General features: G+C 33.9%; 6 protein-coding genes, 1 long non-coding RNA gene, 1 other non-coding gene and 3 pseudogenes across 10 annotated transcripts; 9 read left to right on the top strand and 2 right to left on the bottom strand.

The window, feature by feature from the left end:
* Positions 1 to 1384: 1384 nt before the first annotated feature.
* Positions 1385 to 6950, top strand: LOC145616789 (uncharacterized). The gene is made up of 3 exons (XM_081671515.1): positions 1385 to 1435; positions 3033 to 5534; positions 6011 to 6950. Exons 1-3 carry the CDS (start codon positions 1385 to 1387, stop codon positions 6593 to 6595), a joined length of 3138 nt encoding a protein of 1045 aa, XP_081527641.1. The 3' UTR covers positions 6596 to 6950.
* Positions 6951 to 13921: 6971 nt separating this feature from the next.
* On the top strand, positions 13922 to 25641 carry LOC145617520 (uncharacterized). 2 transcript variants are annotated; one of them, XM_081672229.1, is made up of 14 exons: positions 13922 to 14395; positions 14487 to 14555; positions 14655 to 14762; positions 15529 to 15597; positions 17190 to 17336; positions 18700 to 18729; positions 19054 to 19160; positions 19375 to 19446; positions 20312 to 20363; positions 22426 to 23021; positions 23745 to 23951; positions 24498 to 24618; positions 25101 to 25225; positions 25322 to 25641. In XM_081672229.1, the coding sequence occupies exons 1-13, from the start codon at positions 14069 to 14071 to the stop codon at positions 25170 to 25172; spliced, it is 1977 nt and encodes a 658-aa protein (XP_081528355.1). In that variant the 5' UTR covers positions 13922 to 14068; the 3' UTR covers positions 25173 to 25225; positions 25322 to 25641. The 2 variants fall into 2 exon arrangements, with proteins under 2 accessions (XP_081528355.1, XP_081528356.1); XM_081672230.1 differs by lacking the exon at positions 18700 to 18729.
* A 1951-nt stretch (positions 25642 to 27592) lies between these two features.
* LOC145617348 (small ribosomal subunit protein mS80 (rPPR6) pseudogene) lies at positions 27593 to 30466 on the top strand (annotated as a pseudogene).
* Positions 30467 to 31055: 589 nt separating this feature from the next.
* Positions 31056 to 33331, top strand: LOC145617522 (uncharacterized). Its single transcript, XR_014107752.1, has 4 exons — positions 31056 to 31286; positions 32007 to 32127; positions 32574 to 32697; positions 32794 to 33331. It is a non-coding gene; the product is annotated as an uncharacterized LOC145617522 (long non-coding RNA).
* A 3622-nt stretch (positions 33332 to 36953) lies between these two features.
* Positions 36954 to 56345, top strand: LOC145618350 (myosin-6-like). Its single transcript, XM_081673126.1, has 39 exons — positions 36954 to 37301; positions 38808 to 38936; positions 39299 to 39442; positions 40261 to 40406; positions 40642 to 40801; positions 40943 to 41001; positions 41082 to 41241; positions 41956 to 42105; positions 42196 to 42332; positions 42465 to 42611; positions 42696 to 42797; positions 44315 to 44372; positions 44474 to 44575; positions 44895 to 44932; positions 45028 to 45154; positions 45240 to 45410; positions 45497 to 45628; positions 45719 to 45828; positions 45910 to 45970; positions 46815 to 46992; positions 47100 to 47305; positions 47774 to 47893; positions 48355 to 48453; positions 50597 to 50809; positions 50952 to 51091; positions 51214 to 51328; positions 51422 to 51466; positions 51571 to 51654; positions 51736 to 51906; positions 52558 to 52704; positions 52789 to 52980; positions 53805 to 53933; positions 54066 to 54136; positions 54215 to 54314; positions 54448 to 54504; positions 54810 to 54866; positions 55224 to 55304; positions 55545 to 55627; positions 55737 to 56345. Exons 1-39 carry the CDS (start codon positions 37299 to 37301, stop codon positions 55849 to 55851), a joined length of 4539 nt encoding a protein of 1512 aa, XP_081529252.1. The 5' UTR covers positions 36954 to 37298; the 3' UTR covers positions 55852 to 56345.
* Positions 56346 to 85791: 29446 nt separating this feature from the next.
* On the top strand, positions 85792 to 87621 carry LOC145616592 (putative indole-3-pyruvate monooxygenase YUCCA5). Its single transcript, XM_081671344.1, has 3 exons — positions 85792 to 86629; positions 86850 to 87221; positions 87340 to 87621. The coding sequence occupies exons 1-3, from the start codon at positions 85949 to 85951 to the stop codon at positions 87562 to 87564; spliced, it is 1278 nt and encodes a 425-aa protein (XP_081527470.1). The 5' UTR covers positions 85792 to 85948; the 3' UTR covers positions 87565 to 87621.
* Positions 87622 to 93379: 5758 nt separating this feature from the next.
* LOC145616788 (1-aminocyclopropane-1-carboxylate oxidase homolog pseudogene) lies at positions 93380 to 93928 on the top strand (annotated as a pseudogene).
* Positions 93929 to 95318: 1390 nt separating this feature from the next.
* Positions 95319 to 96332, top strand: LOC145616787 (1-aminocyclopropane-1-carboxylate oxidase homolog 1 pseudogene; annotated as a pseudogene). Its single transcript, XR_014107677.1, has 2 exons — positions 95319 to 95615; positions 95734 to 96332. The product of XR_014107677.1 is annotated as a 1-aminocyclopropane-1-carboxylate oxidase homolog 1 pseudogene (transcript).
* A 2601-nt stretch (positions 96333 to 98933) lies between these two features.
* LOC145616785 (F-box protein SKIP23-like) lies at positions 98934 to 100106 on the top strand. Its single transcript, XM_081671514.1, has one exon. The coding sequence runs from the start codon at positions 98934 to 98936 to the stop codon at positions 100104 to 100106; it is 1173 nt and encodes a 390-aa protein (XP_081527640.1).
* A 427-nt stretch (positions 100107 to 100533) lies between these two features.
* Positions 100534 to 107515, bottom strand: LOC145618314 (uncharacterized). The gene is made up of 8 exons (XM_081673092.1): positions 107385 to 107515; positions 105913 to 106048; positions 105435 to 105561; positions 103198 to 103311; positions 102452 to 102650; positions 102322 to 102367; positions 101568 to 101643; positions 100534 to 101126 (listed from the first exon to the last, which is right to left on the bottom strand). Exons 2-8 carry the CDS (start codon positions 105967 to 105969, stop codon positions 100723 to 100725), a joined length of 1023 nt encoding a protein of 340 aa, XP_081529218.1. The 5' UTR covers positions 105970 to 106048; positions 107385 to 107515; the 3' UTR covers positions 100534 to 100722.
* Positions 107516 to 111036: 3521 nt separating this feature from the next.
* On the bottom strand, positions 111037 to 111143 carry LOC145618826 (small nucleolar RNA R71). Its single transcript, XR_014108061.1, has one exon. It is a non-coding gene; the product is annotated as a small nucleolar RNA R71 (small nucleolar RNA).
* Between the last annotated feature and the right edge of the window lie 10753 nt (positions 111144 to 121896).

Raw genomic sequence — 121896 nt, 5'->3', positions numbered from 1 at the left:
ATATTTCAATTTTGTAGCTAAATTTCATGATTTCTCTATCTGAATTCTGAATTCTTACTGTTCTAATGATGTCAGATGAAATTTGCTGAAAATTTTAACAGGAAGTCATAATTGTATATAGGAGAGTATAAAAAGCAAGTAGTAGTACAGTGTATAATACAGGATTTGTCTAGCATTTACATGATATTTTACTGCAAATAAGCAGGTGTTGTATTGTTATTTATCAAGGAATAATTTCTGCTTTAATTCCTCATATTATTAATCAGTGAAAGCAATCTATACATTGATGCATTTTTTGTTTGTCTCAAAACACAACTACCTCTGATCTGTTACTTGAAATTTATATCCAAACAAAACCTATGTTATTGTTATCATTTTGGTATGACTTTTTTTCTTGAATTAGCATAACGTGTGCTGTTCCAATTGGTTATGCAAGATACATTGATCGGTTGGTTGAAACATAGCTATGTGTGTTAGTTACATGCTAGTTATGTAGCTAATTAGTTAATGTTCCAAATGCCAAGGGCACTTTAATATGGAGATTGACATTTAGCACATATGGTATACAATCGTGTGTTGTTAACTTGTTGTATATACACTATGTACGTGATGATTGTGTTAGTTTTGTGTAAGTTAGGGATTCATGAAAAAAGAGCAAACTTGCAAATTTGAAAAGGGTTATATTGGAAAAAAAAAAAAAAAGAAAAGGTTGTACCGATAACTCTATATGTTGGGGTAACATTCTTATGAGTTTAGTCAATTTTAGCACCCAACAATTTCCAACTTAACAAAGACATGAGAACTAACTACAATATCCACTTGATTATACAGTATACAACAAGTGAGCCCTTATTGTGCAGAAGTAACAGCTAAACTCCAAATAGTTCAACATATGCATGGTACATTACATTAACTAAAGCAATAAACAATGTTGCAAAATTGAAATCTGAAAAACATTTCCATTGAGGGCTCATAGTATAATTAACTAAGGCCACTAAGAATACACGACACAAACTATAAAATATAAATGACGGAGCAACAAAATCCGGTCATAAGTAAAATTATTATACTGAATTTCATAAAGTATAAATACCGAAGTAACGAAATCCGGTCATAAATAAAATTATTACCCTAAACTTTCTTCTCTTCTCCTCCGTTCTCTTACCTTTTGATGAATACCTAGCCAAACGCCTCCTAATTGAAAAAATAAAACCCGACCTGGCGTATAATAAAATTTATAAATATTTTTATCGCTTAAAAACCGATATTCAATTCCCTTGCTCTCAAAAAACATTGAAACCTCTGTTTCCCCCCCCAAAAAAATCAATCTTTTCCAGATAAAACGAATTGAAATTCATTTTCATCTTTGAAGATTGTAATTGCAATGGAGACCAAGAAGAGAAAGTTGGAAGAAGATGACTACAACAGTGATCAAGTAAGATTTTGATATTAAAATCATGTTGTTTTTCTTAATTTATCACTCAATTAAGTTTTGCATTTTCCATTTCCCAATTTCTTGGTTGATTATACATTTTGTACAGCTTATTAATGTGAGAGAATTAAATGGGTGTTCAATTTATTGTTTCATTCAACTTGTCATATTTTAGAACAATTTCTTGGTTTTAATTTAGGATTTTACTGCTTAATATATGTTTAAGGATGTAAGAATAGGTGAAATACTCCCTTGAGGATATTGTCGTCCTTCCCTTTATATAACAGTGTCTTACAACCTTACGTCGGTCATTTGAAAAATGACTACCATATTATTTTAATGATATATAATATGATCGGCTTATTTTTTCATGACATAAAATGGCCAAAAATATCCTTATAATATATACTCGTACAATGTAAATATAGATTTTGAAAATTTTGAAACTTAAAATAAATATTTTATATGAAGCTATAAAATAAGAATAAAAATTAGGCCCCGTTCTCTTTACCTCAATTTTGCTGAACTGAAATTATTTTTACTCAACTGAAATTATTTTTGCTGAACTTAAATTATTTTTACTGATCTTAAATTAATTTTACTGAACTAAAATTATTTCTGCTGAACTGAAATTATTTTTACAGAATAGAATTTTACTTAACTGAAATTATTTTTACTGAACAGAAATAAATTTTACTGAACTGAAATTATTTTTACTTAATACTTCCTCCCTTTTTTTTTTTTTTACTTGTAACACTTCCCTAAAAAGAAAATGTCACAATACTTGCAACACACTATAAAAGGAAAATTACTCTAGGGAAAAACTATACTATATACCTTATTTAAAGCACTTGACCCACTAAATTACACTCCTAACAACCACTCATCCTATTTTAAAGTTTATTATATCATGTAAACCCAACCTTTTTTAATTACCGCGCTAAAGGGTGTGTTGCATCTAAAAGGAAACGGAGGAAATATTATTTTTTTTAAGGCGGAGAGAACAGGGCCTTACATATATGAGACTAGAAATTTGATAAATAAAAACAATGTTGATAATACAATTTAGTACCATTAATAAAGTAATATAACTAATTACTATGAAAAAATATGTCAATTATTAACTATATAATCATTAAAACATTATGGTAATCATCTTTCAAACGACTACTGTTAAATTTTTATACAACCTATAATATCCACTATATATGGAATACAAGATTACACATAATTACAAAATCAATCACTATGCCTTACAGCCTATAGTATCCACTATATATGGAATACAATATTACACTTAATTACAAAATCAATCACTATCAATTACACTGATTTCTTGCCATATACAAAGGCTTTTATTATACATAAAATTATTTACATTAAACCCATTTAATTTTAATTACTCAATAATGGAGGATTAAAAAGGAAAATTAAATAATTGGGTGTTTAGTTTAAAGGATCATGCAACTTAGCATATTGTAGAATGAATTAATATGGCTTATATACATGTTGTTTCTTCTTGATTGGTTTGTAATATTGATTTTCTTGAAATTCATATACTATCAGTATTTAGAGTTTGTTTGATTTTTGGGTATTTCAGCTGAATCCTGTAATCATTAATGATGATACTGGTGTGGAGCAACAACAGTTAGTGGTAGTGGTAGCTTCTACAAGTAATCAAGGCTTACCATATCAGTTGCCGCCTCATTTTGATCCTGATTCTCCTCATTTTGATCCTGATTTTGATCGTGCTACGTTGTTTAGGCCACGACCTCATCTCGGTGGTTTTAATTGTGCTCCGCAGCCTCATGTTGGTTCCCTAAATCAACCAGGATCAAGTTCAAATCCTACTATTAATCGAGCCCCATTACATCAGTCTCAGTCTCCTCGTGGTTCCGTAAATCAACCAGGATCAAGTTTAAATTCTGCTTTTCAACGAGTTGTCCCATTGCATCAGTCTCAGTCTCCTCATTGTTCCTTAAATCAACCAAGGTCAAGTTTAAATTCAGCTTTCAATCAAGTCGTCCCATTACATCATTCTCAATCTGAGTCTAAGTCTTCTCATGATTCCTTGAATCAACTAGGGCCAGGTTCAAGTTCTGCTTTACATCGAGTCCAATTGCATCAATCACAACCTCCTCTTGGATCCTTGAATCAACCAAGGTCAAGTCCAAATTCTGCTTTCAATCAAGCCTCATTGCGTGATTTGCATCAATCGCAACCTCCTCATGATTCATTGAATCAACCTGAGTCAAGTCCGAATACTACTTTCTATCAAGCCCCATTGCTTGACTTGCATCAGTCGCAACATCCTCATGGATCATTGAATCATCTTGAGTCAAGTCCAAATTCTGCTCTCAATCAAGCCCCATTGCAAGATTTACATCAATCACAACCTCCTCATGTTTCATTGAATCAACCTGAGTCAAGTCCAAATTCTGCTTTCTATCAAGCCCCATTGCATGATTTGCATCACTCGCAGCCTTCTCATGGTTCATTGAATCAACTTGGGTCAAGTCCAAATTCTGCTTTTAATCAAGCCCCATTGCATGATTTGCAACAGTCGCAGCCTCCTCATGGTTCATTGAATCAACATGGGTTAAGTCCAAATCCTGCTTTCAATCAAGCCCCACTACATGATTTGCATCAGTCGCAGCCTCCTTATGGTTCATTGAACCAACCTGGGTCAAGTCCAAATTCTGCTTTCAATCAAGCCCCATTGCATGATTTACATCAGCCGCAGCCTTCTCATGGTTCATTGTATCAACCTGGGTCAATTCCAAATCCTGCTTTCAATCAAGCCCCATTGCATGATTTGCATCAGCCGCAACATCCTCATGGCTCATTGAATCAACCTGGGTCAAGTCCAAATTCTGCTTTCAATCAAGTCCCATTGCATGATTTGCATCAGTCGCAACATCCTCATGATTCATTGAATCAACCTGTGTCAAGTCCCAATTCTACTTTCTATCAAGCCCCATTGCATAATTTGCATCATTCGCCACCTCCTCATGGTTCATTGAATCAACCTGGGTCAAGTCCAAATCCTGCTGTCAATCAAGCCCCATTGCATGATTTGCATCAGCCGCAACATCCTCATGGCTCATTGAATCAACCTGGGTCAAGTCCAAATTCTGCTTTCAATCAAGCCCCATTGCATGATTTGCATCAGCCGCAACCTCCTCATGGTTCATTGAATCAACCTGGGTCAAGTCCAAATTCTACTTTTTATCAACCCCAATTACATGAATTGCATAAGTCGCAGCCTTCTCATGGTTCATTGAATCAACTTGGTTCAAGTCCAAATTCTACTTTCAATCAAGCCCCATTGCATGATTTGTATCAGTCGCAGCCTCCTCAGGGTTCATTGAATCAACTTGTGTCAAGTCCAAATTTTGCTTTCGATCAAGCCCCATTACATAATATGCATCAGTCACAGCCTCGTCATGGTTCATTGAATCGACCTAGGTCAAGTTCAAATTCTGCTTTCTATCAAGCCCCATTGCATGATTTGCATCAGCCACATCCTCCTCATGGTTCATTGAATCAACTTGGGTCAAGTCCAAATTCTACTTTCAATCAAGCCCCATTACATGATTTGCATCAGTCGCAGCCTCCTCATGGTTCATTGAATCAACCTGGGTTAAGTCAAAATTCTACTTTCTATCAAGCCCCATTGCATGATTTGCATCAGCTGCAGCCTCCTCGTGGTTCCTTGAATCAACCAGGGTCAAGTTCAAATTCTGCTATCTACCGAGCCCCATTGCATCAGTCGCAGCCTCCTCGTGGCCCCTTAAATCAACCAGGATCAAGATTAAATCCTGCTTTAAATCATGCGCCATTGCATCAGTCACAACCTCCTCGGGGTTCCTTGAATCAACCAGGGTTAAGTTCGAATCCTGCTTTCAATCAAGCACTATTGCATCCGTTGCAGTATCATCGTGGTTCATTGAATCAACCGGGGTCAAGATCAAATCCTGTTGTCAATCGAGCCCCATTGCTTCAGCATCTGCCTCCTCGGTGTAATGAAGTGCAGCATAATCCCCCTCCACCACATAGGAGTAATCGAGAGTGTAAGTTAAGGTTGATGTCTTCACAGCAGGTTTGTTTCTGATTCTTGACACATGCTTAGTTAGAGTGAAAAACAAATTTTACACTGATCTATATAATGTTGGGAAAGTGAGCATGAATAAAGAAAAAGCAGCAGATCTATGCTAGACTTCTAGTAGATCGAGATGCATTTCTTTATGAACTTACGTAGTATCTTATATGCAATGCACCAATATGAAATCTCTTAACTCATGAAATTCATAATCATATCCTGTGCTACTTTAATTTATATGCAATGAATTATCCTGTCACGTACTCACGAAAGTAGTTAGAAGTTTTTTCTTAGAAATCTTTGAACCTGTGCTGCTTTACAATGCACTATTCTGTCGCTCACGAAAGTTATAAGTTTTTTCGTTGAAATGGCCTAACTTTGATCCTGTGCTACTTTGTATACGATCAAATGCACTAATATACAATGTTTGATGAGGATAATCATGTTCTGATACTTTCGTGTGTTTGGAATGCCAGTCTTCGAATCATATGGGAGATAGGATTAATATGATGCTAGATCTAGTGAATGGTCTCAAAGCTAATGTGGAAACTCTGGAGGCTGAGTTATATGCTATGAAGCAAACAGTGCAGCCAATATCGCCTTCTACTGGTGAAGTTGGTTCAACCAATGTTCTGCCCCCAGGAGCTTTTCAAGGTGGCGGTGACTACAGAAGTCAACCTCAATGGCCAAATGCTGATTTTAATTCGAAGCAAACACAAAGGAGAGAATCAGAAGATAATATGCAGAAAATGATACCTTCAGTTGATCGATTGCCTTCTACTGGTACAGTTAGTTCAAGTAATGTTTTGCTCTCGAGAGCTCAAGATGGTGGTTATGATAATGCAAAGCTGCCTTATGCTCTTCTGGCTCAAGGGGCCGGGAGTGGTCCTGGTTCGACCTTAGGATATACCACTGCTAATGATGAGTCCGAGGGACCCGTCAGTATAGCTGCAGGGGAAGTGTTTTCTGCAACTGATACAGGTGAGGAAGAGAATGCTGATACTTCTCAAGGTAAAAACACTCGAGTGTATTCCAGTGCGCAACAATGTTTCAGAAGATGAAGTTATTGAGGCTTTCTTGGGTGATAATATTTCAATTTTGTAGCTGAATTTCATGAAAGCTCGAACAGAATTCATACTGCTCTTATTCTACCAGATGGAATTTGGCCGAAATTTTTAACAAAAGTAGTACAGGATCTATGTAGCATTTACATGATATTTGTACCGCAAATAAGCATGTGTTATTAGTGTTGTTTGTGAAGGAATAATGAGTATTTTAGAATGTAATACATAGAAAAGAATACAAGGATGTTGATGATTCTCAATTAGCATGTATGGTAAAAACTGAGTTCCTGCCTTTGTTTAAACATCAAATATGTAAGCCTTTAATTTGCATAATTTCTGCTTTTATTCCTTATATCATGAATCAGTGAAGCAATGTATGCATTGATGCATTTTTTTGTTTGTCTCAAAACACAACTACCTCAGATCTGTTACTTGAAAATTTTATATTCAAACAAAACCTATGTTATTGTTATCGTTTTGGTAGGACTTTTTTTTCTTGAACTAGCATAACGTGTGTGGTTCCAATTGATTATGCTAGATATATTGATCAGTTGGTAGAAACGGAGCTATGTGTGTTGGTTGATGGTTACATGCTAGTCATGTAGCTATCTAGTTAATGTTCCAAATGCCAAGGGCACTTTGTGGATTGATATGGTGTACCATGTATGCGAGGTGATGATTGTGTTAGTGTTGTTTAAGAAGGGTTCAAGTTGCACTTAATCCAAAAAAAAAAAAAAAAAAAAAAGGTTGCACTGGTAAGTCATTATGTTGGGGTATGTAATTTAAGTCCCACATGTAAAGAATGAGGAAGAGAGGACTTCCTAATAAAGGAGAGGTGAATGGCCCGGAGCCAACGCAATTAAGCATGGTATATATCTTCTTATGATACTAGTATTCAATTTTAGCACTCTACATTTCCCAACTTAACCCTCTTAATTGAAAAAAAAAAAAAAAAAACTGGGTATAACGAATTTTACCGCTCAAAAACAGATTTTCAATTTCTTGCTCAAAAAAAAAAAACTTGCTGCAAAAAAGGAAAAAATTACAAAAAAAGGTTCACTATTTCGACTGATCAAACGAATTGAACCCATTCATTTCCGTCTTCGAAGATTGGTAATGCCATGGCAAGCAAGAAGACGAAGTTGAAAGAAGAAGATGACCACAACAATGATCAAGTTTCTGAATCCATCACCTCAAATGTAAGATTTTCTACTCATTTTCTTACAATCTTGCTGTTTTTCTTCAACTATTTCCTGCATTTTCGATTTTCTGGGTTGATTATACATTCTGCATTGCTTATTAATAGCGGAAAGTGAGAAAGAATTAAATGGGTGTTGAATTCATTGGTTCATATAACTTGTTATATTGTAGAACAGAATTAAGTTTACTGCTTGATATATGAAATCTTGGTTGTATTTTATGAAATTGATTACTGTATTTTGGTTTGATGGGTTAATTATACCTTCTGAATTACTCAATTATGTCGGATTAAGAGTAAATGGGTGTTTGATTTGTGGATAGCATAGATGAAAGTTACATTCTGTCTTTTTCTTGAAATATATCTAAAGGGTGTTAGAATTTCTGGGTATTTCAGTTAAATACAATGAGTGATGATGAAGTTAGCAGCCGATTAAAAGCTAAGAAGAAGAAAATCGTATATCCAAAGGGTGTTAATAAAGGTAGCAGCCGAAAAGAAGCCAGGAAGAAGGAACTTAGAGAAGCTAACACTCGAAAAGACGATCAGCCTCCTACTGCTGAAGTTCAACCTGAAGGTAGTGGTAGCTACTGTAAGTAATTAATGATATCATGTCAAATTCTCAATAATTTGTCACTCTTTCTTATTATATCTTGTGAATTTCGCTTTATAAAACCAAATTAAGTTTAGGTAAGGGTCAATAAGCTCGGATAAGGCCTAATAAGTACAGATAAATGACGTCTAGATTTACAAAATAAATTTAACTACACTTGACTTCATGAGAAATTTGACTGTGGGTATGTAGTCTAGTAGGACAGCAACTTCTGACTGAAGTAATTTTCCATACTGCAGATAAGCAATCCTCTCCGGCTGAAGGTCCAAGCGCGGCAATGGCAGCTGCTACTACAAGTAATCAGGCCTCATCATATCAGCCACATTTTGATTTGAATCAACCAGCATCAGTTGACCCATCATATCAGTTGCCACCTCGTTTTGACTCCCTGAATCAACCAGGATCAAGTTTTGGTAATATTCGAGCCCCATTGCATCAGTCACGGCGTGGCAGACCTCGTAAAGGTTCTCTCAATCAACCAGGATCAAGTTCTGGTTTTACTCGAGCCCCATTGCGTCTGTCACGGCGTGGCAGGTCTCGTAAAGGTTCTCTGAATCAACCAGGATCGAGTTCAAATCCTGCATCAGTCGCCCCACCATTTCAGCGATATTTTGATCTAAATCAACCACCATCAGTTGCCCCAGTGTATCAGGAATGTTCTGAGCTAAATCAACCAGCATCAGTTACCTCGTCATATCAGCAACATTTTGATCTAAATCAACCACCAAATCAGTTTCTGCCTTGTTATGATTCCCTGAATCAACCAGCAGCAAGTGCAAATCCTGGTTCTAATCAAGCCCCATCATGTCAGTTGCCACCGCGTTTTGGTTCTCCATATCAACCAGGATCAAGTACAAATCCTGCTTTCAGTCGCGATGCAGCATATCAGTTGCAGGCCTTGCAGCAACATCAGCCATTTAATCCTAATGCTAATACATTGCCGTCTACTGGTGCAGTAGGCTTTCTTCAGGGTGGCAGAAGTACTTCAAGTAATGCTTTTGCTTTGGTCGCGAGAGATTCAAAAGATGGTGAAAACAAAGGTGATTTTGGTAAAACAACTGAGAGTGTTACAGGTTCGACCTCAGGAAAAATCGCTGCACATGATGAGTCCAACAGGCCGGTAGTCAGTACAGCAGGGCAAGTGTTATCTACAACTAATATAGACAGATCTAGTTCTTCTACAGAATCAGACGAATTAATAGGTTACAAGAAGAATGCTGATACTTCCCAAGAAGGCAACACTCCACGAAAGAAAAGGTCCGAGGGACCAGTCAGTATAGCTGCAGGGGAAGTGTTTTCTGCAACTGATACAGGTAAGGAAGAGAATGCTGATACTTCCCATGGTTCATTGAATCAACCTGGTTCAAGAACTAATCTTGCTTTCTGTGAAGGCAACACTCCACGAAAGAAATGGTCCAATCGGCGAAGATATCTCACTAATACTACCAAATGGAATTGGGCGAAGTTTCCTACAGTTAGTCATAAGAGAAATAGGAGAAGGAAGTCATAAGAGATATAGGAGAGTACAGTATAAAAAGCAAGTAGTATAGGATCATTCTAGCATTTACATGACTTTTTACTGCAATTAAGCAGGTTTTATTAGTACTGTTTTTTTGTCAAGGAATAATGAGTCTTTTAGAATGTAATACATAGAAAAGAAAACAAAGATGTAGATATTTCTCAATCAGCATGTATGTATGGTAAAAACTGAGCTCCTGCCTTTGATAAAACATCAAATTTGCACGCCTTTGCTTGAAATTTGTATCCAAATAAAACCTTTGTTATTGTTATCATTTTGGTGTGACTTTTTTTCTTGAACTATATGAGGGGCGTAAGTCTATAAACTAGTGTTCAATTCGCGTAGTTTATGAGGGATAATGGCCTTTCATTGATGTAAACTGTAAAGTTTCGCAATATATGCAGTCGTACTGTATAATTTATAATAGTAGAGCTAATGATTGTGATTCTTGTATGATAGAAATTGCAACTCGAAAATTGAGTTTTTAAGGAAGATGGAGTATGTTTACTTTTTTTGCTTTCATTTAAACAGTTAAGGACATTTTGTTGAAGATATTATATTGCATTTGACCAAAAAAAAAAAAAAAAAAAAAAAAAAAAAGGGGGTATAAATGTATAATGAAATTCGTACATACATTTTACCGCTCAAAAACAGATTTTTAATTCTCTTTGCTCTAAAAAAACATTGAAACCTCTGTTTCCCCAAAAAAAATTCAATCTTTCGATTTCAACCCATTAATTTTCATCTTGGAAGATTGTAAATACCATGGAAAGCAAGAAGAGAAAGTTGGAAGAATTCGACCACAACAATGATCAAGTTTCTGAACCCATGATCTCTGCTGTAAGATTTTCTACTCTTATTCTTATAATCTTGCTGTTTTTCTTCAATTATTTTCTGGGTTTATTATACATTCTTTATTGCTTATTAATGGCGGATTATAATTAAGAGGGTTTTTAAATTATTAGTGTATAAAACTTGTCATACTGTAGAACAATTTCTTGATATTAATTTGACTGCTTAACATATAAATCTTGGATAAAATGTTATGAAATGGATTACTGTATTCTAATTTAATTGATTACTTATACCTTCTGAACTAGTTAATAATGGTGGATTAAGAGGAAAAAGTAAATGGGTGTTTGATTTCTTGGATCATTTCGTAGAACATACATTCTGTCTTTTTCTTGGAGCTACTGATTTTCTTAAGGGTTGTTTGATTGCTGGGTGTTTCAGTCGAATACAATGGGTGTTAATGAATTAAGCAGCCAAGTCGACTCTGAGCACAGAGAAGCTCAAGTTCAACCTGAAGGTAATCAATGATATCATGTCAAATTCTTAATTATTTGTCACTCTTTAATTTCTTAGTGTATATGTTCTAGCTTTATAAAACTAAATTAAGTCTAGGTAAGGGTCAATAAGCTCGGATAAGGTCTAATAAGTTCAGATAAATTACGTCTAAATTTACAAAATAAATTTGACTGCGGATATGCAGATTCTACTCCCTTGGGTACTACAGTAGTAGGAGCAATTCATCAGAAATTTGACTGCGGATATGCAGTCACTTTCAAAGTAGGACAGCAACTGCTGAGTGGAGTAATTTACCATCCTCTTGATACGCAATCAGGATCAAGTTCTGGTTTTAGTCGAGCCCCATTGCGTCAGTCACGGCGTGGCAGGCCTCGTATTGGTTCTCTGCTTCAACCAGGATCGAGTTCAAATCCTGCTTTTAATCTAGCCACATCATCATATCAGATGCCACCGCGTTTTGTTTCTTTGCATCAACCAGAATTAAGTTCAAATCCTGCTTTTATTCGAGATGCAGCATATCAGTTGCAGCAACATCACCCATTTAGTACTAATGTTAATCAGCTGGGATCTGTGTCTCTTGATTCAGGTATGCTTGAGAGCTTTATGCAAAGTTAAATTTCGATGTTATTCTCAACATGAAGCTGCAAGGCATATACATGACAGGATAAGACTTGTTTTTCTGCTTATGAATAAGTAATGCATAATATGAATCTTATGGTAACGGGTAAATGTATAGGTCAACAATGGAATATATTTTCTCGGAGTGATGAAGTGCAGCAAAATCCCCTTCCACCATGTTCAACTCCAACAAGGAGTACTCAAGGGCCTCACACTCAGTTGATGAAATCGCCGGTCTGTTTTTTGATTATTGACACAAGTATATTAAGAGTAAAAAAACAAGTATAATATTGTTTTGATTTCGATGTATGCATTTCCTTGTGAACTTGTGTAGTATTTTTCTATGCAATGCACCATTATGAAACCACATAACTCATGATATTTGTATCCGAATCCTGTGCTTCTTTTGTATGTGCAATGCACTAATATAGAAAGGTTAGCCGAGGATAATCCTATTCTGTTACTTTCTTGTGTTTTGCATGGCAGTTTTGGAATTCTAAGCTTAGGGTTCTTCTGGAGAATAGGGAAAGGGATAGGAGTTTTCTATCTGAAGTGGATGGTCTCATAGCTCGATGTCATAGTGTGCAAGCTGAGTTACGTGGTTTGAGGCTGTCAAGGTTATCACTGTACCCAAATTTAACAGTGCAGGCAACAAAAAGTACTTCAACTAATGTTCTGCTCACAGCAGCTGATCAAGGTGGTAAAAAAAGAAGTCAAGTTCAATGGATAAACGTCGAGTTACCTAATGTGATTCAATCAGAACCGAGACCAAATCCAAGTTTTCCAATGCAGGAAACACGAAAGAGAAATTCAGAACAATCTATTGCTTCAGTTGATACATTGCCTTCTACTAGTCCTGGTTCGACATCAGGAAATATCTCTGCCAATGATGAGTCCAACAGACCAGTCGTCAGTACAGCAGGGCAAGTATTATCTGCAACTGACACAGACAGATCTAATTCTTCTACAGAATCAGACGATATACAAGGTGACAAGAAGAATGCTGATACTTCCCAAAAAGGCGACACTCCAAGAACTGCCGGTCTGAGATATTATTTCAGAAGACGAACATCTTGAGGCATTCTTTGGTGATCATTTTCACTTCTTGGAACCTTAATTGGGTGATCATATATCAAATTTGTAGCTGAATGTCACTATGTCTATATCCGATTTCATACTGTTCTGATGCTACCAGATGGAGTTGACTGAAATATTTTACAGGAAGTCATAAGTAAATATAGGAGAGTACAATATAAAAAGCAAGCAGTACAAGACCTTTCTAGCATTTACATGATTGTTCACTGCAATTAAGCAGGTTTAATTTGTATTGTATTTCATGGAATAAGGAGTCTTTTTGTATATAATACACAGAAAAGAAAACAAGAATGTGGACGGTACTCAATTAGCATGTATGGTAATAGCTACTAGACTGTTCCTGGCTTTGTTACTAGAAATATTACTCAGATAAACACTCACGCGACTAAGTTAATATGTTATACATGGCAAATTATGGTTATAACACTCAAAAAGTAAGAGCAGGTATGACTATAAATAAAGCATTTGAAAACTAAGGCTATATAACACCTCAACCAAACATTTTGAAGGTGTATATGATTGACCTCGGTGATGCTCATGTCAATGCACAACTACGTACCATAAAAATTAAGTTCAAACTACGCGACATTCCATATATAGCTATATACTATTGGCCAAAAAGGGTGGTTCAAAGGTTGTAAGCCCCGTTCAGGTAGGTTCAGAAGAACCCAAGTGAATAACTGTAAACAATCGGACACAAATACTTCCGTAGAAGATCCACAAGAGCTCCACACTCGTCTTAGCCCCGATTCACACGAATGCAAATCTGGATCCCCCATCGTAAAGCACACCCCGATTTCGAGGTCCACATCTCTGCGCTATTTGACCCGGGGACTTTCCTGGGCCTAGACCCGCCTAAGCAAGCCCACGGCCCATTCACTTCAACCTTCAAACTCGAATTTAAGCTTAGTCTCCAACATTACATTTATAAACCCTTCATTTCTTCCTCAATCTTTCGATGTGGGATATAATTACTTCACTTCTCGCTAAACCCAAAACCCTTAAATACTGAAAAGTGAAAACCCATTTCCAGTTTCTTTGTTTTGGAGTGTGTTTTTAGATAGAGAAACTGAAACTACTGCCATTGTTGAAGGTTTTTGAGGTTTTTAGAGAGAGAAGGAGATGGATTTTGAAGATTTGGATGATCCGTTTCAAGCACCGAAGCCGAAACCGGCAAGATTTGCGCCGAAGAATGCTAGGTTTCAGCCGAAGACGAAGAACTCCGGTGCGATGAAATCGGAGCCGAAGGTGGAGGTGAAGAAGGAGGAGGATACTACGGTGCCTGTTGCGCCGGAGAAAATGGAGGTTGATAGTGTGGACCTTAAAGAAGAGGTAATGGAGGAGAGAGAAATTCCAGAAACTTCCAATTCTATGGAGGATGATGTTGAGGAAGATTGTGTTGTTGCTGAGTATGATGTTTATTACACTCCTCGTGATCCTGCTACTCAGGTGAAACAAGAATTTGCGATTAATTTGAATTTTTGATTGTTTTTTGTGTTGAATTTGATGTGATTGTTGTGTTTATTGATGATTGTTGTAGTTGTATGTGTTGCAATATCCGTTGAGACCGTCGTGGCGGCCGTATGAGTTGGAGCAGCGATGTACTGAGGTGAGAATTATTGATGAGGAATTTTAATGTTTATGTTGTTTTAATTGAAGTATGTTATGTTTCTGGAGATGTTTATGTTGGTATTGTAATGGTGAATAGGTGAGGTATAAGCCGAAGAGTGGAGAGGTGGAGGTCGATTTGTCGATTGACACGAATTCTGATAATTATAACAAATCTGATATGGATGATGGAAAATTGGTCACGCAGGTTCGTGTTTTTGTACTGAAAATCATGGAATTGGTTTGTTAATTGTTATTGGAGTCAAGTTTTGTTGTTTATTGGATATAAATGGTGTTGAGTGCTTGATTTCGGGTTGAGCTAGCACTTGATTGAATGTATGAATGGAATTGGCTTCTTGAAACACACTCTAATTCACTATATGAACAAAATTCGAATATAATCACGCTAGGGTTCAATCTTTTGCGGTGGATGACTTTCTTTAATCTACAAGTCCGAAGTTCAACTATTGTGTACTTATTTATATTGCTATTTGTTCACGAGTTAGTACATGATGGTGTGAATCTAATATTTTGACAAGCCAAATATTGGCTGTCGCTCATTTTATGAAGTTAATTAATGAGCAAATGAAAAGATGTTTGTGCTTTTTATTGCAAGGGTTGAGCAATGCAGTTTGGCACTTATGCTTCACTTGAAGTAGGCATATACTCCTTTCATGCAATAATAACCTTGCTTTAAGGATATGCACTTAAATTATGGTTTTGTACGTTGTTATTAAAACCAGCTAGTAATATTTTCATATGATGAGTTTGTATTTACCATTCATATTTTCTGTATATGAGTGCACCTTGTATCAAGATTTTCTTTATCTATGTCAAAGGTTATTAAACTACTAATGTTCATGAGTTCATTCCTGTGTCAAAAGCCCTAATTCTGCTTTGATTTTTGTTTTTTTTTTTTTTCCTCATTAGAAAAGTATCTGATATCTTTCCCATGATATTTGTCATGCTTCCAGACTTTGTCGTCTTCGTGCAAGCCGCCTCAAAAAACTAGTTATGCTGTTGGGGTGTTGTTTGGTAAGAAGGTAAGCTTTTTCTATACTTATGCTCTGGACTGTTTTCTAACTGCACTAGGTTTTTTTTAATGACAATTTTGGAAGATATTCATCATCTAATCAATCCAAATAAGACACTAGGATCATGTTTGCTGTGGATTGCTGTTTGGTTTAAATTATTATTACTTGTAAGAAACCCTTATTACTGTAAAAAAAAAACTAAAAATGCTATGCATAGCTTCCCAGTTCCTGCAGCTAGCTATTCTACTGGAATCTATGCATAGCCCATGGTTTAAATAACAGTGTCTACATTACTCTTATTCTTAAAATGGATTATCATTAATAGCTTGTTTGGATGGAGAGAAATAAAGGGAAGGGGAGGGAAAGGAAAAGATGAGTTTCTTCAATTATTAAGAAACAAATCTTTCCAAATTAGAGAATATTTGGAAGAAAAATTCTGCTTCTACGGGAACAAATCTCTCCAGCACCTATTGTCGCCTACACCACAGGCCATGTCATCTTCTGCTGCCATGTCCACCGCATCATTTGCCACCATATCCAAACTTTTCTTTTTTCTTTTTAAAAACTATTTTAAGAATTTTGTTTTCTGAAATTGATGTTAAAGTATAAAGTTCAAATGTTGAGACTTGAGATACAAAATTTCTGGGATTTAAAAAATTGATTAAGCTAAGCCAGGAGGGAAGTAAGAATATGAATGTTCATCTCCAGTTAGGGGGGGGGGGGGGGGGGGAAGGTTTCGATATTTGGAAATCAATTTTTTATTTTGGAAAATTTATATGTAAGAATGTTATATTTCCAAAATTTTATATTTTGAAATTTTGATATGTGAATTATTGATTTTGAAAATTTGAGAACTTCAATTTATATTATCACAAGAACAACCACATTAATTCAGCCATGGGTAAAATTCACAAGAACAAGCAAATTCCCTCACTCTCTTTTCCTTCATTTTGTCTCTTATCTTGATGAGGGATTTTGTTTTCTTCACCCCTCCTCTTCCTTCACTTTCCCTTCCTTCATCTTCCTTCCCCTCCCTTTCCTTCCAAAAATACTATCCAAACACAGTGTAAACCAGGCAACCAGCAGTCCTGGACATTGATCAGTGCTAGTGATGTTTTTGTTTAATAGAGATAAATAAATTGTGGCATTAATAGGTATTACTATGGTGTATCTTTTAAGAGTTTTAACCATATTAGGATGAGTGCAGTGGTTACTTGGACTCCGCATTTGCGTAGGCTCCTTTCCGTGTAGTCTGCTATCAGATTGGTGACTTGGTGTTTGTGCATATATTATTGTAATGTGATTTTTCGACTTTTCTCTAGCTGTTACATAGACTTTCTTTATCCCAAAGTTATAGGCTGCCTTTAACTTTCAAATTTTGTTGACTTTGGCCATTAATTCTGAAACAATAAATTAATCTACAATGTAAACATGCTCTCACTAGATTATTTCAACAAATATTTTCATTGTAAAAAAATGATTGTAAAGTCCTATATGATTTAATTTCTTTGAATCAAAAAAACGTTTTGCTCATCATATCGATGTCTTAAAGACGTAATATAATTTTAAAGCAAGGTCTATTATTTTTTGTGATTTTGCAGCTATATCTGAACCCCATTCATGCAGTTGTGCAGCTACGACCATCAATGGAATCTTTAGATAATGGTGGGTCAAAGATTAAACAACCAAACGTTACTTCTAAAGAAGGATCTAATAATAGTGCTGTTGCTGGGCCATCAAGGAAGGAGGTACTGATTTATATTATTGTATGGTAGGTCGACTATTAGGTTCTTTCAGGCCCAAAATCCTGCTCTATATTTCATGTATAGAACTATAGACTTTGTAATTTATGTAGTATAAAAAAATTTATTGATATATTTCTCCTTCTTTATTTTGTCCTTTCTTTCTTCTTGAGAATCCAGATGGTTTTATTTGTGCTGTGGAGAGTAGAGATGTAAATTCCTTAGATGTGTTGATTCGTTAAAGGAGCTTATAAAGTGATTATGGAGTTCTTTAGTTGAGGATGTTGGTTTCTGATGCTTCTCTAATATTTAACTATATGGTAATGAGGTTAGGTGTGGTATTATTGGTTTTGAGGTTGGTTTTCGGAAAGGATTGGATGGATATTTAGATTTTAATGTCGAACCCATGGAGTATTAAAAAGTTTGGTGTTTGAGGCCATCTTTTTGTGCTTGCTTTATTCGTTACTTCGTATTATTATTAATATTGAAACTCAAGTCTCGCTCTCTTCCCTTTGCCTCTTTGTCTATCTCCTCTTTCTTCCTTTTCTTTAATGATAACTATGGGAATTTTATGAGTTGGTTTGGAGATTCAACGATTTCTGCTGTTGGTTATTTTCCAATATGTCACAGACCATAATGAACTGAGTTTTAAACATGGGGAAGTTGGGTTTTCCTTTCTTTTAACTTGTAATTATTAATGGTTTTTTACTGTATTAAGGTTCCTTATGTTGAATTAGTTACAAGGGAAAGATTGGGAAAAAAATTAAGAGGGTGCATATGGATGATGAATAAGTTAATACAATGTTATGTTTTATATAATTGCTTTGGGAAAGTATAGGTCAGAGTAGTTCTGATCTTTCAATTTCTGAATAGCTTTTCTTTGGTGACAGTCGGATTTTGATTGAAGTTTCTTTGTGTTGTACCACTTGAAACTAATTTAACAAAATTATGATGTATACTTTGTGCCTTAGGTTAATTGGCTTTATGGTTAACTTAGAACGGATAGAGAGAGATACCTCCAATTAATTGAAACTTTGATCTTTTGGAATTTGTTTCTGATTGAGGAGCACACTTTCCTCTGGAATTGATTTTGTATATAGGGGGAAAAAAACAACCATGGTTTTATCCTGGTTGGTGTTGATGATTTCCACATTTTATGCTCAATGCTGTATTAAGTATTGATATGTCTGTTGATTTCAAAGGTTTCTTATTTTATTACAGATTCTGGTAAAAATTGTTTATATCTGTTTGATTCCTGTATTTTGTGCTGACAGTATAATGTTTGAATTATGTTGTCAAGCAAGTTTTCTGTTATCTATTTTCACATACATGCTTACACTATAATTTCTGGGGCTGTTCTGATGTGCAGATGAAACAAATGGATCCAGCAGCTGTGGAGGTAGGAAGAATGATTGTCCTTTATTTCAATTGATAGCTTACCCTCATGTAGAGACCAATCAATTTAGGCACATGTTTTGACTTAGAGTATTTCAAAGTATAATATATAAGTGAGAGTAATTCCTTGATGGTAGATATTGTTGTGTGTCATCTCTTAGCATTCGATTATTGGTTAATTACAGCTCTGTGTGTCCCTGTTTGACTTTTGTTATGTTATTGCTTAACATTTGTTAGTATGTGCATGATAGGCTTCTATACTTTGAGAAATGAGCACTGTTCCTTTACCAAGTACAACTTATGGATTATTTTGCCTGATTAAATGCAGTCTTGGATTTCCCTCAAGTATCACAGCTCAGCTACTGGACTCGCAGAAAAATATCTGAGAAAGATGGTGACAGAACAGAAGGATCCGTTACAGTTTTTGATGAATCCGTATATCTTCTGCTTCCCACTGTTGGTTTACTGTTTTTTTTATTTTTTTTTTTTTTAATTGAGAGCTTATTAATATGGTTGACAAAGAAAACTTAAGTTTCAATTATTACATCCAATCGCAAGATTATTCGAGAATAAATTGGGTTGTCATTTAACTCGTTTTTTCCCTTGTTTTTATTCTTGTTATATGGATGATAATCAAGTTTCCTTTTAGGTATGATTACTTAGACTCCTTGTGTCCTAGAGCGGTGATAAACAAGATGACATCAAGAGGACCATCCAAACGGTATGCTATCAAAACTCTGGTCTTCCTTTTGTACATCTGTGGTTGGTTCCTTGTTGGTATACTATTATTTAAGTTCTTGGATGCTGAGATTTTCATGGCCTGTGCATTAAAATGTATATCTTAAAACTTAGTTGTTTTGAAAATTTTAAGTTGGATTTTGCCAATTATAGATAGATATAAAGATGTACTAGTTAAGCTGGTATGTTTTGTCTGGTTGATTACCCCTGACGAAGATGTTTTTGAAACACAAGCTGCATCTCTTCCATTTGCAACATAAATACTGAAAGTTGGTGAAGTATAGAATCCTGATTCCTGAGGCAGTGAAACTAAAATTATCTGTAAGTCCCCAGTGGCTTTCTTAGATCTATCACAATTATAGTATACACGTGCCCACACCTTGACACTCTCTGTCGTGTGTGTGTGGAAAATTGTAGATGGGCTGGTATGCATGCATTTAGACGACTTAGTTTTTAGCTCAAAACAACAAGATTTAATGAAGTTAGCAGTCTTGGTCTTTTCAACAATCTACATTTATTGACGGGATTCTACTACTCCCTCTGTCCAAGGTAAACTTGGGAAGCTGCTAAGTTACATCTAATTAGTCCCCATTTTGCACTACCTGAAAACAATTGAAAAAAAAAACGAAGGAAGAAAACAAAACTTAAAGATGTTGAAAAATTGGGGGGGGGGGGGGGGGGGGGGGGGGGGGGGGCTACTTTTTGTTGGCCACTGCTTGTGCTGGCTGTAAATGTCTTTCTGAGTTTATAATTGGTTTGTTGGTCTTATCTTTTTTGGTTCCCTGCAAAGTGATGAGCAATATGTTTTTGTTATACTTGTGGTAATGTGGAGGTTTTGGTTGATGCAGTTTTTTGCTTTCCCTTTCACTGGAGGAACGAATAAAGACGTTGCTTGTTGAGGTTTGATCTGCTATCCATCTTATAAATTGAATTATTTTTTCAATCTTTTCGGTCTTGGTTTCGATCTAGGAAATAACCCTCAGAAATCTTTTTTCCTTTTGGAAGATAGAGGAGTGAAACAGTCACCCTATTGATATTGGAAGACCCAAAGGATTTATCCTGTGGCTCGAATCAGTAACATAATTATCTAGGTTATTGTACCCTGCTTGTATGTGTCAGTGCATGTTGTTGAATCTGCATGACCTTTGGCAAGTAGCTGCTTATTAATAATTTCTTTTCATGCATCTGTTTGCTACTTCTTCCACACGACTGATCACTGATGAGTGATGATGCTTTTGGTGATATAACTTTTGTTTTGTGGTGTTGACAATGATGCCGATTACAACTTTTGCAATTTAATTATGGTAAACCGGTCAGGAAGTAAGGGATTTTGAGAAGCAGGGCAAGGAATCTGGAGTTGAGACATGCATCTGTTATTTTCATGAGAGGGGGTTAACAATGAGAATAAACAAATGGTAGTTGCTTTATTCAGTTTGGAAAAAAATTGAGCTGATTTTTGACACTGGAAAGTAAATATATGCTTAAGAAATAGCCTTTGTTGAGACACTATAAGTCCCCTCTCGGCCTCTCCATGTTTCTGTTTTCTTTCATGAACTTGGTATGGATTCCATATTTTAGGGATTATAGAGTAACACTCAATAGGATTATGCTGACTAGTATAATACCCAAATTTTTTTAAAACAGAATGACGTGGGTCAATCTTTTAATTAATAAGCATAAGAAAAGAGGTTAGACATTATTGTTTGGATAATTTAGTCCACTTCTGCCCTTAATTTTTGGTATAAAATTGCTTACCTGCTCTTTTGAGACGGTTTCGCCTGGGTCAATAGATCTGGTTAATGACAGATTGATATGACACCTCACAAGAACTCATGTAGAGCATTTTTGAACTGCTCTATTGTGCCCCAGGTGATGTTGTGAGCTTATGTCTAGCAGAACATTAAGAAATGTTTTTGAATTTGGATGTGTGTAATTGCACTCTTGCACTTAATGCCATTTGTTGCTTTGTTAAACATGATAATCTCTATGGTCATGGACTCTGAGGTGATGATTATAGTCAGCAGACTTATTTCTCTTATGCTATAATATTTCTTTATTGTTTTGCACACATATTAGAGGGTTTTTATTTTTTAAGTATTCTATTGATATTGAAAATTGATTAGTAAATTTGTAACAAAGCATTGACATTTCAGTGATTGGTGATAATTACGGGTCATTTGATTTGCACTGGGTAAACAAAATGGAATGAATGAAGAGAAATAATAAGAATGGAATGAAAATCCCTGAAATTTGCTATGTTGTATGTTTTAACAAAGAAACGGAATCAAAGCCACCAACCCAACCATCACACAACCACCTATTTCCTTGATTTCGACCATCTCCAGCCACCCCACCACTCGCCACCCCTCCCCCACCACCTAGCCGGCTTTCCACCCCTCGCCACCCTCTGAAAAGGGTTTTGAGGGTGGGGGGAGGGGCAGTCGGCCTTTTTGGGGGATAGGGACTGGTTTTTAGGGTTTTGCTGGGGTGAGGGATATTTTTCAGGGGGTGGCGAGAGGCGGAGTAGGGGCAGCGCGCCGGCTGTGTGGTGAAGGTGGTGGCTGGTGTGGGTATGGTGGTGTAATGTGGCCAAGGAAAGGGAAAGGAAAAACCTAGGGGGGTGGGGAATCAATTGGAAGGATTTGAGGGAATGGAGTGGGTAAAAGGACGGGTGAAAAAAGGCCTAACAAACAATAACAAAGGGAACCCGGGCAGATGATTCCCAATTTCCCATTCCCTTTGATGAATACCCACAACCAAACGGGCCTAGGTGAAAAGTACTATGGAAGGAGGGAGTACATGTTACCCTTGCATGCAAAACAAGCACCTGCTTTTGTTAACTTGGGCACTATATCTTTTTTTTTGTTAATGTTCCTCTTTGGTGAAACAATCTAAAACAATCTTGGAGAAAATAAAAATTTAAAAAAAAAAAAATTGAGCTTTAACTTTCAAAATGTTTCAGGGACCTTCTATTCAACGATTTAAAGCCATTAAGCATCTTGCGCCTGATGACCCTGTTGAAGAAGTTCTTGAAATCCTTCAAAAATATGCTCATTTAGTACAAGGTCTTTGGGTACCAAAATCTAGCATCCGGCATCCAAATGCACGTGGACCAGAAATTTTAGCAAGAGATTATACTCTTCATCTGTTCAGCCAGAGTCCATTCATAAAAGACATAGAATTAGATGTCCTGGGATCCCAGAAATCTACTGGGAAAATAGTACTAAGAGAATTTGCTGTTGAGAGACCATCCTGTAAAGATTGGAAATTCAAAGAGGCTACAGATGTTTCGTTTATGAAACTTCATCCAGATGTTGTCGAGAAACAAATGAAGTTATGGGAAGTTAATGGGCAACTGATACAACAAAAATTTGCCAGTCGTAAAGCAGGGCAAGGTTCGAGAAGCTTCATCAGACCTGGATCCTTACTGCCTTCTGATGAAGGTGCTGTAAGAGAAACAACTGTAGCACGCTCTGCAAGCACTTCCATGTCAAAAGAAACTCAAGAAGCCCTACCTAAGGTTTTGAAAAGGCTTTTCCAATCTCACAAAGTTTGCAGGTAAGGAGTTCCTATATTTGTGGCCTGATTTATACTCGTGTTTTTTTGTAAGTGACACATTAGATTCTGCTTGAATTTTAGGAGAATTATATCGGGTGCATAGATGTCAAGCAGGTCATTTTGTTTCTCTCAACTATGTCACTGCTTCAGAAGTTCATAAAAGTAGATGACCATGGTACTTAGCGGAGTAGTGAGAGTATTTATAAGTGTATATCCTCCCTCCAACTTAAGTAATAGTTGGAGCTTTACTCTAATATTAAGTCTGGTTAGCTTGTGCCTATGAATAAGAAGTTAAACCGCAGTTATGTCCTTCACAATAACTAGAATTCTGTGATTAATCTTATCAAGTATCATATCAACCACTTTTTTTCGAAATAAAAGTGTTGTTATGTTGCATGTTTCACACATTGAAGGTGATTGCAATCATAAGTCATAAGTGGACATATTTTTGAAAATCTCTCAAAGGTTTGAGGGTTTTTGTTTTCTTAGAAATCGAGTTTTTGTTTTCACAAATAGAATTACAATATAAAACCATGTGAGTACTTTGACCATCATCCTCATTATCTATTTATTATCTAAATACAATTAAATGTGGTTTGGCATACTGAGATCACTATCCTAGTTTTCAGTTTATTGTGATTTGCACATTATTGTAGTCATCATTCTCATCACCAATTGTTTTATTAACAAAGCTAGATAATGAATGCTATACCGTTTTGACAGCTTTCAAACAATTTGCCGAGGTCTGAGGGACATGGCAGTTTCTATGTCTGCCCTCCCAAAGGCTGATGCCAGAGCTGCTGTAGCTGCTGCAAAGGGTGTTGATACCCCAGGAGAGCTTAAAGCTGCTATATGTGAAATCGCTTATAATGTCCGCGATGTCTATATGTTGAAGTCGTCTTCAGAGCATCCAGAGTTTGATCAACTGAGGTTTTCTTTATCTCATCTTCTTGCATTATATAATATTTTATTTGAAGCTAGGAACTATAGTAATGAGAATTTAGGGCTGAAGCTTCGTGGTCACTAGATCACATTAGTTATCGGGGGTATTCCATGTGCTTTGGAAAAAGGCTTTTGGAATGGCCTGTCTCTTGATAGAACTAAAAAAATATTTGTCAACTTTTTATGCTGCATTTAAGGAGTGCATCATCCTTCTAGGTTAGCATATGCCTGTAATATTGAGAGAGCAATTATTTTTTGAAAAGGGGATCTTTTAAAATACTTCAATTGGCTATTCAGCCTGATATGCTGTGTCAACTCTCCCAGAATTTCTTTTCATCGGCACTAAAGATCAAAATCTATTCTTTTTAACTTGTTTAGCTTCTCCCCTCAGTTTAGGCCTCTCACATTCCACCCTTTTAACAGATTTGTAAGCAAGCATACTGGCTGTAAAGAATTAGGGCATTTCATTTTTATTTTGGGCTATCCATCTTAGTCGGGATTCGGAATACTCTAATCCTCTCATTTTCCCTGCAGAAAATTAGTTGTTGACCTTTTTCTTGGAAGCGGGCCTAATGCAAAGCTTAAGAAAGGTGAATTCATGGAAGCTGCTAAAATCAGACTTCGAAGGGAGCCCAGTAATAGTGAATTTCAGAAGGTCAGTGCTATTCTTTTTGTACAAATAATATTTCAGATCCTGCTTTACCAATTTGTGACAATTGTGATTTCTTATACAAGTATGATTTTAGTCATTTTACAGTCTGGTTTTGTGAAGAAATATGCATTAATGTAGTAGGGAAGATAAAATGAATGGAATAAGCATTGTTATTCGGAAAATTGGCATAGGAAAAAAACAATTAATCTAAACTATAGAATGTGAGTTTAAGATTAAGAACTCAGCATTGCCAACTTTCAACACACTTTAGTATCTACTCGAATACAAAATCGATATGACCCTTGTTGACGGTGGAGTATTTCTAATAAAAGTTGAATCGTTTGTTTTATAATTCCATATCGTAGCAAAGTCTTGCCTACTCTGTATACCTTGTGTTTTATACTCTGTATATGAATAGAAAATTGGTTACGACACTGGCTTAATTTTATCTATGTGCTAATTATATTTTCTTCTTATTGTGGTAGGTCATAACTGAATTATGTGTATCAAAGGGAGGGGCTTGGGTGCTAAAAAGTGGCGATGGAATCCCCAGTTGACCATCTAACTTATCTTGAAAACAATGTAGTTGTAGAGGATGCACGAATACCAGGTATATGATATTGTATTGTTATTATACTGATTTAATTTTGCCTTTCTCTGCAACCCGATCTACATATTCATCAAATTGAAATGCTGAGTCTTGCAGTTTTGTTGCTGCTGATATTGTCCTGCAAAAAGACTTTGGAGGTATCAAATGGAGAAGAAAGACATAGTGCTCATATAGTACTGCCTTGCAAAGATTGAGGATGGAAACACAGGCCATTGAGCTAGGCAGTATAAATGAAGCACTAACCATCATGTTTTTCGCGGTAGGGGTAGAGAGTCCTGCTAATTGCTAACTGGGAAGTACATGATGCAGCCGTAAATATTACTATTCTAGTTTTCAATTCAGTGCAACATATTGACAGTGAATTGTTTGATAATTACAAATAACAGTTATATTGAGGGTTTCTAGTTTGATAACCATACCTATTTTTGCCAAAAAAATATACGGAGTAGTTAGTATGAATATTGCCTTATCGTAATTTTTCTTATATTCTTGCCTACCCCCTTCCAAACACCCTTTCTCTGCCCTAGTGCGGTCGCATCAGTAATACTAGCCCTTAACCTTTGATAGGTACAAGTGATACATTTACCATCGATCTTAACCAACTTATATTAATGTTTCTAATTTCACATAATATTATATATCCCTTTCATTTATTAAGTAAATTAATTAGAGGTAATATAATTCATTTATTTTTCATAAGATTAAAATATATATTACATATAATGTAAAAAAAAAAATGACACCCGAGGCAACACCTAAACCACTACACACTAACTATACAAATAATCGAATATAATTATTAGATTAAAGTACACAAACTACCAACCCGGGGCTTCGCCCGGGGTACACACTAGTTTAACTTGAAAAGGTAACAAGAAGGTCAAAATTTGTAGGTATGGCATATTCAATGTTTTTAATTACCAAAATATTTTGAATTTTTTTGGATTTTAATTGCTAGTATAATACAAGTATTGTATTTGTTTAATCTTATTAATTTACAAAAACCCTATTTGATGTATTACTGTATTATTTGTAAAATAAAGTGGCTGATTTCATTCACTCAATATGATAGAAAGTTTTAGCCTAAAAGGATGTAGTAGTTGCATGATAGTTAATCATGGGATATTCAGCGTTCATCACAGACATCTGGACATCTGATTGTCTCGCTCTTTAATGAGATTGTGAATTCAATAACAGAAGTGCTCTCTTTTCTCTCCTTCGGCCAGCGTCTAAGACACGATCTCCTTGATAAAAACTTAGTCATGCATTCTTCTTTCAAATCAAAGATTATCTCTAAAAAAAACTATGCTCCACTTAATTAAATGTTACATTAGGAATTAAACACGTAACTAACTTGTTAATAATTTTGGCAAATATTGAAAATTACAAATACATTACATTAAATAGATAAACACACTATCAGTAATATTCTAAAATTTTTTCACATAGCCTCTATTAACTTACATATACATTAAATACTGCTCTAATGATAAAATTAAAAAATTACGCGTTTTATGCTTCCTGTTTAATTTCTTAAAATTGGGGTGGGGGCACCTTGCAGGCGCTCCAACAACTATTTTTTTTACAAATTATTGTCACTTGGTATTAGTTGCGTAACACATAGGAACGCAATGTTTACAATGGTATTCAAAATTACGGAGTATCAATACAATTGTGTTGTGGTTCCGACTAACTATTTTAATAATTTTCATGCATTATTCTGTCAATTGTGGCTTTACACTCTCCCCACATATCTCAAATTCTCTTCATATTTCCCTTCCCTTTCCATCTCATGTAGTTGTTATTCTAAACGAAACATTTAACGTTAAATAATCATTTTACCCAAATGTCTAATGAGCTCATAGGTAGACATTAGAATTTCCTCCCTAGAGTATAGATGCAATAATTTGATCCAAATTGGGTCTATCTAACTACCATTTGGGCCTGAATTCTTTATTAAGATTCTACAACCTAGCTTCAATTTACAATTTTACATGTTTTGAACATGAATATTTTGGTTTTAGTGACTTTGTGTTTGTACACAAATGTAATTATCAAATGTAATCTTAATCAAAACTCACTTGGTTATATCTAATTATAGGCTCACATAAACATGCCCTTGTTTTTATAGACTATTTCGTGATTCATAGTAAGCTAATGATCATAAATCTAAAGAAAACTCATGCATAAAGCAAATTAGGATCAAATACCTCAAGATTGAATACAAATCAAACTAATTTTTTAAAGCAACTCATTTTACACCTCGTTATCGTTATCGTGGTTTATATACAACCACATTAAATTAGAAATAAGATCGTAAAAGTAACCCGACAATCATATTTACCCGTAAAATGTCGAAACAATAAAATTTGGATTAGGGGCCTTAATGCCCTTACACTAACCAAAGTAAACGGCAATTCAATTACACAGCCAAAAACCCTACTCCGACGGTTGAACCTCGTTGCATAGCAGAAATCGAGAGAAAGAGGAGAGAGAAAATAGAGTAGAGAGAAGAGATGTGGAGATCCATAGCATCAAGATCTTCGTTTACCAGAAGTTTTGGGCGAAAATTGATTTCTTCTACCCAAACCCCACTATCTCAGGTAATCCATAAACCCTTGATTTCATCACATTTTACAGCTATCGAGAATCCCAGCAAGTTTTCATATCAGAATCATAGGTTTTTCTCTCATTCTTCTTCAATTAGTGAAATTGAAACTGAGAATCATGATTCCACTTCTTCTTCTGAGGAAGTTGAATTGGAAAATGGTGGGGTTTTTGAGGATACCCATGATGTTAGTTCTTCTCAAGAACTTGGTTTGAACCCTAATTTTGATGAAATTAATGATGCCCAGATGAGTGGTATTGGGTTAAATGATCAGGGATTAGATGGGGTTAGTGAGGAGATTACTGGGGTTGATGTTGAACAAGTGCCAAATGTATTGTCTTTGCTTCTAAATGATGCAGATGGGTCTTTAGAGTCTAGCCTTGATAGTATGGATTTGAAGTTGAATGAGGAGTTTGTGATGAGAGTGCTGGAATCACCGCTTATTCCTGGGGATCATTTGATTAGGTTTTACAAATGGGTTTCGAGTCGAAATGAATTTAAAGGTAATACTTTGTTGTTAAGTGAAGTTGTCCGTGCTATTTGCAATGATTCTGAACCCAAGAGGAAAGATGTTTATGCTTTGTGGGATTTGGTGAAGGAGATGGGTGAGAAAGAGAGTGGTGTTGTTGATGCTGAAATGCTAAATCAATTGATATCGGCGTTTTCGAGATTGGGTAAGGGAAAGGCTGCATATGAGGCATTTGGGAAGTTTGAGGAATTTGGCTGCGTCCTGAATGTAGACAGTTATTATCTTACAATTGAGGCACTTTGCAAGAGGTCATTTTATGACTGGGCTATATTAGTTGTTCAGAAAATGCTCGATGCTGGAATGATTCCAGAGAGTGAGAAGGTTGGTGAGATCATATCATTCTTGTGCAAAGGATACAAGTCCAAGGAGGCCCATGTGGTCTATCTTGCTGCCAAGAGGGATAATAAGTATCCTTCTCAGAAGGCAGTTAATTTTTTGATAAGTTGTCTGTCGAAGGTGGATGAAACTGTGGACTTAGCACAGGAGATGCTGGTTGATTTTTCTGATGAAGTCCGTAAACATGCTATCAATCCGTTTTCATGGGTCATCCGTGGTTTGTGTAGGAAAAATGACATTGAGGGTGCTAAGAAGTTGTTTGCTGAGATGATTGAAAAAGGTCCGCCTCCTGGGAATGCAATCTTCAATATTATCATTAACTCTCTTTCCAAAGCTGGAGATATGGAAGATGCCAAGAGGTTACTGAAACTTATGGAGACTAGGGGACTGAAACCTGATGTCTATACTTATAGTGTCATAATTAGTGGTTACGCAAAGGGTGGTATGATGGAAGAAGCTCGCAAAGTCTTGTCAATGGCAAAAAGGAAACACTCCAAGCTCTGCCCTGCTACTTTCCATTCGCTCATTCGAGGATATTGCAACCTTGGAGAATTTGACAGGGCTATGAAACTGCTGAGTGAGATGAAGGACTCCGGGGTTGACCCTAATGTAGATGAGTACAATAAGCTTATCCAATCACTTTGTTTGAAGGCTTTAGATTGGAAATCAGCAGAGAAGCTTCTGGAAGAAATGAAAGACAAAGGTTTGTATCTGCCTGGTATTACGCGAGGTCTTGTAAGTGCAGTTAAAGAGTTGGAGCAAGAGGCAGTTGGATCTGAAGATGATCATGCCAAACCATAGATTGTTAGTGGACCATGATCAGTGTTGTAACATGAAGTAGCTGAAGCCGTTTTTGTTCTTTTTCTTGTGGTAGTATTTCTTTTTGTTTTATTCTTTTCATTTGGTTATCAAATTTTGGAGCTCTTAGGCATTAATCTGGATGGCATTGATTCCAGAACTGTTGAATTAAATAGTACATCTTCTTTCATTTGGCTGGCTATGCCATTTCGTTTGTGGTAGGTGGATTTGTTAGGAATTTAGTGCTTATATATATATATGTGCGAAACTGTTGGTATGGAAACATCAACAGAAAATTTGCTCTTTTTTTTTTCCAGTGAGCAAAATAATCACGTCACTAACTCTATGTATGATTTCCTTATCAATGGAAGCTAAGGTTGTGGCTTTTAATGGTTTCTCTTTTGGCTAAGGGTGCATGGGTGGATATATTTTTGAGGGGTTTTCACCGGCCTTTGTTTAAGAGTTGGACAATAGTAGTAGAGGTATGTAATTTGAACTCTGTGATCATCCCTTTTCTTTTGCTTTTAAAAACCAAGCCTTCTATTATTTGGTCAAGCAGGTTTTCTTTAAGTTTTAGGGGTTTTCTCGACTCAATTCAATTCGTTTTAAAATTGGAGTTTTTCTAATTCAATCCAGTAATTTCAGATGGCTTTGATTCAATTTGTAAAAGAAAGGGATTTAATATCTATGCATTCTAAAGTTAGGGTTTTTTTTTTAAATCTATTTGATTAGGATCGTTTAATGTCTAATTGACTTTACAATTTGGAGCAGGATTAGGTTTTAAGTATAATTTTTTTTTTTTTTGGGTACAATTGTAGCATACTTATTGCCATTAAGACAGTAACCATTGGCCTTAAATAATACCATCTTGAGCCGGAGTGAAAAGCTCATTGACTGAACTATCTTAATGATGAAATGGATTTGTGACCTTGACATTTCCATGTTAATCGTTTCTACTGGAGTCAAGGCATGTTTGAGTATTTGATGTTATTAGTGTATAATGGTTTCTGAGTATCCATGGTCATGTGCCCATGTATGAATATACATTGATTTCTTTTGAAGAAAAGAAATGGTCGGATCAATGACAAATTAAAGCTGCTGTTACAACGAGCAATTTTGAACATATTATGTATTTAGAATAATGGTAATTGAGATGACAAAAGGTTATTAGTGTGATAAACAAGCATGACCTAAATGTTGATTAGAGTGTCAACAAACTGGAAAATTGGAAAGATATTAGATATACAAATCAAGCTTGATGTAGAAACAAAGCTGCTTTAGACTTTGTGATGGAATAGTCTGATTTTCTTGATTAAAGTTTTTTTTGATTAAAATATTGGTGTTGATTTTTTTGATTAAAAAGATGGACAAAGCATCAAAAGACTTGTCATGCTGATTAAAAAGGGATACCCTTATCATTTAAAAAGGTTTTTTCGTCTGGTAGTAGCTGAAGCTCTGACATAGCTCTGACATTTGTTCAGTTATAAGGAGCTTCATTCCCATTATTCTTCTTCTGTCTCTCTTTAGTCATCCATTCTCTATCACCAAATGCATTTCAGGACTACTGATGACCTGATCAAAGTGTTAAAAGAATCATCAGTCTTCCAAGTCCAAGCATGAGAATGGTGTTGACTTACTATATCACATAGATTTTATTTGGAGGTGTAGTGAAGAGGATTTTTTAGGGGAGGGCTCTTCAAATATATAAGCATGTATGAACGATTTTGCTGCAGCTGTCGGCATTCAGCCAGCCAGCAGTCAATTTGTATGTTGCGTACTTCACTCTTCAGGTAGGTTGTTGATTCCTAATTAATTTGTTTTCTTTTTCTCATCTTTTTGCATTATATAATATTTTATTTGAAGCTAGGAACTATAGTATGAGAAGCTGTCATGGCATGAAGCTTCGTGGTCACTAGATCACATTAATTATCGGGGATACCATGTGCATTGTCCTTTGGGAAAAGGCTTTTGGAAAGGCCTGTCTCTTGAGGCTTGATAGAACATTGGAAAAATATTTGTCAAAATTTTTTGCTGCATTTAGTGAGTGCATCATCCATCTAATTTAGCATATGCCTGTAATATTGATGGTTGATACAATGATACTTGATCGACAAACAAGGAGGATGGGAAAGACATAAAGTTGGGGACGGAAAAACAGGGGATTACTCCCCTCTTCCCCTTATTCTCCACCTCTACTAGGGTGATGTGGACTTGTGGCCACTTGAGAGCATTTACCTTTCAAAAAGGGGATCTTTAAAATATACGAATTGGCTATTCAGCCTGATATGCAGCTCAAGAATTTCTTTGCATTGCCAATAAAGATCAAAAGGCATTCTTTTTTACTTGTTTAGCTTCTCCCTTCAGTTTAGTCCTCACAAAATCTACCCTTTAAATTGTTTAAACAGAATTGTAAGTAACATACATTTGGCTGCTATAAAAGCGGGCTTTTCATTTTTATTTTGAGCTATCCATCTTAGTAGGGATTCAGAATCCTCTCATTTTCCCTGCAGAAAATTAGTTGTTGACCTTTTTCTTGGGAGTGGGCCTAATGCAAAGCTTAAGAAAGGTGAATTTATGGAAGCTGCTAAAATCAGACTTCGAAAGGAGCCCAGTAATAGTGAATTTCAGAAGGTCGGTGTTTTTCCTTACCAATTTGTGACAATAGTGATTTCTAATACTAGTATGATTTTACAGTCTGGTTTTATGAAGAGATATGCATTAATGTAGTAGGGAAAATAAAATGAATGGAATACACAATTGTTATTAGGTAAATTGACAGGAAAAAAAAAAAAATCAATCTAAACTATAGAATGTGAATTTAAGATTAAGAACTCAGCATTGCCAACTTTCAACATACATTAATACCACTACTCGTGTACAAAGTTGATATGAGCCTTGCTGACAGTGGAATATTTCTAATAAAATTTGAATAAAAAATTAAATAAAATCCATGTTGTTGCAAAGTCTTGCTTACTCTGTATGCCTTGTGCCTTTGTACTTTGTGTCTGAATAGGAAGTTGGTTATGACACTGGCTTAATTTTATCTCTGTTAATTACTTTTCTTCTTATTGTGGTAGGTCATAACTGAATTATGCGTATCAAAGGGAGGGGCTTGGGTGCTAAAAAGTGGTGATGGACTACCTAGTTGACCGTCAACTTATTTTGAAGACGATGTAGTTGTAGAGGATGCAAGAATACCAGGTATTTGATATTGTACTGTTAGGATACTGATATAATTGTGCTTTTATCTGCCACCCAGTCTACATTTTCATCAAATTGAATTGCTGAGCCTTGCAGTTCTGTCGCTGCTGATATTGTCCAGCAAGAAGACGTGGAGTTATCAATTGGTGAAGAAAGCCATAGAGCTTGTTGAGTACTGCCCTGCAAAGATGGGTGGGCTTGATTGAGGATGGGAAGACATGCCATTGAGCGATTAATTATAAGTGGAGTGCACTAACCATCTTTTTTTCGCGGGAGGCTGGGGGATCCTGCTAATTGCTAACTGGAAAGTACATGATGCAGACGTAAATTTTATTATACTAGTTTTCAATCCAGTGCAACCTATTGATAATGAATTGTTTGATAATTACGAATAACAGTTATATTGAGGGTTTCTAGTTAGATAATGGTACCAATCTTTGCCAATAAATAGTTAGTGTGAGTATTGCCGTATTGTAATTTTTCTTATATCCTTGCCTCCGCCCTCCCAAACACCCTCTCTCTCCCCTCGGACTGTTGCATCAGCAGTACCCATTCAAACTTTCCCTCTCCCTCACTCTTCACAATGTTATGGGTCATAAATTCATAATGTTATAAAATAATTCCCAAGCTCGACTCGATCAAAGCTTGACTCAAGCAATTCTTATAATCCAACTTGAATTGCTAAAGAGAAGGTCAAAATTTGTATGTATAGTAGTATATTCAATGTTTTTTTATAATCCAATGTTTTTTGATAGTTTTTGGATATTAATTACTAGTATTATATTGTATTTGTTTCATCTAATTTACAAAACTCTATTTGATGGATTACTGGTATTATTCGTCATATAAAGTGGCTAATTTCGTTTACTCAACAGAATAAAACGAAGTACGAAATAATTTTTTTTATTTATTTTTGGTGCAAAGAGAAACACTCAATTGACAGTTGGTTAGTAGCTTTTACAAGTTGAACACGTGAGCTCAAAGCCACTTTGTAGAGTTTGGCTCCATCTATCACGGCGGTGGAAAATGCACTTTGATTTGATAATCCTCTAGTCATTCTAGCTACTTCTATCATTGTACTTAATATCCACTCTAGGCATATAGTTGCTCTAAATATTTAAATGTCACTTATAACCTTTTTATATGCATGAATTTATTGACAAAAAAATAAGGTTTATAATTAATGTAAAAATCAGTAATTTTATAAAGGAAAAATTGATAAAAATAATCTCAACTTTTACCGATTTGCTCAAAATAATCCCAACTTTGGATTATTTCTAAATAATCTGAACTTTGAGGGTTATTCGCTCAAAATAGTCCCATATTACCAGTAACTTGTTAAAGAGTATTTTTTTTTAGGTACACGTATCATCACATAATTTGTTGAAAAAAAAAATTTAAAAATTAATAAACTTTAAATAAAAAAAGAAAAAAACAAAAAACCTCATCCATCACCAACTTCCCGGCAGCCGCCTCCTCCTACAGCCTAGAACCCCGATCCCCCGCCCCTAATCGCTGCCGCGCCCAGGACCCTCTCCCCTGCACCGACTCCGGCACCCACGCCAAGGGTCTAGATGCCGGCGCGGGAATTTTAGGCAGCGACAGAGGTGGGTGGTTCCGGGAAAGTCATGGCTGGTGGTGGGGACGATGGTTGTGGGTGGGGCTGGGTTTTGTTAATTATTTAAGTTTTATTTTAAAAAATAATGAGTTATATATATATATATATATATATATATATATATATATATATATATATATATATATATATATATATATATATATTTGTTTTTATTTTTCAACCATTCATGTGGTGACACGCTGCTATAACAGGTTGGTGACCGGTTGGGACCATTTTAAGCGAATAACCCTCAAAGTTCAAATTATTCAAAAATAATCAAAATTTGGGATTATTTTGAACCAGTAAAAGTTGGGATTATTTTTTATCAATATTTCCTTTTAAAAATTAAATACGAGTATAATATAGAAACAATAAAAATAAGTTTTAAATGTAAAAGTCAGTAATTTTAAAGAATAAATATAATAGATAACTGGTAAAAATAATTTTAGTTCAGTAAAAATAAGATGCAGAGTTGTTTTTTAGATGTACTTATTGTTGAACTTATGTAAGATGCAGAGTTGTTTTTTAGATGTACTTATTGTTGGACTTATTACAAAAATCAGACCTCAATAATCTGCACTTTTCGAGTGCGGAAAAATTGAAGCCACGAGGCAATATCGGTTCTAAAGTTGTAAAGTAAGTCTTTTGACTTGTGTAGCGGTTATATAAGGAGTAAGAATAACCAAACTCGGTGGCTTGGTACGGGTGATTATTGAGAAGGAGTACAAAGGTTTGGATTCTAGGGGATAAAAATTTAGGTAAAACATGATTAATGATAGAAGATGCATTTAGGGCATTAATAGTTAATTCATCGAAGTGAAAAGCGGTGATGAAGGTCCAAAGTCTTGTGATATTGAATTCACATTATTAGCTTGTCTTATTAATTAGCAGGGATGCATGCCACGAGTTCGAATCCTAATTAGTACATATGTATCTCCTAGCCTATTTTCCACATTATTGTTTGATATATAATCACATGCATGTCACACACATTGATCCATTGGTAATTTGGAAATGAATCCATGTGGACTAAGTTATGATCGATCTGGATGAAGATGGTTATAAAACTACCCAATGAAAATTGGGTCGAGATATGTATCAAAGGGATGTGATTCTTATACGAAGTATATATACCTTTATATTGAGTTGGCTATTGAAAAAGGATTTTTTTAGATAGGTCATGGGTCAAGGGTCATACTACCTGGCTTTTGTTTGAAAATAGTGTCACTACATTTGGATCTAGACGTAAGGGCAAATCCAATCTAATCAAAAATAAAATATATGTTTTAGTTTTAATATTTGCCTATTAAAATTGTGATACCCTGTATAAGCAAATGCCAATTTTGGAAAAAAAAAAATCAAGAATGATTAACTTTCCAATTAGTAGGCATAAAAATGGAAGCAAATAACATACTTTGTTTCAAAACTAATATTTTATAAAAATTGTAAAACCATATCAAATTCTTTGTAAAATTGCAAATTTTTCTACTTCGTATAAGATAAAGTAACTTTTACCTTTTATTTTAATCAAGTTAACTTTTGATTATACCCCTAAGTACAGTCAGTCCTGTACATATTTTCCTCATACGTAAATTAAAAAAATTGTAACCTAATTTAATTTTTCTTGTATAAAAATTGTGTTCATTTCGATTACATTCAAAACTATTCCATATAACTCCATTTTTGTGTGATGCCTTGATTCTTTAGTTGATTATTCGTCCTAATATGTACTTTATTAAGTTTATTTATATAAAACATATAGTATTTTCAAAAGTTGATAATTTATGTCGCTTCCTAACTAATCTAAATTAACTCTACTAAAGTTTCAACTATTGCACAAGTAGCTAGTTACACAATATCCAACACATTTATTGCATATATGCAAATAATTAAGATAAAATATCATACATACAAGCGTAGGACATTAGAGCCAATTGCATAAACTGTTTCTAAAGGATTAACCACATCGCGCACATCAGATACCCTAGTTATGAGTTTAGTTAACTTTATTATACAATACGGAGTATTTACTAAATTACTTACATACTTATATGCACCCATTTATTTAAAAGGCCTTTAATTTATACAGAGTATTAAAATACAAATTAAAGATATCTTTTAATAAGATAAAAAAGAATGCATCAAGATTGAGTCCTAAATGATGATGTAATAGACGCCAAAATCCTTGGACCTAGACTTTAGCATATACCACAATTATTAATAATATAGGATCTACCCTTAGTATTTTTTAATTTGTTGAATTATTATTATTATTATAGCAAATAAATAAAATATACTCCGACACATGCAAAACGACGCGGATTTGGCTACAACTAAACACCACCGACCCCAAAAATGTGAAATAGGTTTTCAGACCCGCGTCTAACATTTCAATTTCCGGATTCAGACAACAAAAATGGGTCCCACAACAAAGGGTATTTTCGGAAATCTTGTTGAAGGCTGCTTAATTAGTTAATTTTTGACACTTAATTTCCCCTTTGAATTAGCAGCTTCATTATTAATTAAAACTCCATAAATCTGCAATTTGAAGGAAAAAAATAAATAAGAAAATAAATAAAACCCAACTTTTCTTTGCTTATAGCAGGGTTTTTATCAAATTTTCTCTCTCTTCTTTCTCTCTCTTCTTGAGTAAATTAATTTGGGAGAAGATTTAAGCTTTTTGGGTTCAGCATTTTATTCAAGTATTTGGGTTTTAATTATTTTTTATAAAAACTGAAAGAAATTATTTTTAATTGAAGAAAAGTTTGGAGTTGCAGCAAACAGAGTTTGGAGCAATTAGGTTGATTTGATTTGGGCATTTTTGGAGAAAAAAGAAGGGATTTTTGAAGCTTTGATTTGGGTTTTTTTTGGGGAAAAAATTGGAAATTTGGAGTTTAAATGAAGTGGGATTGATTGGTAGGAAGAACAAAAAGAAAACCAGATCGAGAAGCAACTAGGGGACTTCGATCCGAATTAAAGCAAAATGGTAAATTTTTTAAAATTGTTTTTAATTATTGGGTTTATAATATTTTTTGAATTTTTGTATTTTTGTTGATTTTTAGTTGCATTTGTTTTAATTATTGTTGATTAATTGACTGATTTATACTGTTTATTGACTTAATTTGACTGATCTGTTCTTCATTTGAGCAATGTGTTTACTACATTTGAGAATAAATTGAGCTTATTTTGAATTTTATTTTATCAGTGTCACGCTGCCAAATTTAGTTATTTATACATTTTGATTCGTTTGGAGTATTGCTTTTGATCTATAATTTATTTTTTCGATTTTAGTATGCTTATTAAAGTTCTTCCGTCCTTTTGTCTTTGTGTGTTCCGTAAATTGATATGGAATGAATTTTTTCCTACCAAAATGAAAACAAAGAATATCTGAATTGTGAGCATTTAGTATTATTGACTAGGAAGGGTGCTCACATTATGATTTTATTCCGTATAAGGTTGAGTACTTGAGATTAGATGAGCTGCCTAATGGATATAATTGGAATTTTGATCAGCATTTATTCCCGAGCTTGTCGAAGTTCTATATTGCTTGTGAAGTTGTGATGTCAATATGATGGTATGATAGGAGGGATGAAAGAGAGAAGAATTTATTATTGTTCCTGGTTTTAGTTGATGTTTCCTCTCTATACATTGTAAAGGTTTACATATTGGGGGTGGTAGAGTTTGGGCGTAACTTAGGGGAAGGCAGAAATTTTCATATCGATCCAACCTGCAACTGGGGGCTTTTTGAGCCAATCTTTACTGCTTAGTTGTTGAACCAAGAGTTTAGGCTTTGAAATTCCTAGGTGCCAATGACTCTGCACCTTATGATTGGGTCATCAGTCTCTAACTCTATAATGTAGTGAACTGTATACTTTTGGTCACCATTTGAGCATGTGCCGTATCAGTGGACCTCGTAAATGCTATGCCTGATATTATGTTTCAAAGAGAGAAAGAGAGTCTCTCATATAGTGAACTGTATCTTTTTGGTCACCTTTTGAGAATGTGCCGTATCAGTGGACCTCGTAAATGCTATGATATCGTGTTTCAAAAAGAGGATGATCCTCATATAGTGCTAATATGCTATATGAAAGACATTAGTCTTACTAGCCTATACAATAATGTTCCTCTATAGATAACATGGCTACTCTTACCTCTTATAGTTGATTTAGATCTGAACGGTGATTAATGGAGGGTCAATATAAAATATAAAATGTAATACACAGTTATTTTCAACTAATTTTTAAACTTTTAATGTGCTATACTGCTATGTGAAAAGCTTTAGTGACTATAAAATAGCATTCATCTAAATATAACAAGCCTACTCTTACCTCTTTGACATTCTAATCATATGTTGTTATTCTCTTACTTTGGCGTTTAATGTTTTTTGCATACTTTAAACTGTTTAGAAATGTTATGCTATATAAACTGGTGCTCAAGTTGAGATGGAGCTACAACCCCAAATGGAACTAAATATTGTTTTTGTATTTTTCAGGCTGCTTCAGCCAGTTTAGCTGTCGGATCTCTTGTTTGGATTGAGGACCCTGATGTTGTCTGGATAGATGGCGAAGTAGTTGAGATTAATGGTGAAAATTTAAAGGTCCTTTGTACTTCAGGAAAAACGGTGAGTGCTGAATTGCCTGGTCTCATGGCATATATCTTAATGTATATGGCCTTGGTTACAATATAAATGATTCTTTAAAGTAGGCATATATGAATCCTCTCTACTTTCGTGGACCATGAGCTGTACACAATTGTGCTTGTGCACACGGCTGCTTACTTTCCACTTGAATATTTTTTTTATGTTTTGCACTGTTTATAGTTCTTTTCTGCTGGCTGTTTATGTTCATTTTTAAGAATGATTTTTGTCTTGTTAGATGAGTTTTAGTGACTAAAAAAATGGCAATGTTCATTTTTGTAAATTCTGTAATTCTAATACTCTATAGTATCCTTTATGATGAATTTGTGCTTCCTTGTAATATGCAGGTTGTAGTTCATGCTTCCAACGTTTACCCTAAGGACCCAGAAGCCCCTCCATGTGGAGTAGATGACATGACAAAGCTGGCTTATTTACATGAGCCAGGGGTATTGCAGAATTTAAAATCTAGATACGACATCAATGAAATATATGTAAGTGTATATTTTCCTGTATAAGTGCAAATTTATAGGTATACCATACTACCATGTAATAAATAATTAGCTGTATCATTTGTGTTTGTGGTGGAGTAGTTGATGAATAATGGCATCAAGTATCAACTTTATTGAGACGTGAATGTGATCACTTCTATGAATGTATCTAATACAATCTCTGTTGAATGTTTAGACCATTTTTTAGGCAAAATTAGCCTCAACACTCTGAAATATAGACCGCGAACTTTAACTAGTCGCTTGCACACCGCCAATTATTGATTGGGGTGTTACGCATGCTATTAATGGGTATTTTTTTGGCACATAAACTGAGAAATTTCTGGTAATTAATTATTTAATTGCACACTTAGACATTTCTGGTAAGTAGTGTTTAATTAATGCACACGTTGCGCCTCAATCAATAGTGGGTGGTGGCTTATGATTAGTTAAAGTACGGGGTGTTGAGTGCACCCAAGCTATACTCAGGGAGGCCAATTTTGCCTTATGTTTAGACGTCCTGATAACAATTGTTTTTTTGAATATTATTTTATTATATTATAATAATGGTGTTGAATTGTTGATGATGAGATTAGTCTTATTCTATAATTAGGTGTTATAATTTGTTATTATTTGATCTGATCATTTTATGTAATTTTGATTTGATTCCCATAATAATTGAGGACCTAAAATAAGCTACAGAGCATAACGTTAGAATGTTATCAGCTCTAGTGTGATGTGATCCCTTCCAACGCAATGTCTCTTGACACTTTGTTGGTGACTTTTGACCTCATTTGTCCTGATAAACAACTTTGTGTCTACAGACTTATACTGGGAACATTTTGATAGCTGTAAATCCATTCAGAAAACTGCCTCACTTGTATGACATACATATGATGGAACAATACAAGGGGGCAAGTTTTGGTGAGCTAAGTCCGCATCCTTTTGCGATTGCAGACGCTTCCTACAGGTATTGTATACTGTTTATCTTGTATAAGGTTATTGGCTTCTTATTGCTCTCAATCCTAGAAATATACCAAGAGGGAAATAGGAGAACCTACATGTTTCTCTTTGCAACTTCTTATTATCTACTCATTTGGGATGCTTTTGAAAAATAAAATCTGTTGGGTGATGAGTATTGGCTTATGGGACATTACTTCAGTACCTGTTTATGAAGCTCAGCTGTGTGTTATATCTGCTTACAGGCTTATGATGAAGGAGGGAATCAGCCAGTCAATTTTAGTGAGTGGGGAAAGTGGGGCAGGTAAAACAGAAAGTACAAAATTGCTTATGCGTTATCTTGCTTATATGGGGGGTCGAGTTGCTGCATCTGAGGGAAGAAGTATTGAACAGAAAGTTCTGGAGGTAATAATGCTTCCCCCCCTCAATTAAGTATAGCTTTAATTGGTTTAAGCTCATATCTATTATAGAATGGAAAATGAAGTTGTAATTTGCTGTTTGACTTCATCTTGTCTGACTTATTAATGAATCTGTTGCATATTGCAGTCTAATCCTGTTCTGGAGGCATTTGGCAATGCCAAAACTGTCAGAAATAACAACTCCAGGTAATTTAATTATAATGATTTCTGGAGATGCTTTAACTGTTTGAAGCAGCATTTGTTTGATTAACGAGTCAAAAATGTAGTCGCTTTGGGAAGTTTGTGGAGCTCCAATTTGACCAGAAAGGAAGGATTTCTGGAGCAGCAATAAGAACATATTTGTTGGAAAGATCTCGTGTGTGTCAAGTATCTGATCCTGAGAGAAATTATCATTGTTTCTACATGCTCTGTGCCGCACCAACAGAGGTAAGTAGATTGCAATGGCTTCCCTCTATAATATTAGCTGTCGATTTATAAGTTAGGAAAATGTAGAAGGCAGGCCTTCAATGACTTATATCAGTCTGGTAAATTCATTGTAGGTGAATACTCCTTGTCATCCAAAGCTTCTTTCTCGTCTTCATTTGACAAAAATATGTCTATAAGATCTATTCTACATCACCTTTTGGAATGGCATACAGATAGCTGTCCTATTTATGATGATGTAGATGTTTAATCCTTGGGCTGTGCCACTTTTCCTTGGTAATACCTTGATGTGAGAGAGAGGGACTTTTGCTGTAGAGTGTCTTGGTTTAATCTCTGGGCCATTTTATGTTCTTTTATTCATAACTGGACCAGGATTGTATGATGTAAGACCTGTAAGGACACTTTGTTGTTTGACCTCCTGTTGTTTGGGTGAGGTTATCTAATTAAACTTACCATTGCCTCTATGCAAAAAGATTTCATCTATTGCAGTGTCTGTCATTTCTTTTAGTCTTGATTAGAAACACACTGATTAGCATGCAGCTGTGCATTTGTAAGGGCTAGATCATAGGTTTATCAGAAAATTGATATGGTCAATTTCTTTTAAGCATGCTATGCTGCTGTGAGCTACTCTTGAAATTTTTTTGCTGAGGAATGGTTGTGCATTATTATTATTTTTCCTATATGTAACTTATGTTCAGTAATGGCTCTTGGTTTCAGGTTGTTCAAAAATACAAGCTGGGAGATCCGAAAACATTTCATTATCTGAATCAAACGAATTGTATCAAGTTGGAGGGGGTTGATGATGGCGAAGAATACCTTGCAACCAGAAGAGCTATGGATGTGGTTGGGCTTAGTCCTGATGAGCAGGTATTTACATTCCCTCCGCACCCCCTCCCCGGTTTGATAACCCACATTGTAGAAATTTTACCTGAGTTAAAATTATGTTTTGATTTTCAGGATGGAATCTTTCGGGTTGTGGCAGCAATTCTTCATTTAGGAAACATTGAATTTGCAAAGGGGAAGGAAATGGATTCATCCGAGCCCAAAGATGAGAAGTCCCGGTTCCATCTGCAAACGGCTGCTGAGCTTTTCATGTAAAACATGCGCTCTGTTGACTTTGTTGAACACCAATTCAGGATTTTTTTTTTTTTTTTTTTTTTTTTTTTTTTTTTTTTTTTTTTTTGTGTTATCTTCAAACAGGAATTATAACATATTATGCTGTTCAGGTGTGATCCACAAGCACTTGAAGATTCTCTTTGTAAACGTATAATGGTTACTCGTGATGAAACCATTACCAAATCTTTGGATCCGGAGTCTGCTGCCCTTAGTAGAGATGCCTTGGCTAAAATTGTATACTCTAGGCTGTTTGACTGGTAAGAACTTAGACTTGTGATTACTAGTATCATGCTATTATTAGATTCTGCCCGTATCAATTCCTCTGCCATTTTATGCTGTAGGCTTGTTGATAATATTAACACATCAATTGGTCAAGATTCTAATTCAAAGTTCATAATTGGAGTGCTGGACATCTATGGATTTGAGAGTTTCAAGACAAACAGGTGCTTAACCGGTATGCCTTTACTTTTTATGGTTGATGGGAATATGTATGGTGGAGCATGGGGGCAGCAACATCTGCTTGTTTAGTTGAGGTCCATGGTGCTCATTATGCAACGACTTGCTCTGAAGTAAAGTAGACTGATAGATCTTCAGCCCTGAAGCTACTAGCATTTTCTTGCTGCAATTACTTTCTCTCATAGTGATTTGCATCGTTTCATATTGCAGTTCTGTTTGTCAAATCAATTGAACATGCTGACAATAGAGAATGTGAAAATTTTCTATTACTACGTATTTTCGTTTTCTTAGTTCTTCTGTACCCCTTATTTGAGTATTTTGAAATAGTTGTTTCATTTGTCCTTTTGGTAAGTTTTATGATTAGGTTCACATGTAATTCTATGCTATCAGTCTATCACATAGGCAATGCTTGTCAAATCATATGAAATGTTACACTTGGCCCATTATTCTTAAAAACTTTGCCAATTAGAAATGAAAAATCTATCAAAAAAAATTGTTGGTGTGTTATTTTTTAATATCAAGTTTGGTCTATATATGACTGAATTTTCAAAATTTGAATTCCTAATCAAGAAAATACTGTCATTCTGTTTTGGTGTAGAATCTTACTTGGACTTTTTATGTGCTTAGGCTGCTTTGTTGTTTATTGAAAAATCTGAACAGCAGCTTAGAATTGCAAGCTGAACTTCTGAAAAGACTACAGCTTTGCATGAGATTATCTAGTAACAGTATCATTTCTGTGCAAAAGATACCATCCTATTAGGCATTATATGTTTAAGTTTGTTTTATGGTGTTTATCTCAATGGAGAAGGAATTTTCACTTTTATGTTTTTGAATAAATTAGGTTAATGATTTGAGGGAAGACAATTCATAATTGAGTCATAACACCTTGTTGGATATATTGCGAGTAAAAGTGAACTTTATGATATCTTTATGTGATGTTGATCAAATATTCTTAATGGAGTGACTTCTTTTTCATCAATCAAATTGTTACGCATTTCTTAACTCATATATGGAAATCAATAGTAGTAGCCACTTTGTGGCTGATCATCTCATCATTAATTGTTCATCCAATTTGTTGTCTTTTTCAGATTTTTTTTTAATTTATGTTTTATTTTATTATTATTATTATTATTATTTTTTTTTTATTTTTTTTTGTTGTGGTAATTTGTATTGAATTTGTTACTGTGATGAATGATACATGCTCTTTTGGGACACTCAACTCTTAACTCCCCATCTATTTCTTTATCCTTCCCATGACATTATGGCTGGGTGTAAGGCAGGGAAGGAAAGAATTGGATATTACTTTTTATCTGGTTGAGTATCTTAATTTATATGTATGTATTCAATTATATGGAATTATGGAATTATGTTAAGATCATTCTTCTGTCAGTTGAAATTGCTTTCAAGATAGTAACTTGCAATGTCTTACTCTTCACTTTTCTACCTGTTCCTGATATTAAATTTTGATAAGTCATTGTGACCACTAAGTTTGGTGCCTTTGCAGTTTTGAGCAATTTTGCATTAATCTAACCAATGAGAAGCTTCAGCAACATTTTAACCAGGTTTCTGTATCGATAAACGATTAAGTGAACATTTTCCTGCTTGAGAATTGTTCCTTCCCTTTTTTCATGTTTTAGTAACACATCGAAAATATGTCATGCAGCATGTCTTCAAGATGGAACAGGAGGAATATGAAAAAGAAGAAATAAATTGGAGCTACATTGAATTCATTGATAATCAAGATGTTTTGGATCTCATTGAAAAGGTTGGTGTGCTTAATGTTTCCTGGTATCGTAATGAGGGGTTGTCCTTTTTGTAATACTTTAAAATTATTCTCTAGGGAGTAGGGATAGTCCTAACAGCTGAGAACGCAATCAAAAAGCTTTAGTCGCTTTGTGAATGTTTGGTTACTCTTTTATTTATTTATCTTCCTCCTGTTCTGTTGGTTGGTGAATGCTTGGATACTCTTTTGCTTTATAGGCAGTATATGATATAGCCTGTTAATTATCTTGCACTGCTGTGAATTTATACTGAGTTCTCACAAGTAACATCTTTTTCTTCATCGGTGAACTTCTCTTTGTCAGAAACCTGGTGGAATCATTTCCCTTCTGGATGAAGCTTGGTAAGCAGAGTGACAAATGTTTTTATAAATACAGGAATTTAGCATTCTCTTTATTAAAAAAATTACATTTTTGATGAAATTCCCCTTTTGGACAGTATGTTCCCAAGATCTACACATGAAACATTTGCCCAAAAGCTGTACCAGACGTTCAAAAACCATAAGCGTTTCAGCAAGCCTAAATTAGCTCGTAGTGATTTCACTATCTGCCATTATGCTGGCGATGTAAGTTAAAGTTTTCACTGGATACGTAGGAGTTGTCATTAGTCATTAAGGTCTGTAGCTTAAGGGATTTTGTACGTGTCTGTAGGTTACCTATCAAACTGAACTGTTCCTGGATAAGAACAAAGACTACGTTGTTGCTGAACACCAAGCACTTCTTAGTGCTTCCAGATGTTCCTTTGTAGCAAATTTATTTCCTCCTTTACCTGAAGAGTCTTCTAAGTCATCAAAGTTTTCATCAATAGGTACCCGCTTTAAGGTATGTCAATATTTTGTTATATTGCCTTATATGTGTGATTTTGTGTAAAGCTTGTCTTTGTGATGTTCTTTTTTCTGTTTATGTAGCAACAATTGGTTTCACTTCTTGAAACGCTGAGTGCAACTGAACCACATTACATTCGCTGTGTGAAGCCAAACAATCTTCTTAAGCCGGCAATTTTTGAGAATCAGAATGTCCTTCAACAGTTACGCTGTGGGGTGAGGATTACATGTCCTACATTCTTTTGGACATTGTCACCTGAAATTGCACCGTTTGTTTGTTCTGACTTGTTGTATCTTCTGTTTTAGGGGGTCTTGGAGGCTATTAGGATAAGTATGGCTGGGTACCCCACTAGAAAGCCATTTTTTGAGTTTCTAGATCGGTTTGGAATTCTTGCACCGGAAGTCTTAGATGGAAGGTAAACCAAGTCTTTTTTTGTACGTGATGTTGCTTGGAAATGAAAGTATGAAACTGATTTCTTTTATTTTTTTTATCTTAGTTCTGATGAAGTCGCAGCATGTAAGAGGCTTCTTGAGAAAGTGGGACTTGAAGGCTACCAGGTACTAGAATCATGTTTTGAAAATCATCTTCACTTACTAGGATGAAATGTTTTATTTACTCGTCATGTTAGTTGCATTCTTTGTAACTCTGACATTAGCAATTAATCTAACAAGCATTTTCCAAGCCCATACATTCCTGCCAAGCTATCTTCACTATTTTTACACCAACCTGAGGTCCTGAGCATAATACTGGTTATATATGTCTCTCTTCCATTATACACCAGTATCTTGTTTCTGTGTGGTAGCTAATACGTAAAAAGGGGCATTGGTTCAAAGGAGCTCTGTTTGTCTAATACATCTGGGATTGATAACAAATCTATTCTTCTTCAAAATGTTTATGACTTTTTCTTCTTCTTAGTACTTGTGTATTGTGATGACATACTGGACCATCTGCTGCTGTCATGATTTTTAATTCTGTTAGCTTGGATGAATTTTAATGTTTAAATAAGTGTTTATTTAATCTGTGATCTTATCATCTTATGTATGTTAGAAATCTCTGATGATATGCGAAGCTCGGTTGTACAATATCTGACTATCCATTGTGGTAAAATTGGCTGGCCTGATTTAAGGTTTCATGATATAGTTAGCCTTGTAGACTTGTAGCTGCTCCTTGATACTCTATTAGCGCTTTATAATCACAAGAAATTGACTGATAACTTGTAAAAAAAATGGATTTTGGACTTCTTAAAGAATTTTTGACATTGTAAAGTTTGAAAAACCTTATCTGATAGCTCAAAATCTTGAATGCTACTCCTTCAAAAAATTTCTATTTTGTTTCATCATGTCCTCTTCTGTCATGGTTTATCTGTTGGTTACTTACCTTAATTTCGATAAATTGTTGCAGATAGGTAAGACGAAGGTTTTCCTCAGGGCTGGTCAGATGGCTGATTTAGATGCTCGAAGAACCGAGGTGTTGGGACGATCAGCAAGCATCATCCAGAGAAAGATACGTTCGTATCTGGCCCGCAGAAGCTTTATCTTGCTTCGTCGTTCAACAGTACTTGTACAAGCTCTATGTAGAGGTATATTATAGCAGTGTTTCCGGCTTTGCATTCCAAGCTTCTCTGATGAACGGTTTTGTATCTACGACTCATGTATATCTGCTATAACTTCACTATTTAATACACAGGACAACTTGCTCGTCATGTCTATGAGGGCATGAGGCAAGAATCTGCATCCTTGAGAATACAAACAGCTTTGCGGATGCATCTTGCACGAAAAACATACAGGGAAGTTTACTGTTCTGCTGTCACCATCCAAAGTGGTATGCGTGGTATGGCTTCTCGTGATGAAATCCGCTTCAGAAGACAGACTAGAGCTGCCATATTTATTCAGGTATAAGAAAAATAGTATAATTTGATGCTACCTCCATTTCAGAATAATTGGCTCTGTTTTATCTTTTCATTATTCTTCTATCTATGCTAGTATAAAAATTCCAAATGTTGTCATTTAAAATGCTGTTAAATTAGTATTAGCATGTATTTTTACAATAACAAAATTTTATTATTTTTACATATATTTTCATGTATTAATGGTCAAATTTATATGTTGGCATATGTGCCTGGTCAAACTGTTTATTTTAAAGTGGAGGGAGTATTAAATTTATATTTCCAGTTTAGTTGCAGTTCATTGTGAAATTCATATGCAGATAACGTAGATTTTTTTTATTTATTTAATTTTTTTTTTATTATTATTATTTTTTTACCTTCCATTGTAGAACTATCTGTGATTATAGTTAGAAGATTTGTGACTTTATTTCTTTGTAAAATGTATATTAGTGCTGATTTAATCTCTTACTTTCAGAGTCACTGTCGCAAATTCTTGGCTCGCACACGGTTCTTGAGATTGAAGAAAGCGGTCATCAGCACCCAATGTGCATGGAGATGCAAAGTTGCTCGTTCTGAATTGCGAAAACTCAAGATGGTGATATGCTTTTCTTTTTCTGTAGTATAACATTTATTATTGCTATAGTGACTGATGTATTGCTGCCTTTTCTGAATGAGTACCTATTCTTGTTTTCTGCCTAGTCCCTGGAACCTTTCCTGAATTATTTGGCCTATATTGCATTTGAAACAAACTGAATACAGAAAATTGCTAGTAGCTTCTAGAGATTTTTTTTTATAAATTTTTTTGGGTGGATTGGAGAAGCCGTAAAACGAATGAGAGATTCACACACTTTACTGGTGTCTTACAGAATGCTTTCTGTCAAATAGAGGATTTTGTTTCAACTTTGTTGTGCCATTTGTATTTTTCTTCTGTGATTTCTTAAAGGTTTTGAAAAAAATAAAATTACGCTTAGTGCTGTTTAATCTGTTATGGTGGATTGGGACTAGATGGATCCTTGGCTCCTTGTTTATATACCAACATATTTTCTGGCAATGCAGGCTGCACGGGAGACAGGTGCTCTTCAAGCTGCCAAAAATAAATTGGAAAAGCAGGTCGAAGAGCTTACTTGGCGCTTACAACTGGAGAAACGCATGCGAGTCAGTTTTTCTTTCCTCTACTAGCTGTGTACTTTTTCTGTCCCCTAAATATTGAAGTGTCCCTATTATGTGAAGGTCATAATTATTGCATTGTTTCAATTTGCTTTTGATTTCTTTTTATCTCCTCATGATTTGCTTGCTTTTGATTTCTTTCCTCCTTATGTGAAGGTCTGTTGTTTAATTTCTTTCTCTCTCACATTACATAAAATCTGTGCACCTCCTACACGTTGCAATATTTACCGAACAAATGAAGTGTATTTCAATTTCAAAAATTTTCTGATTTAGCACAACTGTATTCTATGAAGATTCGAATTGTGTTGGTAACACATAGATTAAATTCTGATTGAGATACCGTGTACATTTGTAATATGTGGAATGGGCGTTTTATTTTATGTCATTAACATCCTCAAGGTTGGCAAGGGTAGAGCTGTTCAGCATGCTGAACCTGGTGTAAGGCGGGGCGGTGTGGGGCATGGTAAGGGTCATTTTCCTCAGTCTGGCCTAATTATAATTTTGGCTCAAGAAGATGAAAATCTGTAATTAACTCCATTTAAGCCATCAGATCTTGCCTCATTCTTTAACATCATCCTATTCCTTCATGAAACTGTGGTCACATGCCTTTTCCTTCAACATTATTGTCTGACTTCATTAATTGAGGATAGTCATCATGTGTCAATGTTCTCTTTAGTAAAATAATCAAATTCAATTCCCTCTCTTCTGACATTGTTTTTGGCCTGTTGCCTCCATCTTCATTCTCAGCCATTTGATCTTGAGATCTTGATGCTATAACTACTATAGATTGTGACGGTGAGAAGGAGCTAGAAGAGAGAATAGGATTAGCCCGTTGAGGAGAAACTCTTGGTTACAGCTTAAAGGAGAGAGCTAGGAGGGCAGTGAAAAGCCCACTCCGTCAAGCCCTGTTTAGGGCTCCCTAAAATAAAAAGATACCGGGTCTGACGCCGTAATAATTGGGGCGGGTTAGGACCCTTACTGGGTCTCTACCCATTATATAGGTATAGTCAAAGGTTTGCATATTGCTAGGTAAAGAGGATTGTGTTTATTAAAAAAAAGTTTGAGCAAGACTAATGGGGAAAATGTTGTAACTTGTAATTTTTACTATTTCTTCGTATCTGCATAGTATTGATGGTGACCTTTGAGAAGTGACCATATGCTTAAATCAACTTAGTAATCATTATAATTTTAGAAAATTTACAAGTGTCATGAGGAAAAAAAAATGTTTTTGCAGTTCGAGTTCATTATCCTGTAGGAAGCTATAGAAGCAGGATTGATCATGAAAGAGCTTTGGCTGTTAGCATTAGATTGACTTCTTGTTGAGAGAAAGTTGTAAAAGTATGGTAGATATTAATGGGAGATATGAAATGTTCTTTGTGCTTATTACTGATCTGAAGCAAACTTCTCTTGGTGCTCACTAAGATTAGTGACATAGATATGTTTAATGCTTGAACAAAAGTATGTTTCACTCATTAAAAGACTTGATCAAACATCACACTGTTACAGACATGTGACATGAGCCCATTGCATCCTTGCATTACTTAAGATTGATCAGGCCTCATATGTAGAATGCCTTCTCTTGTAAACTATAATTGTATCATGCTATCCATTTTTTAGAATCTAGTTTGTAACTGCTTGCTGGTAGCAGAAAGATGAAGGGATACAGTTCTCTATTGATGTAGGATGCATTGGAATATTATTTCACTTCATCTGTTGACTATTAGAAAGTGATTAATATTATTTGGGTTATTGCTGAAGAAAAATAATATTGCGATTATATGCCTTCATCTTACAAAGAATAGAAGAAGTTTTTCCTGTTGTGTATCAGGCAACTTAAGAGCTTCCTTTAGCATGCATCATCGTTACTCCATTTTCATTTCTCATTGTGTACATTATACTATTATTAGTAGTAATTTTACTTAATATCCTATCAAATTTAGCAATTGTGGGTTGTATCTTTAGCTGTTTTTTTTTGTGAAGGATTATTACTGAATTGCTTTGTGGTTTTACTTGCTATAATAATTACGCGCCTAATATGGTGATTATTATATTTTTCTGCTTTGAAAACTTATTATGTGGTAACTGCAGTTTTTCCTGTTCTTTTTGTTGAGTTGGGATTCTTTGTTTGCAGTCTGATCTGGAAGAAGCAAAAACACAAGAGAATACAAAACTTAAAACCGCATTGCAGGAGATGGAGCTTCATTTTAAAGAAACTAAGGAGTTGCTTGCAAAGGAGCGTGAGGTTGCTAAGAAAGTAATTGAACATGTACCTGTTATACAGGAGGTGCCAGTTGTTGACAGTGCTATTGTGGAGAAGCTTACTGCTGAAAATGAGAATCTAAAGGTTAATTGGTCATGTTGTGGTTTTTTTTTTTTTTGCTTTCTATTACTTTCTTGGGTTAATTTTGTTTTTTTGTAGTGATGTCTGAAATATCCTTTATGATAATCTACTGTATCTTAATTCAGTACAATCTTGTTATTGGCAGACCTTAGTTAGCTCGCTGGAGCTGAAGATTGATGAAACAGAGAAGAAATTTGTAGAAACTAGTAAACTCAGTGAAGAACGATTGAAACAGGCACTTGATGCAGAATCAAGAATGATAAAGCTGAAGACAGACATGCAAAGGTTATTTGAATGCTAATTTTTTTTCATGTTTCATTTCACCTAGGAACTTTTTTTTTATACTGGATACTCATACTACTATGTGGTTTGAATATGCTTATGTAGTGGTTGTCCTTTTTCTACAGACTTGAAGAGAAAATTTTTGATATGGAATCTGAAAATAAGGTCCTTCGACAACAATCATTGTTATCTGCACCTGTAAATTTAAGTTCAGGAAGTACTCCAATAGCTGTGACTCCGGTACTTTCGCTTGTCTCCTATTTATCTGTGTATCTGCTCAATCTTACTTCTCAAGTCCTGTCTCAAAATTGTTTGTTTTTTGTTTTGCTGTAGAAATTGCCAAATGGTCACATAGTCAATGAAGATTCCAGAGTCAATGTAAGGCCTAAATTGGTTTGTTGTATTTTCCAGATTCTTATTGTATATGTTTTTCTATGTCATGTCAACTGCACTCTAAATTCAGTGCTTTATTTTTTGTGTAGGAACTACAAAGTGTAACTCCTGTCAAAAAATTAGATTTTGAATCTGAACAGAAGTTTGGACGATCTCAGCTTGAACGTCAACAAGTATGATATTGAAAATATTGGCTTCTTAAAAATAGTCATTCGTGTGGACAGTCTAATTCAGAGAATGTATCTTTGTTGCAGGAGAATGTTGATGCTCTAATAAATTGTGTGACAAAAAATATTGGCTTTAATCAAGGAAAGCCTGTGGCTGCATTTACAATTTACAAGTGTCTCCTCCATTGGAAATCATTTGAAGCAGAGAGGACTAGTGTGTTTGATCGCCTCATTCAAATGTTTGGTTCTGCCATTGAGGTAATTAAGTTATGTTACATTTGATCTATGCTCAAACATGTTAATGCCTTTAAAAGCTGTTATTAAGCAGCAGAGTACTAAGGGTGTGATCGTGTGAGGCTGTTATTTCTTTCAGTTGCTATTTGAATTTCTGTTGTCAATTATACTGTCATCAGTAAAGGCTATCTGCAATGATGTTTCGAAAACCCAACTGTTGTCGTGTACAATGTTCTTTGTATACTTTCGGGTATTGTCACAGCCATATCTTCCCCACTCCCTCCTTTGTTCTTCTCATCTGTCAAAATTTTGCTCTGAGATTTTAGTGGAGAAGCTGGGAAATAGCTCTGCTACAGCTAATTTTTTTGATTTGGTATCTTTAAATTCGCATTATGCATTTATGGTATTTCGTTTATTGAGATTGGCCTAGGTGGATAAAATAAAATATAAAATTTTGAAGGACCTTTTGTAATTTTTTACAGTAAAATGTAAATATAATATGGAGAACAAAGTAAATAATAATGACAATTAGTGATCAACCATCATATAGATGCTTGAAACAGTTCCCAGCAGTAGGAACAATACTAGGTTATTATTTAAATCATTGCCTCTTGTTCCTTTTAAAAGTTGCACCAGTAAATTTGGCCCGCTCATCATTATTTTGCTGTTTTGTAGAATCAAGATGATAATAATGAGCATCTGGCTTACTGGCTATCAAATACATCGGCTTTGTTATTCCTTTTGCAACGGAGCCTCAAAGCACCGGGTGCGGCGCAGCGGAAACCTCCGGCCCCTACATCTCTCTTTGGGAGAATGACTATGGTACCTGGTTCTGAGAAATATTTATCCGAGCCTTTGTTTTGGAGTGAATATTTTCCTTGTTAACCTATATGGAAAATTTTTCAGGGTTTCCGCTCCTCTCCTTCCTCCTCTACTCTTGCTGCGGCTGCAGCTCTTGATACTGTACGCCAAGTGGAAGCCAAATATCCAGCTTTGCTTTTCAAGCAGCAGCTCACTGCGTATGTGGAGAAAATTTATGGCATTATTCGTGACAACTTGAAGAGGGAGCTGTCATCATTACTTTCATTGTGTATCCAGGTATTCTTGATAAATTTCTCTAAGTTCTTCCATATTACTCATCTATGTAAAGTTTGTGTGTGCCTAGAAAAAAGGCCTATATGAACTACACTTATTATACGGGGGAAAGGTTGCATGCTTTCACACTCTACCTGAAGTACAGTAGCAGTTTGTGACAATTATCTTTATGTAGCTGTCTCTTTTTTTAATTTAATTTTGTTTATTTTATATGGCTATAAAAAAAGTAAGACTTGTGATTGCTAGAATCCATACAGTGCAAAATCAAGACAAATTTATCAATTTGTGTTGAATATTAAAATCTATAAATCCAAATCAAGGCTATGACAATCCCACCTAAAGCTAAGGTGAAGGGTTTGGTTCTAATGTACACTGTCTTACTCATGGAGCATCAAAGCTGTTATATCTAGAGGCCCTGGATTTTGAACAAGCAAGCTATCTAGGTGGTACTGATTTTTTGTAGCAGTTGCAATCAATGAACTAATGAAGTCTAATAAGTTATAGTAATTGTTTCCACGACAATATTTTGAGTTGTCACACCATTGCTAAATTGTACAAGTTTCCTCTTTGCGTTTCAGGGGAGCTAATTCTGATTATAATGTAAAGTTGTATGAGCATGAATTATCCTTCATATACATGCCTTCATGTATGTGCTTTGTAAACATCTGTTACAGTGTTTTTGCTTTTATGATAGTGGTGTGCCTTTTTTATGATAGCTTCCCTTCTTAAAGTTTAAATACCTAATCTTTTGTTTTTTGTTTATTATTTATTTATAAATTCTTAGTCTAGGACTGAATTTTGTCACAAATTGCACTGCCCTTTTTCAGGCACCTAGAACATCTAAGGGAGGTGCCTTAAGGTCAGGCCGATCATTTAGTAAAGAGTCTGCCCCAAGTCACTGGCAGGGTATCATTGACAGTCTTAACTCACTTCTCAAAATGCTGAAAGAAAATTATGTAAGCAGATCACTCTTCTTTGCTGTGTTCCATACTCTCATGTTTATATACCCTTGCTATCTTAATCAGAATCTGTTGTGTATTGTTCGGTGGCCTTGTCTTCATTTTTTATGAAAATTGGTGTTCATGCAGGTGCCTCCAGTTCTCTGTCAGAAAATCTTCACACAGATATTCTCATATATCAACGTACAGCTCTTCAACAGGTAAGTCCTGTTTTTGCACTTTCATGTAAATGAGATTTTCTGCAACATGTGTTTAACACGCTTGTCTGTAATGTTCAGTCTGTTACTACGTCGCGAGTGCTGTACTTTTAGTAATGGAGAATATGTGAAATCTGGGTTAGCTGAGTTAGAACTCTGGTGTGCCCAAGCAAAGGAAGAGGTAGCCTTCTTATCTTTCACCAATTATTTTTGAAATTTTCAGCTGCTATTGTCATGGTTCTTCATGTATATGCTTGCTAGTTTAATTACATGAAAATTTGAGATCTAATATTAGAATACTATTACTTTCACAGTATGCAGGTTCATCCTGGGATGAACTCAAGCACATAAGACAAGCTGTCGGGTTCCTGGTATGTTTATTTTTTTTTTATATACCTGTAGTTGCCAATATGTTTAAGGATGCAACTTTTAGTCTTTTCACTTCCAACCTTTTCCTGCAATAGTAAATTGATTAATTGCTTTCCATCTCTGAAATCCTAGTACCTTGATGAACATATCTTCATCTCTGAAAGAACGGAATATAATACATAAAATTTATCTTTAATTCTTTGAGTCTGCATTATACTCTATCATTCTCTATATCTGTGTTTGTTACTTTATGATTGGTGAAGCTCGACTCTCGTACTTATGCAAGGCTGTACTATTATAATCACAGGTTATACATCAAAAGTACAGAATATCTTATGACGAAATAACTAACGATCTTTGCCCTGTAAGTCTCTTCTATCTTTGTTCTAATCTAGATATATCCTGATGAGTCTAATGTTCAGGAGCACAGGATATTTGATAAGCTCACTTTGTTACTCCAGTAGTAGAAATCAAATTCTCTAGCCAGATATATAGACTTTTGATAAAGCTTGGAATTTTTGCTATTCATCATTCCGAAAACATTCTACGTTGTTGATATACAGGAACTGATAGCCTTTTATTTTAGTAGTTTTAATGATTTCCTGTAGATTTTGGAAGTTGGATCATGGACTTATTCTTTAAAAATATATAAAAGAAAGGGAAAAGATACATATGTTGAATGCACAGATTTGCTCAGTGCTGATACGTGGTTATGTTTCAGGTATTGAGTGTCCAGCAACTGTACAGAATATGTACCTTGTATTGGGATGACAACTATAATACTCGAAGTGTATCTCCTGATGTAAGTAATCTCTTTTTATGGTACTCATATAACCATCCTATGTTACTTGGACTTACGTGCTCATTTGGTCACGAGTGTGAGTCAAAAGTGTCAAGTGTCCATACCCATTTTAGGATTTTTAGGATTGGACACGGGTACTTAGAATGAAGAGTCTGAGTATCATAGCTGCCAATCTATTCCGTAGTTCTTTGATCACTTGGGTGCTCATCAAATTCGTGTACCATTTCCCTTTCCCTGCAGGTTATTGGAAGCATGAGAGTCCTAATGACTGAGGACTCCAACAGTGCCAATAGCAATTCCTTTTTGTTAGATGATAGTTCCAGGTAAAGTTTTTGCAAAATAAGTTACCGTTTTGATATTGTATGCTTGCTTCTACCAATAATTTCACTAAATTGACTTAATCATGAAAATTATATACATTTTTGGATGCAGCATTCCATTCTCAGTTGATGACATTTCCGGTTCAATGCATTCAAAAGACTTTGTTGATGTAAGACCAGCTGAGGAGCTTCTTGAGAATCTCGAGTTCCAGTTTTTACATGAATAAGGTTACGGAAACTTAAGCTCAAGAACATTCGTTTTTTCCATCCCTTTTGGCGCCTAAGGTGACGGTGCAATCATTTTATTTATTTGTTTGAAGTCTCCTCACGCGTGGTGTTAGATTTAGCTGATTCTTTCACACCCATCATATATATGTAAATTTTCTCATAGTGTAGGAAGGGTTGAAACTTAAAGCTATAATTTTTCTCCCTTTTTTTTTTTTTTTTTTTTTTTTTTGTATTGCCAATATTGGCTTATTTTTCATACAAGTATATATTTTTTATTACAAGTTTCTTCGATTCATTTCTTCGCCTCCCAATATTTATTAGTACCGGGGGCAAGGTTTGTTATTTTGATCATGTTAATTAGGGTGAGAGGTTGTTGAAGAAGTGTACTCTCTAAATTTTCTTTTTTGTACAAAGAAACAATGCTTATATCGAAAATGTGCAATTGTAATGACAATTAATCAGCTATGGAATGTGTTTTATCAATTTTTTTTAATTTATTTATTTATTCCTTTTTTTTTATTTTTTTTGCGTACTCTTATTGAGAAGGAAACGTAGGTCTGATTTTTTCTGCAGAAAACGTCTTGAGCAAGGTCATTGAATCCTGGGATCTATTCTCACCCTTGCCTTTGTGGCTCTCTAAACACACAAAAAAAAAAAAAAAAAAAAAAAAGAGCGCACCCAAACATGCATGATCTAATTCATGTCTTAGACTTTTCATTTGTTCTTCATCTAGGAGGTTTAAATGGTGTTGTAATGTCATTTTTCCCGTTGAACACAAGTGAATTTCTTGGACGCTCTCCTTTTTTTTGAAGAATGACGTAAAGATTGAGAACACTATTATCGTGGAAATCTTTTGTGATAAACACCATATAAGACGAAAAGAACATCAATACACTTCGTATATCATGTTTGAACACATTACCATCTAAACAAAGTTTAATCAAACACATTCCAAGTTTTAGGAAATACCAAGTTTAATAAAAAAAGATCTAAAACATGGGATGTAAATACACTTGTAGAACCTTTGAGGAAATTGAGTCATTGACTTTGTAGTCTTGTAGACAGCAAACACTTACTAAAAAGATTGAGACATGATGAAAGGGGTTCATTTGATCAAGTAATATAATCTCTTGCTTTCGTCCATAAAAAATAAAAAAATTAAAAAAAAAGAAAAAAGATTGAGACATGTATCCTTGAACCCTTGATATTAATCAAACCCTTGATATATATCTCTGTTTTTTTTTTTTTTTTTTTGGTAATTTTTTAATATTTAAATTCTCTTTATTTTTATAGAATTATTATTGCCCCAAATTGACTTGAGTGGCCATGAGGACTTCACATGGACTTGAGGACCCAAAAGAAAATCTCTAACATTGGACCACCCTATATTCCTTGATTTTGCTCATGTTATTTCAATGCATTTACTAGTATATTCGGCTATAAAAATAAAATGCAATTCATTATACAACATGTACATTTATAGTTGTGATTTTGACCCAATATACATATCCAATTATCCAATTTTTAGATTAGAATTTGCTCAACTTGTAAAAAATTGGTCAAATTTTTGGAATGCCGTGTAACTTCCTTATGGATTTGCTTCCACATATTTCGTGGATGAGTGATCATCTTAGTAATGGTATTCTCAATCGAAGCTTGGTGTTTGGCCAAAACATATGTGGATAGGGTTATTTATCGCGCCTTTCTTGGCATCACGATATGTATTTAAGGGTCTGTTCCGATCGACTGAACTGAACTTATTGGAGCTGAACTGAATTGAACTTATTGGAGCTGATCGAACTGAATATTTTGTGAGAGAAGGAAACTAAGAACTGAATTGAACTGAACTTATTGGAACTGAACTGAAAATAATCTGAAGAGAACAGACCCTAAGTATGTATTTAATTATAATTTAAGCATCTAACTTCTATTCAATTCATAAACGATAGGAGTGGTATTCGAGATTTGTGATTTAATTTCATTCATATCATTGAAAAAATAATCTCATTTGCTCAAGATGTGAAAGTATATATTTATTGATTATCATATTTTACGAGAAAGAAAAATGGAGAAGAAAAAGATATAGGGCCTACTAATTTTACCTTATAAAAACACTATTCAGTAAAAAAAAAAACTCTATAATTTGATTTCAATAAAGTTTTAATTTAAAAATTTTAGTTTAGTAAATATAAGTTTTAATCATCAAAATAATATAAGTTCAAAGACAAATTCAATAATATATTAGTAAAAAATAAGTTTTGATCAATTAAGATAATTTAAATTTAATAAATTCTTTATTGAAAAAAAAAGAAAAAAATTTAATAAATTCTAACGAAGAGAATAAAATCTAAAAGTATAACAACGCGTTTTGTGTGCGATTGACCACACTATATGGCGCTTGTAAAATTTTGTTTTCTATAACACTGACTAAGTAACCCCTATAACACTAACAACGTAACCATCAACTCTTATAATATTGACAAAGTAACCCATGAAATTATGATCGAGTAACCCTTATAAAACTAACGAAGTAACCCGCACCCCCTATTAATTGACGAAGTAACCCCTATAACAATGATTGAGTAAACCCCTATAACACTAACGAAATAACCCTCAATCCCTATAACATTGATGAAGTAACTCTTGAATCGAGTAACCCCTACAACACTAACGAAGTAACCTTGTGCATGATGGCTGACCACACCGCCACTTATAAGAATTTGTGAAAGTAGAATTTTAAACTCAATATTAGGTCAAAAAAGAAAGAATAATTCTTCAAGCTGATAAAATCAAAGATAAATATTCTCACATGTGCTTTAAATAAAGTAATAAACATTATTGAAGGAATGGGATGTAGGACAAGATGGATTTGTGGTTATTGTTGTGTTTGACAGCAGCTAGGTAAGGGGTAAGGGCCAAGGGTCTTTAGCTTTGAATGTAAATAATTTAAGTTTGCCTATGTTTTAGGGGAGTCTTCTATTTGTCCTTCTTTGATATGAACTTGCTATAATCTCTTCAATTTGGCCATATTATATTAATGAAATTAACTAACATGAAAAGGACATCATTAATGTACTTGTTAATATAAATAAATACTCTAATTAATGATCCATTTGTCCAGATATAATAGTTACTTGTATGATATTCGGATGTTCAAAAAAGATATCACTATGCTACTAAAACATACTCGTATAAATTAGCATGTAATTGTCATTTTTAGCTCTTTATATTGTATATCATTTTCCTAGTTTTTATTAGTTATATCATTATCCCTTTACTGAGATTAAGTGGTGGAATTCGATCATGTCTGGAAATTATTTAAGGGTTGCGAGGGAAATTAATTTTAGAATAGCACTACTTTGACAAATAGTTAGAACATCATCCTATTAGTGTGCAACATAGATTATAAATGACATAGATTATAAATGGCCCTAAGGGTAACTAACTACGGAGTACTCCGTACTCTATTAATATCTCCCGTAACTATCTAAAATCATCCTTCTTCAATTCATAACTAATACTTCGTATGTCATATGACTCATATCCCATACATTAACACACATACAAATTAAACCATACCGATGTCATTTTCATGCAACAAGAAGTACTTAATTTCTAGAGAGGGATTAAAGAAGGGAAACTATGAGTCTCTTTCAAGTAGCTCATTAAAAAATTTTGGTCTATCATATCATAAATTTGTCTTGCTACAAATTAAAAATAAAATTTTGTTGTTATTTGCCAGCTCAATGATGACATGGAAATTAATGTAAATAGTCCAACTCAATCTCAATCTCAATCGTTTTCTGATGCATATATTCCGGCATATGACAAACGAACTGTACCGGTCAAGTCCCTCACCTTATCATTAAATTCCCATGTATGTTAAAGTTGTGGAGATCTTTTTCTTAAATATTTGTTCCTTTTCACTAAACCAATTATTGAACTATTTAATCACTTTAATTTAAAAAAGTGTTTTAAGAAAATTAGGACTACAAATTATTTACAAGGTACTAACTACTAAGGTGTGGTTGAGTTTGGTACACTCAAAATTTGTTGCCCTGGCCTGCTTGATTTTGAATGAGGACGGAATTTTATGCCCTTCTTTGAGTTAGTTGTAGAGGGCGAAAAAGTAGTCTTGTTTGTTTTTTTAAAAAAAGGGCCAATGTTTTTCCAATCAAAGAGGGCGAATGTCTTTCTTGATCAATCTCATTCAAAGAGAGTGAAAAGATCTATTTGCACTCTAAAGCTAATATAAAGACACTAAATGAGCTACCTGAGAGTGATTTAAAAGTCGCCCCTTTTCTTAGACGAGATTTGATTCTAGGAGGGCTATATAAATTGACCTCTTAGATCTTATACTTGTAGTGTCTATTGCGATTAGATAAAGAGAGTAATTAAAGTGTGAAAATTTAAAAATCCCCCTCTAGAAAAATAAATAATATGACAATTCAGTTTCATGATACAAATATTACACTAGAAACAATGTTATATATGAACAACCTATTAAAATGAAGAAGAAGATATAGACTTTTGGAGTTTTATTCTTCAATGATTTTCTAGTCTTAATTGGCTCACAAAAATTGAGATCATATTTGTGGTGTTAAGCTCTTTGGAGGTTTGGATTTATTTACAATTTTGGCATATTTGAATTGGACATTTATTTGCATTTATAGCTTAAAACTCGTCAATTTTGTTCATTTTAATTGTACTAACTAATTTCAATGGAAAAAGTGCTTGAATAATTCTTTTGAGAAATTTAGCCTTCAATAAGATAACCTAGCTAGCTTGTAGCAATAATGTTTGAATATCAAGGCATTGCAATGAGCCTTATCTTCTTCTAGCATGTCTTGACCTTTGAAAGTTTGTACAAGACACACTTGTATTGTAATGTTGTGGTGAATTAAATTTTTTTGTAGGGATAATAATTCAGTCCTCACATTAATTTATCATATATCTGCCTCACTGTGGCGGATCTTGGGTCAAAAAGTAGAGGGACAAAGCTTTGATCCTTCGTCGTCCTTTTGCTGAAAATTAATAATAATTAACCATTATGCTATAACTTTTTATATGTAATTATTGCACATCGTATAACTTATAATCAACAACTCAGAAATACTTAGGAGGGTCGGGATCTTGCCCACCCTAACAAAGATCCACCCCCTTATTCTCACGTAAATTTTAATAATGAACCTTTAAATTTTGTATAAATGTTACCCTCTTTTCAACTTTTATATGCTATGTAGGATTTTGTTTTTTTTAAGAGCTTATTTGGTTACGTTGGATATTATCTTCTTTATTTAAGATATATATTAAAGTAAATAGTCACATGTATGATTGTACAAGCTAATATTTAAATGAATTTTTTCTTTACATATCTTAAATAATTGCTATTGGCTTATAATTGAATATTACAGAGTGCAGTAATAAGTAAAATCATGTCATATTCTTAATTGTTATGTTTGTCAAACACCGAGATATAATTATTGTAGGGATAATGAGATGATTCAGACAAATGATTTGTACCTAGAACTTGGAGCATGCAATGCTGTATATAACTATTGGGAAGGATTGAGTACCTAGAAATTGAAGCATGCAATGCTGTATATAACTACTCATAAAAATCATAGTGAACATAAAATGACATATACTGTACTAAGCAGAGAACACCTGCCAGATATATATGTAACTCTGACTTATTTTTGTCAAATTGCATGTTATTGTTTCTGCTAATTAGAATTAATGACATTAATTGAAGTAATTAGACTGCAAATCAAATATTAAGCATTTATCAAATGCATGCATGAGACAAGAAAATAACGTATTGTCCTAATTCATGCATATTTAGTAGTGTATGTTCAATTAAATGAGATCGATGATAAGCCTGCATATGTTCTTCTGTCAGTCACTGACATTTTCTAGTAACAACTTGTTAGTTGTTACTTTAAATTATTGGTTTACCAAGTCAAACTACCTTCAAATTTCCTTATTAATTTATTATGGCAACTAATCACTCTTTTAGTCTTTTAGTTTATATATGGTCAAGTGTATGCCAAGTATATGGAATTTATGGCAACAAATGATTAATTGATTACATTGATGTTATTGTACCACCAATTATTATTTTTTATGTAACAATTTTTGTAAGAGTGAGGTACGAATCGAAGTTAGAGGACCCTTCTCTCTCTCAAGGGGTGGATTGTGGAGGAATTTTGATACGTAGTCTTTTAACCTTGTCGTCAATAGGTAACAGTATTGTCTAAAACGATGCACATTTGTGTTTTTTCATGCTCAAAAGCCCCTTCTACACCTAGATTGCGGAAAGGGCTTGTGTTGCTTTATGCTCACAAACCCTTTTTACACTTGATCTGTGTCCTTATTGCCAATAGACAAGAGATATCACACATATTAGGTGTCAAAACACTTTGAATGTAAGTCTGTAACAATTAAATTGGCCCGGTGTCGTGATAGAATTTAGATTATTAAATAGATAAATTTCATATGATAAATCAATATTAGCTTTTTATATATAATTGCCAAATCTTGAAAAAAGACAATAAAAATATTTCTAGACTTTATTCTACATTAAGTAAGATAATGATATTTAGTACCGTCTCTTGAGAAGAAACACTAAGTGGGTAGGTATACCAAATTATTGACAATACGTAGCTAAGAATTGCAATCACATAATTCATAAACATACGAGAATATTGTTAGTATGATGAAATTAAATTAATATAAGGTTAGTTTGATAGTTATATTCAAGAAATTTTGATTCGAGATTAATTAACCACTTGTGTTATATAAATTATAAAGTCGTCTTAATATTATGCTCCCTCTCAAAGTTCCTAGCCTTATAAATTTTTTAATAATTATCCAATCCATGTGGTCTCATGTGTTTCTAAATCTCTCAATCTAAGCTTAATTATAATTTTTAATTGTTAGTCAAATTAGTTTTCTTCAATTTTTGATTTAACAAAAATTGGAACATTATCAGAGAATCAATCAGTAGTTACCAGGTTCTAATTGTTCCCCTAGTTGATGATTGTTCTGCAATATTATTAATTAGTATAAAATATTGTACGCTTTGAAATAAATTAAGGTTTTACAGTTAGTTTAGTTAGTTGCAAAGTTAGTTAGATGCGTTTTCTTTAAGAAATTAGATGATGCAGAATTGTAGCCGGTAAGGTTGATTAATTAGGCTTATTTTATTGATTAGGGAGTAAGCTAATATATTTGACAAAAGCTATTTTAGATCTTTGTTAAACACGGGTTGGGACAGCTGCACCATACCCGTCATCAAGAGAGCGTGTCTATTTTACAAGACCAATAATGTATGGTAATAGGAATACAACAACGAACCCCTTAGGCTTACAATATAAATTAAAGTGAAACTCTTTCTTATTTTTTATCAATGATGTGAGTCACTCATATGTATTGTATGCGATGATTATACTTCAATAATCTTGTACGCAGCTTAAGGGCAAAATGTTTACAATGAGGTTAGTTGTTTGAACATTCCTAGTAGAACATGCTTACGGTTGTTAAGGGTATTTCTCATGTTTATGTCATTTGGACATTGGAGATGTTGAAAGATGGAGTACTCCATAGTATTTAGATGATTAAGAATCATGAAAAAAAAGGAAGAAATAAGTAACACAACTTAAAATTTGTTTACCTAACCTATTTTTACTAGTTCATTCGGGCAAATGAACATTATAATTAGCGTTTGTTAGACAATTGGGCGGACGTTGTATTTAATTAATGCAGAATAGGTCAATGTAAATTAAGAATTAAAAAAGCAATAAAGAAGATAACCAAATAACACAAGGATTTACGTGGTTCGATCAAATTAGATCTAAATCCAATCCACAAGTGGAGCCGTGGGGGATTCGAGAGCTTCTTCACTATAAAGGAGAAAGAATGAGAGAATAAATGCATAATACAAGGAGTCCTAAATCTTAATGGCTCAAAAGGTGTGATTAATTGATCACCTAAATTAAGAGTCCTTTTATAACATAAAGAAATCCAAATAAAACCTTAAATTACTCCAAGTAAATCTCAAATTAAATAGCCGTCATGTAGAGCTAGAAAAAATAATATTAAGAAACTACGGAGTACTCCCTCGGTCCCTTAATACAAAGCTTCTTTCTAGCATTTATTATTCACATAATAAAGAGAAAGAGATTTTTAATTAGGGATGGAGGGAGTACTATTTCACCTTAAGGTCCTTAACTGAATTGTCGAGCTACCGCAAGACTCCATAGGGCTGAGTTATAGCTCGCTCAAGCCACGATGATGCATGAACTATAGCTCACCTCCTTGTCGCATCTTCCTTGCCTACATACACCTATAAGCTACCTAGCGAATTATCGCTAACTATCCCAAAACATCAATTCAAGGCATATTCCAACAGCGCAAATTATAAAGATTATCGGGGAAGCAAAGTTTGTCCATTCGTAATAAATTGCTTAGCCAAGTTAATTAAGGCTTGTTTGCGCATGTCTCTACCCTACAATATAATGATCTGATGTGTTGCATTTGCATCCCTTGGTGTGTTTGAGCTAACTTATTTTCTAATTATTCACATAAATTACTAATAGTTACTCGTAGTGTGTTTTAGTTAACAACGTTGTGTCTCATGCTTAAGGAGAATTTTTGTTATAAAAGTTACATTTGTAAGGTTGACTAACTCTAATTTGGGACTTTTGGGACCCACTTACATATTTATGTAGAAAAGTTTATAGGTTGACTTATTGCACTATAGATTAATTAAATCAAGTATAGTATGTCAATTTCACTTGTGATAAGACTATAAGAGATAAGTCACCCACTTTATGTGAATGAGTTGACTTCCTTTTTTAGAAAGTATAATTAAGCAAGAATGGAAGCCGTTAATTAGTCAAAGATTAGTCACATGGAAGGAGTATTAATTAGATTAATTGCGCAGTGAAGACTTGTTAACAGCAGTAATAATAAAAGTGCGCATGCATGGACAGTTGCAAATCACTAATCGACGGCAATTGAGATTTACGCCCACGGTAACGTGTAACACATGATGCTATCATGTGCATCTAATTAAGATTATTCATTCCTAATCAAGCAAACACAAAATTGATTACTTCTTCGGTTAACGTCACATTTTTATTAACGTTTTAGTTTCTAAATTAAAAGTCTCATTTCTCATTTGAACAAATGTCTTGTTTCATTCACATATTCCCACAGGCCATGAGAACAATTTTAGTTCTCTTCTAAAAATTTCTATCTATGGGAATCAAGAACTCTATTTACACACGTCTCAATTTAATTGCCACACTTTCTTATATGACATAGACGATGCACACAAAAAGACAAATAATTAAATTACGTTTTTCTTCCCACTAGCTACCAAAAGTTGGTAAGATCTCACTTTCCTCTCATTCAAATAATTAAAAAAGTATGTATTTATCTACTATTCTTCAACTTTCCTTTACAAATAAATCCTTCCTTTGAAGATAGAGCGGAATGGAAGAAGTATTTATTTAAATGAAATATCGTTTAGTATGTAGCTTTAAATTCAATTTCCTCCTTAACCTAAAATCTTGCTAGGCAATACTCGGTCCTCCATGGAGGAGACCCTTGCTCTAAACACTGCCTTGCTTTAACAAATGTTGTGGTTCACAACATTGCATACAAAGTGATTGTTGTCAAATAAATCTCCTTCTACACTTTGATCATTAAGAGAATCATCACCATCTTAATTTGGTAATTAATCGAACAATTGACTTAGTGGCTAAGGTAGACCACCTTGTATTGTCTCATATGTTTTCTACGTGTATTTCTATTTTTTCCTGTTGTTCTCATATCAGATGCTTTAGGGTTAGTTGACCCTTAAAAGAGAAGATCCTAACCCTGTTGTAACTCTTTTATTACCTTTAGAAAAAGGTACGTACTTTTTAATATAGTAAGGATGTTAAGGTGTTGCATTCTAAAAAATTATATATAGTGTTATAGACAATCGGATTTAGCAAAACCAAATGAATTGAAGATGGAAAAAAAAAAAAATTAGCACATAGAAAGTGAAGGATGCTTTTTGGTTGGAGAAACCTTAAAGGAGAACAAATTTCAATGTAAACCTTAACATTGTGCTTGGTGGTGTTGAAGAATGAAGCTTAGATAAGATTCACTCACAAATACAAGTATATACCATTGTATCTTGTTTGTTATTAAATTCACTAGCTAGCAAAACATGGATTGTGTTACATTCATTAATGTGGACATTGATGAAATGATGATATATTAAAAGCTAATTAATTAAATTTACTAATTAAATAATCTTCTTTCATAATTCTTATGCTTTAGCTCATCATACAAGATAACCCCACTATTTTGGAACTAAACCCAAAATACTTGTTGTTAGAGAATAGTGAAGGGGGGCGGCACCTAGGAAATAGAGGGATTTAAATTTAATATTAAAACTTACAAATAACATTATAAAAATTAATTAATTAAGGGTTTATGCCATATGCAAGCCAAAGATTGTGCCAGGTGCAATGCCTCTAATCTAATAATATGAACCTTAGATTAATTTATTAGTATTTAGTAATAATTTGTATAATTTACTATATAAATTGGTATTTTAATATATAAAAGAGTACATTAGAAACTGTTTTACCGACCCAATTAATATTAAGCAATGTTGCCGTTAGAGAAGGAGAGTGGTCCAATAAAGATGGGAAGGAGTACATTTTAAGAAAAATTGAGGTCACCCACATTCTTTTTTCATGTCAATGCCTCAATTTAATCAAATCCAACTCATAAATTGGTCCTATAATTGAGTTTTAGTACCATTTTTTCTCTTAATTAGCACTTTAATTGAATATTTAGTGTAGAAGGCCTTGTTAATTCATATCATGTGATGTACATAAGATTGATTATTATTTACATTTGAATGTTGATAAATTGCAATTAATTGATTGCATGCCATGTAGACGACATAAGATATGGTTGTTGAAAGGTTGGTTAGCAATTTAGGGTAGAATGATCGAAATCAAACAGTGGTACTGCACTACTGACTCTATTGTTTGAAGATCTTTCCCATTCACATTTTGTGCGACATCTAAATCACATTTCACCCTTAAAATCTTTAATTGAATATTATTGCTAAATTTTTTAACAAAATTATAAATTAGTAATTTGACATTTCGAAAAGTACATGTGAGGTTTCTAGGGCCATTTTAGTTCATCTTATTTTCACTTGTATTTTAGAAGAAATATGTTCAAATATATTCAAATTAATAAGTTCGGTTAAGTTTTAATTAGTTCTTTTGTTGTTTGAACCAAAATAAGTTGAGATAAGTTAAGGATTCAGATATTGGAGATAGGTGAAATAAACTAACAATCTTGTATATGTTAGTCATTATCCTTTTATTTTTCAATAAATGTTATGTGAATAACCAATTTCACTTGTCAGTTATTTGAAACACTTTTCGTTACATATGAACGTTACAATATGGATAGATCAATAAAATGAATGAGCTTTAGGCAAACCAATAAATAGGAGGAGGGGAGTTTGATCCACTTATAAGCTCAAATGAGATTTCATACTAAAACTCATTGGTAATGATAGAGATAACTCCTTAACTCTAAATTATAAAGTGGCCTACTACTTTTTAACCATTTTTTTTTCTATGTGTGACAATTCATATGCGGACAACCATGGGGTTTCAACACCTCGTCCCCCTACATGTGGATGTCCTTAGGATTATAAGTTATAACACACTAGAATGATACACAACTATAAGTTTCATTGGGAAAGAACATCCAATACAACTATATAGGGCCCTTAGCCAATGCTTGATATAGCCCATTTTGCCCCCACAAACTTGGGTTGTTAGTCCTTTGATATGGTATTAAGAGTCAGCATGACATGAATATCATGAATTCATACCTCATGCACTGCTTCTTATAAAATCTTAGTGTTGGGTGTAAAGGGTTTTACATATGGGATGTAATATATATATATATATATATATATATGTATATATATATATATATATATATATATATATATATATATATATATATATATATATATATATGTACATATATATATGTACATATATGTATATATATATTACATATATGTACATATATGTATATATACATGTACATATATGTATATATACATGTATATATATATACATATATATATGTATGTATACATGTATATATATATACATATATATATGTATGTATACATGTATATATATATACATATATATATATATATATAACCATCAATTTAACGTTTTAATTGAATCAGTCCCAGAAAATCTTCTATTAAAGCTTAAACTAAATTATCAAAAGTAAATGATATAAGCCATTCTCGAAACATCAACTATGAGTTAAAGCTTTTGTTTGACATGGTTCTTTGACAATTAATAAGTTTTCTCTGAGAGATGAAACTAACCTAACTTATTAAATACTTTGTAGAATTGTAGTAGATAAAATTAAATATTTATTATCAATAATAGGATTGATGTCTCAATCAGTGATATATAATGATCTATAACTATAACATAATCAGCGTGTTTTCTATGTGGCTAGCCACACCGTATGGTCAGCTAACACACGAGTAGTAAATCCTGACCAAGTAACCGTTGACCGACCAAGACCCTGACCAACTAACTTCTGACCGACTGATGAGTAATCCCTGGCCAACCGAGTAACCCCTGACTGACCGAGTTACCCCTAACCAATCAGTAATCCCTGACTGACCGAGTAACCTCTAACCGAGTAAGTAATCTCTGACTGACCGAGTAATCCCTAACCAAGTAAAAAAAAAAAAGAATGTAGTTGGCCAAACGGTGTGGACTTTGTGTAACCTAATTTGTTGTTTGATGCTTAGATAATCTTCGAAACTAATAGATAAACTATGAAATAATCTTAATTCTTAATACTAGTATTTATGTTATTGTAAAATGTAATCGCTGACTTGCCGATCTAAAGATTCTAAACTGCGCCGATCGATTGTTGATGGAGAGGGTTTGGTTTGACCAACCGACCATGCATGCTTGACGTCAACATTCAAACCTCTCAAGTCTCCACATATATTGCGTCCATCTTAGACGTGCCTAATAATAATACATCCAATCCAATTTTCAACTAAATAATTTTTGTTATTAAGTAAACCATAATTAAGAACCATATAATTAACATAGATTTGTATATTTCTTTTACAATGATTTTTTTAGGGGCAAGGGTATCTAACACAAATCTTTTCTGACAATTTCATTAAACTAGGCATGTTTTTGAGGACTTGAGAAGTTTTGCTAATGATTTGCCAAATTTTTGATTTTTTAAATACAAAACATTATTCATTCATAATAAGTCCGACTCCAAGTTGACCATCGGCAATCCACGTCAGAAAAAATAATAATCTAGTAATCTACATAATAATAAATAAATATAAGGAAATATATTTGGCATAATGTAATTTATAAGTGAATATTAATTAGTTTAACTGGTTAAAAATAACACTTAAAAATTTATTATTGAATTGCGTCTACACATTGAGTCATTCAATTCTCTACACCATAATAAAATGTTTATTAAAAAAAACATATTCCTCTTCATGTTATCACATGATCAATTTATGGTCCATCAAAGATGGAAAAAATTATTCTAGCTAGGCTTGAAGAAATGATTAAATCAATTATTTCAAAAAAGAAAATAAATCATTTAATCATTTATTACAATATATTTATTGAGTCACATGAAATAGCCTAATAATATGGAAGTAGGTGTTACTCAAAAAGTGAAGATCTCCCATAATCATTTAATGGGTACTAATTATATTCTTATATCTTCTTTATTCTAAGTAGATTTTCAAATATTTTCAATAATTCTGCAAAAAAAAAAAATTATTTTTTTTAAACAAAAAATCATTTAATTTTCTTCTTAGGTATTTTCTAGCTTACTTAGATCATGCCATGTGATATGATGATCAAGCTAGTGGATAAACGGTTGAAAATAAGCGGCGCTAACATTAACAATCATTTAGAGAAATATAGCCGTTGGATTATGGAGAAATCATCAAGATTATCACCTAATTTTTTTGTTTTAGAAAGAATGATTGTTTGACCAATTTTGTGACTAGTTTAATAGCAATGGGCCAAGCAATGAGTAAAAAAACCAAATACTATATATATATTTTGTTGAAATGAAAGCATATATTATATTATAAATATATAAATGGAGGAGTGAGAAACTAAAAGCTTCTCATAGAATATCTTCCTACTACTTACTAACCAAAATAATTAAACTAAAATATATACAATCTTATGGGCCCTTTCAAATGATTAATCTTTGTTTGATGATCACCTCATAAATGATTAATTGAACCTAACTTGCATATTTTATTAAGCTTGGTTAGATTTTCATATACTAGCACATTACTAGGTAGTGGTTGACCACTTAGGATTATGTTAGACCACTTAGTAGTAAGAAGACCATCACAATAATTCCACTATTTTTTTTTTTTTGAAATAATCACAATAATTCCACTAAACGACATATAAATTTAGCAATTTTCAATTTTCATAATTTTTTCGCTAATAATATATACTTCCTCTGTTTTTTTTATACTTGCAACACACCTTTTATCATGCTTTTCGAGGAGGTGATTAAACTACGTAAATGAATGAATTAAGCTATGAACTTTAAACCGTAGCAACTTATCCCTTTTCTTCTTATAGGTTGTAAAATTTTGTAAATTAATTCATCCATTTACCTGGTCTAATATCTTCCTTAAAATGCGTGCTGAATGGGTGTGTTGCAACTAAATAAAAACAGGGGAAGTAGCTAATACGTAATTTTATCAAGAATAACTAAATACCTTTTAATGCTTTGCAATTTGTTGGGGTTTCAGGTTTCATGAACAATAAATATTTTATAAATAATGCAAAGTACTATATCGGTATAAGGGCCTGTTCATATTTACTTAATTTCAGTTCACTTCAGTTCCAATCAGTCTAGTTCAGTTCAGTTTTGCTCCAATCAGTTCAGTTCAGTTCAGTTCAGCTCCTAATTCTCTCTCCCATAAAATATTCATTTCAGCTCAGTTCACTTCAGTTTAGCTCCAATCAGTTCAGTTCAGTTCAACTCCAATCAGTTTAGTTCAGTTCAGTTCAGCTCGATTCAGTAAATGTGAACATGCCCTTAGTAATATAATAAGATTTAAAAGCATATAGAAACACGAAATTAAATGATTATTAGAAACTCTTAGATATACTAAGAAGGTTAAGCAAACCGTACGATTCAAAGCATAGAGCAACAAAATAATGACAGCTAAAAGCAAAAAGTCATACAACATCTACAAAAATTATACATAACATATTGAATTAAATAGAAAATTTCCTTATATAAATTACATTGTCAAGTTAATCTCGCACTGTGAAACATTTCCTGTTTACATCGCTAGACTATTGCGTGTTTGAAGAGACAATATTTAACGATTTGTTGTAGCTACGAGGATGATTTTAATCTAATTTATAAGACTATATTCGAGAAATTGATAAATTTGTGACCTTGCGTAGCTTTTCAGGGGTGGAATATAATAGTTTTCACAGCAGTCCACCAAAAAAAAAAAAAAAAAAAAAAAAAAAAACCTCCCTTAAACGAGGGGTTAGAAATCCTATCTTTTGAAGGAGAAAAGATCCTTCTAGAGAACGAAAACCCTACCCACCTAGAGAGAAAATCTTCATACAAGAAGTGTTATTATGACCTAAGAGCAACCAAAAGCAAATAGAAAGCACACAACTAAAAAAGTTGGGGATTTTCATCGGTAAAAATCGATGGACGAAGCCTCTATGGAATTCAACAATAAAGGATTAAGATTTAGAAAGAAGAATAAAAAAGTTGTTTATAATAGAAATCTTAATTTTTTATTTATTTTTTTGACAGCAAATCTTAATTTATTTAAGTTAATATCAATTAGTACACCAATCGAAGTATAACTTTGTCATGCATTTTCGTAGTATCAAACTATCAATATAGGAACAAACACATGTATATGTCAACATCCCTAATCCGATCCCTACACTATGTTGAGCAAGACGATAAAATAGGATATTTGTTTGAATTTGTCAAGTTCAGAGAACAAGCTGACGAAATGCTTAAAAATCACGTTCTATTTAGTTTATACAGTTATCAATCAGCAAATCGTGGCCTAATGAAAAGGAGGGTATATTTCAACCCCACTAGGGCAATTTGGGAAAGGGGATATCCTTATGTGTTTCACAACACTCTTCAAATTTGTCTAATCTTAAATCTGATCAAAATGCAGGCCGAGCCAAGGCCAAAAGGCAGCCCATTTCTCGGGTCGGGACAAGCTTTGGGCTGGATTTGCATGCCCAAACTCACCCAAAATGGTTGAGTCATACAAGCTTTTTCGGGCCAGGCCAAATAAATCAACTGAAAATGCATAAAAACGAATGCCGCCTAAGCCCGTCCAAAAAATAAAATACTTCTTAGCCAAAAAAATTTGCCCAAATTAAAGCCCGCCAAAATTCGGGGTGGGTCGGGCCGGACTGACTTTGATTAGCTCTATCTAATCTGCAAACTTGGCCAATTAAGTTGATCTGTGAGAGATTCTAGCCTAGGTTAACAAAAGAATCCAAATTAATTCCAATTTAGTTTATAGACTAGGTTAGAACTCGTGCGATGCACGGTTTATATAAAGCCTATTTTTAATTTGTACATTAACTTTTAAATAAAACAGATGTTCAGTAAATTACTGAACATCCGTTATAAAGTGACAATAAAATGTGCAAAAGTTACACTAAAACGCACAAAAGTTTCCCTGACATATATAAGAGTTATTTATGCTTCATTGATAAATTTGACAAAAGTGACACTAAATTTGACAAAAGTAATACTAAATCTGACAAAAGTGTACCCGATATACAGTAAATTACTGAAAACCGGGTGTATGCAAAGGTTTTCCTTAAAAATTTTATTTTAATCAAAATTATGATATAGTATCGGTTCAACGTTGTCTAATTCATAGTTCAATATAGGAGGTCATTTATTAGTATGCTATTTAAAATTGTTTCAATTTCCTACGATAAATTGATAGATTTTAGTTGTAATGTAGAAGCTTTCAATATTTAATTTCAAAAATGTTAAATGTTGTAGCAAAAAAAAAAAAAAAAAAAAGAAGAAGAAGAAGAAGAAGAAGAAGAAGAAGAAAGATGACATCATCATTGCATTTAGGCGGAAAATTTTTTATTGAGAAAGCAACACGTGGACAATGATGATGTCAGCAACTTCTGTTTTAGTAATAGTTAATTGATTGCTTGATCAATTATTTTAATCAGGAGTTTAGGGTAGATATTACACCGTGGCATGCAGTTAGTTCATGTTGCTAGTAGATGTGATAACCCTAATTCCCTAAACATAGTATTTGTGTGATTTAACGTCGTGTGGAAATTGGCCTTTAGTTATTTTGTTGCTCAATTAAGGACTATTAAAGTTGGATAGATCAACATGACTTGAGTAGAGGCCATACATGGATGGATTAGCCAAGGAGAATTCAAGACAATTTTGGTCCTGTTAAGTGTTAATTTATCAAATATCTATGATTATTCATCTATTTCAAAAAGCTTGTTGCAACATATTTAAAGACTTTTGTTCTGCTCAACTAACCTTCTCTCCCCCCCCCCCCTCTATATTTTTTTCTTCTTATTTTTTAAGATTGTTCTTTTGCTCAACTTATTTTCATTCATTTTTGTGAAAAAAAAAAGTTCAAATAAGTTAGGTGTTCAAGACTAATAAATTTATTTCAAGGCCTTTACTAAGCTCAAAATCTATAAATGTTACCCAAATTGATAATTTGCTCTCATCAGATCACCTAAAAATTTGAAAAAACAATTAACTTTATAATTTGTAAGAAACTTTTTATAATCGATAATTTAAATATCAATTTTAATCATTAAATTACAGAGTACACACGAACACGATTGTTTGGTTTTTATTTTATTTTATTATTATTTTTGTGTGTGTGCGCGCCCGCGCGCGCTAGAGAGCGAGCTACAAGGACGAGTGATGAGAATTGAGGATCAGCTGAAATAAAGAGGGAAGCTTAGCTTTTAACCACTTGAGCAGTTGAACTATCCCTCATTCTCAATACACGCTAATAAGATTAGATCGATAACTAATTTTACTCTCAATCTATTAAAATTTGTTCCTTTCTTTTTGCTTGTCTCATTTGTGCTTTTGCAATACATCTTATAATATTTAAGTATATATTTAATTATAATTATATTCAATCATGCATACCAAATAATTTTAAATGTTGATATTTAAAATCAAAATATTAAGACAAATTTAAGATTCTTTATATTTCAGCTTCCCTCTTTTCGAATTAAGGATTTTAAATGAGACAAGCAAAAAGGAATAAAAAAAGTAGAATCGAACTTTATACGATATACACCTCATGTAATTCTACATACTTTTAGATGGTTGTGAACGTCCATGTATAAAGGTGTAGCTAATTTCTGGCTAGAAGGTTCCATCGAACTTCGAGGTCTTTGAGGCTGAATATAAAATTACATGTTTAATTTTGTGGCACATAATTCTTCTTCAATTCATAAAGAATAATAAGAACTAAGAAGAAGAAGAATAAGAGGGGATGAACCGTACTACCAAATAAATTGAACGATGACGAAGAAAGGATATACTTGAAATGGACAAATTCTGATCGATAAGATTTTATTCTTCTGGAAATTTTTATTTTAGTATACTTTATAAATACTGTTATCTTTATAAATATTGTTATTCAATTAAGTAAAAGTTTTACCAATCTTACTACACCCTTTCACTTTCTACAAATAAAGTACTCGTTTCGTCCTCAAATAAAAAAATCTCACATACTCTTTCTATCTCAAATTACACGTAATATTTTGACTTTTCACACTATTTACATGTCATTTTGACTAACTTTTTAGCTATAATATAAAAGTCAATATAATCATGTAAGATGTTGTTGGGTCTATTTTAATGTGTAATTTCTTAATATATACTTTTTTTAGCTTTTATAAGTATATAATAAAATATATCGACGGTCAAATATGTGTATCGACAAACATGTTCAGTCAAAATATTGCAAATAAATTTGGAGAGAGTACATATATTTATTATAGAGTTTATAGGTTATCACAAAATTATCGATCACATACTTGTAATTTAAAATTCTAATTTCATGTATTGTCTTTCGATCATGATATGTCTTAGGGCGTGTTCAGCAAAATAGCTGTGAAGGTAGCTGTAGCTGTAGAGGCAGCTGTTAGCTGTGTAGGTAGTTGTTAGCTGCCAACAAGCTGTTAGCTGTGAAGATAAATAATTTAGATATGAGCGTTCGGTAAAGTAGCGGTTGACTAGACGTTACATATAAAAATCAATATTTTATTTTTAAAACTATAAATTAAATTTTCAACAGCTACCTCTAATATCAAAAGCTAATCTTTCTAACTTTTCACAAAAGCTACCTCCACCACTAAAAGCTACCATAACCACTACTTTGCCAAACACTCACATTTTTTGTTAAGTAGTGGTTTGACTTGGTCAAACCACTAAAAGCTACTCAAAAGCTAGCCGAACACGCCCTTAATATTAAATGTGTCTTAGCTCAAATCTTTAAACACAAATTGTAGTTGAATGTGGTCTATTATATAGGGACGAAGAGATTATCTTAAACATCATGTGTAATATGATCCAAACGTCCAAAACACATTGTATTTGGTACAAAGCTACAAACCTATAAGGGTTTTGTTTCTTAACGTGGCCAATTTAAGCTTTTACGTGGTATATATAACTACAGTTTATTATTATTTTGTAAGATATATTACTACAATTAAGCAAATGCGTAGTTGTAGTCAATCAAGTACCTTTAATTTTTGAGACTTATTAATTAATTAATTAGTGTAAAAAGTGGCATAAAAATCTATAATTAGGTGGTGTCACGCGTTAAAGAAAAAGTTTGATGAAGAAATTAAATATGCAAAATTATCATAATTATAAATATAACTGGTTGCAATATAGCTAGAAAAGGCCTTTTTTAGCTTTGCCAACCTTCGTTCTACCATAAAGTTGATTTATAGGTATCTTGTGAATGAGATTAGCGGTGCCGCGATAATATTAATAATAATATTACATGAGATGATGATGATTTTAATGATTATTAAGATGTTCATAGTTTTAAGTAGTATTTCCACAATAGCAATGCAAGTAGGAGTGATTCGAAGAATAATCTTGAGTGGCCAAATCACCTTTATGCATGTAGTATCTTTAATTTTCTTAATTCGACAAATCACATGGGACAATTTTACAATAACTTATTGCGAACTATATAATAAATTTAATATTTAAAGTTCTTTTGAAATAAAGTTATCCTAAAATATTAAAGCCACTATTTTGGTTTGGCCATCAGTCACAACGTGCAGCAAACTAACACACACCAAAACACTAACTGTATAACCCTTAACCGACCGAGTAACTCTTGACCGACTAGTAACCCCGGCCACATAACCCCTGATCGAGTAATCTCAGCCACATCGTGTGCCCAGCCACATGAAAATTACTAAAGAAAACAATATTATTTCAAAAAAGAATACTAAAAAATTACAAGTAGCACTATTATATATCCTCGATTTTACAATAAATTATTATCAGTTCAGCTCGATCTGTAAAAGTTTCCTTTTTGTGCAAAGCAAATGAAGATGTAGAAAGGTGGATAGCGAAATAAAGAACATTTTTATAAGCTTTAAGGGTATGTTGTATGTACACATTGCAGCATGTAATAGGGTTTATAACTTTATGATTTATAATTTTAGTTTGGTGCTTTTAAGGTGGATTTTTGCTAGATTGATAGAGCATATATAGTGAATCATCTATTTTAAGCTTAAATATTTGTAAAGGTAGTATTTGAAAGCTGTGTTCATATCTTACTTTGTACTTTCTTAAATACACACCAAAATTAGGAGAGATTTCTACGTTATTGGGATGAATCAATCCAACCAAAAGTATTATACGATCTCAATATAATAGTTTTGCTCACATTAACTTTTGGGATTTTTCTAGGGGATATAAATTATTAACAAGTTTGAGCATCATATAATCAATTTTATCTCAAATTATGAGTTACTTCTAGTACAAATCAATTTAAATTATCTTATCACCAAAAACTGTCAATGTCTTTTTTAAAAAAAAAAAAGTAAAATTAAACTGAAGTTGTACTAATAATAATCAAATATTGAATACATCAGAAAACCCTAGAAAATTATTAGCAAAATTTAGTTATATTTAAGCATTTTGAATCAGCGACATCTTACCATAATTTAAACCAATAAAAATACTTCTAGTCGCATAATCACTCTAGTAATCATGTGTTATACATGCTAGTAAGTAATAAGTGATATGTGTTAGGGTATTTGTTTAATATATAAGTGTTAATCACATCTATCTTTTGTTATGTATATAAAAGCTGCATCCAATTACTAGATTTTGCTCTAGCTTTTTCTAAGTTATTTGAATTTATTAACATGTACATAACTTCATTACTTATATTTCATAGTTTGAAAAAATTATTATGAGATTTATTAGTTAAAATTTTAGGAGTAGAGTCTAGAATACAAGATCAAGTCATGTTTACGTTACATCATTACATGTATACGTTTGTCTCTGCATTAAAATTCCATTTATCAATACGATCTAGCTAATTAAAGCTCATTTCGAAACAATTTTTGTTATAATTTTGTACCAAATTGTTGAACAGTAGAAGTCAAACTATGAAACTAGGCAATATATCTTGGTTGATTGAAGAAACAATTATATTCAACATGAATATTCACAAAATCACTAGTTTGCTTTTCCTAAATATTCTCAGGTATGCATGGAATTTACTAGAAGAAAGAACTATACTGAATTTGCGTAGCTTTTTGAAGTATTAATTAAATTATACGAAGTATGTAAGTGGCTTTCCCCTTCTAGCTAGCCTTCTAGGAAACATACAATTTATTCCCAAACAAAGAAAAGTGAACAAAAAAGAGTATGGGAGCTAAGCAAAGAATATCACTTCTCTCATCTCAAAATTATTGAGTCAAAATACTAGATTTCATTATTTAAATGTTTATTTACTTCTCTGTTTTATGTTATGCACATATATTTTCTTTCAGAATGCTAAACTAGGCCCTGTTCACATTTATTGAATTGAGCTGAACGGAACTGGACTGAACTAATTGGAGTTGAACTGAAGTGAATAGAGGTGAAATGGATATTTTATGAGAGAAGGAAATTAGGAATTGAACTGAAATTAAACTGAATTGAACATGCCCTTAAGTATCTGTTAAAAAATAATATAACTTTTTCACAAATTCTTATATATGGCTGACACACTGTCCAGCTATAATGGGGGTTATTACTTCGTTAGTGTTATCGGGGTTACTTGGTCAGTGTTACAGGGTTCGTTACTTCGTCAGTGTTATAGGGGTTACTTTGTTCTTTTACAACCGTTCACATGGTGAGTCCAACCATATACAAGATGGATTGATTTTTTATTATTTATTATTTATTATTTATTTATTTTTTTTTTTTTTTTTTTGTACTTAGCTTATCAAATTTAGAAAGTGACTTATTATTCAGAATGACGAGATAAAGTTGAAACAAGTTTATAAGAAACCGCTCGAGTTTTAGCAATAGCGACTCTTCGTCGGGGCCGCCGTAACTTTTGGAACCCACGTATTCACAAGCTGGAAGTGAAGCATTGCAAGGCTGGTGGAAGTGGAAGATGTAAGGGGATGACAAAAGAATTCACATATCCCTACAAGATCATGCATGGGATATAACCCAATTATATATATAAAATTATACTTTGTATAATTAGTAGGATTTGGAAGCTTATTATTTGTTCTTATACAAATTGTACTTGTTATAATATTGGCTTTAAGCTAGTGGCCATTGTAAAAGTTTTAAGAACTCATTCCCAAAATCTATTTAAAATATACAAAAAAAATTTCATGAAAACCTAAAAATGCCAAACCCTAGCTTAGCTAAATTTCTCAATCTTCTCTTATCAAAAGGAGAGAAACTCTAAGTTTACCAACGTTTCTTGCACATGCACCCCTCTTTTTCCCATGAATCTTTTTATTGACTTTGGTGGGGTATATTTTGTAGCACTCCCATAATAATAATCCATATGTATTCCAATTTTGACATAGTATTATTATTTTAATGTGTTTCTTTTGTGAAAGATTAATTAATTAGAAAATTTACTTAGGTTGTACTTGATTCTTAATTAAAGCCTATATCGCTATGCATAATCACGGGTTCACACCATAAAAGGCAATTAGCGAGTAAGAACTACAATAATTAATTTCCTTAATATAACCGCCTTTCGCTGATTGACGATCATGAGAGGCGTGGTTATTTGATTGATCATGTTTGATGGATTCATGATCTTACGGTTTGATTAAATTATATGATGATTAAGAAATCCCGTCCAAATCCGAGTTATTATGGATAATTATTTATGCATGCTATTTGTATCTGGTTCTAAGTTATACTAGTGTGGTTTTGGTTCACTTGAATATGTTCCATTATTTTGAACTTTTAGGGGTAAAGTTTTGTGTACAAAATCTTGGTAATCATGGTAGTAATAAAATAAAGTAGGATTGTGGCTAGTGTCCAATGGACGGTAAATTAGTGCCAAATAATTTATGTTATTAAACAGGAGTTTGTAATAATCATCTCTTTGACTAGGGATTAGCTCATGCTAGTCATGCATGCTTGAATCAAATTGCAATTAATCAAGGTGCAACAAGTTAAAAAGCAGTTTTGAAATCTTTGCATTCACTTCACATATCTGTTTTAAAAATAATCTGAAAATCAAGCGCATCAGCATATTATGTTGCATCTATCCTTAGGTCATTTTATGTCAAATTAAATCAGTGGAATTATGATCTTTTCTCATATAGTAATTTTATAATTATAATTTCAGTCTTGAGTGAAGACTTTTCTAATCTATGTGCATCTTTCTTCTTAATAAGAAATATCATAATGGGTTAATAGGGTCGTTGATGTTGTGCAAAGTGACCAATAGCACAAGATCCTTTATCAAAGGGCTTTAAAATTCGATATTCATTGTGCTCTTATTAGATACATTTTTAGAAATTCTATGTTTTGGGTAATTCTGAATTTGGTAAAAACTAACAATAAATACATTAGTTTTTTTAATAAATTATACTTATATGTCTTGAAATTACATGCATAACAATTTATAGTTAATTTTAAAACCTTTTTATAATAACAAGCACATATTTAAGACAATATAATATTGCTACATAATTAGTGATACGTAATTTATTCATGAGAAAAAGAGAAGCTAATGCACTTACGAAGAAAGAATCAAAGTAGGGCGGAACCATAATCATGATACATTGAAGCTAGCCTCAAACATAGAATATTTGTTAGCTGCTGCATAACAAAATAAATTATTTGTATTTTTTTTTTTTAAATTATAATTTTTATGGATGGGGAGTTAGATGTTTTTGTTGTTGGTAGTTTATTTCTAATTTTTCATTTTCTTTGTTTGTTGCACAATCACTTTCTATTAATTATGATCTTCAATATATGTTCTATTACTATATACCAAATTAAAATATAAAAAAGTATGCAAAATATATCTATATATAGTCTTAGTACACATTTCACTATTTTTATTAATTATTATGCGTGTGATTTACATAATTACAATCAATCAATATATGAATATTTGAGGAACATTTAGTTGTTAATGATGAATATTGAATAATGTAACTAACAAGAATAAAAATTTATGTTATCTACTACGATTGCCCTGATTAGGACCTAAAACTATAGAGACTAGATTATGATAAATTTGTAAGAAACTATATTGAATAATAATAAGTTATATATCCGATCCAAGGTTTGAACCAGTTATCACATTATTCTAATGTGATATCAAAATAAACTTCATATTACGAGTACATTTTACAAAATACACTTAATATAGTCAAATCATTTGCCACTCAATTTTGGCCATTAGTCTATTAGAAAAGGTGACAACTTTTGGTTAATAGTTAGTTGAAAGCGCAATCACATACAATTAAACCACTTCACTAAAGACAAATAATAATTTTTTTTTATATTGGATTTATAAACAAAAGAGTATTAGAGGAATAATATTTTGTTAAATTTGAGTGCACTATTTTTATAACTAACCTTTTAAAACGAATAACACGAAGGTGCATGGATATACATCCATAAAACTCCATATGTAGTGGACAAAAATGATAAAACCCTCGCAAAGGCAAAAGGGTAGTGCATGCAATGAACCATAAACTCTATAATATTAATCTCCTATTAGTGGAAGTTTATACTTTAACTTTTAATGGATAAAATTTAGCAAGTTATACAAAAAAATAATAAATTGGAAAGATCTTATACTTGGGAAGTTGAAGCCAGGAAGATATGAAGGAAATGATGTGGAAGTTAGGCAAATTAAAAAATAAATTTATTATTTTCTTTTATATAAAGGAAAAATATGTAAGGACAAATATAGTACTAGTATAGTATAAAGCATTAGTACTTCTATAATTAGCTGAAAAAGTTGGCACCAAAAATAATTAGATGAAAAAGAACAATTATTATTATTATTATTATTATTATTTTTTTTAAAAAAAAGATCAAATAGGACAGTGAAAAGAAGGAGGTGGGGGTTCTACACATGGCAAAATTTGTTTTGTGGTTTGAAAGATTTGAGTTGGCAAAAGAATGGGCTTTGTGGACCTAAACAACCTTGCAAGTCTCAATCCCAATGAATTTTTAGAGAAAACGATTGTGTGTGTCTCAATCTTAGGGTGAAAGCTAGCTATTTTGTGAATATTACAATTATTTATTATTTATGTTTATGCTATATGAAGTCTATATATATATATAAAATTTAGGGCTTTTGGAAATATCAATAGTTAGTTTATTAATTCAATAAAGTAAAAATGTGTTAATTAAATAGTAAAAGTTTGTAGGTGAAACAAAATTAGGTTTGTTGGACTCAAAATTTGTTGTGAATTCCAAATAAAGATAAAGGATAAGAAAAATAACATACGGAGTACAAAATATGAATTATATTAGTATTTATCTTAGGTAGATTATGATACAAAGTTGAATATACATGTAGCGTAGTTAAAGAAAAACTTTCACTTAGCTCATATCGCATGCAGCAGCATATTAAATTAAAAATTGACTTAGGAGTGAAGAAACCACACAATTTCTTTAATCTTCTTATACAGATTAATAGATTGTTTCTTACTTGCTCATAAGTAGAACTAACACACTTCAAAATAAAGCAAAATTCAAAGAAATAAAATATTTTTTCTTTTACCTTGAATCACAACATCATAAGGATTTGATATATCTCTAACCACAACATTTTATAATTTACATTGAAGATAACTTCTCTTTTTGACCTAATCTAGATCACTTGGATCATCATTTCCATGTTATTGAATTAGAATTGACTTCTACCTCATAAAAGCTAAGCAAGCAATCCATAAAATTTTCATTAATACACCAATGGATTGATGGAAGGGATAGCTATAAACTTATAACATCGAAAATTGATTCAAGCCTCATTACTTCCTAATCTATTACCTTATATTTAACTTACTATAGTAGTAAACTAATTAAACTTATTAGGTGCCTATAATAGGTATTGATGAACATGCTTATATTGAACTTATACTCCGTAATTGACTATGAACTAATAAACTTATCAGAATTTATATGAGTTTATTTGTTTTCTGAAATTTGTTTAGATAATCTAAGGAGCTGAGAGCAAATTTAAACTCGATCATCTGTAATAATTGTTGCAAAATGACCAATCACTTCTATTGACTACATACGTACTCTCTCAATTCAAAAACATTACTTCTATCACGCTGATATTATAATTTGAAGTACATGCATCCGGGTATCACACAGTTAATCTCACTTGTTAATCCAAAAAGAAGAAAACAAAACATCTAAAACAATAATTCTTTACTTAAGACTAAAATAGTTAACATCTAGGGTTAATTTCATTTTTTCTTAGTTTAAATTCGTGGTCCTCCAAAATCCAAAAAATTATCCACTTGGATAATCCACTCCCCACGTGAGCAATCTGGTCCATATGGCCCTAGTCACCCATGCCACCTAAGAAATGACTTCACTTATTCAACACAATAATCGTTTTCTATTTTAGGGAATAATAATAATGGATCGTCAAATTAAATGGGACCTTACCCACATTTCTTACTTTCCCTACCATAAATAGATTGATGTATATATAAGTCTATCATTAAATTTTACTATTTGTAATACTATTCTCCTTTATATTTCCTATATGTTGCTCATAAGATTAAGATTTGGTTCAAACTTCTATCTTAATTCAAACATTACATGTATTTTGCATGGTCAAATTTGACTAGTAAGATATATATAGAGGAATATGCATGTATAATGTGGATGTATGGATTAGATTGATTGATAATTTTGACTTGTTATACTCCTATTTGAAGATTTAATTCATTCAATTTTAATTACATCACATTTGAAGTCCTAGTCTAGCAAATTAATTAGGATAGATGGGAACATCATCACCCAAGTTGAATGATCAATAAAACTAATTTCTATGGTTCTCACGATAATGTAAAAATCGGCTTAGTTACTAGGGAATTTTGACTTTTATCACCTTCGAATAACCACTTAATTGAATTTACCACCTCAAAAAAAAAAAAAGATTTACTTTACCACCACCAAAATCTCCAAAAATTCGATTTTACCACCAACTAACGGATTCCGTCCATGAATCCGTTAGTAGGGCCCACCTTTTTGACGTTTCTTCTTCATCTTCTCCGATTTCCATATCAACCCAGCCGGAAACGAAATTAACTCACCATGGTTGGTCGAAATTTCGTGTGGGGGCAAGGGAGGGGTCGGAATTTGGTGTGGACTAGGGAGGTGGTCGGAATAGGTGGTGGTTAGGGTTTTAGGAGTGCGGAATTTGGTGGTGGCTAGGGTTTTAAGTGTTGTCGGAATTAGGGGGGCTATATGGGTGGTCGGAATTTGGTGGCTAGGGTTTTGAGGTCGAAAATTGGTGAAAAGGGGGTCGAAATCCGGTGTGGGGGTTGTGGCTGTGCGGTGCGATGCGGTGGTAGCGGTTAGGTGGTGGGGTTGGTCTTAGTGATTGGTGGCTAGGGTTTTGAGGTCGGTTTTCGGTGGAAAGGGGGTCGAAATCGGTGCGGTGGCTGTGGCTGTGCGGTGCGGTGGTAGTTATTAGGTGGTGAGGGCTGGTAGCGGTTTGGTGGTGGGGGCTGGTAGCGGTTAGGTGGTGGGGGCTGGTCGTAGCGGTCAGGTGGTGGGGCTGGTCGTAGTCGGTCCGGTAGTGGGGGGTCTCGACGGTGGCAGCAACCACTGGTTGATGGATGGGGATTTTTTAAAAAAAATTTTGTTTTTTTTTTATTTTTTTTCTAAAACTTACCCAATAATATGGCGACACGTGTGCAAGGCAGGCCCCACTAACGGATTTATGGACAGAATCCGTTAGTTGGAGATGATTGGTGGTAAAACTGATGTTTTATTTTTTTATGAGGTGGTAAAGTAAATCTTTTTTTTTGGAGGTGGTAAATTCAATAAAGTCGTTATTTGAAGGTGGTAAAAATCAAATTTTCCTAGTTACTATTTATTGGATTCCTTTTCACAGGCCCTCGCATACCTTCCCCAACACTTATTGGATTCCTTAGGTGGTTTATGGCCTGTTCACATTTACTTAATTTCAGTTCTGTTAAGTTCAGCTCTAATCAGTTCAGTTCAGCTCCAATCAGTTCAGCTCTTAAGTTCCCTCTCACATAAAATATTCATTTCAGCTTAATTCAGTTCAGTTCAGTTCAGTAAATGTGAACAGGCCCTTAGTGATGCTTATTTTACAACAATCAACAAGCTTTTTGAACACATAGCTCAACTCATGTCATGAACATAGACAAAGGAGTGGAGTTTGTGAATAATGTAATTAAATTAATTGTTCCAAACATATATATGTATGAGAGTTAATTGCTTAGCTTCTATTCTTGTTCAATAATTAATGTGATTCAAATTATTTTCAACCTTGGCTTATTTATTTATTAAGAGTAAACTAATATCAAACATAGATGAAGATGATATGGAAGTATATCTTGTTTACAAGTATATTTGTGGCACTCCGTACATGATTAGGTGTAGCTACATCTTACTAACACCGTTTAATATCAAACACATATATTTTTTAGTGTAGTAAACTAGTAATAAATCTTAAAAAGTTCCAACTAGACATTTCACTTTGTTAATTAATTTATTACAAATAAAACTAGAACAATCATAAATCACAATGACAACGTACCTATAATCCAAATTACAATTAACATACAACATACTCTTTCATTTTTATTGAGATTATTCTACATAGCGTGTCAAATTCCTAAACTATGTGGTGTCGAAGGGGCAAGTTTCTATTGGTCATATTATGCTTACTCGGTTTCCAACATAATTAATTAATTTCAATTTCATTATAATTTAGAAATTAATATTCAATTAATAAAATTACAATTTAGAATCCTACCCTCCGCCACCCCCCTACCAAATAGCTACAATTTGATAGAGAATGTATTAAAAGCCGTCACATTCTCTTGGATTTCCAAGAACACCCTTCTAAATTATTAAAATAATTTTAAAAATAAAATATTATTTTCCTTTAATATTATTATTTAATTAAGAATTATACCTTTATTTATTATAAGTCAGAAGAATAAAATAATCCTTGAATTAGTATAGCTCATGATTTGTAAGTCACTCACTCTCACTCCTTTCACATGCTTTCTCTCTCCTTATTCCCTATATAAACCTCTCCACTTATTCACCTCATTTCAACAACAAAAACAACATCAACAAACATACCAAAAAAAAAAAAAAAACACTCACTACTACTCAAACAACAACAAAAAAATTCAAACACCCTTTAATTGCAAATTCGCAATGGATCAAATGTTCAATTTAACATCTATAGGAGATAACGGAGATGATCTATTATCCCGTCGATTCGTGTGGGTTAATGGCCCCGTGATAGTTGGGGCCGGCCCCTCGGGTTTAGCCGTAGGGGCTTGTTTAAAAGAACAAGGTGTACCATTTGTTGTTCTAGAAAGAGCCGATTGCATTGCCTCACTTTGGCAAAAACGTACCTATGATAGGCTTAAGTTACATCTACCTAAACAATTTTGTCAATTGCCGAAAATGCCCTTCCCTGAATCTTTCCCCGAGTACCCCACTAAAAGGCAGTTTATTGACTACCTTGAGTCTTACGCAAACCACTTCGATATTAGCCCTCACTTCAACGAGTGTGTTCAATCTGCTAAATTTGATGAAACATTCGGGCTTTGGCGGGTCAAGACTGTGGGCCAAGGCCCGGAAAAGCCCGAAGTTGAGTACGTGTGCCGGTGGCTAGTGGTTGCCACCGGGGAGAACGCCGAGTGTGTGGTTCCCGACATTGACGGGCTAGCACACTTTGGCGGGAAGGTGATTCATTCGAGTGAGTACAAGTCCGGTGACTCTTACCGCGGCCAGAAGGTCCTAGTGGTAGGGTGTGGAAACTCCGGGATGGAGGTTTCCCTCGACTTATCGAACCACAATGCAGAACCCTCCGTGGTCTGCCGTAGCTCGGTAAGTTACAAAACTTTAATATTATAAACCAATACCGGACTTCAACCATCAGCTTAACTCAAAAAGTTAAGCTGATGTTTCTTCAAACAAAAAAAAAAATAAAAAATTAAGCTGATGGTTGAAACATAAGAAAATGTTTTATATTCTATCAGTAACGATACAGTTTATACTTGAGTGATGTACTAAAACAAACTTGTACACTTTTTTCTTATTCTATCAGGTTCATATTCTTCCAAGAGAAATCATGGGAAGATCTACGTTCGAGCTAGCAATGTTACTAATGAAATGGATCCCTCTATGGTTAGTTGACAAAATCATGCTATTTTTCGCATGGTTTATGCTAGGAGACATGCGAAAATTCGGACTAAAAAGGCCAAACATCGGTCCACTCGAGTTAAAAAACAAGCATGGAAAAACCCCTGTGCTAGACATCGGGGCCTTAGCAAAAATTCGATCCGGTGATATCAAGGTTGTTCCGGGAATCAAGAGTTTCTACGCCAATGGCGTCGAACTCGTCGACGGGCAAACACTAGATGTTGATTCAGTCATTCTAGCTACCGGATACCGTAGCAATGTACCTTCTTGGCTTCAGGTTAGATAAAAATTCCTCTATTTTCCTCTGTTTTTTACTCTGTTTATTTTTTGTGTTATATTGAATATTTGTAAAATGGATAAATTTACTAACCATATTATTGGTTTATTTTTAACAGGAAGGTGAATTTTTTAACAAAAATGGATTTCCAAAGACACCATTTCCAAGTGCATGGAAAGGAAAGAGTGGATTATATGCAGTTGGATTTACAAGAAGAGGATTAGCTGGTGCTTCTTTTGATGCTATAAAAATTGCACAAGATATTGGCAAAGTTTGGAAGGAAGAAACTAAGCAAAAAAAACTTACTGCTCCACGTCATAGGAGGTGTATCTCCACTTTCTAATCAAATCAAAAAAATTCAAAAAAAAAAAAAAAAAAAAATTAAAAAAAGGAAAATTGATGAAAAATATTTATTTTTTGAGTGTGAATAATATATAAAAAATATATATTATGTAAATATGAAAAAAGAAAAGATAGGAATTAGTGAGTAACAAAGAAGGGGGGAGCCCTCTCCGGGAGCAAGAAGCCCAAAAATTTTGAGACCTTACTATATTTGGGCATTTTTGTATACTTTTGGGATGAAGAGGCTTTTTTATGTTTTTTAATTTCTATTTTGGGGGTTTTGGTTAGTTCATTCTTTTCTTCTTTCTTAGTATGTAATACCTTGTACAATTACTTAGTCACAAATGAAATGAGAAATTTTTGGTCCATTCATTTCATATATTTTCTAATCACTCTTACTTATTACTAATTTTCGATTAAAGATGTTAAAAAATGTTCCATATTTTTTCATGGTTTCTTCGGGAATTAAGATTTTCAGAAGATTGAATTTCTACAAGGACTACAACAATGATCAAGTAAAAATCCACTATATCGATTAATGATAGGATTTCTCTAGATCCTACTCTTTAAAATTTCACTTTAATTTGCTAAACTTAAATTGTTTTTATTAAAATGTATTTTTCATAAATTAAAACTTAGTTTTTGTTCTCCAATTAAACTTTTTTTTTGATAAATATTATCTTTTAAAAATGAAAAGAACAAGAATAGATGGATGCAACGTGATCATTTGTGTGGACTTGACCCTCGCGAGATTGTTTCTGAAACCCACAAATCTTTTTTAGGAAATATTTGTCTTCGACATACAAGTCAAATTATAGGAACTCTGATCAATCTAATCCATGTCGTTATCTTTTCGTTTTCCAAATACTCAAAGAAATTATTGCAAACGAGGCTAAATCTATTTTGTTTTTATCTTATTTCTACTTTCGATTAAGCTAGGGGTTTTTCTATTAATCTTACAACTTTTGTTTTATTAAACTGATAAAGGTACCAAAAAAAAAATAAAATTATTTTCCCTAACTTACCTCACTACATGAAGCTACTTATACGAATTTTAGAAACTATTATGTATCTAAACAATAACTTTCTTTTAACCATCCAAAAATTAATCAAGCAACCTTAGGAGCTTTTCATCATTTCTCTCTTTTTCCTTAGTCTAGTTTCTATAATTGTGATAAATAGAAAGCTTAAAAAGAACAAATAGAATTTAGTGAAACTATTTGTTTAATTATATAAATCTTATTTATTTTTATGATCTATATCTCCAAGGTTTAAAATTTGACAAATAATACATTTATTTTCCTTTTCTTCTTTGTAGATAAATATAATGGGTTTAAGCTCTACTACGCAAGGTGCCTTTAAGGGCTTCAACCTAGTTAGACCCAACTTTTACTTGGAAGCAAGGACAAGGTAAGGGGATCCTCAAACCCAAGTGATTACAATTGACCCTTTACTTATTACAACAAGCAAAACTTGATCTTTATTTACTTATGAGGTAAATAAGAGCTACTTTCCCTCATTTATTTTATTTGTCACATTTAAAATCATTAGAGATTTTATTGCAAATAGATAGAATAAAACACTTCTACATATATGTACTCCCTCTCTAATTTTTGTTTTAGTCATTTGCATTTTAGTCACTTGCATTTTGTTCAATTACACGGTACATATTTGATCAATTATGTAATTTTATCATGCACTAATGTAAATTATGAATGTTAATATATATATTTCGATACCAGTATACCTTACACTGAAAAGAATCTAACAAGATTACACATGCATGATAATTTTTGTTTTGTATAGAAGTAGAAATAGGTCATCCTCATGAATAACAAGTGGATTAAAAAACAAAAGGTAATACTATGTGTAATCTTATTAAAATTAAATCCTTTCATTTTTAATTTTTAAACACTTCATTTAAGATAATAAAATCATCCATTATCACTTATTATTGACAAAAGGTTGTAATCGAATAGTACTTTATCATACTTTATCCATATTGCCTAAAAGAATAACAATAAACAATGTGTTTAATATATAATTAAATTGAACACTTTATTTGTTATTAGAAAATTTAGGTATTCACTAATCTACTTGTATATTGGATCACTAAAACCTTATTACACATAATGATAAATATAAACAACTACGCAATTTTATTATTCAAAAATTCTACTTTCTCCTTTTCATTCTTGTTAGATATTTTAGCTTATTTTAGGTTTTTCTTTAACATATATGAATAGAACATTATCCTTATTCATATATATTGTGTCAGAATCCAATCATCGTAAAACCTGTTACAATGCAGATGGTTTTCATGTTACTGCGTTTCTTCAGATTTCCCATACTTCTCATTTATACTTTATTTCATCGTTATGCAGATTGTTTTCAACCAGTTTGTAGAATATATCAACTTGTCACCTAGCTCGTTTTTGGTCCCATGCACCTTCAAATTATTACATTTCTTGTGCTCCTTCCCCAACTTGCATGCCAATCAACAATTCCGATCGATGGGGTCCACGTCCGAACACCTGGCCCCCACCCCACATTCACAATTCAACGTGGCAACGACTACCAGTATCAGTACGTACTTAATTAAACATCTCAATTCCTAATAATATTCTCGATTTGATCTTCATGTACGGTAAGAAAATCAACCAATCATATTTTGTAATGCTTATTTTTGTAAGACAAATAAAATATATATAGTATAAATTTATATGAGAAGACAACATTATCACGTGGTGTTACTGTAACGAGCTTAGAAAACTTTGTATGTATGTGTAAGCTAAGTAACGCTAGCTACTTGAAGAAATGGATAAACATGGATTGATGGGTGTCTAATATCTAGCTTCTATCTATTATTCTATTGTTGTTGTAATAAGAATTTTGATTAATATATGTTGACTTTATCTAGCAACTAATTACTTATAAATTAAGAACATGTAACTTTATGTGTATAGCGGCGCAGACTTTGGTGCAATGCACATGGTATTAGAGTATTAAAGCTACATGTATTATATATCAAATTAAACATACAATAAAAATAATTTACAGTTAAATCTCTCTGTAAAGAGCATCTAATGCTAACAACATAATTTTGGCAGTTGAGCTGGTAATCTTATTATTGAGTTCAATAAACACAACAATATTATTTACTTACATAAACTTTGGTACGTAACTTATATATAAATTAAATTACAAGATTGATTATCATTTATTTGCAAGTTGTAATGTATGTAACAGCAGTGCAAATGAGGAAAAAGAATTAGAAACTTCTGGAGGATGGAGTAGTTTATGCCATGGTGATAAAGTTACTATTTTAAGTGTCACATTTCATAAGTTTTTGACTTATGTTATTTAAGATTAAATGGTCAATATTGCATATTGACTTACATGTTCATTCATAGAGATATAAAGAATTTAATTAAGGGTCGTGTGTTATAATCACCTAATATTTACTTGTTTGTATTTATCTCTTATCTAAATTTATAGAACTTATCAGACCTTATTATTAGAATTTATTTTAGTTTGAAAATGAATTTAGGTATCCTTATCAACAATCATCATAAGTTATCTGAAATTGTTTTCATTAGCGCACATATTTGAACTTAGCAAAACTTTTAGCTAAGTGGAAATAAGGTGAACATAATAAGGTTGCATGATCTTAGAAGAATTGATTTTATGAAGAAGTATATTGAGCAAGTGAGTAAATGGATGGATTATTCATTATAAGAAAAGATTAGATAATTACATTAGGTGGCCCTCATAAGGTAGGGTTAATAATGTAATTAATGGTGAAGTGGAATTCAAGATTTGTGGTAATTTTTGTGAGTTATATATGACTCTAGCTAAAGAGCAAACTTGAAAGCTCGTAACTTAGTAGGTTCATTTTTTAAGCTTATATTTCTATTGGGCCGAATGCTCCTATTTTGGGCCATATGTTGGGCTTTTTAATTTTGGTCTAGTCTCTCTTTTTTTGACAATGAGTTCAATGACTAACAACATGTTACATGTTTGGTTGGAATGTTTTTTGATTGGAAACGGATTCAAATAAACCATTGCTATTATCAAGTATTTGGTGGAAGGTTTGGTAGCAATTACCATTACTCAAGAATATTTTCCACCTATTTGTTACTTCTCTAAAATCTAAGGTAACAATTATCCTTACTCTCCTCAAACAAAAATAAAGGAAGATAGATTTAAGTGATTCCTTTCCATGATGAAACCAAACAAATGGAAAGATAAGAGTTAAATGAGTTCTTTCCTCCGAATTATTTGTTTCCTTTCCACTCCATTTCCATTAGTCATACCAAACACCCCCTTAAGTATCTTTCACCGTAAGATGATCTTATTGAAGAGTTTATATTACCTTGATTATGAAAGTTCGATCCACTTTTTTGTTCATGTGGTTATAAGAATACTAACTCGATCTGTTTTCTTGATTGAGAAATAAAACCTTTTTTTTTTTTTTTAATAAAGTGCACCACTTGGGATTTTACGGGGTTTTTTAGAAAGTAATATAATATTGTAAATGGATGAATTATTTATTATAATAAAAGTAAAATGAGGACAATGAAAGAGAAACTATATCTTGTGTCAAAAATAGAAAGAGAAAGTAGGTGAGAGTAGATTTTTTTTTAATATTCAAGTGAAACCCATAAGAGAGAAATGATAGATTAACTTAAATTGAATTTAAAGTATGAGATATAGAATTGATAAAATAATTGTGTTTTAACAACACAATTATTATCGTGGTCTAGAGGGAGAAAACTTATCTCATCAAAATACTTTTCATGTACAAATTCAACATATGCATTTGTCTTTGTAAATTAAACAGTATTGAACTATTGATGGTTGATGCATAACAAGTGTGACATCTGAGTGGAAACAATAACAAATGTGACATCTGAGTGGAATCAATAAGAAGTGTAACATCAATAATTTTATATTGTGATCAAATTAAGTGAGAATGGTGTGAGGATTAAAAAAAAAATGTTACTTTGTTGGTTAGAAAATATAATGTGGAGTCATTTATCACATGTTTTTCTTTATGAATTATCACATAATACAACGAGCAATGACCTCGAGTCTCTTGTGTTTACATACCATCTAATTTGATAATTTGAGATTGAATGATAGCTTAAGTAGTTAGAGCTTCTCTTTCGGTTTTAGGAGATTTTGAGATCGATTCTCATCACCCTCCTTTTATCAACCTTTTTTTTTTTTTTGATAAGTTTTATTCATGTTCAATTATATATAAAATAGCAGTCAAAATCATGCATTGTCATGTGTACCAAGTTTGAATATATCAATTATTATAGAATAGATCAGATATTATTACTTTATTTGCCCAATATACTCTTGCATGATAAAACAATAATGCCTCATGCTTTTTATGCACTAAGTCACTAACTATAAGTTGATTCTTTCCAATTAATGAGATTCACATTGGCTAGTCAATTATCTCACATGATAGAGCAATATTGCCTCATGTGTCTTATGCACTGGCAATTTGTTGATTATTTCCAATTAATGAGATTCACATGGCTGATCCGCTATCTCATATGATAGAGAAATTACCTCATGCCTTATATGCACTAGCTATATGCTGATTATTTCCAATTAATGAGATTCACATGGATAAGCAAGCTGACCAGGCCATGATTTTCTCATGAATCTAATCCACCAATGTTATATATATAGTACACAAGTCTTCTTATAACTTTCAACAATCCTAAAATACTCTAAACCAAAGAAAAATAAATCAGTCTAAGCCATTCATCCTTGGGTCAAACATATTTATAGATCCAATGGACACCCAAAATGCACTTAATGAAACACAAAGTAGCTATGATCGAATAAGTGAACTGAAGGCGTTTGATGAAGGAAAACTTGGGGTAAAAGGGCTTGTAGATGCAGGAATTAAAAAAATTCCTAACATGTTCATTAGGCCGCTTGAGGATCGTCTAAAAGATTTTGGCACATCTTCCGAAAATATAAGTGTGCCAATAATAGACTTCGCTCATCTCAATGATGAAAATAATGATCGAACAGCAGAGATTGCAAAGGAAATAATTATGGCATCAAAAGAATGGGGATTTTTTCAAGTGATTAACCATGGTGTTCCTAAAGAATTGTTAGAGAAGATGATTGATCGATGTCGAATGTTTCATGAACAAGATGCTGAAACAAAGAAGAAGTTCTACACTCGCGATTTTCAATCAAAGGCTGTGTACTTTTTTAGCAACCACGACTTGTATAAGTCGAAGGCTGCAAGTTGGAGGGACACTTTTTATGTTAATACTCGACATACAGGCGGTGAAATTGATCCTAAAGAGTTGCCTCCTATATGCAAGTAAGTTTGTATTTTTCTCACATAACGTTAGTTGACTTCATTTATTTATCTTCCAAATTGAGTTAGGCCCTGTTTGATTCACCTTAAAAAAATAATATTAAGTAAAAATAATTTCAGTTCAGTAAAAATAAGTTCAGTTCAGTAAAATTATTTTCAGTTCAGTAAAAATAATTTCAGTTCAGTAAAAATAAGTTCAGTTCAGTAAAATTCAGTTTTCTTAAAGAAGAATTATAATAGAAAATCAGTAAAAATAATTTCAGTTCAGTAAAAATAATTTAAGTTCAATAAAAATAATTTCAGTTCAGTAAAATTAAGTTCAGTTCAGTAAAAATAAGTTCAGTTCAACAAAAATAAGGTGAATCAAACAGGGCCTTACAAAGTTGGTGTTAATTATATATATATATATATATATATATATATATATATATATATATATATATATATATATATATATATATATATATATATATATATATATATATATATTGTGTGTGTGTGTGTACTCTTACTGTACCTAAATTAAAGTCTCATTTTACCCATAATTTTTTTTCTATGTTTTACTGTTTATTATTTATTTTATTTTATTTTATTTTTTTGGACACAAATCTTTAAACAACTAACGTGAACATTTTTTCCATCCTCCTTAAAATTTGAGCAAAAGGCAAATGAGGCTTTCAATTGTGGCAAAGGGTTGATAATTGTTTATTATGAAATTTGTTCATTGACGATTGAATATTTTAACATATGAAATTATGTGTTAGCAAGCAGTTCAATGAAATGTGTTAACTGAAACAAAACAATGGAATTATTTTATTTTTAATTTTGAATTGTTTTTGTTTTTTTGAAAAACAAATGGTATAAGCCTGTAAGTTAGATAAATGAACTTAAAATAAATTTTTATTTAGGTTTTAAAAATAATAATGTTTTTAAAAAAATATATACTTGTATATAGTTATATGATGTGGATCCATATCAACATGTAATTTTTTTCATTTTTAAGAAATTATTATTTTAGATATTTCTTTTTCGGATACGTAGATTCGTATTCGAATCCAGTTACATGCATCTAGAGATTAATCAAACTATGGATTTAGAAGAATTCGATTCATCCAAATCCGACTCGTTTTCATCCATGAGTATGGAGCACGCAACAAATAATCACACCAATCTATATGTTGGTCATCAATTAATATTTCTTCAGTATTCGACAGTTTATATCATATAAAATCACCTTTGAGTTTCTTATTAATAAATTAAGGCCTTTAATAAAAATTTAATGGACTCATAAAAGGTTATACATAAATTATGTGTACTCCACAATTCAATAAGTTGGTTTTAAATACATATACTTGATTTCATTTTGCAGGGATGTAATATTGGAGTATATTAGCCCTATGCATGAGCTTGGTAATCGCATACTTAAGTTAATATCAATAGGTTTTGGACTTGAACCCGAATGCCTTGGAAATATGGCAAAAGGTACAAAAAGTTGGTCAATAGCTAACAACTATTACTTAGCATGTCCGGAACCAGAATTAACCATGGGAACTGATGCTCATGTTGATACTTCATTTATTACAATACTTCTACAAGACAGTATTGGTGGACTTCAAGTTCTTCATGAGAATAAATGGGTTAATATTGAGCCTGTTACTGGTGGTTTAATTGTTAACTTCGGAAACATACTTCAGGTTTTCTTTGTTTCCATATTTATTTAAATTATTAAAATTTCTAGTTCTTATATTAATGTGTGAATTTGAAGCTTTACATTACAGTGATACATTCTAATTCTTATCTTATATCTTACAGATGATAACCAACAATATAATAAAAGGAGCATGTCATAGAGTGATTGCGAAAAGTGCTGGACCAAGGCTTTCTGTTGCATTCTTTTTTAGTGGTGTTCTCTTATCTGAGAAGATATATGGTCCAATAAAGGAGTTAACATCAGAAGATAATCCACCTATTTATAGGAAATTCTCAACCGAGGAAGTCATCAAAAGCTTTTTCTCTAAATCACTTGTTGAGGTTGGAGACAATCTTGATTATTTCAAACTTAAGTACCATGGTGATGGAAACTAGTTATCAAAGGAAAGAGTGTTACAAAATTGTGTTTAATTGCTACACAATAAACAAACTTATCTAATCTTTGTAGCAACTAGCAATATATGTTTTCTTTATAATTGCATAAAACTCTTGTTACTTTGGTTTTTTTTTGTTTTGTTTATTTTATTTTTTATGTATACATATATATGCGTAGTATATAATCAAATTGAAGTATTACAAAATATGAATTAAGCTCGCTGAACTACCTGTAGGAGCCTTACCACCTTTGTTGTTACAAAGAGGAACAATATTAAGCAAGAGTACGTACATACAATTTTCTTACATGAACTTGCCATTTTGAAAATCTAAGTGTTTTACTTCTAACATTATAAAATATAACCTTTGTATCCCTTTAATTTTTCAATTAAGTATAGAGAATGGATGGAAGATAGAGAACATAGTTTTTGACATACACTTTAATGAGGTAATTAAAATAGACACCAAGAACATATACAACATTAAGTAAATGAGGTAAGAAAATAAAGTGACAATGGTCCAACAACACATATTGAGTCACTTTTAATATGCATGTAACTCATTAGTCATTACCCTCAACAATGGGTATATAAATGTTTTAAATTAGTAGTCTATGTAGGATTTGAACCAACATCTTCTATGCAATGTAAAAAATAGTGCTCGACCAATTGAGCTAATAGGTTAACAATTTAAACTTGTAAATGCTTGGCTGTAAACTTCATTCAAAGCAGGTGCAATAACAGTCTCACTATCTAATGTGATATTGAACTTTTATAATTCAAGGCAGTCTCCCCTACTTGCTTAGGAGCTGCAAAATGAGAGCAAAACATACTGGAGCAATTAAACTGAGATTAGTTTGTTGGGCCCGGACCACCCACCTTTGGGCCTAGCCCACACAGATTTGTTTTTTAACACCTTCCCAAAAAGCCTTATACTATTTGGAGTATGCACTCACTTATAAGGAAATCCTTTCTTCCTTATTTAATTTCTTTCATGTGGGACTCGGGATGAACTACCCCAACAAAGTTTTGTTCAAATAAATCAAAGCGTGAGTCACATATTCTCTTAAATTAATCGAAATAGTGTTTAAACAAAGATACTAAATACTTGTTATACATAAACTACATCATTATGCATCCAGAAACAACAATAAATCAAAGGGCAACTCACTTAGCTAGCTTCTTCAACTTGCTTTCAACAATGGTTCCTTTCTACTACTTAGAGATTGCTATTTTATACAAATGCAAGAAACAAATCGAAAACTATCAGATCAAAGAATATGGCAACAAGTACCTCAAGATCATCCAAAAGTCGTACTGGACCAGAACTACGGTTCAAAAGATCAACTACATAAAGTCCCATTGTAGGTCTCCAAAACAGACATTAAGTAGTATAAGTATCAAAACCAGCCTTCGAAACCATATTACACAGTACTATATTAGAGTCGGTTTTGTTATATTTGTTAATATTGAATTTATATTAAGTTTATCTTGTTAGGAGTTTTATGCAAGTTATGTATTATCAATACAAAGGTTAAGCCGTTTTCTCCACACTATTCCCTAGTTTAACATGGTATCAGACCTCTCTAATTTCTAGAGAATTTTACGATCTTGATTTGTTCTTCAATTTTTTTTAATTAATTTTCAATTTTATTTTTCTCCAATTAGGACTCACAAACCCTAATTAATTATCTGATTTTGGTCGAAATTAGGGCTCACAACCTCTGCTGTGATATTATTAATTGCTGTCATTTCAAAATTCACAAGATATGAAGAAATTCCATATTAACATACAACATATCATACAAATGCTACATAACCAATGTAAAGCAAAGACCACATATATAACAGGAACAACAGTCCTAAGCAATTTAAGCTCACATTTTGCATATACTGATAACATATACGAAGTATGAAGTATTAAAGCCTCGTTTTCAAGAAATAATTAATTAGTCAAATAAAGCAAAACATAAGATAACAAATCTTGAAACATGAAATTTAAAAAATAAAAAAAAAATAAAAATAAAAGTATTTTTCAGTTGATCTAACACAATTAAAAAAAAGAAAAAAAAATTTCTTTTTGAATTAGAAATAAACTTAAATTTTGTAAACAAAAAACATTTTTTTTTTTTTTTTTACGGGATCAAAGTAAAATTTATCTAAAAAAAAATTGATTTAGCCTATTCATAACACAAGAAATACTGATCTAATATATATATATATATATATATATATATATATATATATATATATATATATATATAAAGGGAAGTTTTTTCCCGAGTTTCTAGAGAGCTACGTGGGATTTAATTTTCTTAGCGCGTCACGTAGGATTATAAAGTTTAGTTGTAGCCAATTAAATAAGAGATTATTAATTTATTTTACAATTAAATAATTCAAATGCCACGTAAGCAAAATTGACAAATGATATTTTTAAGTTTAAATTAATTAAATATAAAATATTATCTTTTGATATTAAGAATTTTATCTAAATATGCAACAAATTTTAGGACATAAATACAAAAAAAATATATTTTAGAAAATTCAAACAAACCGTGAGTATACTATATGAGCAAATTCAATCGGATTATAAATTTCATCAAACAAAACAAAAAATTATCAACCCTTTAAAAATTAAAAATATTAGTTTATCATGTTTATCTTTTCAAATCGTTATTCATGTAGAAATCTTAGGAAGTATTTTCCTTGTATCATGCTTACTGTAACAAACTTGCCAGCAATGATAAATTAATTATCAACTTTTCTCAATCTTCTTTCATTAAAAAAAAAATCTTTATATACTTTAGAATTCTTTTTATCCTTATTCTGATCGAATTGAAACTCTTTCACATACTCAATCTTCCTTATTTTATATGTATTTGATTGTGTGAGTGTTCTAAGGAAGTAATAAACATAAACAACAACATTATGGAGAAGAATTATGCAGATCTTCCTTTCGAATTGACGATCAAAATAGTCGAACACATTGACTCTCATGATGATTTCGAAACGTTTGGTTTAGTTTGTACGAATTGGCGAAACGCAATGAAACTTACCTCTAGATACGCAGCATCACATCAAACTCCATGGTTAATGCTTCCACCGGAGCCCTTGTTGAAATACTCTAAGAAAGCTCGATTTTACCGACTCTATAACCACTCCATTAGGCGCGTCAACTTGCCATCTCTCGACGATGGCACTGACAGTAGCGATGATAGTGAGGAGGATAGTGAGAATGATAGTGATGACGACCATTTTGTTGGTAAGGAAGAAAATTGTCATAGGAACTTGAATTCTTCGCGAGGGTGGCTAGTTTTCTTGGATTATTTCGGTGCAAGAGAGGCGAATGTATCTCTAGTGCACCCTTTTACTAAAGAAAGAATTAGAGTTCCTTCACTTTTATATAATAAGGGAGCATACGACGTTTACAACGACTCGATTTTTGCTCTTTCGGATTGTCCAAATTCAGCCACTTCTCATTACACGCTTGGTGTTATTTTAAGGGAGTCTTGGACCATGTTCAATCTTGCCGGGTTTTGGAATAGCAAGGACAAGAAGTGGGTTGTGATCGCGAAACTTCCTTACGTACAAGATGTCACTGATATCGCTTTTTACAAGGGCGAGTTCTATGTTGTCGATAGTGAAGGGAGAGTGGTTGTTGCGAGTGGGTTCGATGATGTTATTCGACCTCTGATTAAAAAGGGTACTTGGATATCGGAAATGTTCAGTTTGTGGAACAAGGTATACTTGGTGGAATCTGCCGGGATGTTGTTACAAGTCCTTCTTTACTATGGCTTTAGCGGAAATCGATCAGTTTCGAGATTTAAAGTTCGAGAGGTGAATGTTGGCAATGGGGAGACTAAAGAAGTGAAGAGTTTGGGGAATAGAGCACTTTTTTTGGGTCCTAATTCTTGTTTTTCAATGGAGGCATCTCCGCATTGTTGTAAGCCTAATTGCATATACTATGTTACTGATTTAGGACTTCACAAAAACATGGGCGTTTATGATTTAACATTGGGGCAAAAAATTGAGGACTACATTGATCCAATGTTGGCAAATTTAGGAACATCTTTTTGGGTTGAGGCGCCTTCTAGGCTATAGTAACAAATTATTTGAATCGCGTCCTTAGTTCTTTGTTGCTGTATAATAGTTTCGAATGTTAGATAATTCAAGATTTCAATTGCACAATCCATGTTTTTGATTGAGAAATAAGTGTGTCCATTATCGGCCTCTTTAATTTCAAAGTAGAATTTATTTTGTGCATAAAGTTATGACTATTCAGGTCCTTAAATGGCACAGCAAGATACTGCATTTGGGCGGGAAGCAAAATAATTCTTCAAAAACACCAACTTGAAATCATCTCGATCTTATTGCAAGTATGGATCATTTATGAACGGAGGGAGTAATCAACAATCCACCTATTGTTAAACCAGCAGTAGAATAAATTTGTATCCTGTGATTTATTTTGTCAATTGGATTCATAATGCACATCATGACCTCAAGAGCAAGAAAATAATTTTCAATAGAATACAAGTATTCATATATTATCATTGAATAAAAGGCTTAGTAAGTGTTACATGTACACATAAACGTTTAAAATTGATGTGTAGATTTTACCTAAGATGTACAAAAAATGTAAAATTATCTAGACCTAAAAAAAATCAGATGGGACAAATATTAACATGTTTCCACTGCCATAAAATATTAATTATAAGATTCATAACATATCACCAAATAATTGATCTTCCAGATCCTTAGCATACTCTAAATCATAATCTTGCTCTTCATTAGGCACCGAATGTAGCTCAGTTGGAGCTTGTTGAATATCGCCATTGACCAACGGTGATTCATTTCCCATAAGAAGCTCCATGAAACCAGTGTGTTGTAACTCATCGTCACTTTGTTGCTGTTCAGAGGCAGGAAGTAGCATTGGCTGCTCGTGCTGTCTCTCTCTTCTCTCATGATGAGTTACAACAGGATGCTGGTTTGAGCCTATAAACTGAGTGAACATTTCCTTTTGATTTCCCCACTCCTCATTTATCTTTTGCACTTCATCTCCAATTGTCAGCCTATTATCTGCGATATGCTTTATGTTTTCGATATCGACTACCCTACCAGCCTCTACAAAAGAAATAAGAAAAAAAATCATTATACCAAATCAGCAAATGAGGACCAAGAATCACCACCTTACTCAGAACACAAAATTCAAAATAACTTTACAATTTATTTTCTCTAGAAAATGATCTTATACTTGGCTTAAAGGCTAAGGTTGGTAACCTAAAAATACTCCAAAAACCTGGGCCAAGTTGTCATTGCAGAAACATGAGATTCAAATAAGATTATAGGTGTCATTTATACAAGAGTATTAGAATAATTAAGAGATTTAAGACACAGGACATGGTTCCTATGAGTGTATTTGGTTAATGGCCTATCAGTAACGGGGTTCAATAAATCAAGACGAAACAGGGGAAAATATTTAAGTCAAGGCACACAGAACATGAGATAACTTTTTGGAATAATGAACCTGACCGAGGCGACAAGCAAAGTAATGGAATAGAATACCTCTGATAGCAAGATTTTTAGTTCCTTCATATTCTTTGGACATTTTCCTGAGCACTTCAAGGTCAAGTTCCGTGCCCTGTTCCAGAAATTCGAGTAATTAAGAAACAATCAGCAGCAAAATTGCTTTCATAATTTCAAAAGAAAAAACGCTCAAGAGTACCAGAGACATGCGTTTTCCATTAACTAATAATTCACCAAACAATTATACAAGAAAGTTCAAAAGATAGCAGAAAGAAGAGTGAAAGAAGAGAAAAAATTGCTCAGAACACGAGATTAAAATCTAAGCAAAATTTGTATTTTATGCTCACACAAGTTTGTACCCTAAAGAGGAAATAAAATCAACTATCCAAGTTTTTTTAGGTACGAGCATAACCTCCTCAAAGAGCCGAAAGAGGTTCATTAATGACTCAAAATAAGCAACTTTTAAGGTTGAAGCTGTTACTAAACCAAGTAAAATTATAGATAAAAAACATACGAATATATTAAGTGGACAGCATCACAAACTGAGAAAGAGAGTAAGGCGCTTTGGAGGTCTAGACATATCTAGGTTTCATAGTGATAGTGTAAAATTCAGCCATGTGTGTGTGTGCGTGTGTCTGTGTGGACTATGTCTGTGAGTGTGTATGTGACTCTGTCTGTGTGTGATCAATATGCTTGGGCGTCAATCTATATGACAATGATATCATGAGACATTATGTAAATTAATTAAATACAATCAACAAGAAACCTGAGATCACAAAAGTATACAGCATACCATGTCCAGGTGAAGATAACGCTCAATCTCCGTATTTGCCAACAATCTACAAAAAGGAAAAGCAGCAAGATGAGGTCAGTTGAGAAGCTGGATAAAGTTATAAATATTAACTTATGAGTGTTGGGCATACTTTTCATGCATCTTCTTTATGCAGGCATTCTGCACATCTACCAACTCCTTTATCCTCTCGTTCTCAGAATAATCATTCATGTTGACAAAGCCAAACAAGAATGCATTCTTCTCTAGCATCCTTTTGACCAAAACAGATACTACTTTGATTCCATTTTCTTTCGCATTTACAACAAGAGCTTTTAATCTTCGTAACTCTCCTATCAAGTCCATCAAGAGGAAGTTACATGACTTATCTCAAAAAAAAAGGTGGAGAGTGAAAGGATGTATGCCAATCAATCAAATAAGACATGAACAAATCTACTTACCCACTGTTAATGGGACAAGAAAAATAAGATGTTTTCATAATACACCAGTTATTCAGGCCAACTTTTATGATTTCTAGTGACCTTATAATTTATCAATTTGCTGGTTAAGTGTGTAGTAAAATAAAAATTAGCACGCCCTATACATTCCCATTATATTAGACTGCATGGGTCTGCAAATCCATATTCGTACCTAAGATGAGTGTATTTGAAGAAAACTAATTTCCCAGGATCACTTCAGAGGAAAGCAAATATGAAGAATATATTTAGTTTTCCAGATAATAAGTTATAAGCCACCTGAAAAAGGGGGAAAGGCAAGTTAATCAATCAAAGGTAACTTCTTCAGCTGGACTTGATTAACTTTGTATCTCAGTTAAATCTCAACAGTGAAGTGACAGAAGTTAAAATACTCGAACAAAAAAAGCAATAACTCACTACTCACCAAGAGATAGATAAATCTTGAAGGGAGGCTTGAATGGCTGTGTCTCATAGAGACAATAGAGTACATAGAGGGCACCCAATCTCAGTGACAAAGAATTAGTAGAGACCATGTAACCTACATATGATCACAGAAAGATAAAGATCAAAAGAATTTGTCAAACAACAAAAAAACAATTGAATTTCAAACAGTCAAAAGGCAGTGAATTGTCAAGACTCAAAACAATTTCAAAAGGGACAGAATATTAGCCATCAGGGTTGTAGACCTGATAATTAGAGGACAATTAGAAGACTTTTAACCTGCTCTTGACTCTGAACCGATTTTCTGATAATCTGATATGAAATCTCATAACATCAAACAACTTAACAACACACACACACACACACACACACACACACACACACACACACACACACACAAAACTCAATAAATTATACATGTTAGGGGAATGTTGAAATGCTGTATCAAAAGGTATTCAAAACCAAGGGTTACTTCTTATATGAGTCCATTATAAAATTCTTAAAATAAGTATGTATACAAATTCACTGGATCCTATATGCGTTCTGAGGAACAAAATTTGAACCTTCAGATCATCAATCCTTTTGTACAGTTGACTGCTTGACTCACATTATATCAATTCAATTGTTGCTTCTGTACCTCGTGTATTTCCAGATTTTCCACTCTGCTAACAGTTCACATCTGCATCCATTTTCTCTAACACAATTTTGACATTTAATTTTAATTGGACATCCTGTCTATCAATGCATAACACTCGTTTGGAAGACGATTAACTCAATAACTTGTTTGTGCTGCCAATCTATCCACATCTAACCCACAGGAGTTTCTAATATTTCCCTTTTCAACTATTTAAATATTCACTTCATCTAGTGAGCTACAAAAATTTAGGTATTACTCTCTTGATTTGAATCCAGCCAATGTTGATACTAAAGCAATGCGCATCAGTTCTGCAGATAATGCTAGTCTTATCAAGTTAACTATGCAATCAATAGCTAAATATTGTAAGGAAAGTCGTTTGTCAAGGAAATCAATAGTAGCCATCACAAATTCACAGGACTCCATTCAGTGTTGGCTGGAAGATTAAAAGCACTCTTCTTTAGGAAGATGTAACCTCAAAGCTACTGAGATGTGTCATTTAGGAACATTACATTCCTTTCAGCTCTTGTGCAGTACATTTGACCTTGCTTGGTCTGTTCTCAATAAAACAGCAAGCCAATGGTCCATTATTTTGGCTTGTAGTCTTCTCTAGAACCTCTTTTGGTGTTTGTTTAATAGTCTGTGCAGCGTGTTTCTATTATACTGCAGAAAAGTGGCAATATTGCACCACAGGTACCAAATATATCTTCTGTAGCTATAATTAAATCTATGCAAACTATTTTACAAACATAAAAGGACTGACAGTGCATGCAACTAAGGGAAAGAGAAAAGGTCCTATACTATAATGGAACAATCATAAATTCCACAGCCATTTGCTTATTTGTCCAGCTAACTGACTTCATAGTTAACTACAACTCACAATAAATACAGAATAGGAAAGAGGTGTTCAGAAGAAAAAAAAAATAGAAAATTGGTCAATTACAACAAATGCATATAATAAATGAATATGGGTCACAGTCTCACAGATAAACCCTGCTCCCCGAATATTTGTAAAGGACAAAGTCATACTGCAAATATGTATTATATCAATGGTACACCCTGTAAATTAAGGCTCTAGGAGAGTTCTCTTCTTGCGTCTGCTATAATTATTCCGAACAAGGATAGTGGGAACCACAGATCCAGTTATCAAGAAGCACTAACCATTAAGCCTTCAACTAAATTACCTACTCTTATAATTAGCAAACAGACTGACAGCAGTATGTTCGTATGATGAGTCATGAGTAAAATCACATACTTTTTGTATGTTCCATTTAGATACGTACTAATACATTTGAAATGCAATTGAACTCTCCTAAAGCCTTATACTTGGTATAAGCAAGCAGAATATATTACAGCTCTTTTACATTTTCAGTCTTTTGGTTACATCTTACAGAAAAGTTGGCATAAACCCTAAATAAGCTATATACAATAATTGACATTCAATTATAGTTCATAAATTTAGAGGAATAACTGGCTATACATTCTTGGAATGATGAAAAGTTCACCTTGTTGATCAAACATACAAGATTCATCTTAGGAACAAACTGAACGTCATTGCATCATCAAGCATCAAAGAAGTAACTTACTTATAGAATGGCTGTACAAGACTTGCATAAATATGTTCAAGCCAGTAGAAGGCCGAGCCTCAAATATGTAGGAAAACTTCCGTTCAAGCCATAATTTTTTCATGTCTGCTAAAGTTTTAAGCTCGCCCTACAAGAAAGAAAAAATTACAATTAATTAGCTGTCAAGAGAAAAACATGCTTTTAGAGAGTTGCATTTAACTGTACAAGATTAAAATCAATGCAGTATTGGCAAGAGCAAAGCTATGACAGTAATTCCCCTTCAAAAACCTGGAAGACTATAAATACAACCACGTGAAAGAAAATCAATCCAACAAGAACTAAAGCATACAGGCTAATACAAATGAGACAGAGAAGGAAAGTGACAATATGACAAAAGATTCCAACACCTCCCTCCTAAATAAATGGCTAGAAATTGACTAGTAATGCTAATCAATCTGAACTGTAGAAATCATTAGTCATATGACCACGAAAGACGTACCTCAGAAAACTCTTTTAAAAGTTCGTCCAAATCTAGCTTGAAGGGAGAAAAATCCATTGTACAGATATCACTCAATTAATATACTAGTGTCCTTCTTTCTAGTCAATCTCCAAGGCCTCCAACATGAAACACTAGCCTGCATACAATTGGATTATTTATCACAAGTAATTTATATTCTATATTGATAACACAGAGAAAAAAAAAAAAAAAAAAAAAAAAAAAAAATTAATTAATTATGAGTCAATTTTCAGTCAGATGCTTTCAAGGACTCTAATAAAGCTTCCTTTTTTATTTAAACATCATATACAATGATAGATGAAGATAAGAGAAAACAACAACAGCATTGACAGCTTAACAGAGGTAAGTACTCTTCTTGGAAAAGAGAAATCCCTCCACATGAGTAGTTTAAGTAAGATCAATTCAGCAATTAACTTGTGATTCATCATAGTTAATGATACATCTAGCTTTCACAGCTCTACCTCATGTAGAAGCCGATATATTACATGGTTTTCCAAGTCAGACACTAAATGATAGTACTACATAATATGAATTTTACCTCTTGCCTCTACCTTATAATTCCCATACCTGCCATATTATCAAGACTATCAACTCCTCCGCCTCTAACACTTGCAATTGACAACTTAATCACCATCAAAATGTACTAGACAACCATTTCCTTCTTAAAATTAAAAAATTCAAAAAAAAAAAAAAAAAAAAAAAAAAAAAAAAAAAAAAAAAAAACAACAACAGGACAAATTCTTATTGCCTTATATGTGTTATAAACTTATAACTAATTTGGTTTATCACTGAATGACTAAACATATAACTGTTAAACTCGCTTCATCAGACTATTTCATAATGCAAATTTGATTTATCACTGAAAGAACCAGTTATGTACCCACAACAACATAATTCAGTTGCCATTTCACTTGATGAAGGGCGGGTCTTCGGCACCAAAAGCCAAAACTTTGTGGGCTAATGAACCATCAAAAAACAATGATCGAAGCCCCGATTTTTAGGGTTCATGAGTTTTACAATTTCAGCCACTACTGCTACTTTGGACTCTTTCAATACGAAAATTGGATCAAAATCAAAATTTTACTAAAATCACCAATACCATGAAGAATCATAACATAAGATAATAGATTATAACTTAAAATTAGATGAAATTGACGAACAAACCTCAAAATTATCAAAAGAATGACAAATAAAATTGGCGCCAAAATGCAAATACAAGAGCAGAACAAATAGAAAGACTTGAGCTCAAATACTTATACTAGTATTATGAACAACAACAACAACAACACTCAGCTAAATCGAAAACAAACCCTCGATTAGAACAAAAAAAAAAAAAAAAAAAAAAAGCGAAAAATTCGGCAATTTTTAATCATAAAACTAAAGACTTAAAATTATAATTCAAGAATTTATGAATGAATCAAAATTTAGGGTTTGAAGTTTAGACAAAAACTTACAAATTTAACGATTGAATGAACAGAACGACGGAGGAGAAGGATCGCCGTCAACGACGGAGCGGTGGACAGAAATAGGGCTTCTGGGACCAGAGAAGGAGGTGTTGGAGGATAGAGAAAATGATAATGGGCTTGGTAATAGGAGAACTGGATTAGGCCTGTGAGGGATTTAAAAAATAAGACCAGAGGTGATCATCAATAATTGGTATACACTAGACCCTAGTGTAGGTACTACACCCTACACCCCCTCTCTAAACATTTAACAATCTCCCTCATATACCCACTTTCTACAATTGTAAAATAAAAATCAAACCACCATTTATCTTTTTCACTTTCTCTCTCCTCGCCCATTTTCTGCATTTTCTCTCTCTACATCCATTTTCAGCATTTTCTAATCCAAAATTTTCAACAAATTTTGCGACAAATTATCCAAAAAAGTTGTTCAACTGCTACATAATTCAACAAATCAAGGTCGAAATTCAAAGGAGTAAGTGATTTTGGTCATATTTAATTCGAAAAAGAGTATAAACCCTAATTTTTATAATTTATTGTTGCAATTGTGTTACAGGATTTACTATTTTTAGTTTTAAAACTAGTAATTTGAACAAGTACATTTTGAATTTTGAGTATGAAGTATTTCATTTTTTTTATTGCAGTATGAAAGAAATAGCTTCAGAGAAGAACATCAAAAAAAATCTGGAGAAAAGTAAGCATTAATTAAATTAGTTCGTAGTGGTTTTTTTTTTAAAAAAAAAAATTATAAATGTTCATTTTCATTTTGATAAATGTTCATTTATATATTAGTATACAATCATTCACATGTTAATAAATGATTAATACAAATATTTATTTATATATTACTACATAGTCATTGTAAAAATCTCCTATTGTAGATCAAGAACTTTTAAAAGATATTAAAACTTATGGTATAGATGTTAACATTTCTACAATTCCGAGGTAATATATGAACATATACTGAATTATAAATGTTCATTTGCATGTTTGAATCTATTTGATGACTTTATATGCTAAAATAAAAGATGTTCATTTTTATGATACGTTATGCACATTTATGAAATGCATAAATATTCATTCATGTGAGTTGAGAAACTTACTTATGCATACTATGAAATCTTTTGATCATATATGAAATTCATAATGTTCATTTACATATATAGTAATGTAAATCAATGTAAGTATTATACTATAATCTTAGCAATTTTTATTGAAGAACTAATAAATTATGTCTGTACATTCTTCAATTTTGTTTGCAGAGCGAAGGAAACCGTTTCAGAGAAGAGAAACAAAGATTATAGTTCGTAGTTATTTTATTTATTATTATTATTTCTGTAAATTATTTTATTTTTATGAATGTTTGATAAGTGTTTTATTTGTCCACTTATCATGGCTTTTTAAAACACAATTTTGTACTCTTTCCCCTACTTTAATCCCTTTTTCTAACTCCTCTTGCGCTAATTTGCATCTTTTGGCTTCCCCGTTTCTTTTTTATGTGTGTGCTCGTGCTTGTAGGTACGATGAAAAATGGGCTAATAGCATGAGCATGAAGAACTACTCTTTGGAAGCAAAGGAAAGCAGGAGCGGGCGTGCAGCCTTTTAGGAGCGGGCGCTCCTCCCTGTTCTGCCACATTCTGCCTCAAACTGGTGCAAGAGGAGAGGGCGTGCAGAGAGCCCAGGAGCGGGCGCTCCACACCCAGGAGCGGGCGCTCCTACTTACTGGAGCGGGCGCTCCTCCCGTTCTGAAGTCTAATTTTGACGGATTTTACGATGTAATTTTTGGGCATATAAATAGGACGACTTAGCTTCAGCTTTGGATCTTCTTTTCCCTCTTAGTTTTCCTAGGCTCTTAGTTCTTCTCAACCCTCATTAATTAGCTTAGATCTTCTCAAACTCAATCATTGTAGTAGAATTATTGGAAGTTTATTCCATCAATTTCAACAATTTTCCCAACTTTGAAGTTTATTAAGTAATCTCTTTCCTCTATCTCTTGTTCTTAATTTTTAATTTTAATTGCTTTGAGTTGGTAATTTCTCCCTTAATCTTGTTTATTTGTTCTTGCATGTTTAATCCATCCTTGTTTCATCTCTTTTCTAGCTTATTTGAATTCATGAAAACCTTAGATTTAATTGTTAGAGTAATTTCCACCATGTTTAGTGAGTAGTCTTTTAGTTAGGGGTTGGGTGAAGACCCAACCAAGCTATGGTTAATTGACTTGGAATTATTCATGTGCTACCTTGGATTGATAGTTGTTTATGCTTGAATTGATAATTGCATGTGTATTTTGTTGGCCACATTATGCCCATGTGTTCATCCCTTTTCTCACATCGAAAGATGGGGTTTTGGAGTGAGTCGTTTCTTGTGTAATTAGATTATGCTACTTTCATGATTTTGGATGTTTGGTTTCATTGACTAGGTTGCTTTAGTATGGTAATTAGGTGAGAAATCCCCATTATTCGAGCTTCATGCTAGTTCGGAGCGATCGAGAGACAAACTCGAGCTAGAAACCCACTTCCTATCCTTGAAACTTAATCCTTATCGTGTTAGTGCTTAATCTAGGGAGTACTTATGTTGTGACTTTGAAAGAAGGCAATGTTAAGTTCCTTTTCTATCCTCTATGTGTATTCATGATTTGTCTTTGTTATTGATCCCTTGGCTTTGGTTGGTGTTGAATCCCGTTTCCCCTAGCGTTCTTTTATATAGTAGCTTACCATTCAAAACCCAATTTGTGACCGAACTAGATTGCAACCGTTTCATACTCTCGGTGTACTTACCCATTCCCTATGGATACGATCCTCTACTTACCCTAGACTTGTCTTAGGTTGGTTTAGGTAGAAATATTGTTGGTTTTAGGGTGATCGTCCAACGACCGAATATCCCTCTACCAAAATGGCGCCGTTGCCGGGGACTGGCGTTAAGCATTGAGTTACTTATGAGATATGTGAGACTAGTTCATTTGTATAGTTTTATTTTTCTCTGTTTTCTTTGACTAACCTACTAATCTCCCTTCTAGTCTTCTTTGTTTATGCCCAAACGCAGCAATAGGACACTTCCTCTTGTGCCGTTGAATCTCGAGCTTGAAAAGGTAGTAAGGGCAAATCGAAGAGAAAAGAGGGCGAAGGCTAGTGGTGCCACATCAAGTGAGCCACAAGTGGTAGTTGAGTCCGATCAATCTAGTTCTAGTGAGACTAGTGGAGAAACCATTCCACTAGAGTCACCAAGGACAGATTCTCCAACTTCTCCACCTCTTCACCAATTTGAGATGGCTCTTCCAAATAAGACTTTGAGAGAATTTGGTGTTCCTCCTCCGTATCAAGAAGCAAGTGGGATTGTTACTCCCACTACCGAAGCAAATAATTTCGAGATAAGGCCTGCCCTTATCACTTTGATTGAGGGTCATCAATTCTCCGGGGCAAAGCATGAGGACCCCATTGCGCATCTAAAGCAATTCACACGGTATTGTAGCACCGTGAAGGCAAATGAGGTGACTCCGGAGTACATTCTTCTAAGCATGTTCAAATTTTCTCTTTCGGGGAGTGCAAGTGATTGGCTCGATAGGTTGACTCCGAATTCATTGACAACTTGGAATGAGGTAACTTCAGCATTCCTTGGGAGGTTCATTCCTCTTGGGAAAACGGCGGAGTTGAGGTCCAAGATTTCAAACTTCCAACAAGAGCCCGATGAGTCTCTCTACGATGCTTGGGAGAGATTCAAAAGCTATCAACAACAATGTCCCCACCATGGGATGGAAGATTGGCTCTTGCTTCATGGATTCTATAGGGGTCTCTTGAGATCGGACCGCATACTCTTAGATGGAGCTTCGGGTGGGCCACTCATGAACAAACCACCCGCGGAGGCATTAAAGATCATAGAGGATGTAGTCCAAAACTACACCGATTGGAGCCCCGATGAAAGAAGCACCTCTAGGAGAGGGGGAAAGTATGAGGTAAATGCTATTAACATGCTTAGTTCAAAATTGGATGCCTTGTCTTCTAAATTTGACCAAATGCAATCTTCTCCCCCTCCTATCTCCCCCCTCCCTAATTCACGTGCATCTAATTCTTCGAATGATAATGTGTCTATGCAATTGATGTCTTGTGATGTATGTGGTGGTGAAGAACATGCGTCTTCCGATTGTTATTTGTTGAATGAGCAATGTTCCCCTTCCCCTTCCATGGAACAAGTCAATAACGTGAATGCTAATCCTAGGTTTGACCCCTATTCCAACACCTACAACGAGGGATGGAAACATCACCCTAATTTTGGTTGGAGAAGTGGCCAGAACCAAGGGCAAGGTAGTGGTCAAGGTCAAGCTAGTGGTAGTGGTAATTATGTGTCTAATAATCAACGGAATTATAGAAATGACAATAGATACCAACAAAAAGGCCAATACTCTTCCACTCACAACCCACCCGGTTTTAATGGAGGAGTAAGACCAACCATAGCTGCTATCCCTCGACCACCACTTCAAATTCAAGCTCCCCCTCCTCCTAAGTCTAATCTAGAAAGCATGTTGGAGCAATTCATGAACTCCCAAACTAAAAAGACAAATGACTTAGAGGAAAGCTTAAAGCAAATGCAAACCCACAATAAAATGTTGGAAAATCAAATGGCCCAAATAGCTAGTGCCCTTAAAGGCAAGTCTAGTACCTCATTGCCTAGCCAAGGTCTAGATCCTAGAGAGCAAGCCAATGCCATTGTAACTAGAAGTGGAAAAAGCTTGGGGGAAGTTCAAGGGAAGGGAATGCAACATGACTTAGAAGGTGAGAAGTCAAATGAAAGAGTGATTGAAATGAGTGATTCCCATGGAGAGTTGAGAGTAGAAGAAGAAGAAGAGAAAAACAAAAAGAAAGAAATTGAAAAGAAAAAAAAAGAGAGTGAAATCCCGCTACATGTGGCAAAGCTTCCTTTTCCGGGAAGGTTTGCCGGGTCTAGACTTGATGAACAATTTGCTAAGTTTTTGGAAGTTTTGAGGAAGCTTTATGTTAACATTCCATTCACCGATGCTATTAAACAAATGCCAACTTATGCTAAATTTCTTAAAGACATTTTGAGTAATAAAAGAGAAGTTGACTTTGTGGAAACGATTAATATGCCGGAAAATTGTAGTGCAATTATTCAAAATAAGTTGCCCACTAAGCTTAAAGATCCCGGTAGTTTTTCTATTCCATGTGCTATTGGTGAAATGGTAATTGATCGTGCTTTATGTGATCTTGGTGCTAGCATAAGCTTGATGCCCCTTTCTATGTGCAAAAGACTTGGCCTAGGAGAGTTAAAGCCCACCAACATTTCCCTTCAATTAGCCGATCGTTCGGTTAAGATGCCTTTGGGAAAATTAGAGGATGTCCCCCTTAGGGTGGGCAAACTTTACATTCCGGTGGATTTTATTGTGCTTGACATGGATGAGGACTTGAATGTCCCCATAATTCTAGGTAGGCCTTTCTTAGCCACGGCGGGGGCTATTATTGATGTGAAACATGGTAAATTGTCCTTGCTTGTTGGAAAAGAGAAAGTGGAATTCAAATTGAACCAAGTTATGAAATGTCCTTCCAACATGGATGATTGTATGAGTATTGATATTGTTGAGAATGTTATTAATGAATCCATACAATTGCATTTGCATAACACTAATGATTCTCTTGAGTATGAACTTGAAAGCAAAGATAGGTTTTGCAATGAAAACATGGAGATGGAGCCAATTGAGGAGATTCTTGACTCCACCCCCATGGACAAGGAAGAAGCAAACCTAGTAATTGGAAAAGAAGAAGTGAAGAAGCAACTCATGAACGACAATGGTAAGGAATGCCCAAGTGTAGAGCTAAAACCTCTACCATCCAACTTGAGGTATGAGTTTCTTGGTCCATCTTCTACTTTTCCGGTTATTGTTAATGCTTCATTGGATGAGGTTCAAACCTCGAAATTATTGAATGTATTGAGAATGCATCGCAAAGCTTTGGGATATAAAATGGATGATTTGAAAGGTATAAGCCCAACGCTTTGTATGCATCGAATTTCATTGGAGGATGATGCTAAACCATCAATTGAAAGACAAAGAAAGCTTAATCCTCCAATGCTTGAAGTGGTCAAGAAGGAAGTTCTTAAACTACTTGCCGCCGGTATCATTTATCCTATTTCTAATAGTAGATGGGTGGCACCGGTGCAAGTAATCCCTAAAAAGGGGGGGATGACGGTTATTAAAAATGAAAAAAGTGAACTCATCCCTACTAGAACTATTACCGGTTGGAGGATGTGTATAGACTATCGTAGGCTAAACACATCCACCAAGAAAGACCACTTCCCATTGCCTTTTATTGATCAAATGTTGGAAAGGCTAGCATCTCACAAGTATTTTTGTTATCTTAATGGTTATTCCGGGTTCTTTCAAATCCCAATTCACCCGGATGACCAAGAGAAAACAACATTTACTTGTCCATATGGCACCTATGCTTACCGTAGGATGCCATTTGGCTTATGCAATGCCCCCGCTACCTTCCAAAGATGTATGATGGCAATTTTTGCGGATATGATTGAAAAAGAAATGGAAGTTTTTATGGATGACTTCTCGGTTGGGGGAAGTTCTTTTGATGATTGTTTAATTAATCTCACGCGATGTTTGAAAAAGTGTGAAGAGGTCAACCTTGTCCTTAATTGGGAGAAATGTCATTTTATGGTTCAAGAAGGCATTGTTCTTGGCCATAAGATCTCCCATGAGGGGATTGAGGTTGATAGGGCTAAGGTGGATGTAATAGAGAAGCTCCCACCCCCTACTAATGTGAAAGGGGTGAGATCTTTCTTGGGACATGCCGGTTTCTATCGGCGTTTCATCAAGGACTTCTCTAAAATAGCCAAACCTCTTACTACACTTCTTCAAAAGGAGTGTGATTTTGTATTTGATGGTGCTTGTCTAGATGCGTTTTGTAGGTTGAAGGAAGCATTGATCTCGGCACCAATAGTGCAAGCTCCGGATTGGAGCCTCCCCTTTGAACTAATGTGTGATGCAAGTGACACGGCGGTTGGAGCCGTGTTGGGGCAAAAGAAAGAAAAGAGGGTGCACGTGATCCACTATGCAAGCAAGACACTGAATGATGCACAAAAGAACTACACCACGACCGAGAAGGAGCTTCTTGCGGTAATCTACGCCTTTGACAAGTTCCGTTCTTACCTTTTGGGTTCAAAAACCATTGTCTACACCGACCATTCGGCAATCAAATATCTCATGTCCAAGAAGCATTCAAAGCCTAGGTTGATGAGATGGGTGCTTGCTCTACAAGATTTTGATATAGAGGTTAAAGACAAAAAGGGTACGGAAAATTCGGTAGCGGATCATTTGTCAAGGTTGGAAATCCGAGATGAAGATGTTGATCAACTTCCAATCAATGATGAGCTCAAAGATGATGTTTTGTACGCTATCCAAGCAAAGTCATTGCCTTGGTATGCTGATATAGTGAACTACTTGTCTTGTGAGGCAATTCCACCGGAGTTCACCCCTCAACAAAGAAGAAAATTGAAGCACGAGTCAAAAAGGTACATATGGGATGATCCTATTTTGTACAAGATAGGGGTGGATGATCTTTTGAGAAGATGTGTTCCCGACGATGAAATTCAAAGTGTGCTTCATATGTGCCACTCATCACAATGTGGTGGTCATATGGGAGCAAACAAAACGGCGGCAAAAGTGTTGCAATGTTTGTTATTTTGGCCTACTCTCTTCAAGGATGCATGGGTCTTTGTGAAGACTTGTGACAAATGCCAAAGAACCGGGAACATATCAAAAAGAAATGAGATGCCTCAAAATCCGATCTTGGAATTAGAGGTATTTGATGTTTGGGGGATCGACTTCATGGGTCCCTTTCCTTCATCTTACGGTAATCTCTACATTCTAGTAGCGGTGGACTATGTGTCCAAATGGGTGGAAGCTCTTGCATCACCAAAGAACGACTCCAAGGTGGTGATGAAGATGTTTAGAAAGATCATATTCCCAAGATTTGGCGTTCCACGAGCTGTGATAAGTGATGGAGGGTCTCATTTTGCTCATCGAACATTCAAAGCTTTATTGGCTAAGTACGGAGTACACCATAAGGTGGGTTTGTCCTATCATCCTCAGACAAGCGGCCAAACGGAGGTTTCAAATAGAGAAATCAAGCTCATTTTGGAGAAGACCGTGGCTAGAAGTAAGAAGGATTGGGCGGCAAAACTTGATGATGCCTTATGGGCATACCGTACGGCTTTTAAGACACCCATAGGGACCACTCCTTACAAGTTGGTCTATGGGAAGTCTTGCCATTTGCCCGTGGAATTGGAGCACAAGGCTCAATGGGCAATTAAAGCCTTGAATTTTGACCTCAAAAGTGCCGGAGAGAAAAGAATGCTAGACTTGCATGAATTAGAGGAATTAAGAATGAATGCATACGATAATGCAAGCTCTTACAAGGCGAAGTCTAAGGAGTTTCATGACAAGTACATTATCAAGAGGGATTTCAAGGAAGGTGATAAGGTCCTTCTCTACAACTCAAGGTTAAAGCTTTTTCCCGGAAAGCTTAAATCAAGGTGGAGTGGTCCTTTTCAAGTTGTAAAGGTATTTCCCTATGGCTCAGTTGAAGTTTGGAGTGAGAGCACCGGAGCATTCAAAGTGAATGGTCAACGCCTCAAGATTTATTATGAGGGTGACAAGAAAGGTGTGGTTCACTCCATCAAGGTCAAGGAATTCAATGTCTCCAGTTAATGTGAACGGAAGGGCGTCAAGCTAGTGACGTTAAAGAAGCGCTCCCGGGAGGCAACCCGTGTATTTTTGCTTTTACTATAAAAAAAAAAAAAAAAAAAAACGAGAGAGAGAGATGAAAGAGCTTAAACTAACACTTAACATTTTGAATGTTTTGTTTAGTGTTTTGTTTTGCTGTAGGTAATTTGCTCGGAGAAAAGAAATGTAAATTTGGAAACTCCAGATAGGAGCGGGCGCTCCTACCCTAGTGCACGCCCGCTCCCAATAGCAGCAATTGGGCAGGAACTCCAGCAAGTTTAGGAACGGGCGCTCCTCAAGGAGTGCACGCCCGCTCCAAACAACAGCAGTCAAACAGGAACTCCAGAAAATTTAGGAGCGGGCGCTCCTGAAGGAGTGCACGCCCGCTCCTGTATACTCAAATTTGGGCAGGAACTCTTGAAATTCTAGGAGCGGGCGCTCCTGAAGGAGTGCACGCCCGCTCCTCTATATCAAAGATCTGGCAGGAACTTCAGAAAATGTAGGAGCGGGCGCTCCTAACACCTGCACGCCCGCTCCTATACTAAGCTCTCGAAAAAAAAAAAAAAAAAAAAAAAAAATTTGAGTTTTGAAAAAAAATTGGCAGAATCGATACCAAGAAGTAGGAGCGGGCGCTCCTAATCCCTGCACGCCCGCTCCTACTATCGAAAAAGAGGCAGTAACCACCTCTTACAGAAGGAGCGGGCGCTCCTCCACCCCAGCACGCCCGCTCCTCCCTTGCCGTGTAAAAAAAAAGGGGGGATTTCCCCTTATCCCTTTTTACCCACTTTCATCTCCCACCTCTCATTCACCACATTCATATTCTCTCTCCTCTTTACCCACCTCTTTCTCACTCTAAAAACCCCATCTTCTCTACCTTCTCTCATCAAAATCATCATCAATCCTTCATTTTTTTTCACTCAAAATTTACAAATTCTTACTCTCCTTCCAATTCTCTTTCTAAAAATCACAAAAATTCACAAATTTGGTCAAAAATTCGAAAACCCACAAAATCTCCATTGAAGAACAAGAGCAAGAAGGTGAAATCTTGAAGAAGGAGGAGCAAATTTGGGTAGTCTTGGAGGATTTTAGAGTATTTTCATACTCTATTTGGTATAATCCACTTCTCTACTCAACTTTCTTTTTCAAATTTTCATAATTATTGTTTATTCCATACAAATTGTGTAGTTAATTGCATGATTGGTTAGAATTGAACAATTATTGTTGTTTATGGAGAATTGTTAGAGAAAATTGTGAATGATCTTTAGAATAATTGAAATTGTGATCGAAAATTACATAAACATTGTGATTTTGTGAATTTGGTTTGTGTGAAATTAGTGAAGTGCATTGTTGTTGGAATTTTTGTGTTGGAATATATTGTTGGTTGTGTTGTGGAACAGGTACATTTGGATTTTTAAAGGGGGTTTGAAGTTAAGGGTGTGTGTGGAGTTGTTTGTTGTTGAGTGTTATTCCTAATTACCTTTTTCCGAACTAAAAAAAAAAAAAAAAAAAAAAAAAATAAAAAAAATGAAGAAATTCATTGGAGGGATTAAGAAAAGAAAAACAAGTGAACCTCAAACATCCTCATCCCCTTCACAACGAGAAAATCCTAACCCACCACCAACTTTAAAAATCGATAAACGATTTAAAAAGCCTTTCGATGACCTTTCCAAACGAAAAATTATTCCAACCCGATTCTATCATCAACATTCAATGCGACTTCTAGGGGTCGATGAGGGAATAAGAAGAGTAGCCGGAAACTTCGGTTGGCTAGACTTCTTGGACCTTGGGGAAGAAACCTTTTCTTCCCTAACTCTTGAATTCCTATCATCGGTTTCTATGAAGCACATAAGCCTTGAGGATGAGCCATTAGAATGTGAAATAAAATTTAGAATGTTCAATGTCGAAAAAACATTAACTTTGACGAGATTGAACGAAATTTTTGAATGGCCCACCCTCAACCAAATCTATGACCCCAATGGTACTTACTTCTCAAGTTATGAGGAGCAAGTGTGGTGGAATACCATTGCGGGGTATCCCAATTTCACAACCCGGTCTAGCCATGCTAGCCACATTATCCACCCCGTCCTTCGAATCTTCATGCGAATCATGAGCTATGCTTGTTTTTCTAAACAAGACTTAGGGAAGCTAGCTAAAGAGGAGATCAAATGCCTCTTTCTAGCTTCAAGATTCGAAGGAAATGTGGAAGGGAATGTGAACATGGGATACTTGTTCATCAAGAGATGTATTGAAATAAGAGAAAGTGGAGAGATGAGCGGAGAGATTAGATGCGGGGGAATGATTTCAATTATCGCGAGGAAGTTAGGGTTTGGGTCTTTTCTAGACCAAATGACCCCGGTCCTAGGCTCTAACATGCTTGATCTTAAGGCACTTAGTGATATGAAGTTCCTTAGTGAAATTCCGGGCCGAAATCTTCGCTATAGTTGGAAGGTCAATGGGGCGCATTATTGCACTCTCCCAAATCCGGCGGTTAATAACTCGGTGGGGGACACGTGGCAAGTGCCAAGTGATCAACTCCCGCGAGGTATGGCCGGTGGAGGCGAGAATGTACCCATACCCCGACGTATGAGTACATCCTCCATTCCCCGATCTAGGGTAGATGGTTCCTCTTCCTCCTCTTCTCTCTTTGATGTAGAAAATGCTTTCAACCAATTAAATCTAACAAATCAAAGACTTCTTGAACAAAATGAGTACCAAAGTTTTGTAGCGGAGAGAAGCTACCAACATCAAGTTGAGAGGGGAGACTTTCTCCCTTACCTCAACTATCCCAACCGTCCCGTTCAAGAAGGGCCGGTAGCGGGTTGGAACGATGGCCAACCCACCTACCCTTTTTGGCAAGGCCCGCGTAGTTCAATTGGGGAGCTTCGCTCCTTTCCCCCTTATGACTACACACAACCCGGGGGAAGTGATTATAGGGGCGACCCTAGCTATTACTATGTCCCCGAGGTTAGTGGAGATAGTTCATCTTCGGAGGTGCTCGATCCCCCCCTAAGGGGGCATTACGGGTTTCCACCCGGCTATGATGGTGGTTGGGGTGAGCAAGGTATGCCGGACTTTGGCCATTACCGCACTTGCCCCAACTATGATCTACCTCCTTATGTAGACGCCCCGGCCACTTCTAGTGATGTAGATATTAACTACAATTATCACTATTCGCCGGGACGCCGACATAGTTAGATGGTCTAGGCATTCTAGTCACCGTTTCATTGCCCCTTTTCACTTCTTGGGACACCGAGGACGGTGCCAATCCCAAGCTTGGGGGAGGTTACTTCATTGCCTATTTTGTTTCATTGAAACGGTGACTAAATGTCTAGCTTGGGGGAGTATTTAGGCCTTGCAAAGAGTTGGGATTTGATGTTGCTAGTTTTGTGCTTAATTTGATTATGCTCCGTTTGTCTTGATTGGTTAGTTAATGGTTGAATCTTTGCATTTTGATGAGCTTGGTTTGGTTTATGTGCTTCATTTTCGATGATGATATTTGTTGATGAGCCTCCTCTCCTTCCCAAAAAAAAATTCAAAACCCAAAAATCCAAAGCCCTTAATCCAAATTCTTTAGCTAGTACCTCTTTCCCCTCCTCTAAAAAAAAAAAAAAAAAAAAAAAAAAAAAAAGAAAAAAAAAAAAAAAATTTTTTGTGTTTCTTTTAATTAGTTTAGACTTTGTATATATTTTCTTTGCTTGTAGTCATTTGGCTTGATGATTCGACTAGTGTCTTTTATGGTAAAATGAATTCAAGTGAGCTTGTGTTATAATTGTCCTAGTTTTGCAAATGACGATTTATTTATGAATTGTGGAATGATTGTTTAACTCATATGTGTATGATCCACTCATAATAGTCCTTGTTTGCTTTGCTACTAATCACTACTCTTTTATCACCTTGTATATAAGAGACACTACTACATCAAGATCAATGGTAACTGCTTCCCTTCTTTTCTTGTTTTTATTTTCCTTTTAGTCCCTTTACCCCTTTAAAAAAAAAAAAAAAAAACATTTTTGCTTTTAGAATAGTCCTCAATGATGATATTGGATTGCATGTGATGGATATCTGCTTTCTTTTGGTAATAAAATTTCGAGTATGGTTTAGATGCCCTTGGTTGAACATAGAATTGGCTAGTTTAGGCTAGTGTGAGAATAACCTTACCGAATGTACGAAACCAAAAGTCTAGGATTGTGGTAAGAAGGTGTCGCCCATATCGAAGGAATTTGAACCCCGAAAGGTAGTAATTGATCCCACATTGTTCCCAAAAGTGAGGTTGTAATATTTTTCAAGCCTACTACATTTTGAATGAGTGGCAAGGATCCTCTTTGATTTAGTACCTAGATCGAGAACTTGAGTCTTAACTCCCAAGATTGCGGCCTAAACTACTCTTAGTGATCATGAAGATTGTTATGTATTGTTCATTCGCACAAAGTTAAGGCATGTCATTCTTGTTTCATTAGTTCAATCTCTAAGTTGTTATAAATAATAGTTTGTGATGTAAATGCCAAGTTTGAAAAAAAAAAAAAAAAAAAAAAAAAAAAAATAGAGAAAGAAAGAAAGAAAAAGAAGTGATGAATAGCCACCACCCTAGCAATTAAACAAGCTTGGGGGTGCATTTTTGTTTCAAGTTTATTCATAGTTTGTAATTTAGGTCAAAGTTAGGAACCTCTTTAGGTTTGCTCTTAGTGTTATATATCTTAGCTTGACTTTAATTGCAAAGCACTTCCAGTTTTCTCTATGCCTTAACTTTGTGCCGTAATCCTTGAGTCTTGTAATGCTAGTAGAGTAGTTGAAGCCATAGTCGGTGGAGGGAGTTGGTTCACAAGCATATGGAGAGGGTACTTATCATTGAGATGTCGAGTGTTCTAAACCTTCTTTTGTTTATTTTTCTTCCGGCTCCTTCGAGGAGTCATGAGACACTACCATTAGGGGGAATTTGAACTTTGTGTTGGGGACGCGGTAAGATTGGTTGAATGGACCAAGGTTGAGTACATTCGGGAAGGTTAGCTAGGCCTTGGCTAGTCATGACCGTGGTTGATCTTAGGCATATACCTCATACTCGAGTTTTATTGCTTAAGGATTCTTTTATCTGTACATGTGCTTTTCTTTGAGCGGACTAATCTATTTGTTTCTTTTGCGCCAAGTGAATTGCTTAGGGACAAGCAATTGGCTAGCTTGGGGGAATTTGATAAGTGTTTTATTTGTCCACTTATCATGGCTTTTTAAAACACAATTTTGTACTCTTTCCCCTACTTTAATCCCTTTTTCTAACTCCTCTTGCGCTAATTTGCATCTTTTGGCTTCCCCGTTTCTTTTTTATGTGTGTGCTCGTGCTTGTAGGTACGATGAAAAATGGGCTAATAGCATGAGCATGAAGAACTACTCTTTGGAAGCAAAGGAAAGCAGGAGCGGGCGTGCAGCCTTTTAGGAGCGGGCGCTCCTCCCTGTTCTGCCACATTCTGCCTCAAACTGGTGCAAGAGGAGAGGGCGTGCAGAGAGCCCAGGAGCGGGCGCTCCACACCCAGGAGCGGGCGCTCCTACTTACTGGAGCGGGCGCTCCTCCCGTTCTGAAGTCTAATTTTGACGGATTTTACGATGTAATTTTTGGGCATATAAATAGGACGACTTAGCTTCAGCTTTGGATCTTCTTTTCCCTCTTAGTTTTCCTAGGCTCTTAGTTCTTCTCAACCCTCATTAATTAGCTTAGATCTTCTCAAACTCAATCATTGTAGTAGAATTATTGGAAGTTTATTCCATCAATTTCAA

The sequence above is a fragment of the Chenopodium album genome, chromosome 26 (genome assembly GCF_948465745.1).
Source record: "Chenopodium album chromosome 26, dcCheAlbu1.1, whole genome shotgun sequence".
Taxonomy (NCBI): Eukaryota; Viridiplantae; Streptophyta; class Magnoliopsida; order Caryophyllales; family Amaranthaceae; genus Chenopodium; species Chenopodium album.
Note: the sequence above shows the minus strand (reverse complement) of the source record. Positions and strands in the feature narration are given on the sequence as shown.

Coding starts and splice junctions, on each gene's coding strand:
- LOC145616785 (XM_081671514.1), top strand. CDS start 98,934: ATGGAGAAGAATTATGCAGATCTTCCTTTCGAATTGACGATCAAAATA.
- LOC145617520 (XM_081672229.1), top strand. CDS start 14,069: ATGGATTTTGAAGATTTGGATGATCCGTTTCAAGCACCGAAGCCGAAA. Junction 17,337..18,699: donor CTGGGCCATCAAGGAAGGAG/GTACTGATTTAT, acceptor TCTGATGTGCAG/ATGAAACAAATGGATCCAGC. Junction 19,447..20,311: donor TCAAGAGGACCATCCAAACG/GTATGCTATCAA, acceptor TGGTTGATGCAG/TTTTTTGCTTTCCCTTTCAC.
- LOC145618350 (XM_081673126.1), top strand. Junction 51,329..51,421: donor CTCCAATAGCTGTGACTCCG/GTACTTTCGCTT, acceptor GTTTTGCTGTAG/AAATTGCCAAATGGTCACAT. Junction 55,305..55,544: donor CTCGAAGTGTATCTCCTGAT/GTAAGTAATCTC, acceptor CTTTCCCTGCAG/GTTATTGGAAGCATGAGAGT.
- LOC145616592 (XM_081671344.1), top strand. CDS start 85,949: ATGGATCAAATGTTCAATTTAACATCTATAGGAGATAACGGAGATGAT. Junction 86,630..86,849: donor CCGTGGTCTGCCGTAGCTCG/GTAAGTTACAAA, acceptor TTATTCTATCAG/GTTCATATTCTTCCAAGAGA. Junction 87,222..87,339: donor ATGTACCTTCTTGGCTTCAG/GTTAGATAAAAA, acceptor TATTTTTAACAG/GAAGGTGAATTTTTTAACAA.
- LOC145618314 (XM_081673092.1), bottom strand. CDS start 105,969: ATGGATTTTTCTCCCTTCAAGCTAGATTTGGACGAACTTTTAAAAGAG. Junction 102,651..103,197: donor CAAGATTTATCTATCTCTTG/GTGAGTAGTGAG, acceptor TGGACTTGATAG/GAGAGTTACGAAGATTAAAA. Junction 102,368..102,451: donor ATAAAGAAGATGCATGAAAA/GTATGCCCAACA, acceptor TCCTTTTTGTAG/ATTGTTGGCAAATACGGAGA.
- LOC145616789 (XM_081671515.1), top strand. CDS start 1,385: ATGGAGACCAAGAAGAGAAAGTTGGAAGAAGATGACTACAACAGTGAT. Junction 1,436..3,032: donor ATGACTACAACAGTGATCAA/GTAAGATTTTGA, acceptor TGGGTATTTCAG/CTGAATCCTGTAATCATTAA. Junction 5,535..6,010: donor GGTTGATGTCTTCACAGCAG/GTTTGTTTCTGA, acceptor TTGGAATGCCAG/TCTTCGAATCATATGGGAGA.